The following is a 124670-nucleotide window of genomic DNA, read 5'->3' as shown; positions in this document are numbered from 1 at the left end:
TTGATGCCTTAAACCTAAGAAGTGATCCCATGTTACATTCAGTAGTTGTCCATAGGCTTGCCTAGACTAAGCTCACTAAACAAAACCTCTCTCTTTCCTCCTCTCTCTTCTCAATCCCCTCCCTGTGGAAATAGCAGCAGCTAGTTTATTCTACCAACAATGTAATGCATCTACACTACAGGTTACAAAAATAAGCCATTGTAGAAAGAGAAAATGGAGAGGGGAAATATTGGGGTTTTAGATGCCTGAATTATTGTATCTTAAAGGGGCAATCCCTCTTAGGAAGAAAAACAAGTGCAATATAAAGGAACAAAAAATAAAAACTTTAAGTTAACCATTTTTACAATGTCTTTGCTCCAGGCCCCTCTTCATCTGCTGCTGTTACTGCCAGGGTAATTGGTGCATGGGTTTGAAGAAAGGGGCTAGAGTGTTTAGAAATGTTACATGGATTTACCTGTAGAACAAGAGCTCCATCCGCTCTGCCGAATAGATAAATGGGATGCACTGGGGAAATAATAATGAATAAGAGACGAATAGATTTAGGTGTTGCAACCGAAGATGGAGCAAGACCTGAGAACCAAATTGTGTGCACTTGCCTGTTATCAATTAATTGTGGATCGCAAAATGAAGTATCAGACTATTCAGGGACAACTACCATAAGTAGCCTATTTTCAGATTTTCCCCTTTTGAAATAAATTGAGGGTATACAAAAAAATTTTTTTTTTAAATACTTTTAATATTACTGTACCTACTCTGATGTTCTAATACAGAGTAAGCTGTTTTGCTATTTTTTTACTGCCTGTGCCGTCTCCTTTTGGTTTCTTCATTATCTATTTGATAAGATATGGACACGTCCTGAATGTATCTAGTCTTGTAGAAGCGTACATTGATTATTATAAAGAATACCACATCAACCATTATATTACACACAGATACCAGCAAGGGAATGGGACGGGGACACAATGTCACCAGAGTTTTCCCAACACCTGAAAAATTGTTCAAGGCATTGAATTGGGGGGGGGGAAGTGAATACTTGGTAACTTTGTGATTTGCAGATGACGACGTTATTTTCGCCAGAAGACCGTTAGCTACAAATCCGAGAAGTTGCCGAAGGTGGGTCTCCATATGAATATCCGCAAGATCAAAGTGATGATCAACAATTGTTAACTCTACAAAGATTGAAATAAATCAATTAGAAGTTGAGGCCTATATACCTTCGTCAGCAAGTATCAAAAGAAGGGAATCTTTCAAATAGGATAATGTAGATGGAGCACATTAGGTAATCTTACAGGGGAACCTTCCACTGTGCCTAAAAAGCAGTGACCAGTGCATCCTGCCTGTGCTCATGTATGAATGTGATGAAACTTGGACACTGAATATAAACACAAGTCAGAAACATCAGACAACTCAAAGTAATGGCTGTATCGGTCTGAGAAAGGGCCCCATGCTGTGACACGTGACATGGATGTACCTGCTCCTATGATATAATAGAGTAAGCTGTTTTATTACACATGCTGTGCATCTCTGCTCAGGGGAACGATGAGGATTTAACACCAGGATTACACCCTGCAATGGATGTGTGGGTGCCGGGGTACCACAGCCAGGGCCGCCAACAGAAATCATGGGGCCCAGGACAAATGAAAGGAGCAGCCCCCCCCTCCTACCGCATAATTTTTTTTTTTTTAGCACACAACTTTTACTTCACTTTTTTCTTGTTAATAAAAAAAACATTACAATGCAATCTGTTTATTTTAATATTTTCGACAAAAGATACCCAATGCTACATCCTATGTGACAAAAGACTGGGGGGGGGGGGGCTTCAGAATGGGAATGGGGTGTTCCCTACCCGTCTTCTGGGTTAGGGGGGATTCTGATATCTCCTGTGTGAAGCTTGAGAGTCAGATCTGGAAGAAAGCAGTATAGGTTCTTTTGGTGTAGGTATAGGGAAAATAAAACAGAGTGGGTGAAAGAGAGACACTTGGGTGGGTGACTGGGTGACTCTTGGGTGACTATGACTGACTGGGTTGGTATCTATTCATTCACAGACACAAACACTCTCCCTCCCTCTCTCTGACTCTCCCTCTCTCAGACTCTCTCCCTCTCTGACTCTCCTTCTCTCCCTGACACACCCTCTCACTGAGACTGTCTCTCCCTCTCTGACACTCTGACACACTCTCTGACTCTCAGACACTGTCACTCTCTCTCCGACTCTCTCTCACACACACACACACTCACACACACGCAGACTCTGACACACACAGACACATACAGTACACGCAGACTCTCAGACACACAGACACACTCAGACACACATTCTCACTCAGACACTCTCACATACACACGGGGTAAATCGGAGCAGGGGGGGTGAATCAGAACGGGGGGAGGGGAATCGGAACGGGGGGAGGGGAATCGGAACGGGGGGAGGAGAATCGGAACGGAGTGGGTGAATCGGAACGGGAGGAATCGCAACGGGGGGAATCGGAACAGGGGAGGAATCGCAACGGGGGGGATCAGAGCAGGGGGGGAAATCGGAGCGGGGGGGAATCGGAGAAGGGGGGGGGGAAATCAGAGCAGGGGGGGGGAATCGGAAACGGGGGGGGGGAATCGGAAACGGGGGGGGGGGGAATCGGAAACGGGGGGGGGGAATCGGAGCGGGGGGGGGAAATCAGAGCAGGAGGGCAAGGGGGAAGCAAGAGAGGCATGGAGCATACTTACCACTTGCTCCATGCAAGAAGAGGCGGGCCTCACTTTGCAAGCTCGTGTAGAGCTTGCTGCGGGCCAAAAAAAAGTCCTGGCAGCGTGCCAACACGCGCCAGCCAATCAGGGGAGGGGGGAGGTTTTTTTTCTCCTTTGCAGAGGCGCGCGCTTCCTGGCGCATCGCGAGCGCTAAATCCTGTCACCCCATGGTGACCGGGCGATGGGATTTATCGAGGGGCACGGCCGCCGCGCAGGGGGCCCGGGCAGCCAGGCCCCCTGACTCACGGGGCCCGGGCGACACTACCCTCTGTCCCCCCGCTGTTGGCGGCCCTGGTCACGGCTATCATGTAATGGGCTTTGTCAAACAGAACATGATTGCCACTTGCAGAAAAGAAACAGCTGCCTTGGCGAAGGTCTTGCACTGGACTGAAATGTCGATGATGTAAAATAAACGTGTATTTTCTATTGTATTGGTACTACCCTTCTCCCTCAGCACTCGGGCACATGCGGGAGGGGTATTGCTGGGGATCCTGGTGCCGATAAGGGAAGGCGGACTGATGCAGGTAGGGTGATGGTGGGAGGAGGCCTGTGGTACGGATGGAAGGGGGACATGGTGCTGTCGGTGCGGGAGTGGCTCTTAGGCTACGTCCATAGAGGGGGGAGCCGCGCAGACGCTCCGCGATGAGCCCCCTCATCCTCAATGAGGATGTCTTTAGAGGGGGCTCCCGCGAGCATCCGCAGGCGTGCTGAGGCGCTGGGATTTTTAGCCGACAGCAGAACTGTTTCCAAGCGCGCTGTCGGCTGAAAACCTCCAATCACAGCGAAGTAGCGTCAACGTCACGGCGCCATGACGTTGGCGCGAGCTGTTGGCCCAGCGACGTCACTTCCCCGCTCCCCGATCGCGCACGCTGGCTCGCCTGCCAGTCCATGAAATCGCTCCTGACCGGGCAGGCAAGCCTCAGCGCGGAGGAACGCAGGCTGAGGCTCTATGGACGCAGCCATATAGTTGGCTGTGGATAGCCAGCTGTCCTATACTAGGGCCGCGCGCACGGCAGTGAGCATGGAGCCGGCCGACGGGGGAAGGTTGCGAAAAAGTACGTTTTTGCGCCGCTGTAATGTATGTATGCATGTGTGTATGCACAATGTTAATAAATAATTTATTCTTAAACAACGTGTCTTTTTTAATTTGAAAAATATATAATAAATGAATAACACACACCACACCGCCAACCTGCCGCTCCCGGCAGCACGGACCGTACGCACAAAAAGTTTGCGTCACGTGCGGGCGCGCACCTACTACTATAGAACAAGCTGTGCAATCCGCACGTGGCCACAGTGCTGTAGAGGGGCGCTTGGAGCGCTCCGCGGCCATGATTGATTCTGGCATAGGCGCTCCGCGGCCATGATTGATTCTGGCATAGGCGCTCCACGGCCATGATTGATTCTGGCATAGGCGCTCCACGGCCATGATTGATTCTGGCATAGGCGCTCCGCGGCCATGATTGATTCTGGCATCGGCCGACAAATGCGCCATGTCTATCAAGGGCACAGACCCGGATCCATTTGCCCATACACAAAATGGCCTCCACGCGTTCAGACTACAGTCACGTGTCAATCACAAGCCAGCATCACGTGTGTGACCAGTGGAGGGAAGCCGGAAGTACGGGAACACAACAGAGGCATTGCAGTGCCGGGCAATAAGCAGCGGAGCTGCAGGGAGCGCGCATCGTGCAGTGACGTGATAGGGAGGCGGCAGGGTTTGCAAGATAGAGAGGAGGGGGCGCAGGGTTTGCAAGATAGAGAGGAGGGGGCGCAGGGTTTGCAAGATAGAGAGGAGGGGGCGCAGGGTTTGCAAGATAGAGAGGAGGGGGCGCAGGGTTTGCAAGATAGAGAGGAGGGGGCTGCAGGGTCTGCAAGATAGAGAGGAGGGGGCGCAGAGTCTGCAAGATAGAGAGGAGGGGCGCAGGAACTGGGCAGGGGATTGAGTGGGTTGCAGGAAGGTATGCATGCATGTACTTGATTGGGGTGCAGGAGGGTGTGCATGCACTTGACTGGGGTGCAGGAGGGTGTGCATGTACTTGAGTGAGGTGCTGGCTCAGGGAGGCTGCAGACGCTGGACTATTTTGTGGACCCTCTGTTGCTGACCCCCTGCCAGTCTGGTGGATGTGCAGCCATGGATCTGGATTTTTACCTGGAGTTAAGTGACAGGCCTGTGCTCTTTGAGAAAGCCACCAATGTCAATAGTGTGTTCTTCGATGAGGCGAATAAACAGGTGAGACTGTAATGACAGGGCACTATTATTATTATATTGACAGATATATTATCATGATGCCCCCTATTCACACATTGCATGCTCTGATGTAGACACCACACGGGATTATTTTCATTCATCCAGGTGTGTGCCATGAGCAGAACTGGGCAGGTAACATACAGTGTATCGTCTAGTTAATGCAGCTAAACAATTCTTTTAGTGGGATGGTCTCCATGGAAAGCAAAAAATAACATGGAAGAAAAGCACATTTGTAATTAACTTGATTTGTTATTAAAAAATTGACACAATCAGTTTAATTACAAATGTCCATCTTTTACGGATACGCTTTGGTACCACGTTCCAGTGCATCCTGTTTATTTTTTTAACATGGACACCGTGCTTCTTGGAAATACATGTCCAAAAGAAATCATCCATTTAATTGGTTTCTTAAGATTTAAACATTCTGTAACATCTTGATTAGCACTCAAGGGGTTTGTGTGAAAAAAATGTGTGTGCTCTGTGTAAGAAACGAGTGTGATTTTATTTCCCCTGGGTTCTGTGCAATGGAATTCTCATTAGATATTCGTTGTTCTGCATGTTGACCAGTGGAGGGCAATATGATATATAGATATACATATATATCTATATATCTATACCTTGAACCCACAAATGGGCCACATATGACTAACAGCTGGTGAATACCGGAATTAGACATTTGGTCACGGCCATCTCGCCGCAACCATGTCTCCGCCGAGGGACTCTTCGCCGCAGCCGCTCCACCGCAGCATACTTGGCCAGCCGTTTTGCCAATAAGGCAAGTTATTTTACGGGGGTTTTGGCGGTTAGGGTAGGGGGGTGTTAATATTTTTAGGATAAGGGGTATTGGGTATGAGGGGTTTAAGGTTCTTTAGGATAAGGGGTAATGTTAGGGGCTTAAAATGGTGGTGGAGACATGCCCCGGCGGCGAGGTGAGTTGCTGCCGTTTTGCAGCGACCAAATGTCCTACACCTGGTGTATACTGTTCCACTCCTCCTTGCAATGGGAACTACTGATCTGCACAGGAGGAGGGGTTAGTATTCACCAGCAATTAAAGAGGCAGTCCAGGCGACACTTTTTTATGTTTGTTTTTTAAATAGGTTTGAAGCAGGGGGTCTCTGGGGCTGTACCATGTTGATTTTGAGCTCTGGGGACCCCCTGCTCCCTGAGATACCTCTGTAGGTGCTGTTGGTACGGGGATGGATTCACTATATGGTGATTTTAAACGTCCTGCAGGTCAATAGGAAGTTGCAACGTTGTCCCTTGTGTCTTCCTATTGGCCCACGTGACCGGGAGCCTTAAACCAGCAGAGAGATACCGGCAGCACCTACGGAGGGTTAGTATGTTAGGAAGCAGGGGGACCCCGGATCTAAAATCAACACAGTTCAGCTCTGGAGACGCCCTGCTTCAATCCTATAAAAAGCATAGTGTCGCCTGGAGTGCTCCAGGAAGCAGGTGGTGGAGCAGGGAGATGCTATAATCCACACCAGCAACATCTCCGCCACCCTTGGCACTCGGGAGAGCTGGGTGCTTGGGGGCCGTTGGTGAAGCCCACGAGAGCTGCCTGTTGCTCACCAATGACTTGGAAGTTTTGCTTATGATGATGGTCGTAGCTTTACAGGAACAGTACAAAGAGTGGAATGGTATTTTGCCTGTACAGTGTATGTACACATTTTCACAGTCTTACAACAAAGAGATTAGCGAAGGATCTGTGAGATGTCAAATACTTGGTCAGTGCTCCGTTTTTATAACCCATTAAACATTATTACCAATAATGCAGCTCCATACTGGGAGCGACAACCCGTGCAATGTACCGTTAAGGCTTTTTCTTTTTTATTATTATTATTATTATTTGGAGATCCTGGCTGCCTCCTACTTTTTATTTACAAACAACCTTTATATACTTTATATATCTCTTGTTGAATTAATTGATTTGAAACATACTCCTTTCTAAAAATGAAGCCCCCTTAAACTTGACTGGTTTGACCTTCTTGTAACCTGGCATGTTTGTTAGCAGTAACTTTGTTGGTGTTTTTTTTCAAGACACTGGAATAAACAGTTTATAAGGGGTAGGGGGAGTTGGTTAGAGGTTGATGGTAAGTGGAGCTTTCACATTTAAAAATTATAACTTTTTTTTTTTTTAAATAGAAATCAAATAATTTGAAAATTACAAGTCAGAGTGAACGTTGAGCTGGGTTTCATCATAAAACAGAGTTACAATTGAGAGTCCGTGCACTCGGTATGCTTTGTCATGTGATTCATGGTCACCACTTAGTAACCTAATCTAATAACGTGCAGAGAATCGCACTGCATGTCACGACATTCTTTCATGCTGAGGAGCATACTGTATAGATCAGGGATTCCCAGTCCTTCAGGACCACTAACAGTGCAGGTTTTACAGATACCCCTGCTAGAGCACAGGTGGTTCAGTCAAAACGATTGGCCCACCTGTGCTAATGAGGATAGCCATAAACCCTGCACTGTTAGCGGTCCTTGAGGACTGAAGTTGGGAACCTCTGGTATAGATCATTTTGGGCCTAGTATGTAGGTTAATTAGACAAGGAAATGATCATCCCTGAAATACTAGGAGAAAAGCAAATCGGTTTGGTTAAATAATTATCATTCATATAAGAGACGCAACCCGGGGTGTGTGGCATTTTTAGGCTGTTTCCAAACAACATATCTGTGTAATTGTTTTTTTCAGCATGAATTAATCACCCATAATGGGCTTTTTTGGGGAGGGGGAAGTTGCGTGTAAAGTTAATACGTTAAACAAATTCTGTGTTTGAACACTTTCGAGCCCCAGATTTTCCTACTGGACTTTCTACGAGTAGAATAACACAGAATTGAAAAAAAATATATATATTATAAGAGGATATGATCAGGCCCATAAATATTATATGGAGTGTAAATGCGGGGGTATCCAGTGATGGAAATTGAAATAAGATAACGCCTACCTCACTCTTAATCAGAGCACGCAGGAAAAGGAATAAATGGCGCCCAGTTGTCTTATATATTCTTGTACACCTGGTATAACCCCCCTAAAAATCCATCAACATCCTCTCTCACTGGATTGGGTAGATAACTGCTGCAGCACGGAGTCAGATGTACCTTGATCCCTCCTTTATCTTCAGGGCCTGATCGTTGTCCTCCGGTGTGCTGTCCGCGATGGTAGGTAAAGCAAAAATAGGAAAACCGCGACCCACCAATAAATTGAAGGACGACGACTTAATGTATAAAAAAGAGCTTTATTGGATCCTTGACCAGTAGACCGACATGAAAGTAGACCTCGACGGCGCAACTTGCGCGAAACACGTCCGTCTACTTGTCAAGGATCCAATAAAGCTCTTTTTTATACATGAAATCACCCTCCTTCAATTTGGTGGTACGTCGCAGTTTTCTTATTTTTGTTATTCTACTCGTATCCGTTTCCTATTGTGCTATCCTTTTTTATTTGTTTAACTAATAATGGTAATCTCAAGAGATTTAGGCGAAAATTGTCCAAAGCATTTAGTTACTATGGAGACATGATAAATACGATCTAGGATTTACTATGCTACCTCCCTCCCCTCCTCCTTCTCTGGGACTTATTCCTGGCATATGCGCCTAAATGAATCCTGGTCCTTACAGATCCCAAGTATAGGTGGTGCCAAAATGATGCAAATGTAATACCCGCACAAAAATGTTTTCCTAGAATTGTGATGGCACATACAGTATAACAAAGTTCGTTTCATAGGACACATGTAAGTTTAAAAAAAGCACATTAAGGGTCATTATTTTTTTTATTTTTTATATATAGCCAGTTATGTGAAGTTTTTTGTAAAAATATATATGTTTCGCTGGCTACCTTGGGCTTCTCTTTTTAAGAGTCACTGGATATTGATGGCCACTTGCTGGAATAGAGGTGATGATAACACAATCCTGCTCTCTTACTTTAAAAGGTATTTGCTGTGCGGTCTGGTGGAGCCACTGGAGTGATCGTCAAAGGACCAGAAGATAAAAATCCAATCTCGTTTAGGTGATGCCTCTTCTGTAACAGCACATTTTATATTGCTTGAGTTAAAGTTCATGTGATAGCTTAAATTCGACATGTTGCTCTGCATATGAATGAATGAAGTGTTTTCCAATCGGGGTAGCCTAGATAGAAGATGTACAAATGGGGCTAAGTGACAGGTGAGTTATATACATGGGGAGATACAGAAAGTAGCGTTAGTAACCCTGAATCAATTTCGCTGTGTGCTGTGTGTCTGTCAGTGTGTGGTGTGCCTCAGTGCAAGCAATTGATCGGATAGCTGGCATGACAGGTTATTTTGTTTTGTATGTTGTTTAATAGCAGTTTCTTCTCATTCCCTTAAGAATGGAGGACAAAGGAGAGGTGAAATGCATCAAATTTTCTCTGGGAAACCGGATTCTGGCGATGCAGAGGACTATTAAAACTGTGGTTAGTAATTTACACGCAATCCTGGAAAAACTGTTTTGTACGCATGTAGTTCTCATGTTACATGGAAGGGGTTTGTCTGTGCAAACTCTTGAACACAGTGACCTCACACACGAAAAGTGTGAGCGTAGAGGAAATTAAAATCATCCCATGTTTACAAAGTAACTTCAAAACATGTATTACATTCTTGCAGTGTTCAGATATTGATAAAAAGGGGCATTAATCAAGTACATTTTACCCCGTAAACATGTCACTGTAATTGCTACACTTTGCCCATTGCTATAAGATCTACTTGCCTGTGTAATCACCTCCTCATTTACTGAAAAAAAAGAACTTGCACTCACCGTTGGCATATGTCTTGTGCACTAGTGCTCAGATCACCTATAGAGCTCTGTCTGTCTGTCTGTCATCTGTGTAGCTGGACTCCATTTGCTTTTATTGCATATTACGTTTTGGAAATGTGTTACAGAAATCTAAGGGCTTAGACCTAATGTAGACATCTACTGCTCTCTAGCATAAAAATGGCAGCGCTTCAGGGCCCATGCCCCTTCATCAGGCTTTAATGCAAGTCTCTTTCTTTTCATTTTTACGTTTTAATATATATTAGTGCCGATCCAACCCATTGTTGTTCCTGTATAACTTCCTCCATGTGTTATGTAGTAAGTGACCCTAGAGAGAACTGTGTATTCATTACAACACACAGTTGAAGGTTTCAGTCTTTTATGAAATCCATCAAATGTCAAAAATATACAAGCTTTTCCTCTTTCTGAGCTGCCATACCTGAATAAGAAACCTGTGAGGTTGAAGTGCATACGCTTTGCAAACACATACAGGCATACCCCGCTTTAAGTACAGTCACTTTAAGTACACTCGCGAGTAAGTACATATCGCCCAATAGGCAAACGGCAGCTCACGCATGCGCCTGTCATCACGTCCTGAACAGCAATACCGGCTCCCTACCTGTACCAAAGCTGTGCGCAAGTGGGGAGACTATAGAGCCTGTTACAAATGCGTTATTTACATCAGTTATGCACGTATATGACGATTGCCGTACTGTACATGCATCGATAAGTGGGAAAAAGGGAGTGCTTCACTTTAAGTACATTTTCGCTTTACATACATGCTCCGGTCCCATTGCGTACGTTAATGCGGGGTATGCCTGTATATGGTTGAAATGAAAGATGACTTAATACCTGCATTTTTTTCTAATGTTGGTTACATAAAACACACCTTTATAACGCAAGTTATCCAGTCTTTTTTCCCCGAATGACTTGGATATTAATAATAATAATGTGGTTTTCCTTATACTGATATTGTGCCTGCCCTGTTTTCTTACATTATTGCCTATTTTGCTGAAGGTCACAGGGAGATCTCACATTCGGATACAAATGCCCGTGGCATTACCCCATAGCTACTCCTAAACATTAAGTTATGTTTTTATTTTGCAGGATTTTATGAACTTTATTCCAGATTTTCCACAGTTGGAATATTCACAGGAATGCAAGGTAGATATATAGTTATTGTATAGGTACCATACCACTTTTTTTTTTTTTTTTTTAAATCATTGACACATTCTGGCTCCACAGAAGTTATCAAACTCTGAAATTTATAGCTGGTGAAAAGTGACCTGAAAAACCATGAGGGAATGTCAGAAACTTTAGTGTAACTGCGAGCATTTACATGGGGAACAGATTGGTTCCAGATTCTGTAAGTGCATTAGTTTGTGAGTTAAGGAGATAATTGTGATCTTATCACAAGTCGTGACATTACAAAGATTTTGTGGAAATTGTCTTGAAACCAGGATTTCATAGTCAGTCAGGTTCTCCTAAAATATGTAGGATTGCTACCCACATTAAAAGACGAGAGATCCAAATCTTGGGGCATAACTCAATATGTTGTCATGAGTTTTCTGCCCATAGCAGTTTCAATAAATGTTATTTATTTATAAATGTGCTGTTTATTTTAATTGAACAACTACACTTGCTTAGACAAGTAAAAGAACCCCTCTAAACAAGCACTCATAAAGTGGTGTATGCAATGTACTAAGATAAAATAACCTTTATTGGTATATATATGGGCAGTGGTTGACAAATCACCAAAAAATCTACTCGCCACACAAAAAAATCTACTCGCCACCTAGTACCAAATGTGTGCTGCTTGGGCCAATATTTACTCGCCCGGGGGTTAAATCCACTCGCCCGGGGCGAGCAAATGTATAGGTTTGTCGAACACTGTATATGGGTATAACAAGTGATAGGTTAACACACAACACAATTAATAAAAAGTATTAGACTACCTCCCAGTCATAAAAATATACTGGTGGAGGTAGTGGACGAAGGAACTAGAGGTAGCTGGTACCTAAAGAAAATATATTAAGATCCAAATACAAACGGTGCCTCAGTGTGGTAAGTATACATGGAAAGGTGTGGTGTCTGTCTGAGATATATCAGACAATCACACACCTGTCAAACCACTCCTGATAGGGTTGTCACTTATGGAGAGTACAACAATATGCTGTAGGTAGAGTGCACATTATTACCAATAAGTAAATTGTGCACCAAACTGATGTGCTATATACAGCCTAGTTAGGTGGGTACTAGATGTAGGTGGTACTCAAATTAAGGGTATTAATAGTCTGAGGTGACACAACTGAAATGAAATAGTCCTTCAAGGCAACGCAGGATAAAATAAAAAGTTACCAAAAAGTGGGCTACTGTGTAGCTGGGGTAGTGAGACTGTAAAGTGGGAACCTCGGACTCATTGTATAACTAATTTCACACAAGGTCTCCATCTAGGCAGACTGACAATAATATATATACGTGTCAGAATGCCAAAGCCTGATATGAGAGCAGGAAAGAAATATAAATAGGTAATAGACTGCTGCTCGGCTCCTCTGTGGGGGCAGCGGTGGCAAAATAGGGAAGCAATCTGATACGTGAGTGTATGTTATGTAACAGGTTATAGTGTAAAGGACCTTACAGATAGCATACAGATGCCTAGTACAGGTCACCGGGTATACGCGACCTGCGTGTGTAATGTGGAGTCAGTGGTTATGCCATGCAGCTACTCGGTAGTATTATAGTCAAATTAGAATGATACCTGGGTAGTTGCTATATATGGTAAATCAATAACGGCTCCAATAGAACCTGCAAAGCTCCACAAAATAGTGTACAGATGTCAGGTACAGGTCACTAGGTGTATGCGACCTGTGTGTGCAGTAAGGAGTCAGTGATTATGCCCTGCAGCCACTCGGTAGTGTAGCAGTCAAAATAGAATGATACCTGGGTGGCTGCCTTGTAGCTAAAACCCTATCTAGTAACGTGTGATGACGTCACAGTGGGCGTTCCTCTGTGACGTCATCACACGTGACGGCGCGGCGGCATCCAGCATCGGCCTCTAGGCAGCCTCCCTCGGTGTTTTCAGTGAGGAGGTCTGCCGCTTTACTAGAAAGGGTTTTAGCTTATCCCACCCGGCAGTTTAGTGTTCTGTGGTGTTCATGAATACACCACGCCGGGTGGAGCTCTGCAGGCGCTGATCTATTGGAGCCGTGATTGATTTACCCTACACAGCAGCCACCCAGGTATCATTCTAATTTGACTATAATACTACCGAGTAGCTGCATGGCATAACCACTGACTCCACATTACACACACAGGTAGCGTATACCCGGTGACCTGTACTAGGCATCTGTATGCTATTTGTAAGGTCCTTTACACTATAACCTGTTACATAACATACACTCACGGATCAGATAGCTTCCCTATTTTGCCACCGCTGCCCCCACAGAGGAGCCGAGCAGCAGTCTATTACCTATTTATATTTCTTTCCTGCTCTCATATCAGGCTTTGGCATTCTGACACGTATATACAGTGGTTGACAAATCACCAAAAAATCTACTCGCCACACAAATCTACTCGCCACCTAGTACCACACGTGTGCTGCTTGGGCCAATAGGAGCTCGCCACGATGTTAAATCCACTCGCCCGGGGCGAGCAAATGTATAGGTTTGTCGAACACTGCGTATATATATTATTGTCAGTCTGCCTAGATGGAGACCTTGTGTGAAATTAGTTATACAATGAGTCCAAGGTTCCCACTTGACAGTCTCACTACCCCAGCTACACAGTAGCCCACTTTTGGTAACTTTTTATTTTATCCTGCGTTGCCTTGAAGGACTATTTCATTTCATTTGTGTCACCTCAGACTATTAATACCCTTAATTTTGAGTACCACCTACATCTAGTACCCACCTAACTAGGCTGTATATAGCACATCAGTTTGGTGCACAATTTACTTATTGGTAATAATGTGCACCCTACCTACAGCATATTGTTGTACTCTCCATAAGTGACAACCCTATCAGGAGTGGTTTGAAAGGTGTGTGATTGTCTGATATACAGGCATACCCCGCTTTAAGGACACTCACTTTAAGTACACTCGCGAGTAAGTACATTTCGTTCAATAGGCAAACGCCAGCTCACGCATGCGCCTGTCAGCACGTCCTGAACAGCAATACCGGCTCCCTACCTGTACCGAAGCTGTGAGCAAGCGGGGAGACTATAGAGCCTGTTACACATGCATTATTTACATCAGTTATGCACGTATATGACGATTGCAGTACAGTACAAGCATCGATAAGTGGGAAAAAGGGAGTGCTTCACTTTAAGTACATTTTCACTTTACATACATGCTCCGGTCCCATTGCGTACGTTAATGCGGGGTATGCCTGTATCTCAGACAGACACCACACCTTTCCATGTATACTTACCACACTGAGGCACCGTTTGTATTTGGATCTTAATATATTTTCTTTAGGTGCCAGCTACCTCTAGTTCCTTCGTCCACTACCTCCACAAGTATATTTTTATGACTGGGAGGTAGTCTGTTTAATACTTTTTATTAATTGTGTTGTGTGTTAACCTATCACTTGTTATACCCATATATATATATATATACCAATAAAGGTTATTTTATCTTAGTACATTGCATACACCACTTTGAGTGCTTGTTTATAGGGGTTCTTTTACTTGTCTAGGCAAGTGTAGTTGTTCGCTTCATGTCCCCTGCACCCCTGGCACCATTCTACAGACTGTAGCTAGAGCTTACCTCCTCCCTTTCCCCCATTCCCCCATTGTTTATTTTAATTGAAACAAAGTTATTGTGTGTATGCTACTGTCCTGAATTCACATCACTAACTTCGTCACTTAATAATTGCACTTGTTCTTGCCCAAGACCAGAAATGCCAGGATTTTGGGGTTCTGCTGGACCAGTTCTATAGAGATCATCTTTATAACAGATCAAGGAATTGAATTTTATCAGGTAACATGCTTCTGGGTATGGCCGCTTTTCCCCCTTGCTTTATGATGTATAACGTTTCAGTTATTCTGTGGTTTGTTGCAGAGATGCATTGTACCCTGGTGCATTTCAGTCCCCAACAGCATATAAAAGCATATCGGCACAAAAAGCAATGAATGTTGTCATTGCTTGGTTTTGCTGATGTAATATACAAGTGTCCCTTCCTTTGCTGTCCATTCCAGGTATTGCCCGAGAAGAGGACTTTGAAACTCTTGAAGAGCCAGAGTATCAATGTGAACTGGTACATGTATTGCCCAGAGACCTCGGTCATCCTGCTGTCTACCGCCAACCTCTGCAATGTGCTGCAGCCTTTTCATTTCCGGGTGAGCTCCATTCTTGCTCTCCTTTCTCATCATAGATTGGCTGAAACAGTCTCCCCATTTTTATTTGTGAAAATAGCTCTCAGGTTTTTATTTATTTACTTGATATCATGTGCTTCCGATGAGATAATTATCGCCATACTATTATAACGTTCATAACAAAAATACAATGACATATCTAGAGTTGCAGGGGTCCCAAACAAAAATGTGCCGGTGTCTGTAGCCTCACGTTTTATGTCTACACAAAATGATGCAGTTTTAAGCTTGCGGCAGTAATGATTGTTCTCTGTTAAGTTAATACTACATTTTTAATAGCGTGGCTGCCCCCAAAAAAGATGCCATGGTAAACTAAATAAAATAATACTTGTTTGAGTCCCTTGAACCCAGGTTTCTGTATTTTTATATCTTCATGCCCCTTTCCAGTCCTGAAATATTGAGCCCTGGAAAGCCGTAATCCAGGAATGCGAAATGGTCAATGTACCCGCAGAATGATAAATGCCTTTTTGAATGGCAGGAACGTTGGAATTAGGAGGGTGAGGGGGAAGACTGCGTCTTGTTAGAAACGGGGCTCTAAGGGCAATTGGTAGATGTTATTACTTAAAAGTTGTCCTTTTTTTTTTAACCTGTTTTTAATTTTTTTTCACGACAGGGGGGAACGATGTCAAAGCTGGCAAAGTTCGAAATAGAGTTACCAGCTGCCACAGCCAAATCGTTAAAAATATCTGAAAGAGACATAGCAATGGCGACAATGTAAGTGCCCCCAAGGCTAAAATTAAATTAAAAAAAAAGCTTTGTTAAATAAATAAAAAATAAAAAAATCAGAACCTGGAGTTGAACCTCTTTATTTATATATTTGTATCTCCTGGGACACGTACTTTTTATTTGCTGGTGTTGCTGATGCATTCTGGGAAACCAATATGGCTTGCACCCTCTCATCCATGGGCATATAGGAAGATGCAATGTCATCAGAGCACGACATTGCAGCTTCCTATTGGGTGACACTGGCAGCCATCTTCGATTTGACTTTAATTTCGCCAGCACATAATAAGGTAAATATTTTGGGAACTCGGTTTAACTCCGGGGGAGCCCTCAGATCCCATTGTGTTAAGAAATACGTTCCACAGTGGGTTAAAGCTGCTTTATATAGTGTAGCGAGTGAATGAAATGTGTTGGTGATCTCCTATGTGCTGCGTGGGGGTTTCTGCTTTATCTAGTAAGCATCTGAATGTAAGAAACAGAGGAACCTATTCCTTCAAATGTATTGCATTCTCTTCTTATTTTTCTTCCAAATTAAGGTTTTCCTTTTTTTGTTTAGGTTTTGCTCGTGATTTTTCTTATTCTTTCCTGCTCTCTCTTATATTGTCTTTCTATTGTGAGCCATACAGACTCGTCAAGTTAATAGGACAGTAAGGGGTCTTCCAGCCCCCAAAGGTGTCATATAGCAGAAGACTGCTTAGTAAATAAATATCGGCCTACAGTATGTGATGTCATGCTCCCTGTTTAATGATGCAATCGCCTTACTCCTTTTTTTTTTTTTTTTTTTTTTTTTACAATTGAATCATTAAAAAAAAAAACATGCACTTAAATATTCAGTTTTTTTCATTCTCCTCAGGAATCTTTACGATCACAAGAACATCTAACACACTCCATTAGATATCCTTAGAATGCTACAGCAAAGCAAACATGTCTAAATCTCCGGCACAGAGAATGACATGGCTTGTAAACGGCAACAACATCAAATACATTAAAAACAAATTCATGAATGTCCAAGACTGCACCTTTTTAATAATGCACGTGAGCTTGGATCTGTAAAAGGATACAAAGGGATCTTGCTGTAGCAGTACTCCAAGTGGGTCATTTAAATACAGTCCGAAGCGGTGCTACCGACTTATCAGCTGAACTCCCATTTAGTCAAAGGGACTTTTTGGCCTCTTTGGACTATATTGCTTTACCCCCTAAGTAATGTAACGTGTGCTATAATGTACTAAATATACACGTCTTCGTGTGCAATCATTCTACGGAGCAAATATACCGTGTTTAACCTCTGTTTCACATGCTGCAAAGCCATCTTCTATGAGCCTGTGAAGATTTCAGCTTCATTTAATGAACAGCGTATTGAGAAGAGGCTACAGCTTTTATTAATCTTTGCAAATGTAGCTTATATTCTGGCACAAATATTATGGTTTTGGGAAGTTTGTGTGAAATAATTGTGACTGTCATTAGCCAGACAGGTAGACGTGGAAACCAGTAAGTATCTGGTAGGAACACACTTCAGTGTGGGCTGAAATAAAAACTTGCCTAATTTTTACCAGGACACAAATTAGAAACTTTAGAAGCGCAATTCTATCTTTGGAAAGAAAAATAATTTCTGGGTATAGAACTCTTTTTTTTTTTTTTTAAGTGTAATAGGATCCTATTCCGTGAGCTCTGAAGAAGCCAATCACACAGCGATCAGCTGAATTTAAGTCCATGGTATCGCGGTGCAATCGGTCGCTTCAGGATTTATTAAACGACCCCCTAGAGATAACAGTGTAGGAAGAGTGTTGGAAGGGATGCACTTTTTTTTTTATATCCTTTGAAATGATTAGTAAAGTGGTATTGTATCAGCGGACTCTGTTTAACAGGCTGGATAGGCCAGAATTAAAATGGAAATGAAATAAATACTATGTATGTATGTGAAACATTCACATATTGAGTTCTTCGTACTGGATTTCATGCAGTCCTCGGCAGTATGTTAATATTATCCTCTGCTGCCCCATGGCAATGTTGTGTAGCTCTTCTTTTTGTTTTGTTGCTTTGGGATAACCTGGTCATTCTCTCTTGTTCTATGTTCCTTAGATATGATCAGCTTTATGTTTTATTTCTGAGGCATCATTCCAAAGTCTCCAACAGTGCGGGAGCAGAGGTCGTCTTGTATCATTTACCCAAGTAAGTGCAATGTTCTATACCGCCATGTCAAGTGCTAATATAATAATAGGAATGTATCTGACTGTGAATATATACATATATTCACAGTATATATATATTCACATAAACATTCCACCATCAATCTAACATTTCTCACTCAAACCTGCCTACCTCTGCTTTTCTCCCCTTTTTGTTAGAGATTATTAAAGACACTGTATATTTATATGTATATGTGTGTGTCTCTCTCTCTGTCTCTCTCTGTCTCTCTCTGTCTCTCTCTGTCTCTCTCTGTCTCTCTCTGTCTCTCTCTGTCTCTCTCTGTCTCTCTCTGTCCTCTGTCCCTAGGGGCAATCACATTGGACCTTTGGCCCGTCACTCCGCCTCAGGCCAATGAGATGGCTCCCTTGGCCCGCCCGCCCCCGCACACCTCTCATTGGCCTGTGACGGGCCAAAGGTCCAACACACACACACACACACTCTGTGCCTCCCGCTGCCTCAAATCCCTGCGCCTCCGCCCTCCCTTCCCGCATTGCCTCCAAGCTCACACCCCGGCCGCTACAGTCAGCGGGGGAGCGGCCGCACGGGAGCGAGCGCCCGGGACACAGCAGGGGAGCGGACAGCCGGCCGGGGGAGCGGCCACAACACGCTGCCTCCCGCCTCAGATCCGCGAGTGGCCGGACGGGTGAGGGAGCGAGCGGGTGGTAAATAATAATACCTATTACGGATTTATATCCCGGGCAACGCCGCGTGTGTGTGTGTGTCTTTTTAATAATCTATAAATAACAAAAGGGGGGAAAAGCAGAAGTAGGCAGGTTTGAGTGAGAAATGTTAGATTGATGGTGGAATGTTTATCAAACACAGGCTTTTAGGATCTCTTGGGTCGTTATTACCAAGCGGCCTCTGATTTTCTCTACCCTATGGGGTGAAGTTAGGGCTGTCTGCATGGTTACATAAGGCTAAGTAGTTTTAATTGGCTCTACACTGGATTAACAACTGCGTACACCAGGAGGGGCTGTGTTGGTTTAAAATGCAGCTGCTCAGCAAACTGTCTGTGCACCTGTTTACCCTTCATTAGCCCATGTGTACATACTTTCCTATGTGTGAAATAAAGTGAAATGGTTATGGGGATCTGGAGGAATTTTGAGTAACATATAGTGATATCTATCTCTATCGTAGGTATGGTAAGGCAATCCTTTTGGATCAATAGCAAAGTGAATATGTCAAGGAGTAGTATATCCAATAGATGGGGGACCAGGACACCTGCATTAGTGCAATAACTATTAAATGTAGATCGACGTTTCGGTCCCCAAAGGACTGAAACGATGAGAAAGGTCCCATTGGGGTCTAACATCTATATGTAATAGTGATTGCACTAATGTGGTGGTCCTTCCTGCAATTGTATGTATACACACACGTCCTTGATCTGTACGTGACGTTTTTCTCTATGCTGTTGGTATTTTAACAGGGAAGGCTACTGTAAGAAGACGCACATCTTGAAACTAAACAGAACGGGAAAATTTGCTCTTAATGTTGTAGATAATCTGGTAGTTGTTCATCATCAGGATACAGAGGTGAATGTAGTTTGTTGATTTATTTTTTTATTTGGTTTTAGGTAGAAAAATCTCAATGCACATTTCGAGCTATATTATTTTCTTCTTCCTCTTTCAGACGTCTGTCATTTTTGACATCCGGTTACGGGGGGAGTTTGATGGCACAGTTACCCTGCACCAGCCAGTGCTTCCTGCTCGCTCTATACACCCGTACCAGATTCCTGTGGCAGGTAGCTGACAGCCTATCGGTCACTGAGCTATGACCATTAAAGCAAAGGCACCAGCAAAATACTTTTTAGTTACTGGCTCTGGGGGGGGGGGGGGGGGGGGGGGGGGGAGGGGGGTAAAAATATGGGAACTGGATCAGATAGAGTCCCCTCACTAACACCAAGAAGAGTACAGTGGGACTAACTGGTAAAATGGACGATATACGCACATGGTACTTCTAAACCTTTTTAAGTTGCCCACTTCTAGAATGTGATCACAAAAAGATATTTTCATTTCTTACCAGTATAGGCTGATTCTTCCCCCCCCCCCCCCCCCCATGTCATTTGAAATGAAATGGGGTATTACAGCATGACACCCTTTTTACCTGTTTCCCATCAGTCATTGTAAACTCTTCTCTCCCCCCCCCCGAAAGAAAACTCCATATGATTTTGACTCTAGTTTCTTTTATAACCAGTTAGAAGTAATCCTCTTTTCTTGCTCAATGCAGTGTATAAATGTACCCGTTATTACGGTCTGACATTCAAATAACATTGGATGGATAAAGTAAAGAGTGGCTTTAAAAGTTCTTTCCAGTTGTCGCACCATCAAGCTAACTATTCTTTGTAGGAGTGCCCAGTGATAATGGCACCGCCCTTATGAAGTGGGAAATCAAAGATTTAAACCCACTGCCAAATCATTGACTTTAAACATGTCCCTTTTACTTCTCTGTTTCTCAGGCATCGTATAATAGGTGATGGGTTCTTTTGAGGATCAGAAGTGAATTCATTGTTGTGTGTGAATTCCATGTGCATCATCATGTAGATTGTGAACACTGCGTGAAAAAATATTCTTGCTTACATTTCTCCACATAGACTGTCATTTATCTTTCCCTTTGCAGGTCCTTCAGCTGTGGTCGGCCTGCCTCCTTTGCCCTGCAAACTCTGTATACTTTCTATTGTGTTTCGGGGGGGGGGGAGGGGGGGAGAGGGAGGAGGAGGTGGAAGTGGAAGTGGCCCTGGGTAAGGGGTTAAATCATTTGGCATGTACATGGTAAAGTGACTTTATTGGCATTCTAGCTATATTGTTGGGTTAGAGACCTGATCTGGAAACTAAATTAAACTTATCTTACTACTATATCATTTCACTTGATATATCCATTTCCTGTAGACATCACGGTTGGACTTTACACTCTATATAACCGAACATTGAAGCACCAAGGCAAAACTTATGAATATTGCCTCTTGAGTAGTTGTAGTGTCTCTTGTGTTGCGTAACCACTTAGTTATTCTCAACCTTTTAAGAACATTGGAACCAATTTTAGAAAGGCCTCCGAATCTTACTATACATAGCAATAGTATAATTTTATACATGGTTTGTTTTTCAATTTATTCGATCAAGTTGCCTCCTTTTGTAGCATATATTAATTGATGTAAAACAATCATGTAATAGGGTTTTATAATATTTTTAGATTATTTTATTAAATGCATTTAACATCTAATAAAAAAAAGAATAATGGTTTCTTGGAACTCCTTGTTGACCTCTTGATGTACCCAAGAGTTCTATGGAACATCGGTTGAGATAACATGACACCAGGATGCAAGTGGATCTTTCCATAAAATATGTATTCAGATGTTGAACAGCGGCAGCACTATGCAACATTTTCTTTAACAAACAGATTCCTCATCTTGGATTGTCTTTCAGCCAGATATAATAATCAGCGCTAGTGAAGGTAAGCCAAACACAAGCTACATTTCAGTATATTGCACTGGCATTTAGTTTTGCTATCTGGAGATATTAACCATGTTCAAAATGGCCTAGCACAAATAGAATGCAGGGTCTTTCTTACCAATGTTTATAAGATGTGTTGTATTACTTGCTTCTTATGTGTATATGTGAAGTGTTCTCCCACCAGTAGCTCTGCTTATAACCTAATTTAGATTGGCTCCCGATTTGGTATTCTATAGTACAGCAGGAAAGCTATCAAATCAGGGCTTTAGAAATGCTGACATTTACATATTTATTTGTGTACTTCCATTTGGATTGAGAAAATAGACCCGTTTTGCCATAAAACATGACAGGAGATCTGTATGGGATGTGTTTTGAAGCTTCATGTACAAATACCTCTGAATTCTGGTGCTTTAAAATCCAGACCTTGAAATACTTTTGACTCGTAGAACAGCTGTGGCTGAAATTTGGTGCCCATCCATTTTTTAATTGCTGTTTCCAGATTTGGTGGAAGTTGGAGCAGTGCAGTTTGATAGATATTGTAGATGTGAGATGTGAGCTAGTTTGGCTACAACACTACGCGTTTGTCTCTTGCACACAGGGTACCTGTGGTATATACGGATCAAACTTCAGCCAATAGTTCATTTGCTTCCAGACAAAGGAAAACTAATGGATTTCCTTCTTCAGCGCAGAGACTGCAAATTGGTTATTTTATCCGTGTGTTCGCAAAGTAAGTTCAGACCGCATTTCTCAGCTCTGACCGTTCCGTGTCAGAGGGGACCTGCCCTTTATTGGGCTCTCCGATCGCCCTGCTGCTTGTAACCCCTTCAATGCTGGGTTAGCCTGGAACATTTTCCCCATATATACTTTTCATAATGACGTGTCATATTTTTGTTCTCCCTAGTGTTAACTGAAACAGAGAGAGCGTCGCTACCGGTCATTGCTACAGTCTTTGACAAACTCAACAGTGAATATAAAAAGTACTTGAATGCTGAGCACAGCTACACAGTGGTAAGTCGTGCACTAAATGCTGAGTTAGGGGACTGTTTGATTGTTAGTTCATTTGTTTAGCTTCGCATCCCTATTAAAATGAGAAATGCTGCCTTATGACTGTGCTCGTTAGCTGACAAGGAATTTGTGTTAATGTCCTTCGTGGTGCAGGCTGTGGAGACCAGTCAGGGCAGAAGCAACCCCCTCCTGAAACGACCAGTGCGTAGCCAGGCTGTCATAGACCAGTCGGATATGTACACTCTTGTTCTGTCTGTCTTCACTGAAAAGAAGGTGAGTGAACCGAAGCTGTCTTTCTAGGAAAATGATTGCAATGAATGAGTCGACTGTTTATATATAAAAGGCTAAGGATGTCTACAACTCGTTATGTCACGTGCCAGATATATATCCTGCCAGGTACAACACATAGGGGCAGACTTGTCACACAGACAATATAAAAGGCTAACAATGTCTGCAACAACCAGAATGCCTCTGCAAGGAGGGAAGGAGATGTCAAGGGGGGGTGGGACAGCAAGGAGGGGGGAATGGAGAGCAGTGTGCACATGTGGCAGGAGAAGTGCAAAGGGAGGAGGAGAGACAGCAAGGTGAGTAGGAGGACAACAGAAACCGCAAGGAGAGGAGGAGACGGATGAAATGAGGAGAGGGAGCAGACACGGTAAGGCAGTGAGTGCAAAGAGGAGCAGGGCATGATGGAGGAGAGTAAGGTCGCACTTATAGTCCTGGCGACTACGCCATCCGTCGCCGTTGTAGCAGCGTTTTTTACCTATATTGTAGGAGACGAGATGACTTCCGGGGGGCGTGGCCGTGGCTGAACCGCTCACGTGCCTGCTGTCGTCACAATTTTTTTTTCTTTTAATTGACTTCAGGGATTTCAGTCGCGCCATTGCCGTAGCCAGGACTATAAGCGCGGGCTAAGGCGGGGAACAGGTGATAAGAGACAGCAAGGCATTAAAGGGAGGGATGAAAACGAAGCGTAATGTTTAATAACCTTTAAGATCTGCTAGATGGGCATATGTTACGCCGGGTACAGCTAGTTTATTTATAAAAAATGTTTTATCAGGAAATTACACATTTGAGTTCTCACGTTTTCAAGTATGTCCTGGGCACAGAGTCATAGTGACAATAGATGGTTACATTAAATTAATAGAGGTTATACAATCAATTTACAGACATTTCATGGACAGTTAGATAATTAATAATTGTTCTTGTATAGCGCTGCTAGTTTTTACGTAGCGCTTTAGAGACATTTTGCAGGCAGATAATATATGATTATGAGCGTATGTATCACAGACAAGATTCAAATTGTTAGAAACTGTACTTGGAAAGAGGAGAATGACAGATTAGTCTCATTCACAGCAAGACAAGGAACACATTGCAGACAGGATGGGGTTTCCACTTATTTTCTGAAAAGGTAGAGAATAGTTAACTAGTGAATATAGCTCATTAAATCTTGCTGGGCCTCATATCATGAAATAACATTTACATGTACATTTTGTTGGGGGCATTGAAAAATCCTGATGGTGGATAATGCCTGCTTTAAAAAGTCAGGGAAGCCCAAAATGTAGTTATGTTTTGGGAGGTTGACTCGCAAAGTAACGCTTTGCAATATGGGAGTGAATGGGCTGACCGACAGTTTGCAGTAAAGAGTTGAGGTTTTGCAGTGACTCTTAAAATACTTTGTATTTCTTACAATTGGAACATGTTCTGTGCCAGATGCCTGCAATGGGATTGTCACTGTTGGTTGGCTTCATTTTCTGCAGTCTGTTTAAAGCTAAGGGTTAAGTCTCCCAGACTCCCCAACGATAGAAATGTAAGTACCTCCAGGAATTTGGGGGTCTTCTTGGAGAATGTGGGTGTGCACCTGAATGCCACCAGGTTGGAGGAGCGACATTTGAAGTGTTGGGGATTACAGTTTGAAAGTGGCTGCTGAATTGAAATCGTAACGCTTTTGTTGTCCCTTTCTAGGAGGCCCCACACAGGTTTATCATAGCTGTTCTGATGGAATATATCCGTTCTCTGAACCAGTTTCAGATACCAGTGCAGGTAATAAGCACACTTTGTTCACACCTTGCAAAATGGCATCTAAATCTTTTTATATTTCTATATATTTAGTGGTTTTTTTTATACAACCACAACTGTTGATTGAAATTTGACTGAAATAACTCTGCAAAATACTAAGTATATAGAGAAGTTTTCTTTATTTCCTAACACAATGAAATAAAAGGTAGTTAGTCCTATAAATGATGTTGCATAAAAGTACATTTACAATCTGTATATTTTCTATATTAAAAAACAAAAGATTTTCAGTCTGTTGAAAGTCTAGAGCAAGTATGTTTCCCATCACTACAAATTCATTATCACTTTTTTTGTATGTTTAGTTTTGCTAGAATTTAAGAGCGAGCCAAATGTAAAGTTTTAGAGGTCACTAAACCTGCTCACTATGTTTACAAACTAAGCGTAAAAACTATTTAAGAACATTTATAGGTGTTTAGTTTGAACTCGCTAAACATGTGACGACCTCTGGTTCATTTTGCTCCTAGGAGCGCATTCTTTTCTCCGTCAAGAAGGCTGCTTGTGTTGGGCCATTGGAAACATTAGAAATGACTAAAAGTCTCGAATTTTCTTTTTTATGAACACCTTACAGACACGCACACTACTCAAACACCACTTGTTTACTATATTGTTACGTCAGTCCATATGCAAACAAGAGCTACAGAGAAGTTTCAATTTGGTCCAGCCACAGGTATGAATCCGTGCGAAAGATGGTAGGAAAATCAGGTGGTCTAAACAGCTGCGGTCTTGAAATAAGCAGTCGTCTGTCTACAATATGTGTTAATGTCTCTGCTTTCCATTGCAGCATTACCTCTATGAACTGGTCATCAAAACCCTTGTGCAGCACAACCTGTTCTACATGCTGCATCAGTTCCTGCAGTATCATGTCCTCAGCGACTCCAAACCGCTGGTATGTTTACGTCTCCCAGCCCAGAGCACATTCACGTGTCAGTCCATCGGCTCGAGTGGCCCTTCTTTGTTTCAGATGCTTCATTTTGATGAGCAGGCAGTGTTTTGGCTACCTTCCAGCGGTATTCCCCAAACAGGCCATTGACTTACCTAAAACAGTCTGCTTGAAATGACAGTGTTTACAGTGCCGGGATGTTTGAGGCCCATCTTCCCATACAATAAAACGGGTGTGCAGCAATTTAAGGCAGGGTTGAATGTGACTACACACCTAGAACCATGTAAAGCTCTAATAAAACAAAGTATGATAATTAACCCTCATATTTACATTGTTTGAGGCGTGGAGGTTACAATTAATAAGCTTCAGTCACGGCACACAATCCCTATGTGTTGTGTATAGTCAAGACGATGATAGAATGAGAATTACACCACACAAGCACTTTCCTAGTTCTGACCTTTTGTACCCACTATCTGTTTGATGCCCAATTTTATTTCCCTCTTTTCCTTATTGTTGTAAATATCATATTTTGCCTTTAAATGTCACATTTATTAGTTGGTGCTTTGCTATGCAGCACTGGTCATTTAACACCTGGATTTTCCCACTCCTGGGGGTGCAGTATTAGCTGATCACTCATGTTCAGTGTTCGACAAACCTATACATTTGCTCGCCCCGGGCGAGTGGATTTAACCCCCGGGCGAGTAAATATTGGCCCAAGCAGCACACGTTTGGTACTAGGTGGCGAGTAGATTTTTTGGTGATTTGTCAACCACTGCTCATGTTGATCCAACAATCAGCATGACTACGTGCAGAGTTCTGCTTGAACACTGGCCTAGATCAGTTGTTTCCAAACCTTCCTTCAGAGGGACAAACCAGATTTTGGGACTAACCTATCTATTGGTACACCGGTTAATACACCGGCTTGCAATGAATAAATGGTTGGTTCAGGGTCCCAGCAGAGTTGAGAACTACTAATATGGTGATAAGCACCTGGATGTGTCTTGGTCTGCAGCTTTAAGACATCTATATATCCTCTTTAATGTATTATGTAACAAGCATTTTTTGTTTCTATAGCAACCATTTACAAAGTCATATCCCCATCCTCTTCTGAAACAGGCTCTAGCATACCCATGTTTGAGCCCTGCCCTCTCTCTAGCAGTGCACCAGTTGTATCTAGTAACTGCCTGGTCACATGATCTTCCCCACAGAACTTTGCATCTTTGGCCCTCTTCTGCTGCACTGACAGCCATTTAGTGATCCCCCGAGCCGAATCTTCCTCGATCGATCGGCAACTTAGCTGATTACTTATCAGTGTGGATTGTATTGATGCACATATTTAAAAGACAAAGCAGCAGTCCAAGCTGCCAGTTATTTATTTAAGACTCACTGCCAATAGTACATTGCTCCTTACATGATTGCAAGGGGAAACAAAGTTCGTCATTTTAAGCAGCATCCAATTTCCGCCTCCTTGGAAACAACAACAATTAGCAATGTACTGACTAAATATTCTTAAAATAGCAATAAGGCATCCCACAATAGGGTATCTGAATTCAGCGAGTTGTGTTAGAAACTGCTGTGAATCTCTCCTGCAGCAAAGTTTGTATATTTCATATTGGTAGGATGTGAATAATTTCCCACATGTTGGTTTTCTTGCAGGCCTGCCTTTTGTTGTCCCTAGAGAGCATATATGCCCCTGCGCATCAGCTTTCTCTTGACATGTTAAAGGTAAGAACTAAATATACAGGAAAGCGTTACAACATATGTAAATTGTAATGGCAGCAGTTCTGAGGTGCAATACGTTTAGTGATTCTCAACAAGGGGGTTTGCAAACCCCAAAGTGTCTCAATGGGCAGTGTTCGACAAACCTATACATCTGCACGCCCCGGGTGAGTGGATTTAACATTGTGCCGAGCTCCTATTGGCCCAAGCAGCACACGTGTGGTACTAGGTGGCGAGTAGATTATTTTGTTCGGCGAGTAGATTTTTTGGTGATTTGTCGACCACTGTCAATGGGGTTTGCCAAAGAAATGGCATGGCAGATCTCAGGCAGAATAATGGGTTCCTTAGCCTGGGTAGAGACTGCACCCGTAGTAAGGCCCTAAACTGCACCATAGGGTGGAGTGGGTGTAGCTGATTACAGCAGGAGCTTCCAAAGCTGCTCCCCACAATGCTTTGCATCCACAGTGGCAAGGCCTTGTGGTGTGTGACTTTGGATGCTCTGGCAGTAATTGACGGCTGTACCACTCGTGCTAAAGGTGCAGTATGGGGCCTTAAGCATGTGTACCCCCTTCCCCTATGAGCTTAGTACACTACTGCCTGGGATAAGCAAGCTGTTTTGTACACAAGACTATGTAATGGGTTTCCTGAATATTTTAGGGGTGCACAAAGGTTAACCACAGCTTTAGGATGCTGGTTAATACTTGAATTATACATGTTCTACTGTAGATAGAATGCAGCCGGTAAAATTCAGAAATATGTGAATACTTCTTAAAGCTGTGCTGCTTTGGTTTTACATAAGTGGTCTGCCAGAGTTGAGCTGTTGTGACCTTCCCCTCCAAAGATGGACTTAACTATACCTTTAAAATCTTGTTTGGGAGAAACCATATTACCACTGGGGTCAGCCTGACACTGGTGGCCAACTTAAAGCCGTGACAATTGAGGTGACATTGCAGCTTTTGATAATCTGAACGCAACAGCCATCATTGTTTATCCTTGCAAACATTGGCAAAAGTTAAATCATCTCAGCCATGGGGGAGTCTGAAACGTGGCTTTAGGTGGCCCCCAATCACACATAAATGCTGAAGTGATTTGCAAGGAGTTTAAGTAGTTCTTGGAAAATTCACAATGGTAACTGTTGAATCCCCTCCCCCTTCAAGACGTCTCTAAATCTAATATGTATATAAGGGAAAGAAACTAAACTAAAAAAAAAAAAATTAACGCCAAGATGGGCTGTGGTTTTACGCTTTCCCTACGGTACCAGAACGGTGTAAAGTTAGGGGCATGTAAGTGAAGAGGAAGTCAGGGCACACACATGAGAATGTTCTGCGCGCAAGGAATAGCTCGTTATATACTGCGCGCGCGTGCGTGCCTGTGCGAAGACGTGCGCACATGCCGCACACTGTGTAAATAAGTTTTGAAATAAATACTTTAATTTTTTAATAACATTGTACACACACGTGGTGTTGCAAATTCTTTATTTTCTCCATCTTCCCCCGTCGGCCGGTGCCGTGCGTGCGGCACCAATATAGAATGGCTAACTAACCCCCGCCAACTAAAATTGTCGCACATGCGTAGCATAGAACCAGCAGTATAGAAATACAGGCATATGTAATACTTCTGTTCTTCCCTAGTATATATGCCTTAGGGCCTTTGGCTAATTGGAAGTTTTTGTACATATGTCTGGACAAAGGAGCTGTATTGATCTTTTATAATCTCTTGGCCTCCTCAGAGGCTTTCCACAGCCAATGATGAGATTGTGGAGGTTTTGTTATCCAAGCACCAAGTCCTGGCCGCCCTGAGGTTTGTGCGAGGCATTGGCGGACACGACAATGCCTCGGCTCGCAAGTTTCTGGATGCTGCAAAGCTGACTTCTGATGACATGCTTTTTTATACCATCTTCCGCTTTTTTGAACAAAGAAACCAGCGCCTGCGAGGAAGTCCTATTTTCACACCAGGTAAGTAACACAGACGACCTTCATACATTGTGTACAGGGGACAACTATTTCCAAATGTTACCAATGTTGTGGGCCAAACATAACATTCCCTTAATGCTGCGGTTTTTAAATAAATTGTAAAAAAAATAACTTTGCCTCATCAGGACTTGACATTCGCGAATGTCGCATTCTAAAGAGTGCAGCTTATTTCTCAATCATGTAGTTGGGCTTTTCTTCTGGAACAAAACACTTTCCAGTCAGTTATGAAACACAGCAAGGTTTATGCTGTTCCTAAAGAATCAGTACATAGATTGAGGAAATTTAGGCTGCTAATAATCATGCCTTGGTAGCTATTAATATTTGCCTCAAAACATTGAAATTAAATACATTGTGTGCACACAAACAGAATCTGAAATGTAGCAATTATGTCTGACTTCAGTCAGCAATACAGCTACTGCCGACCCGATACGCCAAGTGTCCTTACACAGGGGCTTCCAGCCGGAATCATGTTACCCCATGTGGTGAAGTAACCACATTTTGCCATCGCATTAAATGGAACAAAAAAATAAATTACAATTACCAAAAGTTGTATTTTATTTATCAATAGTTTTAAATTAAAAACATTACATACTGTATGTCACCTAGTTATTTTGAATGAGCTGGGTTGCAAACTGTGCCGGTTGCCTGATGCTTGTGCTCTGTGCGTTACAGGAGAACACTGTGAGGAACACGTCACTTTCTTCAAACAGGTGTTTGGGGAACAAGCGCTGATGAAGCTGCCAGCTTTCTGACTGACATACCTGCCGCTCTACATCCAAAACTGTATAAAGTTTATTTATTACATTAATAAAGTCCATGCAGCTTCCGCTTTGAATTACAAAAAAGTGTTGGCTCCTTTTTCTTTACAAAAGTTAATGTTTTAGCAAATTAATTACTAAAATATATTATCTGCATATGTGAATATACCCTCTAGTCAATAAAGCTGCTCAAACTTGCATTGATTTGGCATTTATAAAATACCCACCACAAATCTGGTATCCCCCATAAATTAATGTGAATGGAAATAAATGAAAAATTTTTTTTTTTAGTACAAACCTTTTTCCTACCAAAAATGTAACTTCTATATATACAAAAAATAATGTTTTTGTTGCTAACACTGTTTTCTGGAAGAATCAGAGTAAACGTTTCCTGCGTGCCAGCGGCAGAGCGTGTTTTGCAGTGTTGTGCCACTCCAGTATCCATGTCCCGTAGTCTGGAGATTTTTTTTAGTGGTTAATAAGTCTCTCTCGCTCTGTGCCTCTGTATCTTGCTAGTGCAGCCTGAACCTTGGCTTTATTCACTGCTGGCCCTGAGCGGAAGAAAGAAAAATGTTTGAACAATTTTTTTACTTACAGTGGGTTTTACGGAGTACGAGGAGAATGTTAAACCACTAACCAACTCTGAATAACAAGTTTATTTAGAGGTTTTGAAAGTGCTGCACATTTTAGTTTGTATTTATTGTACGAAAGATTAAAAGGGGTACAGGAAAATCAAAAGGGGAACAGGGGAGTTTTGTACATAGTTACATCAAGACTGTTTTAAAAATATATATTTTTTACAATTACTTGGGTGTCAGTAAAAAAAAAAAATGACATTGGTTTGTAAATATGGTGGGGGGGTTTGATTTTCTCTATCTACTTCCTTGTGATGTCACTGTGTTCAGTAAGTGCTTGTATAGCCAAAGTCCTCCTATGGCCCCCCCCCCCCCCTCCATCTCATACCCATCCTAGCTGTGTCTCCCTGATGACAGGGTGAGGGTGTGATTTACAGTGGAGCCTAATAAAATGCAATTTGCAAATAAATACGATTGTTCCTTCATATCACTGCATGCAGATGTTATCCTACCTGCTTCCCCTGTTCATCTTAGTACTCACCCATGTAACTAAGAAGGACCGGTAGAAATATTAAACCGTGGGTAGCCCCAAGAAGCACCATCGCTAGATACATCCTGAAGTAGAAGATCTTGAATATCTGAGACTTGGAAAAACCCAATACAACAATGCCCGTAAACTTGGTCAGTGTGATCCCACTGAAAACCTATTGGAAGGAGACGATGATCAGAACCAGAGAGACATGCAGCTGTGCGATTCATTACACAAGGGTGACTAACTAACCTAGGGGTGCCTCCCCTAGTGTACTACAAAGCATCCACGTTAAAAGATACTGTTTCCCTTCAATATGGCACTTCTACTGGTCCAACAGTAACACCAAAATAAATGGTAGACAAAGTATTAGGAGGGCAAGTGCATTCACTTAATACTGTAATGTTAGTTTGTACTTCACCTTTCCAAAAAGGTAATGGGCTACCTAAGCTACGAGCACAGATCTCCTATAGTTAAAAATTTGCTAGGAATACATGAAAGTATGCTGACAGAAATCCATAATATAAAAGGTTATACAGATGTCAGAGGGCTATGGACATGGACAAAAGACCTAGTCCCCATCTTAATGAGAATTCAGTGTGCCTAAACGTGGGAGCTGCACAGTAAGTGTTGTAAGGTTAAGTGCAGCGTTAGAACTAGAACTCAAGCTCACATTGCTCATATAAAAAGGTCAGTAACAAACAGACTTACCGAGCTGCCCATATGCGCTAATGCATCTTCTGCACGCTGCACCCGGTTGCCCTTTGTGCTGACTGTAAACGCTCTGGTCACATGGCTGCAAAACTCCACAGAGATGCCACAGGTCTGCCAGGGAAAGAGCGTATTCAATATGATGCCAGTGAGAGCCGTAGCTGGTAGGATCAGCATGTGAGAGGGATGTGCCCTCCCCCCCTCACAGTATGTTTTCCCAATGTCAGAACCATATTTTCATTTCTCCAAGTTATCTTTTAATGTTACAATAATCTTGTAGATCGTAATGTTAACCTCTAGTGCACCGGATCCGTTGGCAATGCATGAAGTGGTCAAATGAGATTTGTACTAGGTTTAGAGTGTTTCAATTGGCCATTTCTATATTTCCCCGAGGAAGACATTTCCTTTTCCGCTTCATCCACTATTACAAGTCACCTGCAGTCCAGTTTACTCTTTATTGCACAAGGATCAGCACAGCAGTAACTATATGATAAATGTGGCAGCCTGGGAGTGGGGAAAGCTAGGCAGGTTAATATTATGGGGCTATCTTAGCTATTTGACAAAAGGTGTAATGAGTAAACACTAAGAATTACTGTAGTTTCTGGTGCAGATTAATAGATGGCAAAAAATTGTCCAAAAATTTGCCAAATTTAAGGTGGCGTAAGTAAAAGGCAGAAAGTGACGCACAGAGGGGCACAGTTTAAATCATAATCTGCATGATGTAACTCCTAAAAGTCCCCAAATTATAAGCAAACATGGTATGGGGCAAAAAGTGAAAAGTGCTTGATACATTAATGCATATAGAGGTGCAAGATTAAAATGACACGATTGTGTCCTTGATAGAGCGAGCATAGTGACAGTCTAATCATTATTCTCTCATACGTTGCCAATTTGTGTTGGCTGCCATATTATTTGAATACAATAAAGAGACACAGTATCTCCATCACTATCTTTCATTTTGCTTTCACACACACTATTCCTTTCTTTTAAGATCTCTACTATGTATTTTGGTAGTGTGTACTACACATTTTGGGAGAAGCTCGAGTTATTTACATTCCAATATTGTATCCATATATCCAGTGCCCACTCCAAAGAAAAATATTTGTTTATAGCTCTTGTACTGGGAATAGGTCATAGCACTAGTTGTGGTTTATATATTTGTTTTTCTAATGTTATTTTCTTTGCAGTCCGATTTTAAATATATATTTAATAAAAAGTACATTTTGATAGTCTAGAGGTATTTCTCAGAGTGACTACATACATACACACATTTGTTCTGCTGTATGATTATAGTGGTGGGCGGTAATACACTAGGAAGACCTCCCAGTTGAGAAAAGGATTAAAAAATAATAATCTAGCAGTTCACACATTGCACCTCGAAACTCACCATAACTAAATTGACAAGGGAAACTGCATTTAAACTGATGCCCCAAAGCCACATCACTCCAAACATGTTGACGAGGATCATGGCAATAGTGACGCACATTAGAACCGCAGACACAAACTCAAAGCCCAGTAGGATCACCGTCACAAAGAATATCGCTGCCAGCGACAGGCAGAGGTTGAAGGTGGTGTCGCTCACGATGGTTAAATATTGCTCGTAAAACACATAGAACACGCTGTGAAAAGGAGAAGAGAAAGAAATCATCTGTATGGGACCAGAAACGCTTCCGTTATACAGGCCAAAAGTCTTAAAAACACCCAAGGATGCTAAATGTTTTGTACAAGGGTGTGAAAAGCCCTGAAATTCATTTCCTGAAGTCTACGCCATTCGGGTTTTTTTATACACCCGTGTTATACGTCCTCTCTTTATCAAAGCAGAAAGCCCTAATCTGCCTCTGACAAACTGTGGCCACAGCGTCCCGTGTTGCTGCAGGTGGATACAGTACCTGTAAGGAAATACACTGTAGTTTTTCTCCTGGGTGTTCATGTTTTCTGTAATGTTGTCTGCTAAGGCGCGAGCTTTCCTCATGGCTTCGATAAAGTCTGAAGAGGTTTTCAGGACTGTGTGGTAAGTCATAAAGTAGGTCGCCCCCACGTCGCTGTTGTTGTTGAGGAGATCCACTGCAGAGCTGTATGCTGCATGCCCACTAACAACAACAAATATATCAGTATGAACAAAACAAAAAACAAAAAAAAGGGATTTTTAACACAGGTGGACAAAGAGAAAGTGGTGGAGGAAATGGTCTTGATAGCAACCAATGTCCCAAACTGTACTACTGAAAATACAATGCCTGGTACTGGCACAATAGCAACAAGCATCAACTAGAACAGGCGCCATCTGCCTGGCTGGAGGTGGCCAATGGAAGGCAGAGGCAGCTTCTCCCAGGGAAAGGAGGTTACACCTCAGTACTCACTTTTACATAAAGGGTTCTTAGGTTTATTAATCTTGCAATGCTGTTAAAGTGTTTTCTGCAGTGTCATTTTAAACCGTAACATGCATATGGCTCCAAATGATGCAACAAAGCTATCCAAACACCTCATTTTAGTCTATTAAACCAAGCGCTGCTGTTACTCCACTTTGGCCTTAAATGAAACAGCTTCTTAAACTAGCCCCAGCCCTTTGGATTCATTGAACAAAATGATGTGTGCTGCTTCTCAGTAGCTCGCTGTCCACCTATTACTATTATTCAGGGAAGAAACGTCCTTTTCCTAATGTGTTCATGTGATCGTATCTGTACTCGGTAATCTGGTCTAACATTTTTATGCTTACCCCTTTCCACATTTTGGGTTAGGATTATCAGAAAGAAACATGGGTAGGAATTTCATAAAATCTTCTCCTACTGGCTTCCGCTTTCCTTCTGGTGTGTAAGGACGGCATCGCGTGCAGGAGGGGTTGACGACTAGACAGAAGCACAGGTGGAGAAAAGGGGATTATTATATGGACATTTACACTTTGCTGGTGGAAGGGTTTTCAGAGTTGAGGTAAAATCATTCAAGTTCATTGTTTCCCAGAAATGTGGAATGAACCAGGAAAACACAGAATGGGATCTCCAACGCGTCTCTCTGCATTTAGATGGAACCAGGAAAACACAGAATGGGATCTCCAACGAGTCTCTGCATTTAGATGGAACCAGGAAAACACAGAATGGGATCTCCAACGCGTCTCTGCATTTGGATGGAACCAGGAAAACACAGAATGGGATCTCCAACGCGTCTCTCTGCATTTAGATGGAACCAGGAAAACACAGAATGGGATCTCCAACGCGTCTCTCTGCATTTAGATGGAACCAGGAAAACACAGAATGGGATCTCCAACGCGTCTCTCTGCATTTAGATGGAACCAGGAAAACACAGAATGGGATCTCCAACGCGTCTTTCTGCATTTAGGTGGAACCAGGAAAACACAGAATGGGATCTCCAACGCGTCTCTGCATTTAGATGGAACCAGGAAAACACAGAATGGGATCTCCAACGCGTCTCTCTGCATTTAGATGGAACCAGGAAAACACAGAATGGGATCTCCAACGCGTCTCTCTGCATTTAGATGGAACCAGGAAAACACAGAATGGGATCTCCAACGCGTCTTTCTGCATTTAGGTGGAACCAGGAAAACACAGAATGGGATCTCCAACGCGTCTCTGCATTTAGATGGAACCAGGAAAACACAGAATGGGATCTCCAACGCGTCTTTCTGCATTTAGGTGGAACCAGGAAAACACAGAATGGGATCTCCAACGTGTCCCTCTGCATTTAGGTGGAACCAGGAAAACACAGAATGGGATCTCCAACGCGTCTCTCTGCATTTAGATGGAACCAGGAAAACACAGAATGGGATCTCCAACGCGTCTTTCTGCATTTAGATGGAACCAGGAAAACACAGAATGGGATCTCCAACGCGTCTCTCTGCATTCAGATGGAACCAGGAAAACACAGAATGGGATCTCCAACGCGTCTTTCTGCATTTAGATGGAACCAGGAAAACACAGTATGGGATCTCCAACGCGTCTCTCTGCATTTAGATGGAACCAGGAAAACACAGAATGGGATCTCCAACGCGTCTCTCTGCATTTAGATGGAACCAGGAAAACACAGAATAGGATCTCCAACGCGTCTCTCTGCATTTAGGTGGAACCAGGAAAACACAGAATGGGATCTCCAACGCGTCTTTCTGCATTTAGATGGAACCAGGAAAACACAGAATGGGATCTCCAACGCGTCTTTCTGCATTTAGATGGAACCAGGAAAACACAGAATGGGATCTCCAACGCGTCTCTCTGCATTTAGATGGAACCAGGAAAACACATAATGGGATCTCCAACGCGTCTCTCTGCATTTAGATGGAACCAGGAAAACACAGAATGGGATCTCCAACGCGTCTCTCTGCATTTAGATGGAACCAGGAAAACACAGAATGGGATCTCCAACGCGTCTTTCTGCATTTAGATGGAACCAGGAAAACACAGAATGGGATCTCCAACGCGTCTTTCTGCATTTAGATGGAACCAGGAAAACACAGAATGGGATCTCCAACGTGTCCCTCTGCATTTAGATGGAACCAGGAAAACACAGAATGGGATCTCCAACGCGTCTCTCTGCATTTAGATGGAACCAGGAAAACACAGAATGGGATCTCCAACGCGTCTCTCTGCATTTAGATGGAACCAGGAAAACACAGAATGGGATCTCCAACGCGTCTTTCTGCATTTAGATGGAACCAGGAAAACACAGAATGGGATCTCCAACGCGTCTTTCTGCATTTAGATGGAACCAGGAAAACACAGAATGGGATCTCCAACGCGTCTCTCTGCATTTAGATGGAACCAGGAAAACACAGAATGGGATCTCCAACGCGTCTCTCTGCATTTAGATGGAACCAGGAAAACACAGAATGGGATCTCCAACGCGTCTCTCTGCATTCAGATGGAACCAGGAAAACACAGAATGGGATCTCCAACGCGTCTTTCTGCATTTAGATGGAACCAGGAAAACACAGAATGGGATCTCCAACGCGTCTTTCTGCATTTAGGTGGAACCAGGAAAACACAGAATGGGATCTCCAACGCGTCTCTCTGCATTTAGATGGAACCAGGAAAACACAGAATGGGATCTCCAACGCGTCTTTCTGCATTTAGGTGGAACCAGGAAAACACAGAATGGGATCTCCAACGTGTCCCTCTGCATTTAGGTGGAACCAGGAAAACACAGAATGGGATCTCCAACGCGTCTCTCTGCATTTAGATGGAACCAGGAAAACACAGAATGGGATCTCCAACGCGTCTTTCTGCATTTAGATGGAACCAGGAAAACACAGAATGGGATCTCCAACGCGTCTCTCTGCATTTAGATGGAACCAGGAAAACACAGAATGGGATCTCCAACGCGTCTCTCTGCATTTAGATGGAACCAGGAAAACACAGAATGGGATCTCCAACGCGTCTCTCTGCATTCAGATGGAACCAGGAAAACACAGAATGGGATCTCCAACGCGTCTTTCTGCATTTAGATGGAACCAGGAAAACACAGAATGGGATCTCCAACGCGTCTTTCTGCATTTAGGTGGAACCAGGAAAACACAGAATGGGATCTCCAACGCGTCTCTCTGCATTTAGATGGAACCAGGAAAACACAGAATGGGATCTCCAACGCGTCTTTCTGCATTTAGGTGGAACCAGGAAAACACAGAATGGGATCTCCAACGTGTCCCTCTGCATTTAGGTGGAACCAGGAAAACACAGAATGGGATCTCCAACGCGTCTCTCTGCATTTAGATGGAACCAGGAAAACACAGAATGGGATCTCCAACGCGTCTTTCTGCATTTAGATGGAACCAGGAAAACACAGAATGGGATCTCCAACGCGTCTCTCTGCATTTAGATGGAACCAGGAAAACACAGAATGGGATCTCCAACGCGTCTTTCTGCATTTAGATAGAATGGGGGAACAGGATGGGAACCCATATATGCACACACACAAACATATTTACTTATATACACGCACAGACAAATGTATGCACATCAATATAAAGAAAAGTATTTACAGTACTTTTATAGAACTAGTAAAGGCGGTTTATGTTGCACAAATTTTCATGTTTGCCACAGATGTGATAAAAAAAACAAAAAAAACAAACCGATGTGATAAAAGCAGAATAGGGGATTTTAAAGCCACGTTTGAATACAGTTTAGATGGCCAAGTTAATTGAGGTTACCCGAAGCGTTGCAGAACTGTTCTGTGGTGTTATATACTCTGCAGCACGTAGACTGAGGCTTCACCCAATCAAAGTAGTCATCAATCCATGAGGAAGGGGAATAACCTATCCTTGTACTGAAGCCAGAGAAAAGCATAGCGTTAGTAAAAGGCAAACGTTTTATACAGCAACGTTAGGACTACTTAAAAAGGATTTCCTAAGTAACGAAAAAATGTGTGTGTGTACGTGCGTACGCACGCACGCTCAACCCTGTCCTCTCTCTAGCAGTGCACCAATTGTACCTAGTGACTGCCTGGTCACATGATCTTCCCCACAGAACTTTCCATCTTTGGTCCTCTTCTGCTGCACTGACAGCCATTTAATGAACCCCCGAGCCGAATCATCGCCGATCACAGGAGAATGGATCGACCAGCATCTTCGCTAATTACTTGTGTGAATTGTATTGAAGGGGGGGGGGGGGGGGAGGAAATGGCAGCTTGTTAAAAGAAGGGGGGGGGGGGAGGAAATGGCAGCTTGGACTGCTGCTTTAAGGTCATATTTACAACAAGGAATGACAACACAGCCCAACAATATTACTCTATACTGTGCAAAGCGTTGCTGGCCCATGAGCACTGTATTGTAATATTCACTGTGGCAGCATCAGGGAGAAGGAGTGGCTCAGCGAGTAAAGGCATGGACTGTAAACAATGACACCGAGTTTGAATAAGGGTTAAATTCCTGGTGTGAGCTCCTTGTCACCTTGGGCAAATCACTATATCTGCCTGTGCCTCAGGCACCAAAGGCCAACTGTAAGCTCATCTGGGCAGGGATGGGGTCTGAAAAAATGCCTGTGTGCTGCATCCCGCCACTATACTGTAACTGTATAGTGCACGGTAACGCAGCACATAAGAATTCAATCCGATTGGAAGAAAAGCGCTATATGAAATAGTTCTCATTATTATACTGAAGAGCATGTTCTACTCACTAGTTGTCCAGTTCTGCTGCATTGTAGATCTGCTGCACCAGTGAATTGTTATTACAACCCGCTCCACCGCACACCATGGCCTGTCCTTCGCTTGAAGTATAGTTGTGTCCTTCTTCAACCACGAAATACACAGGGGGACCAGTGTGCAGGTATTTACTGAGAGAATCAAAATAGCGCAGCACATAGGAGTCCTAGAACATATTGGACATACAGACGTGAGACGGACATACAGTTTCTCAGTCGCTCCTCATTCAGTTAAGCCGAGCCCAGAAACAGAGAGGTCATGAATGCCGTCAATACTGCACCGACACACTTTATTCGAGCAAATACCCAGTATGTACCTGGCAGATACCTGGAATGCGCCGCTCCTCACCTCTGACAAGCCCCGTTGCATTTGCCTTCCCAGCCTGGGTTCATGCCTGGCTGACGGGCGGCTGATCTGTTAAATGATAATGATTAGGATTTAATAGGCTGCAATGCTTCGCGTGTCTACCAGATGGCATAAATTCATGAATTGTAATGCAGTATATATATATATACTGTGCAGTATTGCAGCCAGCGGGAATAAAATGCTTCAATCCCTGCCTGGAAAATACCTCAATGCACTCGGGCAGAAAACAGTCACAAACCTCAATACACCCGGGTATACCCGAATTCGTGGGACTAGCCGAGCTCGAATAAAGTGTGTCGCCAGTGTAGGTGTGTATCATAGGCTGGTGGGAGATAATGCAGGTGAATGGCGTATGCAAAGGCAAAGTGGAGAAGAGTATTTGTGGTGCTGAGGAAATTTCATCCGCACCAAATTACAGCTCCATTCAACAAATTACCATGCACGTTCAATTTGTCTGGTAATATAACCGCTCAGTTACTCGTGATCGTGTTAAAAAAAGCATAGTTATGGCCCTGCTTGATGCGCTGTAAAACAGGTGCCGTACACGCTTAGACCAGGGGTGCGCACGAGATTTTCATGGGGGTGAGCGGGCGGTTGCAGAGGCCCTGCGCTCTTCTCCAGGCATTTAATGCTGGGGGATCGCGTGAGGCCTCTGCAACTCTCAATTTACCGGGACTCAGAAGCGTGGAGACGTGTCGCCATGGCAATGCGGCGTCAAATGACACCGCGGGACCATGGGACGTGACGCGATGCCATGGCAGCGCGTCATCAGTCACGGCGTGACATCACAGGACCCTGCAGCATCATTTGATGCCGGAAAACAAGGTAGGAGGGGCGCGAGCACCAGGGGGAACAGACAGGGCGGGCGCAGCGCCAATAGTTTACGCACCCATGGCTTAGACAACAGAAAAATTAAAATGTACTCAGTACTGTTACTGCAACACCCAATACCCAACACCCAACACCCAATACCCAACACCAACACCCAACACCCAACACCAACACCCAACACCCAACACGATAACAGTAGAAAGTAAATGTGAAATATGACTGTACATTTCCTACCAGCTACTGTAGTGTGTCTCCTGCTTAGGGAAAATGAATCCCCCCAAAAAGCTACGGTGCCATATAATAATTGGCACTATTACAGACCCCATTAAACAACCACCTGGCCCCTCTTGCCACTTGCACAGGAAGCTGCATCATGGGGCCGGTCTCTTGTGCTGATTACTGTAATTCCAGTTTAGACCTTGAGATCGTTAGCTTCAGAGGATTAACTCACATCAGGCATGGACAGCGACTGGTCCAAACCAATCTCCACTTTGTTGATGACCGCAATACTGAAGGATAGGATTCCCACAAACACCGCTACCTGGGAATCACAGGGTAACAGAGTTAACGTTGCAAAGGCGGAAGGCACCACTGTAGAGGGGGATAATGAACTGGAGCTGCGTCTAAAGGATTTTTTTTCATATTATTTAATATTCACTATTTCACGTTAACCCCTTACCGGACCTCTCTAGGAAAAAAAAAGGGTTGGCTATACAGTGGTAATGTGCAACGGAGTAACAACAAAATGAAAGCACCAAGCCATTTAATATATTCTTAACTAATTATAACATTGTTTCACAATAAAATGTGTTTTGTTGTTTAAAAAAATAAATAAAGTTCTAACTGTATATTAACAAATAGCACGACACTGCATACTGCAAACTGGGGAGCGATACTAATGTAGAAATGAATGATGCAGCACTAACAAAAGTGCTGGTGATGGGGCTTTTGGAGATAGAAAGTGTAATATCACAATGGAAACAGAAATATTACAGACCCGGGAAATCCACATTTATAGCATTATCTCTCCAAAATAGAGGGTTTAAAATAAGTGGGGCTGCTCATTTGCAAACCAAGCCATACAAATATCCAGAATCTGATGTGCAACAAGCTCTTGACAAATAAAACGAGGTAAACAGGTTTGCCAAGTACACTGCAAAAGCCACTGCAGCATTCAGAAAGTCATACCAAACCTTTTCCAATAGTACAAATAGCAGCAGATCAATGACTTGCATTGCAATTCTACAAGCGGTCAGAAGAGGGCGATCTCTAGTACTATAAACTCACCACTACAGGTCTTATCCAATCCTTCATCAGAAGTGGGGCGTACACCTTTTTAAATAACAGGTACAGCCAGCTCTTGGATTTTTCAGTCCCACTGTTCTTCCTGCATCCGGGGACACAGCACAAGATGTCCAATCTGTTTTTCTATATATTGGGGGGCAAAAAAAATGGTTTCAATGTCAGCATAAAACAAAAAAAGGCGGACAGACACGGACAATGCATTTCCTGCAAAGACCCCCAGAGGAAGGTAAGCAGCCCATGCTCTGGAGGTTACCGACTGCAACATATCCGACTATTCACCTTCAACTCTCAAAAGACCCACAAAACTCTAAGATAACATCGTACAACGTATGTGACATTGACTAAGCACATTTTTTTTACACAGTAACCTGCTTTAAACCTTTGATCTCTGGCTTGAAAACAAACCAAAACAGGGGGTAAAGTCCTAGTAAGTTTCTCTTTGTTGTGACTAACATAGGAATGCTATCAAATTTTTAAGATGGTCAATAACCCTTTATCTCCAATTATCCCTCACTAACTACTAACAAGCAAGACTTATCAGCAACGCATTACAGTTCTGAACTCCTATAGAACGGCAATAAAGTGTTTTCTTTACCTTTATCACACACTGTCCTTAGAGCACCAATATACTTAATACCTTTTTTTTTTTTTTTTAAAGATGTGTCCCACTCTCGATGCCCTTTCTAATGCTTTTTGATGCATTAAGCTTCCTTAGCAACTATTTTTTTTTTTTTTTTAAACCTAACCACAGAATTATACTGTTTTGCTATTTGTTGTTTTATATTATTTAAAACAAAGAAAAACTGGGTTTTTTTTGCACATAAAAATAAATAAAAAACACACTGAAAACCGGAATCCCTACGTATAAATATGTAGCAAATAACGGCAAGCCATTGTTGAATCTCCCTAGAAATACTGCTTCCCTGAAACAATAGGTCTTGTGGCAGATACACCACCACGCCACTCCCCCACTTAGTCACCTCTTGGCGCTTTATGTCCAGTCCCAGGATGCTCACAAAGCAGGTGATCTGGAGAAGGAAGTCCAGAAACACAGCCATCCCAGCGAAGAGGGAAAAAGTGCGCACAGCTGGCATGGAGGATAAGGCTCCTGCGAGAGGAGGAAATAGCAAACACGGAGGCTATCTTTAGACAAAGAAAAGTACGGTAGAAGTGATACTTGTGGTTAAAAAGCGTGCAAGCTTTCAGCGGCACAAAGGTCTCTCTTTCAAGCAGATTGAGTTTTTACAAACGATGCTGAAATAACATCATGTTTATACAAGAATTGCATCCTGCATTATACAGGTTGTAAGGGAGAGCGATACACAAAAATGCACCACATGCAAATGTAATTTGGGCAGGAATGGGGGTATGGGTGCGAGGGGTCTGGGCAGATGTTAGTGTAACAGCAATGCAAGGAATTAGACTAAAAGGTGTATAGAGCAGGATGTCTGTATACAGGAATACCTCATTTCAAAGGGGTACTGTGTTTATATTTCATAATGAGACACGAATCATTTTTCCCGATTGAGTCCTGTATTCAATGTATCAAAATGTATACAACACTGTTCATAACTCCACTATGGTATTAATCTGTGATCAAGAATATAGGACACCTTCAAGAAGACTTCTCCAATCTCCCACACTGCACAAATCCATGTTAATGTTATAGAAGTGCCCTAATCTCCATATAACTGACAGTGATGCACTGATCCTTTAAAGCATTTTCAAGATGTAAAGGCCTGCAAAGCAGTAAGTGGTTTCCAGAGTAAGTATAGCCGTTTTAGAAGAGTTTGAGCCATACTGTACAGTGCTATGTTGACTGTGAAGCTAGAAGTTGGCCAGACAGGTAACATGTTAACCCCTTAACTAAAACTGGAAAAGAAATGTTAAACGCCAATTTCCTGATCCGCGGACACTTAAGATTGTATGAACATAGCTCTTTTTTTCTGCATTCGCTGTAGTTTCCCTGCCAAAGCTCTGGCACATGGCACTAAAACAAACCATCCTTACCCAAGAAAAAGGCGATGGTCTCAGAAAAAGACGACAAGAACATGCTGGGAGCCACATCGCCCAAGACTCTGCCAATCTGCTGATTCAGATTTTCACCCTGCAGACGCTCATCTCTCTGTACAGGACCAAAATACATTTTATGACTGGTTTCCCCAAACAAATAGACATATTATATAGGAAAGCATTGCAAGAAGGATATGCAAAAATCTGCAACCAAGACACTCAGATATAGGAGCCCTTCTGTCTCTTACTTTAAAATAATAAACATTTTAGTGGCTCTTCACCAAGTTCCGACTGCAGGTCAATAAATAATAGCAGACAGTAAGAGGAGCTTGTTCCAAAATATTTGATATATTTTGCAGCATTAAATACCCCATGGTAAAATTATGTCACTGTGAGTGAATTTAGGTGAAAGCTGTAGAAAATTCACAAATCAAAAATTCAAATTGGTATCTATTGCTTGCTATTAATGACCAGGGAATGTCCAAAAATTTGAAGATCTAAAATATTAGAATAAAGAATTTTTGGGGGACATTTTGCCCAAACAGTCAGATAAAAGAGAGAGTGAGATAAACAGCGATAATACCGATGCAACATACACAACCCTTGGAAAATAACAAATGTACCTGTAATGTTTGAACAAGGATAAATATGTTATCAACTCCAACTGCAAGGACCAAAAACGGGATGACTTCAATGACTATGAGCGTGAGTGAAACGCCTGCATAGCTGAAGATGCCCAAAGAGCATGCCACGGAACTGAGCACAATGAGAATGCCAGCAATGCCCAGGGAGATTTTGGAGTCCACCTGTTAGATCAAAGAAAGACGATTGGAGAATATTGCAAGCTAGGAGTTTTACATCTTGTTTAATACAACAGGGATAGAAAAGTGAACAAAGATCTAAAGTTCCAAGATCCAAAAGACCTGGCAATGCTCTCAGATGGTTGTGTCCTTCTTTAAAAAAAAATACACCTTACTAGTAGCCAAGCACACCTTGCAACCCAGCTTTCAGGTTTGATTAATTAATGTATTTGGAAACGAATCAATAAAAACGCAACATACCAAGATGCTTCTGAAGCTATTAATGTGGCCCAAAGCGAAGGAGATGTAGACGAACATTGAGACATAGCTGATGAGAACAGTAGACAGATCGCTGTTGCTCTCCCGATTGATCTCATCCTCGATGCTCCTCTCAGCAGAGAATGAAATAGATAAATTTGGATTGGTGTAATTTTCCACAAAACTGATGAATCTGAAAAGAAAATAAAGTGCTCTTTATGATTAAAGTAGGGACAGACACTGTAAATCCATGTCTTTCAACATATGTTTAAAAAAAAATCAATATAAAAACACACATTAAATTAATGGATAGATATATGGGTCTTTATGCTGACTATACATAATATAATTACAGAAGATGTTATAGTATAAAAAGTAGACTCATTATGTATGTCCCTTTAGTAAATAGTAGATCGTCCCAAGGGCAGGGACACCTGATGGGGTTCGTTAACCCCACTCACTGGAATGTAAATGAGCCAAGAGGACAAATGACTTTTAAATTCACAGCTACATTCAATCTGAACCCCAGCAGACAGCCTTTGGCGCAGCTGAAGGGTGTGAGGTGTTTGCTACCGTTCGCTGATGTTTGGTGATGTTATAGCTTCTCTATTTTCAATCTGAAACTCACCAGCCCTTTTAGCCCCTGTACCCAATTTTCCAACTCTATCTGTCCATGAAATGTCTGTGAATTGACTGTATATCCCTGTTCTTATAATGTAACCATGTATTGTTATAACTCTGTGCCCAGGACATACTTGAAAACGAGAGGTAACTCTCACTGTATTACTTCCTGATAAAACATTTTTATAAATGAATACAAATAAACAAGCCCCAATATGCACGTCCAATAGGCACATCCAATATGACAAATTATGTAATTCATTTATATATGTTCTTCTAATGTGTAGGTAATTTAGTTACATCTTTTTGGCCACAACCTATTAATCTTGCTACCACGTCCAAGTAAACTCTTTCCATAGGTTCCTACACTACCAATTGTATACGGTCTCCATTAAAAGTCCCTCCACTACATAGGGAACAGATTAAATAGAACAATGATAGAGTCGATATAAACAACTTTTACATTGGTCAGACGAGAGGAAGAAATATATACAGCCCCTCTTGTTCTGAAACAGAGAAGCTGATCTCTTTACTTAGAAATAATGAGGCTGTATCTTCTGAAATAATTGATTTTGAGGTCATAACATCTCAGATATACAAAACGCGCTACGGCCCTAAAATGGTCCTCAACATTTGGATTGGGAGAAGAATCTAAAGCCAGTTTCAGTTTTCCTTGAAGCCATGTGCCCTAGGTACCAAAATCAAATGTAAGCTTCAATACAGGAATTTATTCTGCCTGCAAAATTAAAACAATCGCACTGTGTATTACATGCTAGAGCACTGTGTATTACATGCATCAAGTGGCGCTCCGTGTTATCGCACCCATTCCAGCATTAACTCCCATTCAAGTCAGTGTGAGCCGACGCCAGAACAGGAGCGATAACCCATACCAGCACTTGATGCATGGGCCCCTCTATAAGGAAAGATTATGATGCAAATAACGCCTAGACTTAAAAAACGTCATCTAGTCGAGATATAATTATGCGAACGCCACTACCAAAATTGGCAAACTTACGCTTTTTCCCAGGCTTTGGCTTTGTTTAATTTTTCTGTGTCATTGTGGAAATTATTGACAGGAAAAGTAATCACAAGCGCTGTAGCATTGTTATAGTTGTCACCTGCGTTAAGGAGTGAACGGAATCAAAGAAATATTTTAGTCAAGCTCACAAATAACACAATAATACAATGTTTAACATGCAAGCCCATTAAAAAGATGGCATAGCAAAAATATCTACATGGAACCCTTCTACCATTTGATTAGCCACAAATGCACAAAGCATGGAAAGGGTTATAAAACATGCACTATTTAAAGCGTCCGCCGTACTTGGCACATCACACGCGTGTGTCAGGCGAGAGCCTGTAAATGGAGTGGGGAGAGACTTGGGAGCAATTGTAAACAAAAGCACAAAGCATAAACCATACAGTATTTCATGTACAGTATTGGCCAAGTACTTACCATCATAGCCACCCAGAACCAGCCACGGAAAGATGGGTCCACCAAACGTGCCCAGGCAGGGATCGTGCAGAAGTGATGTATCATTCAGAGATGCTGGAGCCCTGCGAGAGGAAGGAAAGCCAAAATATAAGAAGACCATCATTCTTGTTTAGTTCTTAGAGCCAGTAATGGGACAAACATCAAATATTGATAATAAAATCAGCATAATTATAACAATATGAATTATGTAGTGTTAATAGCATAAACCAATCTAAGTCTAAGCTAATAGGTTCCCAGTATGCACCTCGCATAACAACAATGCTATGTTTGAATATACTGTACGGCTATAAAACGTTAGAACTAATTTTACTATAGTCTAGCAAAAGGACTAGCAGAATTCAATGAAAAACAGAATTACACATTACTGCAGGCCAACAGTCCAATGCTATATTGTCCAATACGGCTAGTAGAAAATACCCATAGAATAACCCCTTCAATTACATGCCTAGTAAACTCCAAACAACTTCCACAATAATAAGTCACTTAAAAACCACAGCTATTGCAAAAGGGTTATATTTTGTTAGGTTACAAGAGCTGCAATAACCAATAACTGTTCAGGCTTGGCTCATTCTTGGCTCTCTTACCAACAGAAAGATTTCCCAGCCATGAAATGTGTGTAACGCCGCAATGTGTGCACCGCACAACAGAATAGACGGGGGGAAAAAACACACCCACAATTTCCGGCCTGAATCTAGGACTACAATCAGCACAACCGAACACAATCTGGGAAACATTTGACAAAGTTGAGACATTAGGGGGTCTGACGTAAACAGCATTAAGATCTAAGCAGCCATTTTGTCTGACTATTTTTGTCAGCCATCATGTTATTGTTCTAGTCCTTCTCTGTCATTTATGTTGTAATGTGCTGTGTTTGTGTCATCCATTTAGTCTTCTGTCTGTATGAAAGCTACATGAAAGTTATAGTGGGTTAAAAGATTTTTCGCTCTCAGTGTTTACCAGCTCTGGCAGCCCAGCTGCAGAAGGAGGGAGGGGGCATACAGCCTTGAGGAGTGAGATTAGAATTAGAGAATATTTCTCACATTTAAGAGCCAGGTAAAGTCTTGAGAAGCGAGATCAGAATTAGAACCGACTTCTCAGCATTCGAGTGTCTGGTGGACTCAGAGATAGAAATAATTTCTCACATCCAACCCCTTAAAGAATGTATGTATCATTTCATTTTTTGTTATGTATTACAAGATTATGTCATTTTAGTTGACGCACACTTCCATCATTTGTTATGTATTACAAACTTACATCAGTTTTAGCATTGTTATGTATTGCAAAATGATGTCATATTTAGTGACGCGCAAGCCCCCCCATAAAGGGGTGGAGCTTTAGTTTTTAGGGTATAAATGTATCTCATTCCGTATTATTTGGGAGAGCTTTTGTTTTGAAGCTATCTCCACGGTGTGCACTCTGAATTAACTCATTTGACAACTAAAATGTTTTTTGTAACATTTTTACAACTTTCACACCTTTATACTGCCCAAACGTCATATTTTGTAGCAATTCGATCTCTTTAATAAAAAGGTAAAAAAAAAAAAAAAAGCAAAACACTGCAGTGAAACCAGAGACTGTAGATTCAAAATCAACCTAGTCACCCATAACTGTAGACGCGCCTTACCGAACACAGTATAAGAAGTGGGTGTGGTAATCAGCATAGACATAAAAGTCATCCCCCACCGAATGGTTTAAGACAGAGTAGCTGTTTTGGAAATAGTTCAGCACACTGAGAATGGTGCAGTTGTTATTATATGGAGCCAGCGGGGCCAGACAGATGTCTTTTAACATCACAGTCTCATTGTTGTAAGATGCCGTTATGTTTTCAATGGCATCTTGTAATTCTAAGACCTGAGAAAAGAGAAAACAAAATAAGTGTAAGCGATGCATGCTTTTTACGGGAAAAATACATTAAAACAGATTCTCATTGATTTACAAACCATATTTGAGTTATTTTAAGCCTTTTTCTGAAACAAGTTACAAAATGGCAGCAAAATGGAGGCTTTCAAATCGGGAGCCATGCTCAGACCGCGTTATAAGCGGATTCGCGTTGTAGCGGATCGCGCTATAACAGGGTTGAGCTGTATTAGTTATGTTCGGAGATATTCACAATACAAGCAGAGAATCTCGTGAACGGATAAAGCCCAAGAAGTTGGATAACCACAGGTCAGTTCTAAGGGATATTTTGGGGTTCAGGTAATAAAAAGGGGGAGCGGAGTCACATTTAGTGGGTTTTGCTTTTATAATCTATTAAACAGATCACAGTCAAAGTGAAAGTGGAGTTAAAGGTACTCCACAGTAAAATATTCCTTTTTTTTGCCCACCGTGAATGTCGAAAGTTTGCAAACTTGAGACGACGAACTCACCCTTCTGCAGCCTAATATCTTGCTTGTCATCTCTGTTGCCTTATTTTATTCATGCACTACATCTTAGTTATTGGATATGATTAACCCCAGGGATTTTCCCACATTGGCACAAAGCGTCTCCCCAACCATCAGCTAAAAAAGGTATGATCATCATTCAATTACCTGGAACAGAATTTCTAGAACCAGAGGCGGGCCAAAAGGGACATCACTCCCTGATGGATATGGTTGGTAGATGTCTCCCTTGCTCAAGGGGGCTCTGATGATCAGCTGCTCTGTGCGGAAGAAAGGCCCGAAGTGGGCATCAAAGTAGTTTTTCTCCTTGTGAGCCCGGCTGTGTGGAGCAGACCAGAGTTCCACAGGGTCTGTAGTGATCTTCATGAATTTCAGCCCGAAGCAGCATGCCACGATAAAGACAACAGAAAAGAAGATAACAATCCAGGGGTGTCGGACGCAGAATGAGCCCCATTTTGTGAACCCAAGCCGCAGGCAGTTCTCGAACCGTTCACCGAACCTGTCGCAGCACGAGGGTTCCCCTACAATGTATGGAGAATAAACCGTATTTAGATGAAGAACAACTCTTCTTTGCCTATGAGTTTCCGAGTCTCATTTGGAGTTTTTGTTTTGGTGCTAACGATGTTAAAGTCACTGGAACAATAATATCCTTAATACAAACCCACCGTAGAAGAAAAAAAAAAAAAAGATAAATACGCAAAAAAAATATTTAAGGTTTTAATGTTATTTTCTCACATGCTACAGAATTTTCAGTTGAAATACTAACAAAATGCATTTGGGGAAATAAATTGTATAAAAATTCAAGGGAATACAGCAGGAACTTGCGTAAATCCTTCACTCCATGTCACACTTACACAATCTCAATTTAAGTTTCTCCCCCTTCAAGCTATCAGAAAATGTAAGCATATTCTTTGTAAAGAGGTGTTGTGGCAGTGTAAGAGCAGTGGAAACAGTGATAAACACCTTCAACAGTAAAAAATAAAACAGTTTTCCTGAATTCAGCATAACATTGTTATTGAATGATACTTTATTCATGCAGATTTTGCAAAACTAAGGACTAACTAGGTGGTGTTCACCCATCTCAAATGCTATAAAACTTTGTAGGCTCTGCCCCAGCAGCAGCCCTAGTAAATATCCATAGGGAAAATAATATCCCAGAAGAACTCTGGAATTTCACAGAGGGAATTTCTGACCCAATACCTAAAGATCGATGTCCTTTACATTGCAAAAGGAAACCACCATCTGTAACCTTTCAATATTTTGAGACGCTAAAGAGTCCTATTAAGTAACCGTTACAAGCGCTACATAACTCATGGTCAAGTTCAGCTTGACTTTAGTCTATCTCCCCTATTAGAGGCAAGGCGGAGGGATTTCCATTATGTTTTAAAGTAGATGTTCGTCCTTAAATGCGCTATACCAGACATTGAGATAGAGGGCAGGTTAGGCCCTAGTGTGCTGCTGTTATGATGCTTTCCTCATTAGGTTAGTGTCTAGTTTTTTCCTCTGTCGTGTCCCATTAAGGCTGCGCTTTTAGTGCTGGCAATGCGACAGACCACATGACGTCAGCCGTTGCCATTGCGATTATTGCACTCTGGTGCAGGAGACGAAGGGAGGGCGACAGGGGGTGTGGCGGAGGCGTGGCCGTGAGCGGTTTGTCCTCATTGGTTGAATGTCACGCGGCAATCGCCGAAAAAGGCAAACTCCTTTGACTACTGGCAATCGCGACCGCTCCTTTGCGGTCACGCCCCACTATGGGCACCCGACCCGCAATGGACTGTATGTACTTGCTACGGCGCTGTGTGACGTCGCAGTCGCCAGCACTACAAGCGCAGCCTAATAGTTCAACTCTCCAATCAAAAAGCAACCTATTCTCTCTTGCATTAAGGCATTTTGGTAATATAAGGAAACCAATTCATATACTGATCTAGAACCATTAATTAAATTCCCATCTACACCCACTAGGTGGGTTATCTGGTGTTAGAACAGATGACCTAAATGTGTTCATTAATTGCAAAGAAGAACCTACATTTTCTCAAATCTGATAATGATGGTAGTGCCAAAGGAAGAGGAGCGTTTATAAGCTTCACATGCTTACTTTTAGTTTTTGTAGTGAAATACAAATACAGTATGTAGCAAATGTATGTTGTAATAATTATTCTGTTCTACTCTACTGCATTTCCCTTTTAACTCACTACCTTGTATTCTCTCGCTTGCTCCATTTTCTCAACACCTATTCTCTCCTAGACCCTCTACAATCTGGCTTCCGTACTGCTCACTCCACGGAAACAGCCCTCACTAAAATAACTGACGACCTCCATGCTGCCAAAGACAGAGGTCATTACACTCTGCTCATATTACTCGACCTCTCTGCAGCAATTGACACCGTGGACCACCCTCTTCTCCTTCATATTCTCCATACTTTTGGTATTCGGAACAAAGCTCTATCCTGGATCTCATCCTACCTCTCCCATCGTACTTTTAGTGTCTCTTCTGCTAACACCTCCTCCTCTATTGATCTCTCTGTGGGGGTACCCCAGGGCTCTGTCCTGGAACCTCTTCTCTTTTCTCTGTAAACACTCTCTCTAGGTGACCCAATAACATCTTTTGGGTTCAATTATCACCTCTATGCTGACGACACACAAATATACTTTTCAACACCCGACCTTACACCTGCTGTACAAACCAAAATTTCTGAATGTCTCTCTGCTATATCATCCTGGATGGCCCTCCGCCGCCTTAAACTCAACATGGCTAAAACAGAGCTCCTCATACTTCCTCCCAAACCTGGCCCTACTACCTCCTTCCACATTACTGTTGGAAATACGATCATTCACCCAGTAGCCCAAGCACGCTGCCTAGGGGTCACACCTCGACTCCTCTCTCATATTCGCCCCTCACATTCAAAACATTTCTAAAACCTGTCACTTTTCCCTCTGCAATATAACAAAGATACGCCCTTTCCTCTGTTGCTCGACTGCTAAAACTCTGACTCAGGCCCTCATTCTCTCCCGTCTTGATTACTGTAACCTCCTGCTGTCCGGCCTTCCTGCCTCTGACCTGTTTCCCCTACAATCTATCCTAAACGCTGCTGCCAGAGTCACGCTACTCTTTCCTAGATCTGTCTCAGCACCTCCCCTCATGAAATCCCTCTCCTGGCTTCCGATCAAATCCCGCATCTCACACTCCATTCTTCTCCTCACTTTTAAAGCTTTACACTCTTCTGCCCCTCCTTACATCTCAGCCCTAATTTCTCGTTATGCACCATCCAGACTCTTGAGTTGTTCTCAAGGATGTCTTCTTTCTACCCCCTTTTTATCTAAAGCCCTCTCCCGCCTGAAACCTTTTCTCACTGACTGCCCCACACCTCTGGAATGCCCTTCCCCTCAGTACCCGACTAGCCCCCTCGCTATCCACCTTTAAGACCCACCTTAAGACACACTTGCTTAAAGAAGCATATGAATAGCACTGTGGATATTCTGAACACATGATACATAAAGCTTGGCCCCCTGCAGACGCACTTATCAGAACTCCCTCCTACTGTCTCTGTACATTCTCCCTACCTACCAATTAGACTGTAAGCTCCTCGGGGCAGGGACTCCTCTTCCTTAATGTTACTTTTATGTCTAAAGCACTTATTCCCATGATCTGTTATTTATATTATCTGTTATTTATTTGATTACCATGTGTATTACTACTGTGAAGCGCTATATACATTAATGGCGCTATATAAATAAAGACATACAATACAATACCTCTAATCAAGAAACCAAAGTATATTTACAGGCGTACCTGTAATATGAGTAGAATTCACAGAATATGCCAAATTGCTGTCAATTGGAGCGTATTCCGAGATAATGTTTCTTTTCCTGCAATTGTAAACAAAAAATACATTCAAGCTACGGTCTAAATTAAACATAAAGTCCAACATGAGTAATAAGCCAATGCTTGCTCAGTACAGGTAAACCCCGTTATAGCGCGGTCCTCGGGGTCCACCCCGAGACCACCGCGTTAGTAACAGGGTCGCGCCAATTTAAAAAAAAATGGCCGCCGCGCGCCTGATCGGGAGGGAGTGAAGAGGGAAGGACGGAAGAGGTGGACGGAAGCCCTACACCAGGGCTGCACAACATGCGGCCCGCCGGGGCACCCCGTGCGGCCCGCGACGGACCCCTTTCAACCCCCCTTCCCTGGTAGGGAAAGGACGCGTTCCAGTAGGAGCGCGCGCTCTCACCTAACCTAACCTCCTCCCTCCTCCAGCACGGGGACGCGCTCTAGCAGTGTAGCGCGACCCGGAAATTCCGGGTCTGCTGCTAGAGCGCGCATCCCTCGCGCTTCCCTGCCGCAGGGCGGCGTCATCTGGGCGAGCCGGCCGCTGATTGGTCTCTCGGGTGCATGACGCAGCGAAAGAGAGACAGCGGGGAGGGTGATCTCGCTGTCGCCGTCATCGTAGCCGGTTGTGTCTCGCGGCCTGGGTGGTTGGTGAAGCTTCAGCAGGAGCCGCAGCAAAGAGGGAGCGCGAGGTGAGGGAGGACATGCGCGAGGCTTAAGCAGGGGCTGCTGACATGGGAAGGGGGCTGCGGGGCTGCTGACATGGGAAGGGGGCTGCTGACATGGGAGGGGTGTGGGGGGCTGTGAGTGTGTGCAGTATAGAGTGTGTGCAGTGTAGAGTGTGTGCAGTGTAGAGTGTGTGCAGTGTAGAGTGTGTGCAGTGTAGTGTGTGCAGTGGTGCAGTGAGAGTGAGTGCAGTGTAGTGTGTGCAGTGAGCAGTGTGTGCAGTGTGCAGTGTGTGCAGTGAGCAGTGTGCAGTGTGTGCAGTGAGCAGTGTGCAGTGTGTGCAGTGAGCAGTGTGCAGTGTGTGCAGTGTGTGCAGTGAGCAGTGTGTGCAGTGTGCAGTGTGTGCAGTGAGCAGTGTGTGCAGTGAGCAGTGTGTGCAGTGAGCAGTGTGTGCAGTGAGCAGTGTGTGCAGTGAGCAGTGTGTGCAGTGAGCAGTGTGTGCAGTGAGCAGTGTGTGCAGTGAGCAGTGTGTGCAGTGAGCAGTGTGTGCAGTGAGCAGTGAGCAGTGTGTGCAGTGAGAGTGTGTGCAGTGAGAGTGTGTGCAGTGAGAGTGTGTGCTGTGTCAGTGTGCAGTGAGAGTGTGTGCAGTGAGAGTGTGTGCAGTGAGAGTGTGTGCTGTGTCAGTGTGCAGTGTGTGCAGTGAGCAGTGAGCAGTGTGTGCAGTGAGCAGTGAGCAGTGTGTGCAGTGAGCAGTGTGTGCAGTGAGCAGTGTGTGCAGTGAGAGTGTGTGCAGTGAGAGTGTGTGCTGTGTCAGTGTGCAGTGAGAGTGTGTGCAGTGAGTGTGTGCAGTGAGAGTGTGTGCAGTGAGAGTATGTGCAGTGAGAGTGTGTGCAGTGAGAGTGTGTGCACTGTGCGCACTGTGCACAGTGTGTGCACTGTGCAGTGTGTGTACTGTGCAGTGTGTGTACTGTGCAGTGTGTGCACTGTGCAGTGTGTGCAAAAAAAAAAGTAAATTTAAAAAAACAAAAAACAAACAAACGGGAGCCACGTGAAAACCACGTTATAACCGATTCGCGTTATAACGGGTCGCGTTATAATGGGGTTTACCGTATAATTAATATTAATTTCTCATAGATATAAATGACACTGGGACATCAGTGGCAGATGGGGTCACTACCATGCACAAGTCAGAAAGTGACTACAGAAAAAGGGAATATGCACTCAAGGTGTATAAAAGCAACTTATATGAAATACCAATTAAAACCTAAAGATTGTAATAAACTCCTCCGTAACTTGTCTGAAAACGTTATCTTAGAAAGTCTTAATACATTCAACATATCCTAAAAACATTGTGTAATGACCAGCACAAATGAGCTTTAGTGATCAGAAACAAGAATCGACAAATGTAATACCCACACACATACTGGCTGTAGGATTAGTTAAATTATAAATAGGGAATTACAGGAGAGCCTAAAGTGTTTATGCACAGGTCAGGTATACATTCAATTATTCATATGACAGCCCTCCACCACTTCTTCCAGCTAGGAACCAGTTTCTCTATAATATATACATATACATTTGTGCTCACAATGTAAACTTACCTGTAACACCAGGCTCCAATAACAGCAGCAGAAAAGAGGAGTAAGAACCCCATGTAGGTTATCCACATAATGGCAACCATAGCATCAAAGCCGAAAATAACCCACGGTACAGGAGCTGGTGGTGGTTGGGGCTTGGAGCCACAAGCTACAGTGCAATCCTGACAACTGCAAGGAGAACCATCATCTTCCACAGACTCATTACATCCTTTGGTGGCATTGTTCATTGGAGTCATGCCAAGTAACGGAGCATCTAAACAATTAAAGGCATAAAGAGAGAGAAGACCTGTAGTCGGTATATCAGTTAAATACATACAAGTACTCAGCAGTAGAACTTAAAACAGCACAAATAGTATGCAGAGGACTACACCCTTTATAAAAATGGTAAAATATATATACACATCTAATTAACTTTAATGTGACATTAATGAACAGATGTATCCATTGCCTCCTCAGCAGTAGATGCACACACTCTGGGATTCTCGTGTATTGAGAATCCTTCTGCTTCTTTGGAAACACCAAAGATTTGAGCTTAATGCCCCTGCTTCTTTTTTTGCACTGTGTTTTACACGAACTCTTGACAAAGGGCCAAAGTCTGAAACTTCGAGTCTCTTCGGGCGAGGGCGTCAGCTATGCAAATGTTTTCTATTTTTGTCTTCAGTATTTTCATGTAATTAATTGCAATTGTATATATACGCTGCAATACAAATACATATTTGTTTGAGACTAGTGTCCTCCCTTTCTTAACATTAAGATTGAGTGTGTGTGGGAGGCACACAAGGCCACGATCAGAGGACGGCTCATCTCAACAGCATCACATAGAAAGAGAACAAAAATAGAGAAACAAAAAATCTTAACGGAAAAAATAGTAAAGTTAGAATATTCACATAAAAAAGTTTATAAAATCTTGAGTCAGGCAAGAGTAGAACTCAAGAGGTTGCAATCAGAGAAAGTAGAGAAGGCCCTGAAGTGGACTGAACAGATGTTCTATGATAAGAGAGACCATGCAAATAAACTCAGAGGGATAAGGTCAAGAACTTTGGTTCCTGCTATTAGAATGAAAGGAGGAGGTGACATACAACCCCTCTAAGGTAGCAGAGGAATTTGCTAAATTCTATACGGACCTCTATAACATAGATAACTCAGCCCCAAAAGCTAAAATCCCGGTCATGACCCAGATTAAGGATTATTTTAGAGATTGCAACCTTCCAAAACTAACAGAGGAAGACCATAACAATTTAAATGCAAAAATAACTTAGATGGAGCTAGTAAGGGCGGCTGGCTCATTGAAGCAGTCAAAGGCACCTGGCCCAGATGGTTTTTCAAATTTGTATTATAAAAACTTTATAGGAATCCTAGGACATGTTTATTAGATTTATCGATTTTCTTAGCGGAAAACAAATCCCCCCCACAGATGACGAAAGCCAATATAGTGATGATCCCTAAAGAGGGTAAGGACCCTCTCTCTATGTTGTAGTAGCTACAGGCCAATTTCACTGCTTAATACAAATAAATATACATAGTAAAATTCTGGCTAACTGGTTGAACCCAATACTTCCTAGATTAATCCATTATGATCAAGTGGGTTTTGTGAGTGAACGCCAGGCGTCGGATAACACAAGGAAAATTATTCATGTTATTGAACAGGTTCATAAATCCAAAGTGAAAGCAGTGTTGTTGAGTCTGGATGCAGAGAAGGCGTTTGATAGGATAAAATGGGATTTTCTGGATAAAACGTTAGAGGCATTTGGATTTTCAGATTTTTTTTTTTTTTACAAGGGGTCTGTGCCTTGTATGAGACACAGACAGCCACCTTGAATAATCTAAGGGGGAAGGGGGCAGGGGGGGGGAGGTCTAGGGGGAGAGGAATCTAATAACAATTAAGAATGGGACTAGACAATGGTGCCCCCTTTTTCCCCTGACAATCGAGCCTCTTGCAGCTACAATCAGAACTTCCCCAAATATACAAGGGATTCAAATAAAAGATGAGTGCTATATAATATCACTCTTTGCGGATGATATTATTCTTACCATGTCTAACCCTCTGATATCTCTCCCGAATTTACAATCCACCCTCCGTGGGTCCAGTGAACTATCAGGATACAAAGTCAATGTAGGAAAGTCGAAAGCGCTAAATTTAACGTTAACGGAAATGGAGGTTGAGGTCCTCAAAGGTCATGTTGACTACAAGTGGAAAAAGACCCATTTAAAATATCTGAGGATTCACCTCATTAGGGACTACAACTCATAATATAAATATAACTATCCTGAGCTCTTCTCTAAGATAAGAAAAGATCTACAAGCCTGGAATTCCCATTGTATCTCCTGGTTCGGGCGTATAACTGCGGTCAAGATGAATATCCTTCCCAAACTCCTGTACTATTTCCAGACACTACCAATGCCTGTTCCACATACAAATATAAAAGAAATTCAAAATCGAATTAAGCAATTTATTTGGAAACAAACAACCGAGAGTAGCCAGATCAATTATGTTGGAGTCTAAGGAAGGAGGTGGTTTGGCAGTACCAAATATTAAAAAATATTATATAGCCTCTCATTTGAGACATATGGTGTACTAGCACTCCCCGGGAGGGACTTATGCTTGGGTAGATTTGGAGACCTCACTAAAAAGCCCGGTCGGTCTGCCTTCCTTGCTATGGCCAAGCCCTGGAGTTGGTCAGGGAAACAGTCTGACCAAATGGTAAATCGGATTCACCCTGAAAATCTGGCAGCTGGCAAAAAAGAAATATAAGGTTATGTCAACTTCATCCAGACATACGCCCCTGTTCGGCAACCCAGGGTTTCTGCCAGGCTTCCAGGGTCAGAGTTTTGAAATCTAGAGACAGAGGTATTCCAGAAACGGGAGATTTATTAGAAAAAGACAATTTGATGTCTTGAGGAAGTGATGAGAAAATACGGCCTACCTCTAACTGAGATGTTGAAATATATACAGGTCTGACACTTTGTTCGGCAGGGTTTCTATGGGGAGGAATTCCCTAGATACACACGACTCGAAGATCTGTGCAAAACAAAAAAATACCAAAAAGGTCTGATGTCATCTCTCAACCAGGGTTTAATCCCTCAAAGGGATACCCCGGCCCATAAATATATGGATCAGTGGGCTCTGGACTTTCAGACTGAAATAACGAGAGGACTGGGAAGATATTTGGGATAATGCAGGCAAAACCTCTATGTACAGTAAAGAAAGAGAATATTTATAAAATTCTGTTGTTACGTTGGTATTACACCCCCAAAAGGTTAAAGCAAATGTTTCCAGAGTCTACATCAGTAGATGCTGGAGGGGTTGTGGACAGATAGGGGAACTAGCACATATTTGGTGGTTTTGTCCAGTAATGCAGACATATAGGAGGAGTTTTGAAATTGACAGAAGATGTGACAGGGATCAAGATGCTGCTAGATCCAATTTTAATTATCCTGGGTAAGCCCATAGACAATGTGAATCCCTATACAGGTAAATTGATTCTGCATATTCTACCGGCGGCTAGATGGGCTGTATTAGCAGCATGGAAGACACTTCCGCCCTCCAGAAGAGAGGTTATTAAAAGGGTTAATGAGGTTCAACTAATGGAGAGACTTGCCTCATTTCACAAGAAAATTTGATAGAGTTTGGGATCCCTGGGATGTGTGATAAGGGTATGATTTTAGATTTTAATAGGAAAGAGGATTTGGGAGGAGAGTGTGATATGTTCATAAAATTTTGTACGCTATGTAATGTGACTGTTGATGACCAAGAATTCTGTTATAAAATGGTTGTTTCCCCCCCCCCCCTACTTTCTTACCCTTTCCATTCGCATTTATATTTGAATCTTAATAAAAATACGTTTATTTAAAAAAAAAAAAAAAATGGAGTGTGTGCATAAAATATATATTTTATTGGGGGGGGGGGGGGGGCAGGGGAGGGGATTTTTATACTGATGTAAGTTTTGATTTGTTTATTTCTTGGATATAAAGTGGTTATTAGTTGTATTGATTTGTTTTTTCTCTGCGCTCCCTTTTTTGTTTTTACGTCTGAATTTGCCCCGGTGGATCACGGGAGAGAATTGGAGCAGCGGGACAGACTGACCTTGGGTTAAACAGGGGAACCCCAACCAGCAAGGTCTCACTTATTCTTTGAATATGGGACTACCTAACCATTGAGGAAGTAGGTGTGGGCCTTCAGCTTTTTCCCCCAGCAGGATCCTAAGAATTGGGATCTCGTGCCAAGCACGATTTAAACCATGACACTGAGCACTCATGTACATGCTAAATATTTTAAGGTAAAGTATATAGTTGCTCCCATGTACATATGCACAGATATCAGATTTATGCATAAAGTAAAGAAGTACTGTACTTACTTGAGCAAATAGATGTGCATATTAGAATTATGCATTTATTTATATATTTACTCGTAGTCTCATTACAATTTATTATTACAGTAAAAGCCTCATCAGGCGGCAAAAGGACATTTTTAAAACACAATTTCTAGTCTGAGGAAAACGCTGCCAAAACATACTTTTTTCAAAAAAATGTATAAAACCTGAGAGAAATAAATTAAAACTCTAAATATTAATGGATCCTATTGGTCTCGAAACCGGAGACATCCAAGACCTCTAAACCTTAACTACCAGCAGGGCTGCGTCTATCCTGAACTCAAAGGGGTTAAAGGAGAGAGCGGAGGAGGAAGGTCACTGCCCTGCAGACTACTCTAGCAATGGAGGAGCGCAAACTATATTATGCTGCAACAGGGAAGATTTTTTTTGTTAGCCAACACTTCTAACTTTACAGCCAAGGGAGCCCTGCAATGCAGATCAGTAGGGAGGTAAACTTCCCTGGACCAAAATCAGTACGATTTGGGGGATATTGATAAACATTTATTTTTAATGGAAAAAAAGTTGAGGGGTTTTCATCAAGATTAAAGACTATGAAACTGCTCATGCAGAAACACAAAGAAAATCATATCTCCTTATTGTAGTCAAAAGCACACAGTGTGACCAGGAGACAAATGTAGGTTTGGATGTGTGTCTTGATTACACTGGGGACATCCAAACCTACTGTACATCCGACTGTCACAAGCTCTCTCAGGACGCTGAAACCTCACTGATATTCTGTGTTTAGCAATATTACCATCATCATGAGTAGAAACGGAACAAGGTATTTTTGCACCCAGGACAAGTTCCACCAACTGCACCCCATTTCCAAAACTTGGAGAATCCCCCTCCCTTTCCTTCACTGTACCTCTCTTCCCCGACCACCCCCCCCCTTCTCCCTCACTCTTCCCCTCTCTCACTTCCCCCTCTGCCTTCCTTAGCCTGACTCCTGATATCGGACCCCTTGGCCCACCTCCACCGGACCCAGGACAGATGTCCCCGCTCTCCCCCTTGTTGGCAGGCCTGTCCTTGATAGCTGGATCTGTGCCCATTCTGCACTCCCTATAAGGCTACGGCCCCAGATAGTGCGTGCACGCGCGCGTCGGAGCGCCTGGTGGCACGTTTATCAGTGTGAGTCGCGACCTGTGGTCTGTACTGAAGAGCTAGAGATCGCGACACGGGGGGGGGGGGGGGGGTTTGGGGGCCCAGGCCATGACGTCACGCGGCTGGTTCGCCCTCATGGCTGAACCGTCGCCGTGACATGGCCACAGCTCGGCCGCCTCGCCAAAAGAGAAAAATCTTGCCTTTTGGCAAAGGCGGCCATGCATCGCACTTTGTGCGCGCGCCCACACACGCCGACAGAGGCATGCCTCAGAGGGCTGTACTTTGTGTGAGGCGCATGCGGCGTCGCGAGTGCAGCCGCAGCCCCCGGGGACTCGGCCCAAGGCTGCACCCGGGGGCAGATGCCTCACTCTCGTTGCACCTCTGATCAGGAGTTGATCATGAGAGTTGAGAGGTCCGGGTTGGTGGGTTGCAGACTCCTCTGAATGTGCAGGTTACTTTGTGTCTGGTTAACGTACCTGAAAAGATAGGGGTGATGGTGAAAGGAATTTGCTCGTTATCCTTGTTAAACATGTACTGAATCCAGTTGGTGGCGTTGCAGTCCTTGACATCCTTCCCACACAGCAAAGCCAAGGCTTTCACATTGCTGGACGGGGCCTCTACATCTTTGCAGGCATTGTACATGGCTGGAAAAAAAAAGTGGCAGAGGTCGTTATGGGTAGAATTGAATAAACCGTGCTTAGGATACTAACTCGAATGTGGGCATTCATGTGGTCTAGCCAAGGATGGACTTAACCCTACGGTGCCCACTGCCAATGGGAACACAAAAATTGCATCTTTTGTAACATTCTTTCCTCCCCCTCCCAATACAAATGAAAAAGCAAATAACTGTAGCAGTCATATTTTGTGCTTACAGGATAAACTCTGCTATTGGTCAATATATCATTCAGTTATTTGTCTAAATCAGTACATATTTCAGCTCTACACTTGCTGCTTTTGTTTCACTTAAGAATGTCCAGCATTTTGCCACCAACAATGCTCCCACAACATGCCAAACACCGGCAAGAGCTGAAAATAATGCCGTACTCCGATGGAAAATTAAAAAAAAGCGCAAAGATAGTTTGCAAATCCCGCCTAGTAATAAATCTGCACAGAGCAAGTTCAAGGATTTCCCGTCGTCCTTCCCACTGCCAAAGGGAAACACTGCGCAACGCGTGGCTGGCCTTGCAGTGCCGGGGTTACGCAATGAAACACAGACCAAAATACAAAGCTCTTGCCATTAGTGAAGTGCTCTCCTACGTAATACTCCATAGCGATGATGCTTTCGTTTCCTCTATGTGGCTCAGGGATGGGGATGTACTTGGTCTCTGTAACGTTTAGAAACTCAGACTGATGCGGGCTGCAGGTCAGTTCACAAAAGAGTGTCATTAAATTATAAAAACAGGAAGGACACCTGGGAAACAAAGAAGAAAACAAAAGTTTGTTAAGAAATGTCCAAATACCTCATTTTAACCCTTGGAGTGTCCAAGGATGTAGCCAGCACATCAGGTCTGGCACTCCGGGGGTTGCACGACCCCGTCACTACTTCAGTGGTAGTCAATTCCAGTCCTCAAGAGCTACCAACAGGCCAGGTTTTCAGGATGTCCCTTCTTCAGCACAGATAGTGCAGTCTATCTGTGCTGAAGCAGGGATATCCTGAAAAACTGATCTGTTGGTAGCTGTTGAGGACTGGAATTGGCCGTCCCATGACTGTCACGGGCTTTCAGCTCGATTTCTAAGGCGAGAGTGAGCTCTGCGCTACTGTTGACCGCTGAATGCGATCTTGCAGGCAAGGGAACTGAAGAAGGCGACTTCTCGTCCCTTCACGTAATCAGCGACACCGTGATCACCGTGCTGCTGCGGCCCCTCAAGCACTCAAAGGGTTAAATATAGGGTTAAATACTTTGCGCATTACCTAGCTGCTTATTGAAGCAGAAATTCCCACCCAGAAGTTGAAGAAGCAATTCCCACCTGCTAGTTGAGGTTACCATGGTAACCTTCAGCCTGGGCTGGGCTCTAAGGAGGGTTTGTCCTCCCAGACGGACACTTAATATCATAAACGGTTAGATCTCCTGATCGGAGCATCAGATTTTAAAGATAGCTATTTTTCAAATCTTAAAAGCAAAGATGTCGTGCTCTGAAGCTAGAGGGTGGCCGGCTAAGGGGAAATGTGAGTGTACTTCTGCACAGAAAGGGGGCGGATGTGTGCAATAGTCACCCAACAGAGGCTGTATGGGATAAAATAGTAAGGACATTCACACATGCTTGGGAAAGACAAAGATATGCTAAATACAACAGAAAGCTATGGATCAAATAGATAGATAGGAAAATGGCAAACACTTGTGTCATGTGGTTCTTATCTGGAGTAAAATGTTATGGTTTTAAGTATTTCTACATAGGGAGCGCCGAGCGGGGGAGCGCCGAGCGGGGGAGCGCCGAGCGGGGGAGCGCAGAGCGGGGGAGCGCAGAGCGGGGGAGCGCAGAGCGGGGGAGCGCAGAGCGGGGGAGCGCAGAGCGGGGGAGCGCCGAGCGGGGGAGCGCCGAGCGGGGGAGCGCCGAGCGAGGGAGCGCCGAGCGAGGGAGCGCCGAGCGAGGGAGCGCCGAGCGAGGGAGCGCCGAGCGAGGGAGCGCCGAGCGAGGGAGCGCCGAGCGAGGGAGCGCCGAGCGAGGGAGCGCCGAGCGAGGGAGCGCCGAGCGAGGGAGCGCCGAGCGAGGGAGCGCCGAGCGAGGGAGCGCCGAGCGAGGGAGCGCCGAGCGAGGGAGCGCTTCCGGTGTGTTGTCCCATGAAATATCTACTGCACCACGGCAGGATCAGAGAGACCCTGTCTGTGTCTAACAAGTGGATATCGCTTGTTATGCCCCAGCTCATCTCCTGCACTCTACCCATAACTGTCTCCTTTCCACCTCTACTGCTCTCTCGCCTCAAACCTTTTTCCCTCCCCGCCCCTTACCTGTGGAACTCCCGCACATTTAATATTGTCCAATCACCTTCTCTACTCCACGCGAGATTGTAACCTCTCCGGGGCAGGTATTTCCTTACCTATTGTCTGATCTGGTTTGTTGCACTTAATTATAAATTCCCTGTACTATTTTGTCTCTTGTAAAGCTTTGCTTTCATATATTTTTTTTGGAATTGCATTATTGGTTCCCCTTTCTGTGCGCTATTTTCAACAGCTTTAGCAACGTACACATATAGAGCAGCACAGAAAAGGTTACCAAGCACTCCAACTAAAATAAAATAGGGCAACTTCTCATTGAACTGAGCTTGGTGTGACTTGATCTACTTTTTATCACCTATCACACTTCACTTTAATCACCAATTTCAATAACCAATAAATAATTCTTCTTTCACTGGTCACTTTTTTGAAAGACTTTGGATCAAAAATGTAGAATTCCACTAAAAAACAGATAGCCCAATTTGGGAAGTCGTGAAGGGGTTTGTGCATTTGTTTTCTACTGTATAAATGTATGGATTCCTCGGGCATTGAAAAATATATTTATTTAGTGTTACCAATACTTTTGTTATACTTTGAGCTCACCAAATTCTATTTTTTGCCAAATCTGTCATCTCACTGCGCCTTGGGCACCACAAAAATACCACGGCGCTCACTGATGGGAACACGTATTGGTGGGTTATAATATTCATGTACTTTTGCAACCTGTGCTTTTACAGTACATGTTATTGCACTGACTTCTTTAACACTATTTCATTATGTTCAGGAGGTTATTCAAGTTTGAGACCCCAAAGTTCCTTTATTTTGCAGTTTCTACAGAAGTCTGTTACTGCAAAGTTATTCGTCATTTTATTAACCTGCTCAGTGCCGGGGGTTCGGCCAGCATCAGAGTGCCACTGGAACACTCACGCATCATACATCTCATATGCACCGACCGTAACCCCTTGCAGACACACATTCCACCCTTCGCCCCTGTCTCCAAGTTCTCTCTACTTAACTCTTAAGATTGTGCGCTCTTCGAGCAAAGACTCCCTTTCAAGTCTGAAGCGCTTATTCTAATTAGGTGTTATATTATGTGTACTGCTGGTGTGAAGCGCTATGTACCTGGATGGCGCTATATAAAGATATACATACATGCGATTGCTCCTGAAACGATCAGTTCCCGTGTTACATTTGGTTCAGACTGGCCACTTTGTCGGAGTCGTCAGCCCGTTCAAGCCATAGAAAACGAGCATTTGCTCCTGACATACCAAGTACGTCATACGGGCCCTTAAGCAGCAGTCTGTGCTGATAGCTATTTTTTTTACTTTACTAGATCTTGATCTTTCTAACGCTTGTTCTACCTTTTAAATCTGATGCTCCTTTCAGGAGATAGAAGCAATTGAAATATAAAGTGTCCGAGAGGATAATATGGAGCTCTACCCACAGCCCTGTGCTGTCTAACGGTCACCATGGCAACCGCAGAAGCTAGAGATTCAGAAAGCCACGATTTGTAGCACGGGGAGAGGAAGACATGCTCTGGGGATGTGCAGGGTGCGATCTTGAACGCAGGAAAATGGAAGAGGGCAGATAACTCCTTTTCCGTTTCCAGATGAAGTGATGCTGTGGTCATGTGATAGGCATTTGTCCGAGGCTCTGGCCCCTCCGTCAACCAAAAGATTAACCTGAAACAGGCCCTAGGGCAAGGATAGCCATTTCCAGTCCACAACAGCCACCAACAGGTCAGGTTTTCAGGATATCCCAGCTTCAGCACAGGTGGCTCAAACAAAAGCTCAGTCTGTGACTGAGCCTCTGATTGAGCCACCTGTGCTGAAGCTGGGATATCCTGAAAACCTGACGCTTTGGTAGCCCGAGGACTGGAGTTGGCCTCCCCTGCCTGAGGGCTATTGTAGTTGAAAAAAAACACACAGATACCCAACAAGCTCTGAGAAACCCCAAACATTACCACATAATATATAAATATGTATATAAGTGTCAAAAGGCGTGCTAGTGGGCGTGGCTAAATGTATACAACAAAAAACAAACAAAGGAAGTGTTAGGACCTGCTAGGGTCATGCCTTGAAGTGGCAGCAGGCTTAAGACGCTTTGGCCAAAGGATTGAACTAAATTACCCTTTTTCAAGAGAATATTTAGGTATTGCACTGTGTATTTTTGTCGCATTGGAAGTAGCTTTGGGCATCTTTGTCTGTTTTTGGTTGTAGATATTGTGGTTTAAACATATTTAACTACGCATATCTTGTGCAATATCAATTCCACCCCTACGTTTGTGATACGATTTATTATTTTGATCCAATTTTGACCCAATTAATGCTCGCCCTTATGTTACCAGAAGTCTACACAAGACGCATCGATCACAACAGAACACAGATCTCAGCCTACCTTGAAAGGAACTGCAACGGGAGCTGCAGGTTGTTGTTCAATGTGTTAAGTTGTTGAACGTCACAGCAAACGCTGACATTGCCATAGAAAAGCGACGGGCAAAGTTGCTAGGAAAAGAAAAATGGTGAAGAATCTGGACAAGAAGTTAAAGCTTCATTCAACAAAACCAAAGCGACAACGCAAAACCTTCATAACCTGCAAACAAACATTGTGTTCACATTTAGAAAAACTACACGGCGGGCAAATACAGCCCCACTTGTTTTGAGATAAATCTACAAGAGAGTGAGTTTTTCCTCCCCTCTTTTTTTGCCCTGCACAAGTCACAAAGTGCAGAACATATCAACATTCCTCACCTGCTCTTTCCCAGTGTGCAATTACTTTATGATTGGGTGGCAAACAAACAGACGTAAAAGAAAGCAGGCAAGTGAAAATTTGGATTCGTTATTTGTATGTATGTGTATAAAAATGTTGAGGATCACACGCTGTGGACTTAACGAGATCCATTCCCAGGGTTTGAAATATTTATTTTTCAAATGGCCTACCAGTTATGTCAGGTCAGATTACAGTTCTCTCTTTACTGAACCACACTTTAAGGCGTCACCCAACACACACCAGTTTGCCCTCATATAGAGAGACACTTTCTGCCAAGACGATAAGAGTCCGCAGACTAATAAGCGGGGCAGTCAACCCCAACATGAACCCCGCCCACAGCCATCCCTATTGGCAGACCATACTGCAAAGGCAGCAAGTCAGCTCAGCCTGCAAGCGACCAGAATTGTCATGTTGTGCCCCGAGAGCCAAAATTCACTTGCAAACAGTGTCTCAAGGGTCCTATTGTGTTTGTAGTAGAAAAATCACAAGCTAAAATGAGAAGTCGGCAACTACCTGCATCAGCTCATGGCCTTCTTCTGGCAGAGGTATAGGTGGTCCTGAGTAGGCACAGTTGTACCGTTTGCCCACGGTTGCAGTGGCACATTCCCCATACCAGACACAGTGTTGGGAAGATACCTACAACAAACATGCAACAATTAAATTATTTGCAACTGTTAACTGCTGTTAGAGTGAGATGTTTCTTTCAAATCGCTAGTACCAAGAAATGCACGTTAAAATCTCCTCTCTTACAATAGTGTGTTTTAAACAGCAAGAAAAAAATGTAACCATAACCAATTGAAATACATTTTTATGCATACCCACATGGCCTAAAATAAAAAGTTGGTAACAATATTACACACATTTTTACAAAATGATGGTTCTGGCATTTGATCTTGTTCCTTTTAAAAAGCTATAGAACTTTACAGCCACAATATTGATTTTATACTCTAAATTATGCCAATAGCGGCACAACAAGATAATGCAACTATGATACGAAAAGCAAATGACCAGATTCAGGCCATGTCAGCAGCACACTCCCAATTCCATAATCACACACCTAAATATACATATTCAAAACACCAACTAAATCATAAACCTATGCACAGACATTTAAATATGCACACACAACAAAACACCATTGACGGAGTTAGCTGCGGAAGGGACTTGCAATTCAATGATGAGTCAAAGGAGTAATGTGGTGTCAGCATCATAGAAGGGGGGAAAGGAATAAAGGTTTATCATACAACTGCAGTGCAGAATAGCTGCATTTTACATAAAGCCTACGGAGTATGAGGTTTCATAAAGCTGCCGTTTTGTGCTATTGCTGTATATTTTTTTATTCCCGCTTCATTACACTTGCTGGCTTCTTTTTGTACTAGAGGTTTGTGATGAGTCTGGCAGCAGAGGTACATAATACTGAATAGGTACATGTCTACACCGGGGATGTAATGCACTGTATGAATTAAAAAATGGGTAGGTGGAGGGTAAACTGGCACAGCAATGGAGTTTGGCTACTTTGGTACGTGGTGTTTTAACGCTTTCACTGCCATGTTCCCCTTTGTCCAGATCACCCCCTTGAGTAAATCGACCTTTGCGTGCATTGGTCACCAGTATTGATGGCAGACTGGGTTGAATCCCCTTCCTGGATTTTCTTCTGACCAAAATCGATCTCCACACCAAAATCCGGCTGCGGATTGGGTACTATAAAATCCAAACGGATATCTCAGAATCCGCCATTGGATTCAATCCGGTTGGATTTAAGAATCCGAAAATGTATTCTACATTTAATCCGAATAACTGAAATACAAGTTTTTTTGCGAGGTAGAGGTGATGGATGTGGACTTCCCATTTCTAGGATAGAGACCATATCTAATAAGCAGTCTCCTGCCTTCTGGCACAGGAATTCAACTTGCACTACATGTATTTGAATAAGCTGTAATGTATTATATGACCAAAAGTGCCCTATGGCAGAACACTACGTAGTAAATATGTCCCATTTTGCTTATCCTTTGTAAGATTACTAACTGAAGTCACCACTTCCTTATATTACTTGCTCTCTTAGTCTGCTTTTATTTGCTGTGATTCACCTTGTTTTTACTTTTGTGTTACAGAAAATCTGTGCTTTATTTAATCTCACACAGTCCTGAGTACATATTACTTTGTTGTTTGTAACCTTGAAAGGACTTAAAGCACAAAGTAAATATCCCTTGGAGATATTGTTGTAGTTGACAGCTACAGTAGTGGTACCAGGCAACAGATTTAGCTCACACTACTAGAGCTGCTGCCTTAGAAAGCGGCGATTGTGGGTTATAGTCCAATTGGGTCTGGCAACAGCACACTATTCCAGTCACTGTGTATTTTAGGGTTATCAACTCAATATAGTTCATATGGAAATCCCTTTAGGAAGTGTGGGGTGGGACTCATGCTAATAACTATGCAAAGTATATTTAAATATCTCTCAGGGTACTTCAGGCATGCTCATTTTTCAGCAAAGGCATCTTTCCTGTTTGAGGGGATATACACAGAACTGGAGACAACTCAAATGGAACTCATCATCATCGTGCTTATCTCAATAGGAAACCTTTTCCAACCCTACACCACCCTGTACCAGAATACAGTAAACAAAAAAATAGGGAACTTGCCATAAAACGTACATTCTGCAATACTGAACGGAACACACACACACACACACACACACACACACACACACACACACACGTCTAAAACTTATTTCAATTAAAACAAAATGTAGAACCCATAACATTGCACAAACTCTTCCAATATAAAATAATAAAACGATACCGACACCTGTTTGCAGTTCTGTCAGCCTCTAACCTCAACCGAGAGGGGCTGCTACGCTTGGCTACCAATGTGTATTAAAGGACCGTTCCACCTACACCCTAGTGAACTAAACGCTGTGATGTTTATCAAGCTAAATGTAAAGCCACTTGTGCTATTAAAAAATAAGGACTCATCTAATTCCCCCAATAGTGCCAACACACAAGAAAAAGATTATGCTTTACTGTTACATGGGAATTCACCTTTAAGAGGAATACAGCGGCAGGAACAGAGCAAGAGAAACAAGGCCACTTTAACAATATCCTTTATCCTATTTTCAGTTCTCTAAAGAGAAGATCTGATGGCTCGGAAGGAAGTATATTGTTATTACACCGGGCATGCCCCTTTGACAATAAAAATCTTAATAATACAGCAGGGAACCATCTCTACAAGGTCCTTCCTGTTAGGGATTCTCAACTAGGAAGTCGTCTAGTACACAAGGAAAAAGGACGTGTCAAAATATAAAACATCTACAAAGGAACTGGGAAAATGGCAACTAAACACTATTTGATGGCAGATCGGGCCCTATCTATTGTAAAACCTCAGAGCCTTTTTTTTTGAGAATTTCTTTTGTATTTCGGACCACATCATGTCTGCCCCACGCATTTTGTAATCCCCTTAATGTATTAATCCCTACCACCGTGGTTGGGAGGCTATTCCATGAATTCACCACCCTTTTGATGAGGAAGTACTGCCTCCTACCCTCCTGCTTCAGAGGAGGACCTAACAACAAGTCTGAAGCTTTAGACATTAACCTCCCAGCATACACCCTCAAGTTGTTGAATATTAATTTTGACTATGTGGTGCAAACAGTATCAAATATTAAGGGGTTGGGATTGCCCTCAATCCTCACCCACTCAGCCCACTGCAAACCCAGAATATACCCTTGCATTGCAATGCAGCAAAACATTTGACAAGAAAAAAGGCACACCCCTGCTGTTTAGTCTACGTACGCACATACTTGGCTCCATGCAGCGTTACCTACCTCTGGCATAATGAACCTGGTATATACCTCAACTTTGTTCTATCGTGGCCTCATGGAAATGTTACTCCCTCTATCCACTACAATCCCCTTCCTCCTGACCCACACCCAACATCACCATACACCCTGTCCTGCACAGGTACATGAAAAAACCTGTTACTTAAAAAGTGGGGAGGGGTGAGCTTAAACGCTGGTAGGAGGGGCCACTAACCTCCAAACAACTGATACCAATTGAAACTAAAATGAATAAATACACAACCACCAGCAAGCTCTTCTGGGGTTAGAGCTATCTGGGATTGCGTGTTTATTTCCCATTACTAACAGGCAGTACAAATAGGCCAGTTGGTAGCATTTACCTACTGTGCAGGAGTAAAGAGATGCGTCGACATTGAGTGGGTGTTTTTGGACAGGCAGGCCTCATCAAATCTTGTGGCTCATTAAAAAAATATATATATTATTATTATTATATAATATAATATATATATATATATATTTATACACACACACACATAGGCCTTCATCACATAAAACCGTCCCAGTTCTAATGCACTTCTGTGCGTTATGGGATCATCACAGTTATACCAGCTTCTTCTCCAACAACTCCTTTGAGAGCTACAGTAACCCTGACTGAGTAATTCTTTCTCCAACTGGGCCAATAATGGAATGTCCAAAGTAAGAGACATGATAGCAAGCTTCTCAAATTCTGCAGCATTTGGGAACCGCTGATGACATGAACACTCTTAGGAACATTTATATGTATGCATTAACACTGGCAGTTCTTTAGGATGTTTTAATGTTATATTTGCTAAAAGGTGTGTCAAATGTACATTTGCTGCCTCCTCTTCCCCTCCCCAATGACCTTCCTTTTTCTTTTCTGTACCCCTGCCCCTCACCCATCTCACTACTTTGTAAACAAATACGTATGTATAGAATTGCTTGTATAATTCTTGCATACCAATAATATACAACTTTAAAAAATAAAACAAATAGAAGATCACTATAAACTTGTAATTAAGACATCTAAAATAAAATAAAAATCAAACCAATGTGATTGAGTGATCTTATTAGGTGACCAAATGTGAACAAATTGTAAAGGGTTAGCTATAAGAAAAAAAAGTTGTTAAAGTGAAAAAACATTTGTCCATTACAAATATAAAATTAGAAAAACAAGTGGTTAAGATATTTAAAATGGAAGGATAAAAGCGCAAAATGGAATGTGCATTTTTTCTTCTAGATATTCTATCGGGATTAGGCTATTCCAAAACACTGCCTTTAACTAATTTTCCTTACTATTCTACTATTGGACAAACCTAAACATTCTTTATTAAGCAATGAAAAAGTCATAATTTTAGTTCTCATCACCAGGGCTCGACAAATGCACTCGCCCGCACGCCAGGGGGTGAGTGCATTTTGCCCGCTGTCGAGTACTTACCTGCGACAGGGTCCGGCGGCGTGGTGCGGCGATCTCAGTCTTCCCCTGCAAATTGTACGCTTCCCTTGCAGGTTCTGAAACAAATGGGCATGCGGCATCAGATTGTGTGATGTCAAGGCATCTCATTTGACGCCGCGCACCCATTTTTTCAGGACCTGCAGGGGAAAGAGAACAATTTGCAAGGGAGAAGACAGATCGCCGCACCACGCTGCCGGACCCCCGCCGCATGTAAGAGTCGTGGGGGGGGGGGGGGGAGGGGAGTGTTACTTGGGGGTAAAGGGGGCGAGTGGGTTTTTCCCTAGTTTGTTGAGCCATAGGTGTACGGAGGAGGGGGAAAAAAACCGGAGGAGACTTTTAAACAAGATCCAGCTAACAGGATGTCACGGGAGACCAGGTATTTACATCTTTTTAACCGGGATCATAATATTGAGCAAAACAAGGAGGTAAAACAAATTGTCATTTATTCCTTAGAAACAAGGCGTACACACAGTGGATTACAATATACAAGCGATTAGACACACTTACAGTGGGTCTGGGGGAAAGAAAAAACAAAAACCACTAGGCTTTCCTAGCTTCTACAGTCCATAAAACCAAGTTTGTCGGACTTAGCCCGAGATGTCCTGGAACCCAAATAGGCATGGAGTTCCACACGCCACCGCTGTACAAGCTCCAGAGCCTTGAAATAACTTTACCGCGAGCAAGTCCCAAACATCCTGGAACTCAAATCGTCTTCAATCCCCAGCTGCGACGTTCAATTCTTAGAATTTAATCGCAAAAGTCGGGACTTAGAAAATTTCTCGACCTGAAATTTCTGAAGCCGGCTCGCTGCCATTTCTCTTGGAGCATCTTTTGGCGGTTTTGAATTTGCCACTGCTGTCTTGACGCTCAAAGTCAGGCTGGGCTTATAGTGCCAGTGACGTCGCGTGAAAACAATTGTATTGAAGCAGTCGCATGCGCTTTTAGTCGACGCGACGGAGTGACGGCGCTACCAAAGTCCTTGTCACTAGAATTTGATTTTTGCAGAGACGGTCTCACCATGTGACTGCCTATAAGCCAATCAGATAGCTTCTATGGCACCCAATCAGAGAGCACAGTTAATAACCAAAGTGTATGTCAACAGTACATGCTGACACCTAGTGACTTACGTGGTTTTAGATGTGTGATGAGTGTGTGTGTCGTGTGTGTGCCTCGGTGTCTGTGTGTGCGATGTGCGCATACTATAGGTTAAAACAAACTCAATTTTGTTTTTAAATAGCACACATTGGCAGCATACAGAAAACACAACTCTCAGTTTTGCCTTTTGCTGTTGTCTCCGTTTGCTCTCGACTCAGGCCATCTGCCTTCCCCTTGCTCGTCTCCGCCCCTCTGCCTTCCCCCTCGCTGACGTCACTCGTCTTGTAGCCAGCGACGTCTCCAAAAACTGATTTACAACTTTCGCAATGGTGACGGGTGACGTCATCGGTCGTGTCGCCTGCACTATAAGCGCGGCCTTAGAAAATCTCAACACCGGATTGGCTGCTGGCTTTCTTATAGTATTTAAGTTCCATTCATGAAATACTGCAGCCAATGCGAGCGTGGGAGAATTCCTACCAGCCAATCACAGACTTGCCAGTCTCCAAAAGCCGGGCAAGGATGGATTCGGAATCTGACAGGAGCATGCGCCAGCTTCGCACTTCTGCCACTTGTTAGTCAGAAGCCACCCATGGGGTTAGGCATCTCAAGGTCTGGGCTGGGCAAATGGTAGTCCGATGACTTCCACTCAGGCCTGGTCGAGGGTACTTGAGGCCAAGGCTGCACTTACAGTACCGTCGGCGACGTCACGCTGCGGTTGCTGGAAAAATCAAATTGACTTGACTTCCAGCGATCAAGTCGTCGCTTCTACTATGAGCGCACGCGACAGCGGCAATACATTTGTCTTGCCGTGTCGTCGCCGGCACTATAAGCACAGCCTTACTCCTCCACCAAAATGGCTTTCACACCATTGCAATCTCTGTGGCTTTCATCTCTGGGACCTGAGCAGACTGTGTGGCACCAACTTGGTAGCCAACTGGTCTCTCGGAACAGTGGACTTGGAAATCCCCAGCTCATATACAGTGCATAAACATTTACCATTATACACGTTAAAATAAAAATATTTCACAATTTCTTCTAAGTCCCTCGTTTACTAGGTTTGACCGAAAAGACGTGCACGTTCAGTTTAAGCGCTCCTAGACCTTCCTTAAAGAATTTTTTTTTAAAGTTGAACGAAGTAGCGCTTAGGTTCAATTTCAGGGTTACTTTCTAAATTCATTGGAAATTTGGACTTGGACATGAAATCAGCCTTGCAACCTTATCGATGGTTGAAGCACACCAGAACCTCTATACCTGGTTCTGGGCATATACTGGGGGACCCCCACTATTATTGGGGCCCATGACTGTACACCTGGGATACACATATCCCTATGCCCCCCATTTACCTTTCTGGTCTGTGCTGAAGCAGGGAACTCTGGCGGTGTGTCGCATAACTGTTTTCCAGGGAGGATTTTGACTAGAGTGCTATGTCTATATGTCCCCGGGAATCTGATCTGATTCCCGGATACATTTTTGGGGTGGCCAGCAACTCTGGACCCCTTCTACCTAGACACATTCTGACAACACTTTTACTGCAACACCCTTCCCCCGTGAAACTCATAGCCTCTGAATCGCCACTGGGTAGCACTCCTGGAAAGGTAAAACACACACATTCTTTATTGCAATACAATCATATACATTTCATGTACCACAACTGGGCTCAAGAGCTGACACTCTAAATCACCCAATATGGGTCAGAGGTAACCAGCCGGGCATAATACCTTTATTGATGGCCTGGTTACCCCTTCATCGTCAGACAGGACTATTCAATCTGACTCATGGAAGTCAAAGATGGCAGGAGAAATCAATCAGTTGGAACAGAAATTCGGTTTATGGGAGAAGAGATTCACTATCAAACCGAGAGAGACACATATGTGACCACTCCATGCTCAGCACATAAATTACCAGCTCCCTGCAATGACTTCAAACAGTGAGACTCAAGGAGATGACAGATGGTAAATATGAGCAAAACTGCCTTCCAAAGGGGATGGGGGGGGGGGGGGGGGGAGAAGAGGAGCAAGGTGGCAATCAGCAACGCTTCTTGGAAGTACCACAACCTTGATGTAGAGTAATGTTACATATACAACAAATTAAGCAGAACAACTTCCAACATGGAAGAGTAAATACACTTATCTTAGTGGGCCATCATGTTACACCTCATAAGGATGTGTACTCTTGTACCATACTCAACCATACTTTATCAGGGACCCTGAACTCCAACCAAAACAAGGCTACAGACCAGGAAATAATTATACAAGGATTCCACTCAGTGGAATTTATTGACATACCAATATGGTTTAATTGCCATTATTACTGTGCATCACTCTCTGTATCGCACACTGTCTGGGTCATTACAGTATAGTTCCCCTATCTTTATCCTTGCCACTTTCGGTATCTCCCAGGGTGAGTCGGTCCAGTCGCTCCAAAGTTCCCTTTAACTCTTTTGCTGCCAGAAGGGTTAAGAATCTGCCCTTCAGGCTACGAAACTATGAGTTAAAGCCAGGTTAAATAAATTAAACATTTACCATGGTCTCTACTATTGTGACATACTTCAAGATCTGTTCGAAACGTTTAAAAAAACTTGAGCCTAGAAATAAAAAAGCACAAACAAATTTCACAAATTGCCTAGAATGTAAAAAGGGATTGCCAAGCTGAAGAATTTGTCATTTGTGTTGAATTGAGGCATTTATTACAATAGTCATGCTTGCCGTATTTAAAAAATGCACTTTGTAGTGGACGAAAAATAAAATTTAGTAAAGAACTTTATCCAATTGTTCCTTAAACGCAAATCCTGCTCAGTCAAATATTTGGCTTAGTTTGAAATAAAGCCATTTTGCTTTTCATTTGGGCCTCTGAAAGTGGGTGTGTTTGTCAATCCTTTTCTCCCCACCCTTAACCAACACTGTAAGGAAAGGGGGAAGATGAAGAATGTGTTCCTGTGCACACACATATTCAGAATATAGTGACATCAGACTAAGGCCTTGGCCATGTTTACCGCTTGCTGGCGGAAGCGTGCCGAGGCGCGCTCCCGCTCAGCACTGAGCCCCTACAGCCGCAATTAGAGCGGCTTTAGTAGCGGCTCATCTGCGCGCTTGCGGAAGCGCAGGTCCTAGGGAAATTTAAAATTCCCACGCTTGCCGGCGCGACAGGCCGGTCAAGTGAGCGGTTCGCCCAATGAGGGCGAACCAGCTCCGTGACGTCACTGGCCCGCCCCCGGCCAGTGAAGCGCCCGCCCCCGGCACGCCCCGCTGACGGCGCGTGCGGTAAGCAACCGCAAGGCCAGGGAAAGCACCCGCTTTCCCTGCGCCTCAGCACGCCAGCAGGGAGCATGGCCGAGGCCTAAGGCCTCGTCCATAGTGATCACGACCGAGCGGCGGCAACAAGAGACGGCTCCTCTACGAGGCCGTCCGTACTGCGTGTTCGAAGAAGCGTGACGGCATTTACAAAATACAAGATTTTTGTGTTTTGTCGCGGCCCTCGTGACATCACGGCCACGCCGACGCCGTGCCTCATAGCTTTGCCACAGACCACGGATCGCATCTGCAGCATGTGCGCGCGACACCATGTTTTCAGCCGCATGCGCCTGCACTATGGACTTGGCCAAAAAGGGCCAGAGCTAGAACTGAAATCAAGCCCTTCCTTATTTTCAGCCTACAGTACCATGGTTACATAGCGCCAACATGTCAAAGGCAGGAGGATTACATAAACTGCTAGAAGTGCAGCACACTTGGATCTTGCTCAAATAATTGATTAAGTAATCACTTAATACATTGAGCAAGATCCAAGAGTGCTGGACTTCCTTCAGAGAGTTTATAGGTCGGTCCCTCTGGGGACCGAAATAAATACACACTTTTGTAAATTATTATTATTATTTTTTTTTTAAATGATGGTGTGATTTTTGCAGACGAGGCATCGCCCAGCTTTAACTCCTGAAACCTGTCACTGCCATTAGTTCGGTTTGTCCCTTAGAAGTCCTGTATTATTTTATATTGGTCTAAAACTACTGAAGGACACGATAGTGAAATTTATTAGGATTTTTTACTTTTATTTTTGAACCATTTTGGTTTGACTGGTATTTTAAAGTCAAAGGTCCCCATGCACCATTGATTAAGGGGAATGGGACCATGAGGCCTCTCTGCTCTGCACCAACTGGTCTGCCTTACACCACTGGGGTTACAGCACAGTATCGAGAGGCCGTGGTTTCAAAGACACAGATCCATGCACAGCCTCCTACTATTCCCTTCTGTAGCATGTATTGTACGCAGTTTCAATAAGAGCTGTGGTTCTGCACTCACTAAATTATCTGTACAGTTGCAGCCTTGAACTATTGTGCTACAGATTAAAATCACAGCAGAACCAACGGACAAGTAAATAAACATGCAGAAGATATACAGTATGGCGATAGCACATCCTAAATTAGTTCAAACAAGCTGAGATGCATAATGTTCTGGAGGTACAAAAAAACTCCTTCATGTGCTGAGAAAATTGTTTATTGTTCACCAAAAATGTGGAGTCATCTTGTGTCATAATCTGCATTCAAATATTAGCTTGAGCTATATGATAATGTGTGTGATAAACAATTTATCTCATGTGTGTATGCTATAACAAGAACGCCATTGAAACTACAGCTACTTAGAGGAGTTGTGGGGTTTCTACACACTAGGCGTGACAAATTTTAATTAGTACAAATCCACAAACTAATACAGGCATACCCCGCATTAACGTACGCAATGGGATCGGAGCATGTATGTAAAGTGAAAATGTAGTGAAAGTGAAGCACTTCCTTTTTCCACTTATCGATGCATGTACTGTACTGCAATCGTCATATACGTGCATAACTGATGTAAATAACGCATTTGTAACAGGCTCTATAGCCTCCTCGCTTGCGCACAGGTAGGGAGCTGGTATTGCTGTTCAGACCGTGCTGACAGGCGCATGCGCGAGCTGCCGTTTGCCTATTGGGCGATATGTCCTTACTCGCGAGTGTACTTAAAGTGAGGGTCCTTAAACCGGGGTATGCCTGTAATGATATAATAGTGAAATACTTATGACTGTAGTTGAAAGCACAAAAAAAAATTACTGGGCAGAAATTACGAACAAAAAATAGAGATAACAAAACATGAGACAAAGCAATTACGGAGACATTAAAAAAATGAAGCAATCCCAAAATGCAAGAAGTATTGAATAGTCAGAGCAAACACACAACTGAAGACATAATCAAATACAACTGTGACATGGTGAGGAAGAAAATCGAAGCTAACAAAAGCAACAACTTATGGTTGGGAAGAAGCAACTCATTGCACTCAAACAAGACGGTGGAACAATAAGAGAGTCGGTGCACTTCAGAGTTGAGGTTCTACATGAAATTGTACGAAAACACAGTTGACAGGACATAATCTAGCCGAAGTTCAGCAAGAAGAAACCACCAATGATGTACCATGCGAAGAAGAAGAAGGCGAAGAAGAAGAAGGCGAAGAAGAAGGCAAAGAAGAAGAAGACAAACAATAAAATCCATGTAGAATGGGAAAGCTCCTCGGGAAGATGAAATTCAACTGAAAACGTGAAAGAAGTTGGGGGAAGTAGAGAAAATTATTTTAAAAAACACTGCACATGCTGCAAAGACTACATCAAAAACTACAGACCAAAATTGGTCTACTTCCAATCACTAACACGGTTTAAAAGACCACGATGACCAAAAGATGGAGGGCCAGGGGGATAAAATCAGAAAATATGTTGGAGCAAAGTGGAGAAGAGGTTTGCATCCGCAATACCCGGAAGATCGTTGGGGAGGTCAACAAGGACTGACTATTTACAGATATAGTGCATCTACATACACGAAGGTAGTAGAATTCATTTTTCTCTCCACTGTGATATGCTGGAATATATTCGGATCTAGTGAATGTGTTATCTGGCGTGACCATGTCAGCTGCTGCATTCGTATTTACAATTATCCAAATTGCGCTTTCCCTAAAGGGAAAAAAAATTAAAAAAATCTTTCGATCAAAAAAGCCATAACAAAAACATACAATCAAGTTAAAATAATCAGGTATAAACACACACACGAAAATATCCTATGGGGAGCGAACACCATTGATGGGCCGTATGTAGCAGTACTCCGCATTACTCAAGTAGCCGCTGTCCACGCGCGTTCTTCGCTCATCTCACATGATAATGGTGGCAACCATTTCTCGTCCGTTACAGCATGTTTATGTTAAAACCAGCGTTTCTCAATTGTGGTTCTGTGGTACCCTAAGGTGCTGTGAGAAGATCAAAAAGGTGCTGCAGGATTTCTTGTCCACCCAGAGCAGGGAGGAAGCAGGGTAGATTCCACCATCCTGATCTGCTTTTACTGGGTAATGCAGCCAATCAAAATATGAGGTGGCAGGAGGGCTCAAGAGGAGGAGGAAGCAGCATGGACCGGAGGAGCGGAGGATTGGAGTCCATCTGTCCTGTATAGTATTTTTTCCATGTGACTGCCCTGTCTATGAATTAGAGAGCCTTGAGAGAGCCTTGAGAGAGCCTTGAGAGAGCGAGAGCAAAAAAAAGTCGAGAATCAAAGTGTTAAATGCGGAACGCAACACTTTTCGCATAGGTCCGCTTCATCAGGGAGTCGGCATACTAAGGGGTCCTAAAATAGGGCCCTAAAGGTTATACATAAACTGCAATAAAATAAAAAAAATTCCATTAAAATTAACCTACCATATTAAAAATACCCGATTGGTAAGTATTCCTCATTAAGCTACGTTAACAGATATTAAAATGTACCATTACAAAACGCAAAATAGGATTCACCATAAACTCAATAATAGTCATAAATTTCACACCATATATAACAAGTGGTCACCTGCGATTGAGGCAGAAGCAGCAGCTGCTGCTAACTTGTTCATAGCTACAATACTGGATGCAGTTCTCAGCGTGCTGGACTTCAAAGAATTTGTATTTGCAAATATAAATTAATCTGTTTGTGTAGAAAATTACTGATACAAATACTATTCATACCTACAGTATAGAAAACCTACATTATAGAAAATCTACAGCTCCTCTAATTAGCTTACGTTTCTAAGAACATACAAATGTGTACATCCAAAGAGGGCCGACGAGGACAGAGGACAACAACTGTGCTTGTTGTTCCAGGTCCAACCGAATGAGTCCATGGGGACCCATCTTGTCCTTGAACTTTTGAGGTCGCAGCGGCCACTTCCGTCCTCCCAGCCCCGCTCAACCAATGGACCAGGACGTCATGGCTAGCGTCCTAAACCCTGCCAAGCCTCTTTGCGGGCCTCTACCTCCCCTTCTAAATAAATCTCTACCTATTCTGTGTGCAAAATGTTTCACTTCATTAACCTGCTGATGCAGCGGTGGTGTGAATCTAAATCTAAATCTTCCAACTCATTGTAAATCTGAAAGTACCTGTAGTTCATTACACTTAGTAACATTACAATTGTGGCATTACAGGTCCTTCTTTTACAAAAGATTGGGTTACAAAAACTCCATGCAGAAAAATAAAAGGTAATTAGAGGGCATGTCACATTTTGCATGTGACCATCAGAAGGTCATGCACTTGAGACATGTGGTTTCCAGCAGCAAACAAAACATTCATATCTGTATGGCTCAGCACAATGCCTATGGGGCCCAGCATACACTAGACATGTTAGTAACCCTTTAGGAGGGGTTATATTTAATAAATGGTATTGTGTATTTTTAAGAACGCTCATTAGGTCATCAGTCAAAATCACCATGTCATGACCAGCAGCGGCACACAATTAATTTCTTAATCCTTGATTATTCACAGCCTTTAGGCTTCAAATCTAAATTTGTAAAACATTTATATTTCTTTAAACTAATTTAATGTATGGGAAAGCCAGCACAAGAAAAAAAAAAAAAAACTTTTTTTTTAATTGCTTTTACTTTGTTTTTTCACCCCGATCATATATGTCTAATTTTTTTGATGGACAGGTGTGGATTGAAAATGGCAACTTCAGATTCTGCTCTCAATACACAGTGTCCCTTTTCCTCCTCCTACTCCATACTCATGGATAAGGCACGTGAAAGTAACCCTTCACCGTACACAACTTAAGAAGAAGTAGCTTGCACATTTCTTGCAGAGAGAGACCTGCAGATAAGCTCTGGCAGTGAGTCAATGAGCTGGTTTTAAAGCAACAACATCTCTCAAAACTGCAGACTTGAAGCACTGAAAGTATTATGCAGTTTTTTTGTTCCTCTCCTGCAACGCTAGATTTCAAGCCAGCCCTGCGTACGTGACACTTGTTATAAGTTTACGGCTGATAAAACAGCGGTTTCTTGTAAAGCAGGGCTGCACAACATGCGGCCCCCCTGGCCTCTCTGTGTGGCCCGCGGTGACTCCGGCCGGGCGCCAGTTAATTAAATTTTTAAAAAAATAGTGTGTGTGTCTGTGTGTCTGTGTGTGTGTGTGTGTGTGTGTGTCTGTGTGTGTGTGTGTCTGTGTGTGTGTGTGTGTCTGTGTGTGTGTGTGTGTGTCTGTGTGTGTGTGTGTGTGTCTGTGTGTGTGTGTGTGTGTCTGTGTGTGTGTGTGTGTGTCTGTGTGTGTGTGTGTCTGTGTGTGTGTGTGTCTGTGTGTGTGTGTGTCTGTGTGTGTGTCTGTGTGTGTGTCTGTGTGTGTGTCTGTGTGTGTGTCTGTGTGTGTGTCTGTGTGTGTGTCTGTGTGTGTGTCTGTGTGTGTGTCTGTGTGTGTGTCTGTGTGTGTGTCTGTGTGTGTGAGAAAATCGGGCTGGTGCAGAGGTGGGGGGTGGGCTGCTGACATGTGAGGGGGGGTGCTGACATGTGAGGGGGAGTGGGCTGCTGACATGTGAGGGGGGGTGGGCTGCTGACATGTGAGGGGGGGTGGGCTGCTGACATGTGAGGGGGTGGGCTGCTGACATGTGAGGGGGTGGGCTGCTGACATGTGAGGGGGGGTGGGCTGCTGACATGTGAGGTGGGGTGGGCTGCTGACATGTGAGGGGGGGTGGGCTGCTGACATGTGAGGGGGGGTGGGCTGCTGACATGTGAGGGGGGGGTGGGCTGCTGGCATGTGAGGGGGGGCTGCTGGCATGTGAGGGGGGGCTGCTGACATGTGAGATGCAGGGGGGGGAAGTGATGTGAGGTGCAGGGGGTGTATGATGTGAGTTGCAGGGGGGAGAGAGTGTCATATTGAGGAGAGGGGGAAAGAGTGTCATTGAGAGGAGGGGGAGAGAGTGTCATTTAGGGGAGGGGGAGAGTGTCATATTGAAGAGAGGGAGAGAGAGAGTGTCATATTGAGGAGAGAGAGTGTGTTATATTGAGGGGAGGGGGAGAGTGTCATATTGAGGGGAGGGGGAGAGTGTGTCATATTGAGGGGGGAGGGGGAGTGTGTCATATTGAGGGGAGGGAGTGTCATATTGAGGGGAGGGAGAGAGAGTGTCATATTGAGGGGAGGGGGAGAGAGTGCCATATTGAGGGGAGGGGAAGAGTGTCATATTGAGGGGAGGGGGAGAGTGTGTCATATTGAGGGGAGGGGGAGAGTGTCATATTGAGGGGAGGGGGAGAGAGTCATATTGAGAGGAGGGGGAGAGGGTGTGATTTAGGGGAGGGGGAGAGTGTGTCATATTGAGGGGAGAGGCGAGAGTGTCATATGGAGGGGAGGGGGAGAGAGTGTCATATGGAGGGGAGGGGGAGAGAGTGTCATATTGAGGGGTTGGGGAGAGTGTGTCATATTGAGGGGAGGGGGAGAGTGTCATTGAGAGGAGGGGGAGAGGGTGTGATTTAGGGGAGGGGGAGAGAGTGTTATATTGAGGGAAGAGAGACATGGGGGGGATGCTGACATGGGATGCTGACTTGGGGGGGGGGCTGCTGACATGGAATGGGCTGGGGGGATGTGGAGGGGGTATTGTGTTTTTGATGTGGAGGGTGGTATTGTGTGGGTGAGGGGGAGAGATGGGGGTATGAGAGATAGATGAGGATGATGATGATGGAGAGGTGCTGGAGGAGAGATGATGATGATGATGATGATGATTTAACCCGTGCGGCCCAAATTTTTTTTCCTTGGAGCAGTTCGGCCCTTCTCACTTTACGAGTTGGGCAGGCCTGTTGTAAAGGAATTGCAGATATTGTACAGCAAGGCCTTCTCTTGTGCTCTGGGAGTCTTGAAACCTCACTTTTCATTTTTAGGCAGTTCTTTCAAACGGTATATTCTGTTTTTAAATTAACATCACATATTATACCCACAATTGATTAAAAAAATTAAGCAATGCACCAACATCCTCAGCAAGTGTACAAGTCAAATTCGTTTTAAATGCAGCAGGATATCACGTGCAATGTTGTCAGTCTCCTACTTGGAGCTGTTTTAATGTAGTGTTTGTAGGTTCCTGGTTCAGCATGTTCAGTCCTTAACACTTGGCTAATTTTAGTCCAGCGTTTATAGCCAGGGAGGTTTGTTACTAACTCTCCTACCTGGTGCTCTGTGTGTCTCTGCAGTATATGTGCTGTGGATTCACTACAATTGCTGCTGTGAGTGTCAGTATTTTCACTCACAGCTTATGCACTTCTCAAATTAATCAATGACTCATTGAGGTGTGTAATACAATATCACTAGACTAGGAGGTCTGGTCATCTGTTCACTAGAATCTATTTACTCTCGCTGGCTACTATATACTGTACTTACCATCTGGTCTGTTAGCTGATCCAGAGGGGGTTACACCCTGACTTATAGCATCATATGCCACCTATATCCCACCATCACTAGCTGGTTAATTGGGATAGTAAGCCCAATTAATTTGTTGGCATTGATGTTTGATATTTTTGATTTAATCTATTTTTAACTCACGTTACACAATCCTTTGGTAATATATGTTTTAAGTAATTAAATAAAAGTTATTTTTTACACTTAGTGGTGTGCAGTTTAGTGAATTCTATGAGGGCCACAATCACTTTGTGTCCCCTTTCTTTTCTGATTCACTTCCTTAGTTCACAGTTTGCACCCACTATTCGATTACCTGATATATTTATTCCATTAAAATTCAATTAGTATGGTTCTGTGATCACTCCCTACCCTCCCCTTGTTGTTTCCTAGGATATCACACAACCTCAGGGCTCAAACCCATACAGTGATAAATTCTTACAATCTGGTTTATAACACGAAATATCTAGAAATTATTTCTTAGGAACAAAAGTTGCTAATTGCAACATGTGTAAGAGACAGCAAATATGGATGTTGCTAACCACCTCGATCGAGAAGTAATGCAGCCTGGATGTCTCACGGATTGTCCAAATCCTTCATATTATGTTATGAAAAACTAGTCCTCCTTGGCGCTGGTCCTTGGTAGCAAGTGCTGTGTGTAATATGTGAAGAAAAAAATATATATAATGTAAACGGTGTATAGTATCAAACTGTATAAATGTTGCAATGCAATTCAGCCATTCATTATAAGAAAGTTTTTATGGATACCTTCCACCACTCAGACACAGTGAATTTAGTGAAAATAAAACAGCAGTGGTCTCCAAGTATTCCACCACACACTTGAAAGAGTGTGTGGGGGGGGGGGGGGGGGGGGGAGAATCAGTAATATAATGTATATCCCCTTAGGTGCATGCAGTGCATACAGACAAAACAAATCACCTAGGAACTCATATACACATACATACATATATATATTTGCATCTTGTTTAAGGATTGTTACTCCTTGGGCACGGTGGAATGCACGATTCATATGATATACAGGCATACCCCGGTTTAAGGACACTCACTTTAAGTGCACTCGCGAGTAAGTACATATCGCTCAATAGGAAAACGGCAGCTCACGCATGCGCCTGTCAGCACGTCCTGAACACCAATACCGGATCCCTACCTGTACCGAAGCTGTGCGCAAGCGGGGAGACTATAGAGCCTGTTACACATGTGTTATTTACATCAGTTATGCACGTATATGAAGATTGCAGTACAGTACATGCATCGATAAGTGGTAAAAGGTAGTTCTTCACTTTAAGTACATTTTCGCTTTACATACATGCTCCGGTCCCATTGCGTACGTTAATGCGGGGTATGCCTGTACACTATTAATCAATGGCATATAGGATGAAAAGGTGTAACATATCACAATACTGTATAAAATTTTATTAAAAAAAAAAAAAAAACAACACAGACTCGGAATACCTTTATCACCACGGATTGTCGGTTCTTTTGCGTTTTGTACAAGATAGGGGTGTGTTGTTGTCCCTCAGGGCTCGGTACTTTGAGTAAAGGCAAATCATGAACAGCTCATCCTACGCCATGCATGTCAAACTCCAGTCCTCGAGGGCTGCAAACAGGCCAGGTATTCAGGATATCCCTACTTCAGCACAGCTGGCTCAATTAGTGGCTCAGTATGACTGAGCCACTGATTGAGCCAGCTGTGCTAAGGTAGGGATATCTGAAAACCTGGCCTGTTTGCAGCCCTCGAGGACTGGAGTTTGACATGCATGTCCTACGCGTTTCACAAAATTAATTTGCTTCCCCGGAGGTATAATGTCTACAGAGGAACGCTGAGGAGACAAATACAAGGGAGAATCCAAGCACAGAGCCCTGTGGGACAACATACCCCTATCTTGTACAAAATGCAAAAGAACAATCCGTGAGTGATATTCTGAGTATCTGTTTTTATGTTTTTTTATTACATTTTATACATTAATGAGCTATGTTACACTTTTTCATCCTATATGCTATTAATATACCATATAAATCGTGCATTCCACCGTTCAAAGAGTAACAATCCTTAAACAAGATGCAAATATATATATGCAAGTTCCTAGGTGATTTGTTTTATGTCTGTATGCACTGCATGCACCCAAGGGGATATACAATATATTACCGATTCCCCCACAGTCTTTCAAGGGTGCTGTGGAACCGTGCTGCCGTTTTAATTTTACTACATTAACGGGGTCTGAGTGGTGGACTGTATCCATAAACATTTTCTTATAATGAATAGCTGCTGAATTGCATTGCAACATTTATAATGTTTGATACTACACACTAAACCAGGGAGCGCATACTTTTCCTGCGGCGCCCCCGTCTTCCTTGTACCGCTCCCGCCCCCCCCCCCCCCCCCTACCTGGTATTCGCGTCAAAGTCAAACCGGCAGCCCCAGCAGGAGTGAGAGAGAGAGACTTCGTTTTGGCCACACATACTAAGGACTTGACGGTTTGACTTACTACCTTGTGCTAAACAGCATTTGTCCTCTTGCTGGTTCTGGACTATATCTATTGAGTTTAAACTTTGTTCTATTGATTTCATCATTATTATTTTGTGGGTTCTGCTCAGTTGGTTGGAGACACAGGGTTTAGGGAAGTACCTTGTAGTCCATTTGGACCCGAGGAAGGAGTCTTCACCCCAAAACATTGCCCCTTAATTATCCTCCCCAGCATCCTCCCCCCACGCCCCCATTCACCTCTCCCACTCCCTTCCCCTGTGTTTTTTCCCCCCACACCACCGACATTTAGGGTTTATTTCCGTATTACCCGCTTGTGTGACATCCTCCAAGTGTATTATTATCTTGTGCTTGCATTACATTTTCTATTTTGGCATATACCCTGTTTGACAGTTTTCTAATAGTCAGTGATTGCTGGAACACTAGTTGGTGTTTGGATGTTATACACCGTTTCCATTATATTTTTGCTCATATATTGCACCTTGCACTTGCTACTAGGGACCAGCGCCAAGGAGGGCTAGTTTTTTTATTTTTAAATGCTTTAATCTCTCTCAAAACAAGTAAAACCCGTTTGAGAAAATGCAGGAAAGTGCAGCCTGGGCTTGATACCCCCAGCCCACCGGACGGTGCAGCCTGGACATGACACCCCTAACCCACCGGACACTACAGCCTGTCTGGACACAATACCTCCAGCCCACCAGGCAATGCAGCCTGGACGTGATATCCCCAGCCCACTGAACATGACACCCCCAGCTCTGCTTGGGGTGTAAGAGTATAAGGCTGACCTCTGATAATTAGCAGTGATAAGTTAATTTGTCCACGTCTGATCAGCAAGTGCCTGGCAACTTAACTGATGAAGGCCCTTGGTGGGATCCTTCTGGCAATGTCCATGCTGTGTGTTTTCGGTTATGTTGAGATGGTAATAAAATGCTGTGGCAGCCAGCTCTTTGCACTTTATTACTGTGAATAAAAAAATATATACACTAGACTAGAGCTATTCCAGCATTAATTTGCAGTGTGCGCCATTTCCTCTGATCTATGCTATAAAAACAGATGTGGCTCATTACACTTACTGAGACAAATAGTAACACTCCATTCCATGTGCCCTCAACAGAACTATATTCTCTATCCAGCATTTGTCTGCTTTGCTGACCGTAACACAGGTCATATCAGCGGACCACAATAACATGCAAAGCTAGCAATGTACCTATACTTGGTGCTACAGCTGCTAACAACTTTATTACTGTGTTTGGCAAATACTTAGGTTTCACCATTCCTAATCTCTAAAAGTTAAACAGCTTTGGGAGATTAAGATATCAATCCCCTAATAAAATGCACAAACACGCTAGTAAAACATCAGTTCTAGACATTTTACTACTTAGAAGCTTCACAAATAGGAAATCTCTGAATTGCAGTATGATCTAGAGAAATGTTAAATACTTCCTTTTTTTTCCTATGAACTTTTCTGCGTTAAAAAACACTCATTGTGATCTATAAAAATTTAGCGGCTTACATCGCAAACGCAATAGTGAGCAAACATCAGCATGGAGGTGTCGCAAAGAAGAAAACGGGAATACTTAAGAGAAAGGCAGAAAAGTACAAAATATTCAACACATATGCTACCCAACTCACAGGATCACACACATAGCAAACAGGCATGCAGGGGGCCAACGGATGAAAACCTATTAGCACAACACCAAATATGAAAGTTTAAAGCTTTATACTGTACATATGCTCACTTATACATATGGTGTGTATCACTTGCATTTAAACAAGCTTGGTGCATAGCACCTGCAATTATTGTTCACTACACAGGAATGAACGAACTTTGCCAAATGTTGAGTATGCTTTCGCATGAGCAACATAGGTTTATAAGAACCGAGTAAAAAAACGGGAAAGTAATTCTATTGAGACGTTTTATGTAAGAAACGAACGAAAGCAAAATCTTTGCAAAACCTGCTCTTACTCATTTCACAACAAAACGATCACACTGAAAGATAAAAGTGGAAGCAAGACCTAAACTGCTTTAGTTATTAGAGACACACACAAAATGCAAATGTGCTCACGGCACAAAGGACACGTCACCATAATTAGTGTCATCTGATTTTCTTACACACTTGGTGAAGTATATGGCACACACACTAAACAATGCAGTCTTTATCTAAAAAAAAAAAAAAAATTAAACCAAGACACAAAGAGCACATTTTCCATGCATTAGGGGGGGGGAGGGGGGGAGATATTTAATCACTGGTGTGTCCGATTCCCTTACCATTTACAGAAACAGCATTAAATACAGGTCAAAGAAATTCTGCAGCCAAAAAACGAGCCTAACCTAGTACTGTACTATGTCTGCTGAAGTGGCAATAATGTGAAATAACATTCCTATAGTACAGGGGTGCGGCAGTTACAGAGGCCCCGCGCTTCCCCAAAGGCATTTAAATGTCGGGGGATCACGTGAGGCCTCTGTAATTCCTTTACCTTGGTGTCCGGCGACGCATCGCCATGGCAATCCGGTTCAAATGACGCTGTGGGCGGGGGGGGGGGGCACGCGAGCAGGCAGGGGGGAAGTTTGTGCACCTCTGCTATACTATACCTGTGTTAAAACTTACTATTTATTAATAAACAATTAAAATGTGTTTATTGCAGCAATAATGTGAACCAAGGTAATTAAAATTATTAAATTAAAAACGGAGAGGTTAACTGTGTACCCAATAGAAACTGACAGTGTAGGTCAAAACCACTATTATCAATTAGAGTGTCCCACATGAAGCCACTACAGGTCAAACATATGTAGGGCAAGCTAAGCGTTACCACCTAGTACGCTGGCTATATCGGAGAGGTCTGTTGCCTAATTCCTTTCAGAGTGTTTCGGAGACTTCATTAGGAAGCACAACACTCTGACTACTCCTCAATCTTTGCATGGTTCATGGTTCATAGTACAAGACACATACTTTGTGATCATGCGACAACTGCTATTGCTCACCATGACAGACCCACAGGCTCACTAAATTTTGAACCTGACGGTCTGGCACAAATGTGTATGTATACCTGATCTATTACTGTATCCACTTGGCAATTCGACCGTACACATCAATACAGGTTACACCCTTCACTACCATCTAGGAGTAGCTTTCAAACGACATTAAATTGTAGCAAAATCACTACCACCTCTAGTATAATTATATAGTTGTGGGACACTCTAATTGATAATAGTGGTTTTGACCTACACTGTCAGTTTCTATTGGGTACACAGTTAACCTCTCCGTTTTTAATTTAATAATTTTAATTACCTTGGTTCACATTATTGCTGCAATAAACACATTTTAATTGTTTATTAATAAATAGTAAGTTTTAACACAGGTATAGGTGATCTCTTGTGCGGCGTATAGGGAGCTTTTCTTCATCTTTTTGATCAACATTAACCTCTTCCCTGCCAGCACCACCTACGTACTTTATTGCAGTTTTTGTTCCTATATCACACAGGTTATAATATTTAGGTCTTCCCTCCTTTCACATTAGTATAGTGCAAGGTGCACACATTATGACCTTTTGGTCATTTCACCCCCCCTCTGCTATACTATATACAATGTTTAACATATGTCACCTAATTCCAGATACGTTTAAAACTTTTCAATTTTAGCTCAAAAAGCATGAAAAATATAGGCCATATACTTCTGTCGGAGATGTAACGAAATATTTTTTGCAAGAGTACTGAATTATTTTTTTTTTTAATTAGCCTTATAGTGTTAGCACCTTTTAATGTAAATAAATACATGGTGATATTCTTTTTTTTTAAATATATATTTTTTCTTCTGCAAATTCCAATGACAGCCGATGTCCCCACACTGTGGTTGAGAGTTCAGCCAACGCTTTCACTCTGTGGCAGCAGAGATGTTAAAACCTTATCACTTGGAAAAGGAACAGCCAAGCAATTCCAAAACGGGAGTAATCAGATGAAATATGAAGTAGATCTGCAGAGCCTTTTTAAAAATGTTACCATTTAGTTTTAAGGAAATTCTTTATATCATTCTTTTCTAAATAGAACAATGCTAGAGGATTTTACAATTGACAGATGCAGTCAACATAGAAATAGATAAGCAAAGGCAATGAATAAACATTGCTACAGCTGAGTAAGTGGAACAGTAATTTTCCATAAATTAAAGCCATTTTCATTATGGCCTTGCTTGGGTGAGGTCTATAGCCATTTCCACAGGGTAAAAATACAAGTGACCCAAAAGCCAAGTGACCTGAGGCATTTAAACCAGATAGTGTATGAATTGAACAGCTCATAATAAAATAACTTCTCTTAGGGCAAAGTCTTTTAGACAACTGATGTGGGAAGCAGCATCCCAATGAGGGAGACTCGCTATATACAACCACAAAGGCTTCTTTCACCGCTTCCAAGTCAATTTTCCCCCTAAATAGATCAACTGGTCCATTAAGAAAATAGTTGAACGAGTATTCAGGGATGTTAATAGGAAGATCGACAAGTGTGAAACGCATAGGGTGGAGCAACGCTGGCGTTTGGAGGATCACTATGGTGTCACTGGACTTTCTGGGGGTGCTCTCAGCTGAGAATTGGTTCCTCTGCCTCCGGGTGTTATGTTAACCTCTTCCGACGGGAACAGCCGTGACAGTGGGACCGTCAGTGGGAGAGCAAGTGCTGCGTCTCTTCCAGAATCGGACCCTGGGTGGTCTCAACACCTGCATTTTAGCTCTGATTGGTGCCTGGATGGTCACACGTGTTGGTCACTCTACATAACCACATCGCTTGAGCCCCTAACAGAACATGTGAGTGTGATTATTCATCTATCACAGTCATTGCAATTGTTTTTACAGTATTGTACTATTTTTGCATTCTTTTGTCACAAGATTTATTTGCGCTCCGGAATCTGTGTCACCATTTTCTTTTGGACTTGGATTGTGTCCTTTTCAGGAGCAGCACCATCTCCAGGGATTCTATATTATAAATTGTCACTATTTTACTATAAATATGACTTATTTACCTGTCACCACTGAATAAGTGAAACGTGCGCATGGTTTTTCTGCTTATGTTAATAGGAAAGACAAGTACATATACACATTCAAATATATGATTGGGTTCACAGCCAAAGATCCAAACCTAGCCCTCTTACACTTTTCAGACAGTATAAAGCCCCTCTCTTCATTGTCATCAAGTACCAAACAGAATACAAATTATAGCCTTAGCCAAGGCACACATGACCTGTCAAGGGTATCAAATTAAAGCAGAGTAACCTTGTGGTTAAGGCACTGACCTTCAAAGTGGGAGACACCGATTCGAATCCATGCCCCAGTGACCTTGGTTCATTAAATTGTATTCTTGTATCGGAAACGTCTTCAAATGAGACTGCATTATGCTATTAGTAAAGCACTGCATACACTTGCACGCAATCATAATACTAAGGCGCATTATCACGGACTGAGACCATCTTACAGACAAGTAGTTACAGATTCTCATGGAGAATGGCAGTAATTAATTAGAACGATCAAAATGAGTCGGATTGTGAGAAATCTAAAACATATTACGGGAAATCTTTTTAGCCCCAACAGCACATATCTAAAAAGGTTCCATTAAACACACAAAACAAATGCTCATTTAAAACAGCACTCTAGGTCCCCGCTGCAGCACCTGCTGTGCACGTGCTGCAGGGACAAGAGTCGCCCCTCAAACATAGATGCATCCGAGTGGAAGACGGACCAATGATACAACTACCCACGGAGGCATAGGGAAATTAAGAGATTTGCCCCTGATCAGAAAATAAGTGGCTGAGGGTAGAAATTAACACCCCAAAAGTTGTGCGTTTAAACCAGACCACCTCCTTTGGATAACCATGTTAGGTGCTGCTGGATTTCGGCATAAAATAAGTCAAATGGACATAAGTAAATAAAGATCCGTTATCTGTCTGTGGGTTCAGCCCAGTAGGTACGTGATAGATAGCAAGTGCTTGGTTGAGCTGTTTTAGGTCACACATCAGGGTTCCATCGTCAGTAAAGCACAAACAGAGGAAACTGAGCTGGGGCTACATCTGTATACCCCACACTGCAGTAGAAGTCACTACAGAAAGGTTAAGACTTTTTGCCAAGGGATTAGGCAATCACTATCAATCAAAAAGGGCAAAGAAGTGGCCACGCAGAAACACTATGCAGCAGACAATGGGATCTTTACTAGTCAGCAATGACTGCCGGGCACATGACAGTCAGCTGGGCTATGACTAAATATATTCATTTCATGCAAGGCAGGCAATGCTCTCACACAACACGTGTTCTGCCGTTGATAAATGCACTAAATTAAAATCAGTGCTAGTTTTTCATTCTGAGATCCATTTATCAAGGATACTCCAGGTTTCTCTTCTGTTCAAACAGAATACGGGCTTGTAAAACAGACATCGGTTTCCAAAATCTTTAAGTATTTCTCAAAATCTAAATTGAAGTTGGCTCCAGTGAACCAACTACTGTACTTCCCCATATACAGGAATGAAGTTGATTAAGGATGGAGGTATTTGTACGACAGTTAAAAAGCAGATGTTTGAGGAGTAGGGGAAAAGTTGCTCGAGAGACTGTACACCAAATAGATTGTGAGCTCTTTGGGGCAGGGACTCCTTTAGTGTCTGAAGCACTTCTTCCCATTATGTGTTTATATCCCGTGTATTACTGCTGTGAAGTGCTTTGTACATTATGGCGCTATATAAAAATATACATACACCACCCCCCCCCCCCCCCACACACACTTTCTTCCCTCAGTTTTTGCTTTGATTTACCTTTTTATTTATGTACCACAAGCTTGTCAAAATCCTTAATAAAATAAAAAAATAAAAAGACAAAAATGTAATAAACATTTTCTTGTTTTAAAAACAGATAAACTCCATTTCACAATAATTACATCATTTTTTTTTATCAAGCAATGGTTTTAATCACTATCATTTATTACTGGACCCTTTGGGCACTGAACACAGCATATAGCGGATTTTGCAGAAACAAATGAGTGTTTTGTGTTCCTTCCTACCTAAAGTAGAAATACCACTTCCTCATTCTGATTTATTTATTTTATCCTAATTGTGTGCTTTTGCCCTAATTTTTTTTTTTTTTTGAACAACTGGAGGAGGATAGCGACACTCCGAATCACTGGTTCTAGAATATAAAAGGGCAGTCACACCATAATCCCAAGTACTCCAACGACAAGGATAGCTTCATTACCAGACAAGCGGCTTTATCTCCCTCTCTACGCAAGGGATATGATTTGTGGCCTGTAGTTTGTAGAATGCATTAGTGATTAAGCACCTGGTTTTTTATTGTCATTTAGAACACGGCAGGAGTGAGCAATGGAATAAACCAGATCTGGCAGGAACGGGTGGAGACAAATGCTTCTGGCCAAAGTTCAGTGATACAGTTTTGAACATTCTAAATGTTCGCAACGTCCCAGGATTATACTTGGAATATGCTTTTCATTGATATACAACATGACAGGGTAGCAATGAGATTGTAGGAGATAGGTGTCTGTCCTATGAGAATACACATCCTTTTTTTTTTTTTTAATTTAAAAAAGGAAGTATTTTGAAATCTTTTAAACATTAATGCTTTCATGGTGGGCTTTTCATATTTCCCTCATCACTTTCGTAATGTGACCGTATGTTGAACCTCATGTGCAGGAGCTTCTTGCCACTCAACTTATTCACAATTTATTATGATGCAATTAGTAACCAGACAGCTAAAATGGTCTAATTATCTGAATTATCTGAAAAGAAACGCATACAAAAAACTATTTGTTTATTTCCCCAGTGAAAAATGATTTGCAAGTACAATTTTCCCTTTAAGGGTGCGGCCCGCTGGCGCTCAAAGCATGCGTGGCGGGTGTCCTGCGTCTGCTCGCGCGCGGGGGGAGGGGCGGCATTGCCAAATTTTGAGCGAGCGGGAAAGTATAAAATTTTTATTTACCTAGGCGCATCGCGTGTGTGCACACGCATACCCGTCTGCGCATCGCGTGAGTGGGGACATACTAAGGCAGCAGTCCCCCTAAAGTTGTTACCGGAAATGGGGCTGGTCAATCAGAACTGTTCATTTTGTGTTCACTGGGCAAGTGTTCTTACCCATAACTGTCGATTAGGAACCAGGGGGTCCCTGGCAGGCCACAGATAAGCACCATAGGACCTCCAGGTTCAGGCAAGTAAAAAAAAAAGATAGATAGATAGATAGATAGATATATATATATATATATATATATTATGTGACAAACGCCCCTCTTTTGTAGTGCTGACGTCTGTCTGGGTTCTTCCCGACACAGTCTTCTAGGGTTAATTATACAACAAACAGGATCATGCAAAGTATTGTGCTGCTTAACTCAGGCTTCTGCCTGCTTTATTTTCATCCAATTAAGGTACTGCAGCTTTAACATGTGTAGGTTAGAGGTACTCAGATACTTTCATTCAGCAGTTCACACATTTCAGTGTTACAATATTTCCCACTCTGTTATTTCAAGAAATAAAACCAAAATCATATAAGCAAATCCTATCCCTTTCAGGGATCTAACTACACATCAGAATCAGTCTCTCTAACAGCTGCTGGCCAACTAAACTGGTTCCCCAGCTTAAAACAATGCTCTCTCATTTAGGGACACAAGATACAGCACAGTCTTTTAGCAACAGCAGTAATCATTTGTTTTGTCTTATCTGTTCGTGGGGTCCAGGCAAATCCTCTGGTACTGTCATACGTGGAGAGGCCGTCAACCTCGATACTGGATGCAGGAGAGTAGCGACACCCCCAGCCCCCAGGCTCCAAGGAGAGAGAGTGAAATGCAAAACCTCCCTGCTCTAAATACCTGTGCATGTGATTAGAAGAGCAGGTGAGGGAGAACTAGAGCCATTGTAATCTGTGGTCTGGATTTTCCATCCAGCTGCCTGAGTTAATGGGAAGCTGTGGAACGGATCATTAACTATTCCTGCACTTTCTGCTCTAAAATGGGGCAGAAAGCTGCCTAACATCTTTGGACTATGTCACAATATATATATATATATATATATATATATATATTGTGCGAGCGGCTTTAAACCCTTCACTGCCAGAGTTGCCATTCTGCAATATCTTGCTTTTTAAAAGGAAACTAGTTGCATTGCCAAATATGTATTTTTTGCTTGGTAAATGAAACTGTCCTTGAATGCACTAAAGCAAATACTGTAGGAAGGCGGCATATGCACGGCTATTAAATGCAGAAAACAAAGGTTACATTCCTGAAGCTGCTGTATAACTACAGTAGCTTCACAACCCTGAACTCCCTAGGCTGTGCTCTCCTTTAAAATCGTTAGGTCACTTCCTAATGAGCTGCTCAAGTGCGGACCCAACTCCAATGGACCAATACAAAGATCTAGCAAACCATTGCACCTTTATCTCTACAGCCCTCTCCCGTTTCAAACCTCTCTCACTAATCTTTCCCTACCTATGGAACGCTCTTCCACTCAATATTCATTTAGCACCTTCATTGTCCACATTGAAAGCCCAATTGAAAACTCGCTTCTGAAAGAAGCAGTTCAAGCCGCCGGTTAAAAAAAAAAGAAAGAAAAAAAAATACATAAAAAAAAATTGCATTCGATCTACACACAAACGTGATTAGCCAAGTTGCCGATTAATCCGTTCTCCTGTGATCGATCGGCAAAGATTTGGCTCGGGGGTTCACTAAATGGCTGTAGATGCAGCAGAAGAGGACCAAAGATGCAAAGTTCTGTGGGGAAGATCATGTGACCAGGCAGTCACTAGATACAATTGGTTCACTGGTAGAGAGAGCAGGGCTCAAAAAGAGGGGGTGTCAGAGCCTGTTTCAGAAGAGGAAGGGGATGCGACTATGTAAATGGTTGCTACAGAGACAAAAAATGCTTGTTACATCATAATACATTAAAAATGTCTTTAAACTTTTTTAAAATGCTACAAGTATTTTCTTATAGTACAGAACTGATTTATTACCAAAAACACACACAGGATATTGCTTTAAGTGCAGCTTTAAAGGCTTAATAATGCACATATACGCTGTGTCTTGAAGTCTCCAAACAAACCCAGCAGATTGTCAGCTCTTTGGGCAGAGCCTCCCTGTGCCCTGTGGGGTCATTATCCCCTTTGTTTGTGCTTTATCTTTTGATAAGCGAATACATGTGGCATGTAGTGAGTTGAGAGATTGCCCCACCAAACATTCCTGCCAAGTTACAGAGATTCAAGTGCAGAAAAACGTAGCAGATTTTGGTATTTGAATATAGGGGCGCAATACATTACCTAGAATGATGGCGCGCTGCATAGCCCTCATTATACAGTTCAAATGTAAAATAACTTAAAGGATATGTGGCGTATATTATAAGAAGGGAAAATGCACACATTATTCAGTCTGTGAACAAGGAATTAAAGTTAGAAAGAAAAAAAGAAGGATACAGCGAGGCAACATTTCGAAAAATACCCCTTTCTTCAGATACTGAAGTGCAGGGGTGCGCAAACTTTCCCCCCTGCATGCTGTCCACCCCCCCTTACCTTAGCTCCGGCGGCAAATGACGCCGCATGTTCATGTGACGTCACGCTGCCATGGTAACATGCCGTGACCCCAAGGCTTCATCGGACGCCACGTCGCTGGAAGCCAAGGTAAGGGAAGTTACAGAGGCCTCGCGCTATCTCCGGCATTTAAATTTAAATGCCTTGGGGAAGAGCGCTGGGCCTCTAACTGCCGCGCTCCCCTCTCCCCCCCCTCCCCCCTGGAAAATCTCACGCACTCCTGTCCTAGTGGTTACCACAATATTGTCTACAAGTAAATGTACATCCTGATCACTGATGTGTGGGAATTACATTATCCTTTTGCAGGACAAGATTTGTTACAAGAATAGAGAGGAATGAAGGAGTATGGATCTGTAGAAATAAAGAAATACATAACTACATGTTTGTGACCATTGGTATTCAGTATCAATATTCAACCATGGTACAGTACCTATGAGGTCCTCTCAAATATAAAGCATTTTAAAAGACAAAATATTGCAATAGACAATTCTTCTCCATTCCCAACTCAAGCAGACACACCTGTAATAGACCTCCTGAAACCTGTCTGCTTGCACCAAGTACAGCAAATGCATAGTTTGTACTGTAGTCATAGCTGATAATGTTTAACAGCCAACCCTTCCTCTGAAACAACTTGACAGCATGTACAGTATCAACAGTATATATACAGGCAGTCCTCGGTTATCCGACGCAATGCGTTACTCAAAATGGCGTCGGATAGCGAAGCGTCGTAAAGCGAAACCCGTTTTCCCATAGGAACACTGTTTAAATTAAACGTTCCGTTCCTGAAGGCATTTTTAATGCTAAAATACACAAAATATTTTACTCAAACAATAAGATTATGCTGCACACACATACATTATGATGTAAAGATCCTATTTATTGAATCCAGAACTGTATAATAAAACTGTTAGACATGTTTAAAGGCATAAATATACCACAAAACCTTCACACAGACTGATCTGGATGATTTCTCTGACTGCAGCTTTCTGATTGACATAATGTTGCAACTTTGCAAAGCGTCGTAAGAGCGAAGGATAAGCCATTTCGGCGTCGTAAAACCGGCCATAGGGATGCATTGTTCAGCGTCGGATAAGCCATTCGGCGTAAAACGAAGCGTCGTAAAACGAGGACTAACTGTATTCGGGATTTCAGAAACTACTCAAGAGGAATAACTATGAAAGACCAGGCAAAATAAGATTTGCTACGAGTTTGGGAACATTTTTGAGAACATTTTAACTCCCGTACTGCAGCGCAGAGTTGTAAGCACTTCCAGCAATAAAAGAGATTACATTGATGCATGTGCATACAGAGATAGCAAGAATGGCTGCACACTTCAAACATATACATATATACGTGTGTGTATACACACACACACACACACACACACACACACACACACACACACAAACGTATTGCTATGAATTACAACGTGGTAGGATGAGGCAGTACAACAACATGCACATGTTCATTGCTGGAGTCATGTAACAAGCACAGGCTCCCCATCTACTACTGAAGATTATGCATAATCCTTTCAAACACACACCGCTAAATACTATTTGGGATTATGCACGTGACGCCAGCACACACTGGATTACAATAACCAAAACGAGGGGACTCTACCGCTCAGCCTAGTACGAATAGTAATAACAAGATAGAAACAGGGTGCTATAGGAAAAAACTAACACTTATTAACAGGGTGGGTCCCAAAAGAACCCGAAAAAGTTCCTATATCTAGCACTCACTGTGGTAAACAAATGGGTGAGTAATTACTCAATGGGATATAAATATCCCCAGCAAATAAATGAGGCTATCCATCAGCTGACACATCATACATATATGTCCACATAGGACTAAAAGTGAAAAAACAATACACTTTTAATATACATAGAAAATCACTCCTGCACATACAAAGTTTAGTGTACTAAAATCCTTTACTGCTGCGCCACCTCTCTCAGGTTATAGTTGGCATACTTACCATTTACCCCATATTTCCTTTTGGGGATATGTATTATACTATATTTTGGTTGATTGATGTGTATGCCAATTGACTTAAAGGGGGCGCCCACTTCCTGGAGATTTTAGTACACTACACTTTGTATGTTCAGGAGTGATTTTCTATGTATATTAAAAGTTTGTTTTTTCACTTTTAGTCCTATGTGGACATATATGTATGATATATGTCAGCTGATGGATAGCCTCATTTATTTGCTGGGGATATTTATATCCCATTGAGTAATTACTCACCCATTTGTTTACCACAGTGAGTGCTAGATATAGGAACTTTTCGGGTTCTTTTGGGACCCACCCCGTTAATAAACACACTGGATTACATACAGTTTGGGATTATGCACGTCACGCCAGCACACACTGGATTACATACAGTTTGGGATTATGCACGTCACGCCAGCACACACTGGATTACATACAGTTTGGGATTATGCACGTCACGCCAGCACACACTGGATTACATACAGTTTGGGATTACGCACGTCACACCAGCACACACTGGATTACATACAGTTTGGGATTAAAAACTGCCCCATTGCAAATAATTTAGAAAAACACTATTTTGAATATCGCCTATCCCTGCAGCACAGAATGAGTGAAACCAAGGTTTTAATAAGATATTTGATATGAAACCGTAGTTGGTTTTGTGTGTAGGATAACATGAGTTATATTAGGACCCTTTATATCACCAATGCATGGCCCACACAGAAACCCCCACATGCTTTAGCCTCTGACCACTGTGCAGATGTGTACTATATAGCCAGGGCACCCCACATACCCTCCATCTGCACCTACAGCACTCAGCAGGTACAGTACATGATTGCGTCTTCTGTAAGAACATCTGTAACTATTACACACAGTTTTGTGTGTGTGGTAAACTGCATAGATTGTAAGACTCCCATAGGGATCGCTTGGAAATACCTTCATCCAGCACAAGTAGAAGAACAACAGTGGTACCTATTATATACCCACAACATGTTGGCAGTTGTGACGTAACAGGGGCACACTCACACACACTTACCTCCCTAGCATGGTTAAGAGCTGTAACGAGGAAGAGGGTGAGCAGAGAGGACAGCCTGCAGGCGGTCACCATGGTACAGCCCGGGGCAGGGAGAGGTGCTCCTGCAGCTGGCTGCACTAGTCACAGAGAGCCTGCCCGTGCTGTGGTTGGATCCCGCCCTGTGGTGTGAGCGGAGACAGGAAGCCGCTTCCTGCACCGTATCTGCCTTCCCCTCCCTCACTGTGACACTACATCACCACTCACACCATAGGAAGCCACCATGCATTGCACAGGCTCCTCCTCTTCCCTTTCCCCCAGAAAACACAACATACTCATTACCTCTTCCTGCCATGGTGCGACCTCAGCCACCCATGTGTAAAGTACATGTGAGGACGCGGTGTTTGTAATGGGAGGTGTGATTATAGCCTCAGCAGCACTGCCCTCCTCCTCCTCCTCCTATGCAGCATGAAGCTTGTAGCCACGCTCCCTGTGCACCTGACTACAGGATAGTATTAATGTGAAAGCGCTTCTCAGAGAGGTGTGGGAAGTGTCTTCATTTGTCACTCGCATTGTGTTAAAACCATTTTTTTTTGTTCAGGTGGAAACTTTAAAAGAATTACAAATTTTTCTGCCGTTTATGAGAGTACATATCCCTCTAAGAGAGAGTTGGCCATTATAATTATTATGCATAAAGCATTTATTTGGTGTGACAGACCCATCATTAGAGACATTAAAACTGGTAACACTTTAGTGTGTCTGTCACTGGAATACAGGAGTTTACAGCCTTTGAAGGCATTCTTAGGCCTCGGGCCGCGCTGATCAGCGCTCCTGCTCTGTCTCGCCTGCTCAAACTGGAGCTTTTTTGTGTCCTGGCAGGTGAGGCAGTGAGCACACTTTGGGGACGGTGCATAGGCGGGACGGGAGGCAGGGCTAGTCCCTCGCTCCCATTGGATGTGAGCGGTCACGTGACCGCTCCTCCGCTTCCCTGAGCGCCAAATTTTAAATTTGCCTGTCTCGCCAAAATACCTGAGCCTCCGCACGCATGCGGAAGCGGCTGCTAAAGCCGCGCGGATGACAGATGCAGGGGGTAAGTGCATCGGCTCAGCAAGGCTCACCCTACTATGTCCCAGGCCTAAGGCCTAGTCCAGGGTGAAGCGAAGAGCGAGCGGGCTAGCGCTCATGAGCAGTGACGTTACCTGCATATAAGCAGGAGACAAATCCTGTCCTGCTAGAGGAAATTTGCGAGCGGCATGTCAGTGGGTGGGGGGCATCTATTGCAGTAATATATATATATATAGCTCCCCCTCTCTCTCCCCCCCACCCCCTCTCTCCCCCCCACCCCCTCTCTCCCACCCCCTCCCTCCCCTGCTCTCCCGCCCTTCCTGCGCTCTCTCCTGGCCCCCCCGCGCTCTCTCCCCCCTGCGCTCCCTCCCACCCCGTGCTCTCTCCCTCCCCGCGCTCTCTCTCCCCCCCTGCGCTCTCTCTCTCCCCCCGCGCTCTCTCCCCCCCTGCGCTCTCTCCCCACACTCTCCCCCCGCGCTCTCCCCGCTTTCTCTCTCCCCCCGCGCTCTCTCTCCCCCCATGCTCTCTCCCCCCCGCACTCTCTCTCCCCCCACGCTCTCTCTCCCCCCCTGCGCTTTCTCTCTCCCCCCGCACTCTCTCCCACCCGCGCTCTCTCCCCCTCCCCGCGCTCTCTCCCCCTCCCCGCGCTCTCCCCCCCGCGCTCTCTCTCCACCCCGCTGCGCTCTCTCCCCCCCCCCGCGCTCTCTCCCCCCCCCGCGCTCTCTCCCCCCCCCCCCGCGCTCTCTCCCCCCCGCGCTCTCTCCCCCCGTGCTCTCTCCCCCTTGTGCTCTCTCCCCCTCTCCGCGCGCTCTCCCCCACCCCGCGCTCTCTCCCCCCCGCGCTCTCTCCCCCTTGTGCTCTCTCCCCCTCCCTGCTCTCTCTCCCCCTCCCTGCGCTCTCTCCCCCCCCGCGCTCTTCCCACCCCGCGCTCTCTCCCCCGTGCTCTCTCCCCCTTGTGCTCTCTCCCCCCTGCGCTCTCCCCCCCGCACTCTCTCCCCCCCGGCGCGCTCTCCCCCCGCGCTCTCTCTCTACCCCCGCGCTCTCTCTCCCCCCCCCGCGCTCTCTCTCCCCCCCCGCGCTCTCTCTCCCCCCCGCGCTCTCTCTCTACCCCCGCGCTCTCTCTCCCCCCCCGCGCTCTCTCTCCCCCCCACGCTCTCTCCCCCCCGCGCTCTCTCCCCGCTGCGCTCTCCCCCCTGCGCTCTCTCCCTCTCTCGCCCCGCGCTTTCTCTCTGCCCCCCTGCGCTCTCTCCCCCGTGCTCTCTCTCCCCCCCGCGCTCTCTCCCCCCCTGCGCTCTCTCCCCCCCGTGCTCTCCCCCCCCGCACTCTCTCCCCCCCCCGCGCTCTCTCCCCCCCGCGCTCTCTCCCCCGTGCTCTCTCTCTCCCCCCCCCACGCTCTCTCCCCCCATCGCTCTCTCCCCCCCGCGCTCGCTCTCTCCCCCCCCGCGTTCGCTCTCTCCCCACCTAGCGCTCTCTCCCCCCGCACTCTTTCTCTCCCCCGCGCTCTCTCCCCCGCACTCTCTCTCTCCCGCGATCTCTCTCTCCACCCCCGTGCTCTATCCCCCGTGCTCTCCCCCCCCCCGCACTATCTCCCCCCTCGCTCTTCCCCCCCGCGCTCTCTCCCCCCCCTCGCTCTTTCCCCCCTCTCGCTCTCTCCCCCCGCGCTCTCTCCCCCCTGCACTCTCTCGCTCTCCCCCCTGCGCTCTCTCTCCCCGCGCTCTCTTTCTCCCCCCTGCGCTCTCTCCCTCTCCCCGCGCTCTCTCCCCCCTGCGCTCTCTCCCTCTCCCCGCGCTCTCTCCCCCCCCACGCTCTCTTCCTCCTCCCGCGCTCTCTCCCTCCCCCCGCGCTCTCTCCCCCCCGCACTCTCCCCCCCGCGCTCTCTTTCTCCCCCGCGCTCTCTCCCTCCCCCGCGCTCTCTCGCTCTCCCTGCGCTCTCTCCCCCCCTACGCTCTCTCCCTCTCCCCGCGCTCTCCCCCAACGCTCTCTCCCTCCCCCCGCTCTCTCCCTCCCCCGCGCTCTCTCCCCCCCCGCGCTCTCTCCCCCCCGCGCTCTCTCCCCCCCCGCGCTCTCTCCCCCCCCCGCGCTCTCTCCCCCCCCCGCGCTCTCTCCCCCCCCGCGCTCTCTCCCCCCCGCGCTCTCTCCCTCCCTCCGCGCTCTCTCCCTCCCCCCGCGCTCTCCCCCCCCCGCGCTCTCCCCCACCGCGCTCTCTCTCCCCTCTCTTTTTTCCCGACCCTCCCCTCCTTCCCTCCTCTCTCCCCCCCTTCCCTCCTCTCTCCCCCTCCTCTCTTCCCCCCTTCCCTCCTCTCTCCCCCCTTTCCCTCTCTCCCCCCTTTCCCTCTCTCCCCCCCTTCCCTCCTCTCTTTCTCCCCCTTCCCTCCTCTCTCTTCCCCATCCCCCCTCACTCCGTTTGCCCCACCACCACTTTGTTTGCCCCCCGCACCACCACCACTTTGTTTGCCCCCCACCACCACCACCTCTTTCTTTGCCCCCCACCACCACCACCTCTTTCTTTGCCCCCCCACCACCACCACCACTTTGTTTGCCCCACCACCACCACCACCACTTTGTTTGCCCCACCACCACTTTGTTTGCCCCCCCCCACCACCACCACTTTGTTTGCCCGCCCCACCACCACTTTGTTTGCCCCACCACCACCACCACTTCGTTTTACCCCACCCACACCACCACTTCGTTTTACCCCCTCCCCCCCACACCACCACTTCGTTTTACCCCCCCCCCCACACCACCACTTCGTTTTACCCCCCCCCACCACTTCGATGGCTATGGATGTAGGTATCCCATGGATGCGAAACACCTCCTTGGTGAAGATATCAGCTAGGGTGGGCGAGGAGGGAAGTCCTTTGAGTGGAACAAAGTGGGCCTGTTTTGAAAAACGGTCAACGATGACCAAAATGGTATTCATCCCTCTGGAAGGGGGTAGATCCACAATGAAATCCATTGAAATATGTGACCATGGACGTTCGGGTACTGGCAAGGGCATGAGCAAGCCTGAGGGTCTTTGATGAAGAGTCTTGTTTTGTGCGCATACTGGACAAGCACTAGTAAATTCATGAACCATCTTTGCCATATTAGGCCACCAAAAAGTACGTTTGATAAGATCCAAAGTTCTTTTGAAACCGGGATGGCCGGCTGAACGGACAGAGTGACCCCATTCTAATATCTTTTGATGAAACCTGGGTGCGGCATAAAGAGTTCCCTCCGGTACCTCTAGACCACTCGGAATTTGTGTTTGAGCTTCAACGATCTTTTCGAGAATGTCAAATGAGTTGGCGGAAATTATAAACTTAGAGGGTACGATAGTTTCAGGGGTTTCTTCGGATCTTTCCTCCGGAGAAAATTGTCGGGACAAGGCATCAGCTTTTGTGTTCTTAGAACCAGGAATATAGGACAGAGTATAATTAAATCTTGAGAAAAATAGTGCCCAGCGAGCTTGACGAGACCCCAGACGACGTGCATTTTCGATATACAGAAGGTTTTTATGGTCGGTCAATATAGAAATAGGTTCGCGGGAACCTTCCAGGAGATGTCGCCATTCCTGTAAGGCCATCTTGATAGCCAAGAGCTCTCTATTGCCAACATCATAGTTCTTTTCAGCGGACGAAAACTTCTTTGAAAAAAAACCGCATGGATGAAGCTTATCTTGAGGGAAGAATCTCTGGGACAGGATGGCGCCTGCACCACAATCAGACGCATCAACTTCTAAAGTAAAAGGAAGACTAACATCGGGATGTCACAGGATGGGTGCCGAGACGAAAGCTTGTTTCAGGGTTTCGAAGGACGAGACGGCCTGCGGAGGCCATACAGACGGGTCAGCTCCCTTCTTGGTAAGGGCCGTAATGGGAGCCACAGTGGTGGAAAAATTTCGGATGAATTTCCTATAGTAATTGGAGAAGCCCAAAAAACGCTGGATGGCTTTGAGAGAGTTGGGCTGAGGCCAATCCAAAACAGCCTTAAGTTTTTCAGGGTCCATTGAAAATCCTTTATCAGAAATTATATAGCCTAAGAAGGCAGTAGAGGTTTGATGAAAAAGACATTTCTCGAGCTTAGCGTAGAGATTATTGACACGAAGGCGAGCGAGAACGAGCCTGGTATGCTGGACATGATCTTGAAGATTTTTAGAAAAAATTAGGATATCGTCCAGATAGACGATTACGAAAGAATTGAGAACATCACGGAAGACATCATTCATGAAATCCTGAAAAACAGCAGGAGCATTGCATAAGCCGAAGGGCATTACAAGATACTCGTAGTGGCCGCTTCTGGTATTGAAGGCAGTCTTCCATTCATCGCCTTCTCGGATGCGAACAAGATTGTAAGCTCCTCGGAGGTCTAGCTTGGAAAAAATCTTTGCCCCTTGAAGCCTATCAAAAAGTTCGGAGATCAGCGGAAGGGGGTATCGATTCTTGACTGTGATGAGATTGAGCCCTCGGTAATCAATGCATGGTCTCAGGGATCCATCTTTCTTTTTGACAAAAAAGAAACCGGCACCAGCAGGGGATGAAGAATTACGGATGAATCCTTTTTCAAGGTTTTCTTTGATGTATGCTGCCATGGCTTCAGTTTCAGGGAGAGACAAGGGGTAGGACTTACATTTTGGAAGAACAGCGCCGGGAACCAGATTAATGGGGCAATCATAAGGTCTGTGAGGAGGTAGAACCTCCGATTGTGTCTTGCAAAACACGTCGATGAAATCCGCATATGCTTCAGGAAGACCGGAATCATTAGCCGGGGGCGTTTCCACTCCCGCGAGGACTGTGGTAGGAGAAATGACCGGCAATGGTGAGGCGTCTGACTCTGGCTCCCACTGAATTGTCTTGCCATCCCTCCAATCAATGCGTGGGTTGTGCTGCTGTAGCCAGGGTAATCCTAGGATAACTGGAACGGCAGGAGAGTGCATCACGTCAAAGGATATGATTTCGGTATGAGTACCGGCAGAAAGGGTAAGAGGAAGAGTCTCTAACGTGATGAAGGCAGGTTGCAAAGGGCGACCATCAATAGCCTCGAGGCCAATCGGTGATTTCTTAGCGATGAGCGGAATCTTGTTAAGAGTAGCAAAATCTTGATCCACAAAGTTACCACCGGATCCTGAATCAAGAAAAGCAGCTGTGGTTACGCGAAAATTCGGACCCTCAAGCGAGACTGGAAGCATAATTCTCTTAGGGAGTTCCTCTTCAGAGATAGGGTGAGAAGATATTGACCCCAAAATGAGTCCCTCTTGCCCCATTGGTCGTGTTTGTTCTTTGGGCCTTAAAGGACAAAAACGTACCGTATGTTCAGGAGATCCACAATAGTAGCAAAGGCCCTCATTCCGGCGACGAGCCCTTTCGGCAGTCCGGTCAGGAGTTCTATCCGCAGTCCTGTCGGTATTACGGAACTCTTGACTGGCAATCTGCATGGGTTCCACAGTGTCTAGAACAGGACGAATAGCTGGGAAGGATCTGGGGAGAATAGGGTCAGAAGAGAAAATTCTGGGACGCTGGCGTTCATGACGGCGCTGTTGAAGGCGCTGATCCACTCGTATGCATTGTGCGATCAATTCCTCCAATTCCTGGGGCCTGGGCTGAACTGCAAGTTCATCCTTTACAGAGTCGGACAAACCTTGCCAAAACACAGCAATAAGGGCTTCTTGGTTCCAATGCGTCTCCGCCGCGACAGTCCGGAATTCTAATGCATATTTGGCTACGGACCTACGACCTTGAGACACTTGAACAAGAGAAGCAGCGGCAGTATCACTGCGGGCGGGAATATCAAATACCTGCTGGAATTCTTGGCGGAAGAGCTGGTAATCCTGGGTGGTTTCCGCACGCAACTCCCAGATGGGAGAGGCCCACGCCAAGGCGTCCCCTGTTAAAAGAGAGTAAACATAGGCTACCTTGGTGCGTCCGGTGGGGAACAGGCTGGGAGAAATCTCAAATTGTATTTCACATTGATTCAAAAAACCACGACAGGCTAGAGGGTCACCCGCATATGCTTTAGGCGTAGGAATCCTGAGTTCTGATGGCCGGTCGCCACCCTGCGCGGCTGGGGCCGGAATAGGCTGTAGTGAAAGCTGGGAAAGCTGTTGTACCAGGCTTGTGATCTGAGTTCCCAAAGTATCAATGCTTTTCGCAAGTCCCCTGATTAGTTGGCCCACCTCAGTCATTTCTGTTGGGCTCTGCATAATGTCACGCTGTGCAGCCCATAGACCAGGCCAGTCCCCTGTACTGAGGTGGGATGTTGAATATACACACCGACAGCAGAGGGAGTGGGTCCGGGATGTGGTTGTAGCGTGGCCAGGCCTGGGTTAAGATTTAGAATAGTCGTGTACTTGCCGAGTTCAGGAGTATAGAGAGTTCCGTAGTTTAAATCCGTTTCCGTGTCCAAGGGTCTGAGAGGTAAGAATCGTGATGGGTAAGCTGAAGTCGGGAGCCAGAGGGGTAAGTCAGACAAGCCGGTTCAAATCTGTAGGAGAAAAGACAAACAGGAGCACGACACAGTTTCCAGGCTACACAGGAAGCAAGGAGCTATGCAGAGCAAGGAAGTGAAGTCACAGCCGGATATTTAAAGCGACAGTGACCAATCCGGACGAGGGGCATGGCGGAGGCGTGTCGAGGAGCTGCTCGTGAGTGGCTGAGAGACCAGGAAATAGTAGAGCCCAGCTGAGGGTCTGTAACACCAGTGCCAGAATCCAAGATGGCAACGGCAGAGTTCAAGGTATGCACTGGGCGGCGGCATGGGTAGCGACGGGGGGCAGGGGCAGCAGCCGCTGCAGTACTGGTAGTGGGTAAGGAGGGGTCACGCCGCAAGGGACGTGGCCCCCGATTCCTTACAGAGAAGCAGCACCGTCGCTCCATGGGATTGTGCCTCTGCTGTGGCGAGAAGGGCCATATGGTCCGAGCCTGTCCTAATGAATCGGCAAAACGCCAGTGCCCAGTGCAAATAAGGGAGTTTCCTCTGGGCATATGCACCGTCTCCCCATCTCCCAGTCACTTGATGATCCCCATCCATTTATCTTGTGAGGACCATTCGGTTATAACCAAGACTTTCGTGGATTGTGGAGCAGCTAGTATGTTAGTGAATAAAGCCTTCACTCAGCGAGTCAATATCCCTCTCCGGAGAAAATACGTGCCCTTGGCATCTCATCCATTGATGGTAGACCATTTATTTATTTATAAAATATTTTACCAGGAAGTAATACATTGAGAGTTACCTCTCGTTTTCAAGTATGTCCTGGGCTCAGAGTAAGACAAATAATACATGTTACAAGTACAGTTACATAAATGAACATGGTATACATTATATACAAGACATTGCGTGCACAGTTAAAGAAAATATATAATATGGGCGTATGAAACAGTTACAGACCAAATTAAAATGTGAGACAGCCTTAGATTTGAAAGAACTTAAACTGGTGGTGGATGTGAGAGTCTCTGGTAGGTTGTTCCAGTTTTGGGGTGCACGGTAGGAGAAGGAGGAACGGCCGGATACTTTGTTGAGCCTTGGGACCATGAACAGTCTTTTGGAGTCTGATCTCAGGTGATAAGTGCTGCAAGTGGTAGGGGTGAGGAGCATGTTCAGATAGCTGGGTAGCTTGCCCATGAAGAATTTAAAGGCAAGACAGGAAAGGTGAACTTTGCGCCTAGACACTAGTGATGACCAGTCTAGTTCTTTGAGCATTTCGCAGTGATGTGTGTTGTAGCTGCATTGGAGAACAAAATGACAAATTGAATTGGGATCTGGGGATATTTCGCAAGAGATGGCTCAACTCAAAGTCATGTCGCTGTTCTGCACCACGACTACCTTCTGCAGTCGGGTGGGGGTACCTACCTGTCTCCAGTCCTGCATTCAGACACCGCCCATGTGCAGCGCGCACACGCGGCGCGCGGTCAGCACGAGCCGCATCATCTCATCTCTTCGCCACTGAGGTCTTCCCCACACCAGTCTCCTGCACCGTATACTCCTATCACACTCACTCTCTCTGACGTGCCTCCTCCAGCCTGTTACCTCATTTGTCTCTGTGTCCTATATATGCTCAGCCGGCCCACTGGCAAATCGGCTGAGCATAAACCTTCCAATGTGCAAAGTGTTCACTGCTACCCTTGCCTCCACAGTTTTGTCTTGTCCTCCGGTTCTGACCTCGGCTATTCTTCTGGACTCCGCTCTTCTAAAATCCTGACCCTGTCTACCAACATCAATCCGCACCTCTCCTACCCTGACCTCAGCAAAGTACCACGACGATCCGCTCCTCCGATCTTGACCACGGCTAAGTACCTTCAATGATCCGCACCAACCCCGACCTAGGCAAATATCTCTGACCATTCATACCTCTCCAACCCCGACCTGTCTACCTCAACCTATCTACACTCCAGACGTGTCCACGTGGCTGTGGGTTGGTGTTATATATCAATCCCCACCTTAGCCGCATGGTCACGCCTTGTTTGTGGTGAGCACTCCGTTACAGAGAGGTCGATTGCATTCGGTTCAGAATACTTAGATTCCAGCACATCTGTTTGGTTGTAGTTCTCACACCTAACCTTTACCTGTGGCCGCTTTATTTTGAAGTCAACTTGTGTTGTACCTGTAGGGATGTGATCACCAAGACAGTTCTGCCTCATTCTAGTCAAAGACTGAATCTTTCTAGCGGCTATTTTCGTCATGAGGAATCTGGATTGGGCCATGTGGGCATGGTAGTATGACTAGATTTGTATTGCACTTCTCAGTTGTAATTCGGTTGTTCTTTCCTGAATTGTGTGGAAAGCCAATTGTAGCCCTAAGACGGTATTGCGGGTGCGCTTATAGCAACGCACAGCTTGCTTGGTTGTGACATAGGACCTATATCTGGATTGAATCACACAAGCAGCTTTCTTAATTTCTTTGTAGCATCTTTGCTGCAGACCCTTCCTAACATTTGACTGGAGTACAATATCACACTTCTTTCAAATGTTCATAATTCTTTCTTTGTTGTTGCATTCTCCATATTAACTGGAGAAGACAGGCTGCTTTATTCTGGTGATACAGCTGACGAGTTTTCGTTCTTCTGTAGGCAGCCTGTATGGTGAGTGCTGCAGAGCATTTGTGAAAATACTTTTCTCTCTCCCCCCTTGCTAGGACAAGAGCTTTGTAGTATTTCTGAATTACTCTGCTGCTTTTCTCCCTTTTCAACAAGTTTAATTCTTGCTTCAGTTTCTTGACCTTCTCATGCTCCCACTCATACCGAGTCACCTGGCCTCTAAGCTTGGCCTCCAGCGATGCTCAAGGTAGCCTTAAGTTCCTAATGCTGCTCTGCGGGGGGACACTGGGTAATCAGACATTCCTGCAGCACTTGTACTTCTTTAGCAGCCTGCAGATTTTCTTCCTGCAGAGTTCGCTGCTTCTCCTCTGCATTCTGTAGGTGCATACGCAGACCTTGCAGTTGGCTCAGCAGTATGTGCTCTGCATGGGTGCGTTGCTCCAATGTTTCTAACTTTTCATCTTCAAATAGTTTCTTCATTTTTTCTAGCTCATGCAGCTTTTCTTTCCTTTCATTGATGTGGTCAGTCAAATCAGAAATTTCTTCTTTCAGACTTGTATTTTCTCTTTTTACAGACTTTACACTTCTGAGTTGAGACACCCGGTCTCCTGGTGTGAGACTTCTATCTCTATTTTGAGGGCTGTAGCTCCATCTGAGAGACTTTAAGATCATACTTACTTCAGACAGCTTTTTGAGAGATATCTTGCTCCTCGGCAACACTGTGAAATTCCTTTTTGGCAATTTCGTGTTCTGTGTGGCGACTGCTGATCTCTTTCAGTGCCTCCTCATACTACTGTTTCAGATTAGCGATCATTCTGCCAGACTTGCTCTGCTTTTCATCCATGGCAGTAATAATAGTGTTCGCAGTATCTAGATCCGTCCTTAGATCCTCCAATTCGGTCCTGGATTCAGATTCAGAGTACATTGCGAGCACAGTCTTTTGTAGCTCAGCATTATCTTCCCGTTTCAATTGTCCACAGAGCAGATCACAGTCATGCCTGGCAGTTTGCAGTGCATCTTCAGGGCTGGTCAAGGGATCGTCACTTAGTTGTTCTGACTCCACTTCCCTGGTATAGTTTAAGGCAGCGGTGCGCAAAGTGGGGGGCGCGACCCCCAGGGGGGGGGGAGATTGTGCTGGGGGGGCGCGGGCAGTTGCAGAGGCCCCGCGCTCTTCCCCCAGGCATTTAAATTAAATGCCAGGGGATCGCGTGAGGCCCCTGCAACTGTTTACTTACCGGGATTCAGCCGTCTGTGTTGCATCGCCATGGCCACGCAGCGTCATCTGACGCGAAGGAAGGTAGGCAGGGGTGCGCGAGAGCCGGCGGCAGAGTGACAGGGGGGCGCAGCACAAAAAGTTCGCGCTCCCCTGGTTTAAGGGATTCTCACTGTCGGCACCAGACAGACACTTCTTTGGGGTACACGACTTCTGCCTTGGGCCCTCTGGATATTCTGTCATCCGTGGGACGAATCCTCCATTTGCTCTATGCTGCAAGGCATCTCAGCCCCCCTTTTCCTACGCAGGATCTGCAGAGGTGTCTGATCCTTCCATGGTAAGTGGAGAACATCTTTTCTTTTTCCGCCTTTTTGTTTTGACTCCATCCCATCAGGGATACAGGGTCTCCTTCTTTATTTGAAACTTCAGCAGATTCACTGTACCCGCCAGGCTTTTCTTGCAGTTGTGTTAGCATGCGTACATTTTCAGTGATCTGCTGCTCCCGCTCTTGCTCCCGCCGATCACATTTGTCAAAATAGAGAACGGTCTTTTCGGTGCGTACCGAGTTCAGGCACCTCCACCATCCTAGGGGTGTTTTATGGGTGCAACTCGTTTTGGGCCCCACATAAGAGATATCGTCATTCTCATCCATATCCTCATAGGACCGAAAGGACCTCTCTTCCATGGGGTCAGGTTCATTACAGCAACACCAGATCTTGTCCTCCATTTTGGTGGTATCAGGTGTATTTTTTTCCCCTTACTTCGGGAGGCGCTATTGCAGCTGTTTTCTCTGTATTCAATAGAACCACAGCTGGTAGTCCTACAGGTGAGCAGACTTTGCTTGCAGAGTTCATAGCTCTCACAGGCGTCTCTGTAGACTTTTTCATTTGTAGATTCTGATACATCAGCAATAATGGGCACACATTCTGTCTCATCAGTGATACTAGATGTGCACTTGCTAAGAAAAACTTCTGCATTTTCCTTGTGACCACAGCATGTTGCTTGCTGCTGCAGTTCCTTAACTCATTGGGGGGAAAAAATCCTCTGGCTGCTGCCCTTTTCCCAGGGCCACATAAGCATCATCTTCATCTTCAGAATAAGGCCTGAAGGGACACTGCTCCATGTTCTTTGTTCCCTGGTGAGGGGTAGGTTTTAAAGATTTTAAAGGCCTTTGTGAGTGTTGTTGCAGCTTTACAAAATTGACTCTGGGTTTCTTTTTGCTAAAGCTGACTTAGCTAATCATGTCCCCTCTTAGTAGAATAGTGTTTCCTGCACTCTGAGTTGAGTGTTGTCAGTAGCAAAGTGTGTCCATGATGTCTGCAGGAAATTGTTATCATGTTTGTTTGCTGCTAATGCTGCTGGGAACCTCCATCCTCCCTGGGAGGTGAATTCCTTGTTCCACTCATTGCCAATATTCCTATGTCAGCTTTGCTGACCTTATTTACTAGATTGTTGGATACTAAGCAGTGGGGAATTCTGAAGAAGGACATATGTGGGTTGGAATAAAAGGTAAAGTCCCTTTTCGTGGGAGTAAAATGTCTCCCAGATTTTTGTGGTGTTCAGCATGTTACTTGTAGCCCTGTCTGGTTTAGGCTAATACGTCTGCCCTCCTCCTGGCACTAATCCCCAGTAAGGGCAGGTTTGCCAGGAGTGATCATGGGTTTTCCCCACCTCTCTGCAGCCCAGTGAGTCACAGAGAAAGTATTGTAATCAGGCCTGGTGTCCAATCAGGGGCAAGGGGCTGGTTCCTACTGGATCTGTACTTAAGGGGCTGCACTTCCTGAATTTACTCAGTTGCCTGTACCGTGAGAGAAGCTGGTCTACCCGAGAGCAGTGTGCAGGGCTCTGCACACTGTGTGCCCTCCCTTAGGGGAACGGTGGGAGACTGTTCCCCATACTCTATTAGGGAGTAAGAGAAGAGCTAGGACTGCTCCTGGTGCCCGGAGTGACTGCTATGCTGTGTGCATAGTGAATAAAGAAATACTGTTTAATATACTTTTGTCCTGACATTGAAATCTATTGGGAAGAAGAAGAAAGAGACTCTCAAGCAGAGATTTCACCCCATATCCTGGGGGCTGCAAGAGATGGAGGTGCTGTCACCGTGAGTACGAGACAGGTTATACCCCAGAAGCCTGTCCTGTTGTCATCCCCAACCATCATGCGGGAGACTCAGGGCTACTGTTTATCAGCAAGTATGCACCACACTACTTCCAGTAACCAGCGCGGTTTTCCCCAGAATAGACCCTATCTGTGATTGGGGAGGGGGGGGGGGAAAACAGGGTTACATACTAAATTTGTGTAGGAAGATATATTCGTATGGACTTTGTTTCCCACCGCCCCCCCTGCCCCCAGTTCGTTGAGTGCTAATATCTAGTGTTTCATTCAATACTAGGTTGAAATCTCCTGCCAGAATCAGAGGGATTTGGTCTGAGGGTTGATTTAATACAGTAAGTTTTGATAGTATCTCAGAAAACAAACCTGTGTCGAGATCGTTGGGGGCATATTTATTTGCCAGAATTACTCTTGCCAGCCAATGTCACAGCTGCCGTGACATATCTACCTTTTAAAAAATAATGTGTACTATATGTTAAGATATTGTACGTCTTATGGAGTCCCTTATGCTTCTTTGTTTGAAGGTGTATATACTGTGGGGCCTGTGAACATTCTCTGCTTAATTGCCTTTTCCCCTTCCCTCCCCTTTATCATCAAGCTATGGTGTTTCTGATGTATTTTGCCTGCATTCCCCAGGTCCTCGTCGCTCCCTAAAGACTCTCAAATCACCAGCCTGTTTTTGTGCTTGGTTCCTTCATACCTCTGCAGTTCATCTGTGGTTCTCTCCTCTCTTATGAGGCATTCTGGGTATAGACGCAGTATTTCACTGCTGCCATGCGGTTGCGTCAGCCATTTTGTGAAGGGGCAGGTGTTTTTTTGGGTCGGTCTGTTGGCGGGTTCTTTAGTTTCGACTACTTGGGAGACCTCTGCCCGGTAAAGAAGGGGTTAAGTGACACTCTGTCCCAGTCTCATGTAGTGGCATCCACTTCATATCTCCACCCCCCCAGCCCCCACGCTCAGGTGAGGCCAGCACACAGAATGTGATGTTCGTCTGTGACCCTGACAGGCCTTCCCGTTTCACCTCTCATCCAGCTGCCCCCAGATCTTTTAACACAGTAGGGTTAGTGGGCTCATGATCAGGCTCCCTGCTCTCGTGCCCCCCGATCTGGACCTCCGATGTGGCCTAAGTGTGTTGCTGTTTCCTCAGTGAGGCTTTGACTTCTCTGGGTTCCGATACAGTGCCTCCTGATCGCCAGTGCCGGGAGGTCTGATGCTTCTTGCGGGGATGGCCGGCGGGTGTTTTTGTATTTGTATGCTGTGTTTAGGTGGGGGAGGGGGGAAGCACAGCGCAAGGGTTTCATGCGCCCTAGGCGAAACTTAAAATTTGCACCCCAGTTGTATAAAAAATAATAAGATAAATAAAATAATAAAATAAACATTGGTGTAGCTATCTGTGCTGCAGTGGCCTCACCCCAGCGTGACGTAAAATAAAAATAATAGGGCATTATGGAGGCATTATCCGACGTCAGAACCGCTTATCCGATGCTCACCACTGCGGATTAATATGGACCCACAATCTGGCGGTCCGTTATCCGATGGCGGTTTGTGGGACGCATTACGTCAGATAAGCGAGGACCAGCTGTATATGTTATGTGGCACACTTTAAAAAACAATTCAGTTTCCATTCTGTTCTAATTTCAGTGAATCCATACTGGCCAACCAACTTCAGCAGTATGATATTGAACCAGTACTAGTATTCTATTCCCCTTTGGCAACTTTGGTATAATAGAGAAAGAACTGAAAGAAAACTGTCCTTAATCATTATCACACTATTGATCCGGATTCGTCACCCGGAATTAATTGCCAGGCATGTGAATCTCTTCTGCAAAACATCTGTAGTGGAACTAGTGCACTGTTTGTCTGCACAACATACTTTGACCTGAGCATAGTAATTTGCATTTCTGATTGTGAACTGGAGTAGAAATGATAATAATTAGTCAGCATTAGGCCATGCTAGCTTGGTGAGCTGCTTGTTTTAGTGTTTGTTTTGTTCTTGAGTATCATAAATGATTGCAGTGGCATCTACAGGCATGGACCAGGAACTGCAGGAATGAAAATTACATCTGTTTCAGAATGAGAGGGGTGATTTTTAAGGGACTAAACACACACAGGGTGAGCATTGTTCTATCACATTCTTTCCAAGAAAATCAATATAACTAAAACTAAGATTCGAACGGCTTCTCTTCAAATCCCTAGTTTCAGAAAGCAATTGCACTCTCTGATATGGGTCCCCAAGGCTGATGTAGTTCATTGTATTTGTTTCAACGTTGGCAGGGTTGCAGACCTGTCTGCTCACAAGTGGTCTTTTTATTTGCTGTGCACTGTACATTGGAGGTTTTTTGTCACTGTTTCACTCACCCCCATAACTTAATTTGGGACAGGTTGTTGCAACCTTGGAACACATTTCCTTATTCCACCACGAAAATATTGGTCTGACTACACCTCTTCTAGTACAGCACAGTACATTGACATGTGGTGGGCTTTGTTTGGCTCTGTAAGGGAGTGAAGAGGTTAACTCCCTTTCCAGACTGCACGGGTGTTGGATTTCATACCTGAACAGGGATGGGTGGACAATGAACTCCTGATTAAGCAGGCATAAAAGGCAGGAAGCTGTCAGAGACAGGGAGACTGCTTTCCTCCACACAGAGAGAGAGGAAGTGAAACTTCTCCCAGCCAGGAGAGCCTGGTTGTTATGGACCCTAGGACTGAAGGAAGCAGGCCTTCGGGGTCCAGCTGGGAATCACACCCAGGATAAAGATCGCTCCCCAGAATCAGCGTTCCTGATTGCTGTTGGAGCTGTAATTCATATAAGAGACTTTCTTATTGCACAATATGAAATGTTTTGGGGTTGACAACCAGCTTAGCTGACAGCCCGTTAGCTAGGTGATCTGCTGGTGTAGTTAGTTTCCCTAACGGGAATAGGATTTTTGTTTATGATTTTGTGTTTTGCCCAAGGGGCAGTAGCTCTATTGTTTGGTTGCTGTTTTGTGGTTTATAAACCAGTCCAGTTAAGCGGAACCCTCTGTCTATGTGTCTAACTGCCCTCGCCTACAGACCGCTCCGTCACAGGCTCCCTATCATGTAGACCAGTGGTTCTCAACTCCAGTCCTCAAGACCCCTCTAACAAGTCATGTTTTAACGATATCCCAGCTTGAGCACAGGGACCCAATCTTCGACTGAGCCACTGATTGAGCACCTATGCTGTAGCTGGAATATCCTTAACACTGACCATGTTAGGGTGTCTTGAGGACTTGAGTTGAGCACCCCTGATGTAGACAATGTTCTTGTATCGGGGTGTTGTTCATTTGTTTAAAACAAAATATACTCAACCAAGTTGCATTGTAACGGGTTATGCCTTTCTTCCCATATGATATCTCATAAAGAGGTTATTCTATACTCTAAGAAATGTCAGTACTAGCTGTACTAGACATATTGCGGTTTCTAACCTAAGACTAAAAGATAGTAAATATGATTCTAAATATAATTGTTCAATAGAACTAATACAGCTGATTATATGAAATATAAAGATGTCCATTACACATGGCATTACTGTATATGGACCAATACCATGTATGACTTATCTGAGTCACGCTGAACCCACACAAGGTCAATTAATTTTTTTAATGCTTTCTCAATCTGAGAATCCCTGGTGGATGATCTCAATAGTCATTCTCCCAGGAGCACTCACAACTATTGAGATCATAAAGGAAAAATCCTTTATCTCAGGAGCTGTTGCACCGGTATATTATAATCTGGGAGACCCCTCTCATCCTAGAAAAGGTGGAGAAAGAAGATCAAAATATGTCCCTCGAGGAATATTTAATGCTCCAATCTGTGGCGGGTTTTAAAAAATGGCGCCCGTATTTACTTACCTGATGCCGTCCTCCTGTTCTAGCGCCTTGCTATCCTGTTGCCATGGCAACATGACACAGTGTGACGTCAAGTTGCCGGCCCGCGCATGCCGCCTGTGCGCATGCGTGATTGGTGCTTACCGCTTGTGCGAATGCGCGATTGGCGCTTGCCACTTCTGCGCATGCGCGATCTGCAGTTGCTACTTCCGCACAATCGGGAACAGCGATTGCCGGCCCGCACATGCTTGAATGGCGCTTTCTACTTCTGCGCATGCACGATTGGCACTTGCCACTTCTGCGCATGTGTGATCAGTGCTTGCCAGCCTGCACTTGCCGATTGTGTATGCACAAAAGCGGCAAGCGCCGATCACGCATGCTTGAAAGCAGATAACGCCGATTGTGCATGCGCAGCCCGGCAAGCCAACATGCCACCTCAAAATTCTTCCGCCCCCCAAATTCTTCCGCCTTAGGCCCGGGCCTAACGGGAAATCTGCCACTGCCTCCAATACACAGTGAGGATAAGCTTTGAGTCTACTGGCTGCAAAACTGATGGAAAAAAAATACATTTTGTTCCCCACACAATCTTTTGTTACATAGTAGATTAGGTTGAAGAAAGACATATATCCATCTAGTTCAACCTATGCTAACTTTAGACGACAGATACTTTATCCTATATCTATACTTACAGTATATTGATCCAGAGGAAGGCAAACAAAAACCCCAGTGAAATATCATCCAATGATATCTCATAAGGGGAAAAATAAATTCCTCTCTGACTCCAAATATTGGCAATCAGATTTCTCCCTGGATCAACATGCTTCCCATGTTTACTTATTTGGTATATCCCTGTATACCTTTCCTTTCTAAAAAGATGTCCAACCTTGTTTTGAATATAGCACATGTATCCCCACCACCTGTGTGATACGTGTCTACGTGTACGTGTGGAGCAATACCTGTGTCCCACAGGAGGTCCGAGCCTCCGCTGCAGGGAGCCTGGGGTGGATTCTGGAACAATCTTGGTCAGCGCCTCCACCTATAACGGATCCTACTATGTGGATTTGCACGTTACAGGACCCATATACATATATAGGCATACACTCACAAAATGTATACTCAGGGTAACACAGAATAAAAGTTTACTGATAACAACTTCTATAAATTGGCTACTGGTTACAGCTAGCCACTTGCCACGCACGGCTGTAACCACCCACCAATGTTCCCCCACTCTGTCCACAGTCCCCACAATAAAGGCACTCTACAACTTGTGCCCACAATATAGCCCCCAACCCTTAGGCGTGATCAGCGCCGTCACTGTACAGTGTATGTTGGTGCACGTGGAGAAGGTACCTGCCGGGTGTGTCCACACTTGGGCGCGCTGGCTTGGTCTTGCGATGATGGGATCCACGGACCCAGAACTGCAACCCTATACTATGGGCCGGTCCCTACAGCAACCACATTCTGAGGGGAGTTAGGGCCTAGGGGGAATCTGGCCTTGTGCAGAAGGTCACTGACCCCTGCACACATACCTCTTACCCCTATCCTGTCCCAGCACCGACTGACTAGCGGGGACTGAGTGCGCAAAATGTATCTAACTGTGAGTAGGGGAATCCGGCCGCGTGATTTGCATTCTGGGGGCTGTAGACCCCTGTGGAGCCTTGTACTTCTTCTGCACATGCACAAACTCTGTAATGGCCACCGCGCCAAGCATCTCTATTGCGCATGCCAAACTACCAAATGGCGGTGCCCTGAGCGTTTGGGCCGCCGCGGAGCCTCCGGGGCACCAGAGCACTCCCTGCAACTAGCCGCCACCTTTGCGGCCAGCCGGCGGGTCCGTTGCTGACTCCGGTGGCACCAGCGCCAAACCCCGCAACGAAGGTAACGAGGGGGGCCCAGGGGGAACCCTGTTATATGAAGATATCTGTTGTATCTCTCATCACATTCTCCATGGGTAATGAATTCCACATTTTAACTGCCCTTACTATAAAGAACCATTTCCCTTGTCACTGGTGAAATCTCCTTTCCTCCAACCTTAAGGGATGACCCCATGTAATTTGTACTGTCCTTGGGATGAATAGTGCTTTTGAAAACTCCTTGTATTGTCCCCAAATACATTTGTATATAGGTATCATCAAGGTTTGACAAATGCACTCGCCCGCACGCCACGGGCGAGTGCATTTTGGCCGCTGCCGAGTGCTTACCTGCGGTGGGGTCTGGCGGCGTGGTGCGGCGATCTCCGCCTTCCTCTGCAAATTGTACTCTTTGCCCTGCAGGTCCTTAAAAAATGGCCGCACGGCGTGAAATGACACCGCGTTGCCATGGCAATGGGATGCTACGTGACGTTGTGACATCACACGGCATGATGTTGCGTGATGCTGTGACGTCACGGGGTCCTGTTGCCATGGCAACATTTTTTCAGGACCTGCAGGGGAAAGAGTACAATTTGCAGGGGAGAAGACGGAGATCACCGCACCACAACGCCGGAACCCCTCCGCAGGTAAGAGTCGTGATGGGGAGGGGAATTTTTTTGCAGGGGCATGTTACTTTTGGGGAGGAGACGAGTGGGTTTTTCTTTAGTTTGTCAAGGCCTGGGTATCATACCCCCTCTTAGATGCCTCTTTTCTAATGTAAACAAGTCTAATTTAGTTTGCCTCTCTCCTCAAGTCAGATTTTCCATAATACTACATATGCATATCCTTTGGATTGTATAAAATGGACTAATGTAATTCTTGTATCCACAAAACCATGTTTACTCTTGTCATTTATATCTCAAGGTGTCAGGAAGGATATCTCATGGTCTTATCACGTAACATTATAGACCTAATCCTAGAATGGTGTCAAGGAAAATACAACAAACAGGTTAAAACAAGAGTGAACAAATACACTTTAAAAACATTTAAGAACATTTTGACGGGTGCGTGGGAAGAGAAACTATGTCTTATTTGAGCCAGCACCCAATTCCATTTAAATGATTTGTAACAAGAGTCCCCATGTTTTAACAAATGTCTAATATTTATTTTTAAATGCATAGATCTGTCTCTCCATTATTGCGATATTTCATAACCTTGTTTTCCAATTATTAATTATGGGAAGGTTACAGTAGTAGACTTTCATCCTTTCGCAATTAACTGTTGCAGCAGAAAGCATGTTGTTTTCCTTTTGTTTTTTTATAATCTTTAGGCATTCTCCTATCCTCGGCCACCATCCCAATAGAATGCAATCAGGCTCCATGGGAATCTCTAAATGTGTAATATTTTGTATTTCTTGAACTACGCATACCCAGAAACGATTGCCTGTTGGACAAGACCACCATAAATGGAAGAAGTCAGCCTGGGAACCACATCATTTCGAACACAGATCTGAAGTACCTGGGTAAAGTTAGGACAACGGTATTAGTAGGGCTACAAGGCGTCCCGTTTATGCAATTGTCCCTTTTTATCTAGCTCCCTGTCCTATTATTCTGGAAACTGATGTCGGAACACTGAAATGTCCTGTATTTTTGGATGCGGGGCAGCGGGAGAATGGGGCCTGCAGCTTGCAGCAGAGCCCTTCGCAGGTCAGAAGAGGGAAATGGCGACAGCTGAGGCAGCAGAGGGCAGGGTAGGAACCCGGAAGTCAATTAAAACTTACGGTGTCTGCCGCCAGGACTAGTATTCTGCAGCCACAGGGTCATATGCAGGATATGAGTATGGCCAGATAGCTGAACTCATCCCTCTTTGAAAGCACAAGTCCTTTAGTATATTCTTAACTTTATTGAGAAAATCACAGCAAAATAAAGGGAACTTGTAGATGTTGTTGAGTGGTGAGAGTGCTTCTCTATGTGAAGGTGCTTTTGTATGAAGGGAAGGTCAAATGAATTGCTTTGCAAGGGAGTAAATAGCAGAAGAAGTACTCGCTCAGCCTGCTTGGATGGAAAAGGAAGTGTGATATTACTGTCACACAGGAAAAGTGACTGGACTGTGCTAACTGTGAACACAGACAGGGGAGTAAGGGAAAATCCACTTAGCCAGGGGTTTAAAAAGGTTGTCAAGACAACCAGCTATTGACAGTCTGGAGAGGGGAATGTAACTAAAATGTAGCAGTTCCTGGGAGTTACAGCTGCAGGGAAAGCTTACATCCAAAATGGAGAAGGCTGGCAGTCAAAACTGCAAAGGGAAACAAAAATAAACAGTCCTGTTCCAGGACAACTAGCTCTATCTACACCAGTGGCACAAGTAAGACTCAGAGAACTTTTAGCCTGGGGGGGCTGGGGGGACGACGACAGAGGGCGGCTCAGAGATAGATTGGGGGACTGTGGGGCTGAGAGACAGAGCTGCAGGGCTGAGAGGTGGATGGGGGGATGAGAGATGGATGGGGGGATGAGAGATGGATGGGGGGATGAGAGATGGATGGGGGGATGAGAGATGGATGGGGGGCTGAGAGATGGATGGGGGGATGAGAGATGGATGGGGGGCTGAGAGATGGATGGGGGGCTGAGATGGATGAAATGGGTGGGGGGCTCAGACATGGATCTGGTGGCTAAGAGATGGATGGGAGGCTGAGAGATGGATGAGACGGATGGATCCAGTACAAAGGTTATACAGGTTCTCCTGGATGGTGGGCTTGAGTTGACATGCACCCGTGGCTGTAAACCTACAGTAAAGTCAGTGCTCCTTTTTCTGGACATTTTTCATGTCTTGCCAATCTTGAAATTCTATATCTTTCCAGTGTCCGCTTGCCATTGGAGACAGTATCCGCTTGCCATTGGAGACAGTATGAGTTTGTATTACCCCCATGAAGTAGACTAATCTCCATGTATAATCAAGATATTAACTACTCTATACAAAAGTTATAAAATATAATATTTTCCAGAGATTGCATTTCTGATAGGAAGACGACTTCCTAGGTTTTTAACCACAAAAGTAAAAATCCCTTGAAAAGTCTGGGGGCACAGAGATTTTTTTCAATGACTTAAAAGCCTGATCTGCCTCTGGAGACCACTTAACTGTAACTGAGGATCTTGCTTTTGTGAGGTTTGTTAAAGGGGCAGCAACTGTGGTAACATTTGGGATAAACCTTCTGTAGTAACCCGTCAGACCTAGAAATGCTCTTACCTGTTTCTTGGTAAGTGGCTGGGGCAGTTTTGTATAGCTTACACCTTCACTACCTTTGTTTTAACCAAACGTTTCCGAATTGAATATCCTAAATACTTTGCCTTCTCCAGGCAAATAGTACACTTGGGAGGATTAACAGTTAAACCAACGGCGCAAATGGAATTAATTAGTGCTTGGACCTTTGGGAGATGGGACTCCCAGTCTTCACTGTGGATAACATCATCCAGGTATACCACCGTATATATATATATGTATATATATATACATATATATATATATATATATATTGTGACAAACAGCTTACTCCGGGGCTCCGCTGCTTGTCCGGGACGGTTAGAACACGGTCTTTTGGGGTAGGTTAAATGAGGAGGCGTCACGTACTGTTCCTTTAAACAGGCTGTGCCTGGTTTATTCAGTCCCAGGCACTGAGACTGCCACAGTGCATACAACAAAACACATCAAAACAAAAACTGCTCACCTGAGCGATAACTTAACTTAGATTTCCCTAACTCAGGGTGGAAGTGGCTTTTCCACTTTCCAACAACAAAACAAGGTACTTTTGCAGAGTTAGCCAAATGAATAGAACAATTGAACCTGTGTGGGGAAGGGGCTTCTCCCCACTGTGTTCAGCAGCCTTCCAGGCTCTGGAGAAGAGACAAGAGCAAACAGGAAATCAGTCTTACATACCTGATTTCTAATTAGCATGACAGGTGACAGAAATCCCTCAGTTCCAGCGCTTGCCCAAAACTGTGGGATGGAGTGCATGTATTATAAGGCTGCACTCCCAGGCCAGACAGGATAGAAACTGTTCAGTATCCTGGGAGCCCTATATATGGAATTTATTACCATCCCCTGGTTTCTGTCACATATCCTCCCCCCCAGCTCAGACCCTGAGGGATGAGCGACCATGGATATTAGGGAGTGCATCCTTGACAACCCGTCAGCATTGCCATGTTTGTGCCCTGACCTGTGTTCCACAGAAAATTTAAAGGGTTGTAGGCTTAGGAACCACCTGGTCACTCTAGCATTCTTTTCCCTGTTTTGACACATCCAGGTAAGGGGTGCATGATCTGTGACCAACCGGAATTTTCTCCCCAACAGGTAGTATTTGAGCGTCTCTACAGCCCACTTTATTGCGAGACACTCTTTCTCTACTATGGAGTAATTTTTCTCCTGGGGATTCAGTTTCCTACTTAAATAAAGGATGGGGTGTTCCTCACCTTGAGACTCCTGGGAGAGTACCGCCCCCAGCCCTACCTCAGATGCGTCGGTTTGGACTACGAACTCTTTGGAGAAGTCAGGTGTGACCAACACTGGTTGGGCACAGAGAGCTTCTTTCAGGCTTCTAAAGGCCTGTTCGGTTTCGGGGGACCACTTTACCATAAGTGGTCCTCTTGCTTTTGTAAGGTCGGTTAGTGGGGTTGCCTTAGTCGCAAAATTGGGAATAAACCTTCTATAGTACCCAATTAACCCCAAAAAGGTCCTTACTTGTTTTTTTGTAACTGGCCTTGGCCAACCTTGTATCGCCTCCACTTTGAGTGTTTGGGGTTTGAGTAAACCTCTGCCAATAGAATACCCCAGATACTTGGCCTCCTCCAGACCAATGGTGCATTTAGCGGGGTTAGCAGTTAGTCCAGCAGACCGAACTGCGTCGAGCACAGCTTGGACCTTTGGAAGGTGGGATTGCCAATCTTCACTATGGATTACCACATCATCCAGGTAGGCAGCAGCATACCGAGCATGTGGTTTTAAAATTTTATCCATCATTCTTTGGAATGTGGCGGGAGCTCCATGTAAGCCAAAAGGCAGCACCCTATACTGAAAGAGGCCGTCTGGGGTTGAGAAGGCTGTCTTTTCTTTTGCCCTTTCTGTGAGGGGAACCTGCCAGTACCCTTTTGTTAGGTCTAGGGTTGTGAGATATCGGGCTTTGCCCAGTCTCTCTACAAGTTCATCTACCCTGGGCATAGGGTAAGTATCAAATTTTGACACCGCGTTTAGTTTCCGGTAGTCATTACAAAACCTTGTTGTACCATCTGGCTTTGGGACTAAGACTATAGGGCTGTTCCACCCACTTTGGGATTCCTCAATTACGCCTAGTTTTAGCATTTTTTTAACCTCTAAACTTATAGCCTCTCTTTTGGCCTCTGGGATTCGGTACGGTTTAAGGTTAACTCGGACCCCCGGTTCAGAGACTAGGTCATGTTCAATTACGCTAGTTCTACCTGGCTGTGTAGAGAAGATTTCTTTGTTTCTGCTCACTAAATTCTGAACCTCTTGTTTCTGATGAACGGACAGGGTTTCAGCTATGCTAACCTCTGGGTCAGTTTCTTGACTCTCTGACGGACCTGGGGTTACTAGGGTTGACAAGACTTCTCTATCTTTCCAGGGCTTGAGTAGGTTTATATGGTAAATTTGCTCAGGTTTCCTCCTACCTGGCTGTCTTACCTTATAATTTACTTCTCCCACTCTTTCCAAGACCTCATATGGCCCATGCCATTTAGCAAGGAATTTACTTTCCACGGTGGGAACCAGAACTAGTACCCTATCACCTGGAAAAAAAATTCTGACCCTAGCACCCTTATTATACGTATTCCTCTGTGCTTCCTGAGCTTTCTCCATGTGTTCCCTCACTATGGGTAGGACTGCAGCAATGCGGTCCTGCATCTGGGCAACATGCTCTATTACACTTCTGTAAGGGGTAACCTCGTGTTCCCAAGTCTCTTTGGCTATATCCAGTAAGCCCCTTGGGTGTCGGCCATACAATAGTTCAAACGGGGAGAAGCCTGTGGATGATTGGGGAACTTCCCTAATGGCAAATAACAGGTACGGTAACAAACAATCCCAGTTTTTCCCATCTTTATCGACCGCCCGCCGTAACATGCTCTTTAAGGTTTTATTGAACCTTTCCACTAAACCATCTGTTTGTGGATGATAGACTGAGGTTCTGAGATGCTTGATTTTTAGGAGTTTACATAACTCTTTTGTTACTTGGGACATAAACGGTGTTCCCTGGTCAGATAGAATCTCTTTAGGAATTCCAACCCGGGAAAACAGAACTACTAACTCTTTTG

General features: G+C 44.3%; 2 protein-coding genes across 2 annotated transcripts; one reads left to right on the top strand and one right to left on the bottom strand.

Moving 5' to 3' along the window:
• Positions 1 to 4609: 4609 nt before the first annotated feature.
• RMC1 (regulator of MON1-CCZ1) lies at positions 4610 to 30760 on the top strand. Its single transcript, XM_075585056.1, has 20 exons — positions 4610 to 4969; positions 8926 to 9002; positions 9341 to 9425; positions 10871 to 10927; positions 14655 to 14741; positions 14960 to 15100; positions 15747 to 15847; positions 17936 to 18025; positions 19470 to 19575; positions 19673 to 19784; positions 20660 to 20704; positions 21437 to 21490; positions 22088 to 22216; positions 22391 to 22497; positions 22648 to 22767; positions 24460 to 24537; positions 25352 to 25456; positions 27107 to 27175; positions 28899 to 29124; positions 29815 to 30760. The coding sequence occupies exons 1-20, from the start codon at positions 4871 to 4873 to the stop codon at positions 29892 to 29894; spliced, it is 1968 nt and encodes a 655-aa protein (XP_075441171.1). The 5' UTR covers positions 4610 to 4870; the 3' UTR covers positions 29895 to 30760.
• NPC1 (NPC intracellular cholesterol transporter 1) lies at positions 29680 to 99557 on the bottom strand. Its single transcript, XM_075585047.1, has 25 exons — positions 99286 to 99557; positions 66695 to 66817; positions 65810 to 65916; positions 61715 to 61890; positions 60956 to 61123; positions 55012 to 55261; positions 52709 to 52785; positions 49070 to 49440; positions 48166 to 48392; positions 46503 to 46603; positions 46062 to 46164; positions 44429 to 44618; positions 43991 to 44173; positions 43365 to 43479; positions 42335 to 42462; positions 41337 to 41477; positions 40501 to 40590; positions 38828 to 39018; positions 37864 to 37979; positions 34429 to 34558; positions 33605 to 33805; positions 33103 to 33334; positions 31716 to 31829; positions 31017 to 31179; positions 29680 to 30451 (listed from the first exon to the last, which is right to left on the bottom strand). Exons 1-25 carry the CDS (start codon positions 99355 to 99357, stop codon positions 30369 to 30371), a joined length of 3852 nt encoding a protein of 1283 aa, XP_075441162.1. The 5' UTR covers positions 99358 to 99557; the 3' UTR covers positions 29680 to 30368.
• Positions 99558 to 124670: the final 25113 nt, after the last annotated feature.

Source organism: Ascaphus truei, chromosome 2 (genome assembly GCF_040206685.1).
Source record: "Ascaphus truei isolate aAscTru1 chromosome 2, aAscTru1.hap1, whole genome shotgun sequence".
Classification (NCBI taxonomy): domain Eukaryota; kingdom Metazoa; phylum Chordata; class Amphibia; order Anura; family Ascaphidae; genus Ascaphus; species Ascaphus truei.
Note: the sequence above shows the minus strand (reverse complement) of the source record. Positions and strands in the feature narration are given on the sequence as shown.

Excerpts from the sequence above, each read along its gene's own strand:
- RMC1 (XM_075585056.1), top strand. The coding sequence starts at position 4,871 with ATGGATCTGGATTTTTACCTGGAGTTAAGTGACAGGCCTGTGCTCTTT. Across the intron at positions 19,576-19,672 it reads TTCATCATCAGGATACAGAG|ACGTCTGTCATTTTTGACAT; the intron begins GTGAATGTAGTT and ends TTCCTCTTTCAG. Across the intron at positions 22,768-24,459 it reads CTGTCTTCACTGAAAAGAAG|GAGGCCCCACACAGGTTTAT; the intron begins GTGAGTGAACCG and ends GTCCCTTTCTAG.
- NPC1 (XM_075585047.1), bottom strand. The coding sequence starts at position 99,357 with ATGGTGACCGCCTGCAGGCTGTCCTCTCTGCTCACCCTCTTCCTCGTT. Across the intron at positions 55,262-60,955 it reads CATCACCCCTATCTTTTCAG|ATGCTCCGTTACTTGGCATG; the intron begins GTACGTTAACCA and ends TTAATTGTTTAG. Across the intron at positions 44,619-46,061 it reads GCCAAAGCCTGGGAAAAAGC|ATTCATCAGTTTTGTGGAAA; the intron begins GTAAGTTTGCCA and ends TTTTCTTTTCAG.